The sequence below is a fragment of the Chiloscyllium plagiosum genome, unplaced genomic scaffold (genome assembly GCF_037043375.1).
Source record: "Chiloscyllium plagiosum isolate Xiang-an unplaced genomic scaffold, Cpla_swu_hap1 HiC_scaffold_31, whole genome shotgun sequence".
NCBI lineage: Eukaryota > Metazoa > Chordata > Chondrichthyes > Orectolobiformes > Hemiscylliidae > Chiloscyllium > Chiloscyllium plagiosum.
Window position 1 is genome coordinate 3,757,726 of NW_028270169.1, and position 112,542 is coordinate 3,870,267.

The 112,542-nt window shown below is 45.5% G+C and overlaps 1 protein-coding gene across 1 annotated transcript; it reads left to right on the forward strand.

Moving 5' to 3' along the window:
* Positions 1-8,478: 8,478 nt before the first annotated feature.
* Positions 8,479-102,908, forward strand: LOC122564206 (forkhead box protein N1-like). The gene is made up of 8 exons (XM_043718901.2): positions 8,479-8,651; positions 49,760-49,918; positions 65,294-65,422; positions 66,129-66,256; positions 71,018-71,114; positions 89,069-89,276; positions 90,073-90,546; positions 101,823-102,908. The coding sequence occupies exons 2-8, from the start codon at positions 49,814-49,816 to the stop codon at positions 101,990-101,992; spliced, it is 1,311 nt and encodes a 436-aa protein (XP_043574836.2). The 5' UTR covers positions 8,479-8,651; positions 49,760-49,813; the 3' UTR covers positions 101,993-102,908.
* Positions 102,909-112,542: the final 9,634 nt, after the last annotated feature.

The following is a 112,542-nucleotide window of genomic DNA, read 5'->3' on the forward strand; positions in this document are numbered from 1 at the left end:
TTGTGGGGGGGAACGACTTACCAGGGGTAAGCAATGAGGTTCAGGCCTCTGGCACGGAGCCTGTCCCCGTTGCTCAGAAGGGAAGGGTGGAGAAGAGCAGAGCAGTAGTTATTGGGGACCTGATAGTTCGGAGCACAGATAGGCGGTTCTGTGGGGGCGAGAGAGATTCACATTTGGTATGTTACCTCCCAGGTGCAAGGGTACGTGACGTCTCTGATCGTGCTTTCCGGGTCCTTAAGGGGGAGGGGGAGCAGCTCGAAGTCGTGGTCCACATTGGCACCAACGACATAGGTAGGAGGAGGGCTGAGGATGTTAGGCAGGCTTTCAGGGAGCTAGGTTGGAAGCTCAGAGTTAGAACAAACAGAGTTGTTGTCTCTGGTTTGTTACTGGTGCCATGTGATAGAGAGTCGAGGAATAGGGAGAGAGAACAGTTAAATGCGTGGCTACAGGAATGGTGCAGGAAGGAGGGATTCCGGTATCTGGATAACTGGGGTTCTTTCTGGGGAAGGTGGGACCTCTATAAACAGGATGGTCTACACCTGAACCTGAGGGGCCCCAGTATCCTTGGGGGGAGGTTTGCTAGTGCTCTTGGGGGGGGTTTAAACTAACTCTGCAGGGGCATGGGAACCTAGACTGTAGCTTTAGGGTGCAGGACCTGGAGTGTAGGGAGGTTAGGAACATGGCATCAATCTCAAAGGAGGGTGCCTGTAAACAGGAAAGTGGCTTGAAGTGTGTATACTTCAATGCAAGAAGTATACGAAATAAGGTAGATGAACTTGCAGCGTGGGTTGGTACCTGGGATTTCGAAGTTTTGGCTATTACGGAGACATGGGTAGAACAGGGACAGGATTGGCTGTTGCAGGTTCCAGGGCTTAAATGTTTTAGTAGGGTCAGAGGTGGGGGTAAAAGAGGGGGAGGTGTGGCATTGCTTGTCAAAGATAATATTACAGCGGTGGAAAGGACGATGGATGAAGACTCGCCATCTGAGGTAGTTTGGGCTGAGGTTAGGAATAGGAAAGGTGAGGTCACCCTGTTAGGAGTTTTCTACAGGCCTCCTAATAGTCCTAGAGATGTAGAAGAAAGGATTGCGAGGATGATTCAGGAGAAGAGTGAAAGTAATGGGGTGGTTGTTATGGGGTCTTTAACTTTCCAGATATTGACTGGGAAAGCTATAGCTCGAGTTCGTTAGATGGGTTGGTGTTTGTCCAATGTGTGCAGGAGGGTTCCCTGACACAATATATAGACAGGCCAACAAGAAGTGAGGCCATATTGGATTTGGTTCTGGGTAACGAACTAGGCCAGCTGTTAGAATTGGAGGTAGGTGAGCACTTTGGGGACAGTGACCACAATTCGGTGACTTGTGATGGAGAGGGATAAGTGTGCACTGCAGGGCAAGAGTTATAGCTGGGGGCAGGGAAATTATGATGCGGTGAGGCACGACTTAGGCTGGGTGGCTTGGAAAAGTAGGCTTCAAGGCATGGGCACAATTGATATGTGGAGCTTGTTCAAGGAACAACTATTGAGTGTCCTTGATAAGTATGTACCTGTCAGGCAGGGAGGAAAGGGTCGTGTGAGGGAGCCGTGGTTTAATAAGGAATTGGAATCCCTTGTTAAATGGAAGAGGGCGGCCTATGTAAAGATGAGGCGTGAAGGTTCAATTGTGGCGATTGAGAGTTATAAGGTAGCCAGGAAGGATCTGAAGAGAGAGCTAAGAGCAGCAAGGAGGGGACATGAAAAGTCCTTAGTTGGTAGGATTAGGGAAAACCCTAAGGCTTTCTATAGGTATGTCAGGAATAAAAGAATGACTAGGGTAGGAATAGGTCCAGTCAAGGATAGTAGTGGGAAGTTGCGTGTGGAGGCTGAAGAGATTGGGGAGACACTGAATGAATACTTTTCGTCAGTATTCACTCAGGAACAGGACATTGTTGCCGATGTGAATATTGAGTCACAATTAATTAGAATGGACGGCTTTGAGGTATGTAGGGAAGAGGTGTTGGAAATTCTGGAAAGGGTGAAAATAGATAAGTCCCCTGGGCCTGATGGCATTTATCCTAGGATTCTCTGGGAAGCAAGGGAGGAGATTGCAGAGCCATTGGTCTTGATTTTTATGTCCTCGTTGTCTACAGGAATAGTGCCAGTAGACTGGAGGATAGCAAATGTGGTTCCTTTGTTCAAGAAGGGGAGTAGGGAAAACCCTAGTAACTATAGGCCGGTAAGTCACACTTCTGTTGTGGGCAAAGTCTTAGAGAGAATTGTATGGGATAGGATTTATGAACATTTGGATAGGAATAATGTGATCAAAGATAGTCAGCATGGTTTTGTGAAAGGCAGGTCGTGCCTCACAAACCTTATTGAATTCTTTGAGAAGGTGACTAAGGAGGTAGACGAGGGTAAAGCGGTAGATGTGGTGTATATGGATTTTAGTAAGGCATTTGATAAGGTTCCCCATGGTAGGCTACTGCAAAAAATACAGAGGTATGGCATTGAGGGTGAGTTGGAGGTTTGGATTAGGAATTGGCTGGCTGGAAGAAGACAGAGGGTAGTAGTTGATGGTAAAGGTTCATCTTGGAGTGCAGTTACTAGCGGTGTTCCGCAAGGATCTGTTTTGGGTCCATTGCTGTTTGTCATTTTTATAAATGACCTAGAGGAGGGGCTAGAAGGTTGGGTGAGCAAGTTTGCGGATGATATGAAAGTCGGTGGAGTTGTTGACAGTGAGGAAGGATGTGTCAGGTTACAGCGGGATATAGATAAGTTGCAGAGCTGGGCAGAAAGGTGGCAAAAGGAGTTCAATGTCGGTAAGTGTGAGATGATTCACTTTGGTAAGAGTAACAAAAAGACGGGGTACTGGGCTAATGGTCGGATACTTGGTAGTGTGGATGAGCAGAGGGATCTTGGTGTCCATGTACACAGATCTCTGAAAGTTGCCACCCAGGTAAATAGTGCGGTGAAGAAGGCATATGGCGTACCGGCTTTTATTGGTAGAGGAATTGAGTTCCGGAGCCCTGAGGTCATGTTACAGTTGTATAAGACTCTGGTGCGGCCGCATCTGGAGTATTGTGTGCAGTTTTGGTCGCCATACTATAGGAAGGATGTGGAGGCACTGGAACGGGTGCAGAGGAGGTTTACCAGGATGTTGCCTGGTATGGTAGAAAGATCGTATGAGGAAAGGCTGAGGCACTTGGGGCTGTTTTCATTGGAGAAAAGAAGGTTTAGAGGTGACTTGATAGAGGTGTACAAGATGATTAGGGGTTTAGTTAGGGTTGACTATGAGAACCTTTTTCCACGTATGAAGTCAGCTATTACGAGGGGGCATAGCTTTAAATTAAAGAGTGGTAGGTATAGGACAGATATTAGGGGTAGATTCTTTACTCAGCGAGTCGTGAGTTCATGGAATGCCCTGCCAGTAGCAGTGGTGGACTCTCCCTCTTTATGGGCATTTAAACGGACATTGGATAGGCATATGGAGGATAGTGGGCTAGTGTAGGTTAGGTGGGCTTGGATCAGTGCAACACCAGGGCCAAAGAGCCTGTACTGCGCTGTATTTTTCTATGTTCTATGTCCTAAGTCGGATATGGATAGTGCTTCGGCCTATGGGCGCTCTCTCAGTCAGCACCCTCAATCACTTGTTAGGTCTGAGGGCGGAGGCACGGGATGTGGACGAGTTGCGTTGGAGGGCATCTTTAACCACGTGGGAAGGGAAATTGCGGTCTCTAAAGAAGGAGGCCATCTGATGTGTTCTGTGGTGGAAGTCGGAGGAGTTGTTGACAGTGAGGAAGGATGTGACAGGTTACAGCGGGATATAGATAAGCTGCAGAACTGGGCAGAAAGGTGGCAAATGGAATTCAATGTAGCTAAGTGTGAGGTGATTCACTTTGGTAAGAGTAACAAAAAGATGGGGTACTGGGCTAATGGTCGGATACTTGGTAGTGTGGATGAGCAGAGGGATCTTGGTGTCCATGTACACAGATCTCTGAAAGTTGCCACCCAGGTAAATAGTGCGGTGAAGAAGGCATATGGCGTACTGGCTTTTATTGGTAGAGGAATTGAGTTCCGGAGCCCTGAGGTCATGTTACAGTTGTATAAGACTCTGGTGCGGCCGCATCTGGAGTATTGTGTGCAGTTTTGGTCGCCATACTATAGGAAGGATGTGGAGGCACTGGAACGGGTGCAGAGGAGGTTTACCAGGATGTTGCCTAGTATGATAGGAAGATCGTATGAGGAAAGGCTGAAGCACCTGGGGTTGTTTTCATTGGAGAAAAGAAGGTTTAGGGGTGACTTGATAGAGGTGTACAAGATGATTAGGGGTTTAGTTAGGGTTGACCATGAGAACCTTTTTCCACGTATGGAGTCAGCTATTACGAGGGGGCATAGCTTTAAATTAAAGAGTGGTAGGTATAGGACAGATATTAGGGGTAGATTCTTTACTCAGCGAGTCGTGAGTTCATGGAATGCCCTGCCAGTAGCAGTGGTGGACTCTCCCTCTTTATGGGCATTTAAACGGACATTGGATAGGCATATGGAGGATAGTGGGCTAGTGTAGGTTAGGTGGGCTTGGATCGGCGCAACACCAGGGCCAAAGGGCCTGTACTGCGCTGTATTTTTCTATGTTCTATGTCCTAAGTCGGATATGGATAGTGCTTCGGCCTATGGGCGCTCTCTCAGTCAGCACCCTCAATCACTTGTTAGGAGGTAATGTTTGAAGGACATTGAGCGGCTATGCAGAATCTGGACTCAGGAATTGGGGGTGGAAATCTCATCAGAGATGTGGGAGGATATTTGGGAGAACATAAGGAAAATTTTGACCTGTAACAGGATGCAGGCTATGCAATTCAAGGGACTCCACAGGGTTTATTGGCACCAGAACGGCTTGTGAAATTTAAGACAGGAGCATCCCCAATGTGCCCCAAATGTAAAACAGATGTTGTCACTCTTACTCATTGCTTGTGTTCACGCCACAAGCTTCATAGGTATTGGGGTGCCATCGCAAGTGTTTTGGAAGGGGTCTTGGGAACAGAGATTAAGGTGGATCCAGTGTCCCTCCTTTTGGGCTTGCCAAATCTCCCTTCTTTGGATGTGCATGGGAAGAAACTTTAATATTCTTTCATTCTGTGCGAGGAAGAACATTCTAATGAGGTGGGTATTGGAGAATTCCCTGACTCTCAGTGGCATAGATTAGTTATGGAGCACATCCCCCCCAGACTTCCTTACAAGTATGGTGCACCAGAAAACGGAATTGTTTTATAGAACGTGGCTGCCCTTTCTGAACTACATACACCCAGACTTGTCAGCTATATTGAGCAGGGCCTTTATGTAGTCATGAGGGCTCTGTCTGGCTGTCCAGGAGTCCCTGGGAGAAAGAATCCTGAACAAATACAGGTTGCCTACTAATTCTCCCAGTGTGGGGAGGTTTGGTGGGATTACGCTGAGTGCAGTAACTTAACTGAATGTAATTTAATTTACCTTGGTTTAACTTGGTTTAATATTTTTAGTTATTTATTGAATTGTAGTTTTTGTAGGTTTTTTTCTCTCTCCTCTGGTTTGTGGAGTAGAGCATAGTTTGTTTACTGTTATTGTCGTTATATTATATTTTGTAGTGATTTTGTAAAAAGTTTAAAAAAATTTTCTCAGAAAAATATTTACAAACAAAAAGAGCAGGAGAGAGGAAGTAAATCCATGTGTTACTAATTGGTTGCATTTCAAACCCTATCATTTGCACGAGGAGGAAATTCTGTGAAGGAGGGAGTTCCTCTGTCTTGGAGATCTGGAATATAATTTATAAAACTGTGATTTTAGAGCAATATAATGAAGGAGTTGGTATGTGCTGATAGAGAGAAGGATGGGGCACAAGTTTTTTTTTAAATGACAGGCAACATGGTTTTGTGCAGGGGAGATCATGCCTAACCAACAAATATAGTTCTTTGAGGAAGTGACCAAGTTGATAGATGAAGGAAGGGCTGTAGATGTCATATACATGGACTTTAATAAGGCGTTTGACAAGGTTCCCCATGGTAAACTAATAGAGAAAGTGAAGTCACGTGGTGTGCAGGGTGTTCTAGCTAGGTGGATAAAGAACTGGTTGAGCAACAGGAGACAAAGAGTAGTAGTTGAAGGGAGTTTCTCGAAATGGAGAAAGGTGACCAGTCGTGTTCCACAGGGGTCAGTGTTGGGGCCACTATTGTTTGTGATATACATAAATGATCTGGAAGAGGACACTATTGGTATGATCAGCAAGTTTGCAGATGACACAAAGATGGGTGGTATAGTAGAAAGCATAGGGACTGTCAGAGAATACCAGAGAATATAGATAGACTGGAAAGTTGGGCAGAGAAGTGGCAGATGGAGTTCAATCCACGCAAATGTGAGGTGATGCATTTTGGCAAGTCTAATTCTACAGCGAATTATACAGTAAACGGAAGAGCCTTGGGAAAAGTTGATGAGCAGAGAAATCTGGGAGTTCAGGTCCATTGTACCCTGAAGGTTGCTGCACAGGTGGATAGAGCGGTCATGAAAGCATATAGTATGCTTGCCTTCATCGGACAGGGTATAGAGTATAAGAGCTGGAAGGTCATGTTAAAATTGTGCAAGACTTTGGTTCGGCCACATTTAGAATACTGTGTACAGTTCTGGTCGCCACATTACCAAAAGGATGTGGATGCTTTGGAGAGGGTGAGAGAAGGGTTACGAGGATTTTGCCGGTTATGGAAGGTGCTAGCTATGAAGAGAGATTGAGTAGGTTAGGTTTGTTTTCATTAGAAAAAAGGAGATTGAGGGGGAACCTGATTGAGGTTTACAAAATCATGAAGGGTATAGACAGGGTAAATAGAGATAAGCTTTTACCCAGGGTGAGGGATTCAATAACGAGAGGTCATGCTTTCAAGGTGAGAGCCGAAAAGTTTAAGGGGGATACATGTGGCAAGTACTTTACACAGAGGGTGGTAGGTACCTGGAACGTGTTGTCAGCAGAGGTAGTAGAGGCAGGCATGGTAGATTCATTTAAGATGCGTCTGGACAGATGCATGAGTAGGTGGGGAGCAGAGGGATACAGATGCTTAGGAATTGGGCGACAGGTTTAGACAATCGATTTGGATCGGCTCAGGCTGTTCCTGGGCTGTAAATTTTTTTTGTTCTTTCTCTTTCTTAAGAAGATCTGCAATTTAATGGGGAGACATGCAATATCTGAACAGAGGGTACTGTGGTGATATTGAACCTATCTGATTGTCAGGAAAGGAAACTGAACGAATGGGGAAAGGAGGGGAGGAGACTGGGAGAACAAGTGCTGTGTCTTGTGGATGAGATGAATTCCCCTCCCCCCACCTTATCTCAGTCCCAACCCCCGAATTCAGCACTGCCCTCTTGACCTGCAATCTTCTTCCCGACCTCTCCGCCCCCACCCCCTCTCCGGCCTATCACCCTCACCCTCACCTCCTTCCACCTATCACATTCCCAGCGCCCCTCCCCCAACTTCCCCCCTCCCCCACCTTTTATCTCAGCCCGCTTGGCACACCAGCCTCATTCCTGAAGAAGGGCTTATGCCCGAAACATCGATTCTCCTGCTCTTCAGATGCTGCTTGGCCTGCTGTGCTTTTCCAGCACCACACTTTTCAACTCTGGTCTCCAGCATCTGCAGTCCTCACTTTTTCCCACCATTTACATAGCACAAGTCACGAATGTTATTGAAACTCCCCACTTGCCTGGATGAGTCCAGCACCAACAACACTCAAGAAACTTGACACCATTCAAGATAAAGCAGTCTGCTTAATTGGATTGACAGCATTCACTTCATCTTGGGCAGATAGTGGTAGCGTACAAGATGCACTGGAGTAACTCACCAAAACTGCTACACCAACACCTTCAAAAGCTATGACCTCTACCACCTAAAAGAACAGGGGTGGCAGATACACATGAACATAACTACCTACAGGTTCCCCTCCAAGCCACTCAGCATCCTGACTTGGAAATATATCACTGTTCCTTCACTGTCACTGGTCAAAATCCTGACAGTCCCTCTCTATCACCACTGCAGATGTCCCTACACAATAAGAACTGCAGTGTTTCAAGAAGACAGCTCACCACCATCTTCTCAAGGGTAATTAGGGATAACAATAAATGCTGGCCTACCTAGCAATGCTCACAAATATATTTTTTAAAAACTCCATAAAAGGTAAGTTTAAAATGTTAGCAAGCAAAATTCTCTTATTGCTGCTGCTGATTGCACAATTTTGTTGGAGCTGCGGACTGACCAGAGCTAAGTACGTAATCGGCCCTAACCAACATGACAGCTGCTTCAGCTTTCAGATGGTCACATGGTCTCACAGATACCAACGCACCATGACAAATACAGGTCAATGAGACTTGGTGTGAAGTTTTGTCGAGTAAGCAATCAGTGCTTCATATATACCTAAAACCTGAGGAATTACTGAAGTTGTACCCAGCTGTCTTCAATACCATACAAAAGAATGCAAATAAAACAATATATTCACCTTTTCTCATGTAACAGTGCCTGGGGCACATAAAAGATCATGTTTACTGCTCCCAGCTGCCATTCTTATCCACCTGATGTAACCAGGCTCTTCCCCACCCATTGCTACTCAATGGCATTTTCTCAAACGGACTAAAGGAGCTGTATTGTCGTCTAGGGTCAGTGGAAAAAGGTAAGTGGAAGCTTTGTCATTTTGTTTGCTCTGAAGTTTTTGAAATTCAAACCAAAGTAAACTTGGACAAGCTGATGCTCAGTAAAGCTGTAGTATTAAATATAAAAGCAGCCCAGTAGCAGAAGAGGAGACCACATAAGGAAAGCAAGCTTGCAGAGCTTAAAGATGGTAAAACCCCTCCCTGGATGATCTGACACGAGTTTTCCACTAGTGAATGAAGTAACTTTGGACTAAAAATCTGGTGGGACAACGATTGCACAGTATGTTACGTTTTTATTTCATCTTTGCAAGTTTAGAAAATATTTTATTCACAGACAAGTAAGCTACCTGCTGTAACAACACCATAGCTTGTTCCAAATAAACAGGAGTGTTGATTGGTTTTGGGAATAACGAGTCAGTGAACTTTGCCGAGCAGGGGAGAAACCTGTTAGGTAATTGCTTAAGACTTTTCTATTTGTGAGATCATATTAGCAAAGCAAGCTTGAGTGCTTCAAGGTAAAACATTCTGAGCAATTGAATAAAAATACTTTCTATAAAAGATGAATTAATTCATGCTGCATTAAACTCAAAACCCTTGTGAAAATATAAAAGATATCAAACAAAATGAAAACTTTTGGCATGGGTACTTCAGAAAGGAAATTTAAGCGGGTGATTAAGTAGGAGCTTTTCTGATTAAAGGCTACACTCAGCAGAAATGTTAAAATTATTTTTAAATTTTCACATGAAAATTGTTGCTTAATCGTGAGTATGCTGAGCTAGATTGTGCTTTGTTTATAATTATATTTATATCTAGAACAACTTCCTAAATTATTAAGAACATCAGTTTACCACCATTTCCTGATGCCAGTTGTTATCTGACAGTTACACTGCCTTGATTGAAGTGTTCCCAATTATTAAAATTGGCAAAAAAGTGCTTTCCACATGCAATTTTAAAAAAAGTGCTGGAACTGCAGGCAATGCATAATGATGCAAGTTGTCCAGAGATGACTATGGCAGCAATTTCTTAAACAGAATTTTCTCAGTCAACTTTTCCTTCTCTGTCTACTTTCCAAAAAACTTGATGTTTTTGATGCATTTGAATTTATTCAAATTTAGGTGACTTTCTTATTTCAAAGCCTGATGAAGGGCTTTTGCCCAAAATGTCAATTTTCCTGCTCCTCTGTGAATTGAAGGGATATTTAATCATGTCAGACATCACAACTGAGCTTCATTCTGTCATCAGCTGAGGTCCACAAATTGGGGATATATACTTTGGGTCTTAAAGTGCCTCCAAGCTGACCAAGGAAGATCATAAGCTGAAAAGCTCACTCTGCCCACATTTAGCACAAGAAATCCTCTTGGAAAAGGTGCTCGAAACAATCAACTGGAGAATTGCTAAACTCCAATTAAGTTGCCTACTAGCATTATTTAACAGAGTAGCTTTTTATTTGTCATTTCTACAATATACAACTGATACAGTTAAAAAAAACAAGAAAGCGTTCCTCCAGGACTGAGAGTGCTACATGGACAACACAAACTACATAATCATAGGCAGAAGGCTGGAAGAACACAGCAAGTCAGGCAGCATCAGGAGGTGGGGAAGTCGATGTTTCGGGTGTACCCCTTCTTCAGGACTGGGGGTGAGTGTAGGAGGAGTTGCAGATAAAGGGGTTGGCGGAGGCAGGGTGGTGAAATGGGGATATGTGAAGGCAGGAAGAGGGTACGACCTGATTGGTCAATGGGAGGAATGAATCGGGAGGTGGCCAGGAGCAGTGGAAGGGAGGGGAAGGGGCTGGGAAGGGAGTTGGCGAGTAAGGTTATTTGAAATTGGAGAACTCAATGTCTAGATTAGAGTGGTGCTGGAAAAGCACAGCAGGTCAGGCAGCAACCGAGGAGCAGGAAAATTGACATTTTGGGCAAAAGCCCTTCATCAGGAATAAGGCAGGGAGCCTCCAGGGTGGAGAGATAAATGGGAGGGGAGGTGGGGCTGGGGAGAAGGTAGCAAAGAGTACAATAGGTGGATGGAGGTGGGGATGAAGGTGATAGGTCAGAGAGGAGGGTGGAGCAGATAGGTGGGAAGGAAGATTGGCAGGTAGGACAGGTCATGAGGGTGGTGCTGAGCTGGAAGGTTGGAACTGGGGTAAGGTGCGGGCAGGGGAAATGAGGAAACTGGTGAAATCCACATTGATGCCATGGGGTTGAAGGGTCGTGAGAGGGAAAATGAGGCGTTCTTCCTCCAGGTGTCGGGTGGTGAGGGAGCGGCGGTGAAGGAGGCCCAGGACCTCCATGTCCTCGGCAGAGTGGGAGGGGGAGTTGAAATGTTGGGCCACAGGGCGGTGTGATTGATTGGTGTGGGTGTCCCAGAGATGTTCCCTAAAGCGCTCTGCTAGGAGGTGCCCAGTCTCCCCAATGTAGAGGAAAACCGCATCGGGAGCAACGGATACAATAAATGACATTGCTGGATGTGCAGGTGAAACTTTGATGGATGTGGAAGGCTCCTTTGGGGCCTTGGATGGAGGTGAGGAGGGAGGTGTGGGCGCAGGTTTTGCAATTCCTGCGGTGGCAGGAGAAGGTGCCAGGAGGGGATGGTGGGGTTGTAGGGTGGCAAGGACCTGACCAGGTAGTCACGGAGGGAACGGTCTTTGTGAAAAGGGGTGGGGAGGGAAAGATATCCCTGGGGGTGGGGTCCGTTTGGAGGTGGTGGAAATGTCATTAGATGATGTGGTTTATGCAAAGGTTGGAAGAGTGGAAGGTGAGGATCGGGGGTTCTGGCCTTGTTACGATTGGAGGGGTGGGGTTTGAGGGCGGAGGTGCGGGATGTGAATGAGATGCACTAGAGGGCATCTTCAACCACGTGGGAAGGGAAATTGTGGTCTTTAAAGAAGGAGGCCATCTGGTGTGTTCTGTGGTGGAACTGGTCCTCCTGGGAGCAGATACGGCGGAGGCGGAGGAATTGGGAATACGGGAGCACGAGGTGGCGCAAATGCAGTCATCAATGTAGCTGAGGAAAAGGCGGGAGTGGTGCCAGTGTAACTATGAAAGAAGTCCATCTTCCGTAGTTACACCGGCATCACTCCCCGCCTTTTCCTCCACTCTGATCTAGACTCTGATTTCCAGCATCTGCAGTCCTCACTTTTGTCTTAGAGAACTCAATATTGAGTCCTCCAGCTGTAGGCTGTCCAGGTGGATGATGAGGTGTGTTGTCTCCAATTTGTGGTGTGGTTCTTGGGGCAATGGAGGAGACCAAGGATGGTCACGTCAGAAAGGGAGTGGTTGGGGGAATTGAAATGGTGACTGGGAGGTCCAGTTGACCCCTGCGGGCCTGGCTGTGATGCTCGGTGAACTGTTCCCCAAGTTTACGTTTGGTCTCCCTGATGTAGAGAAGACCACATCGGGAGCACCTGATACAGTAAACTAGGTTGGAGGAGAGGCAGGTGAACGTCTGTCTCACCTGGAAAGGCTGTTTGGGGCCCTGGATGGAGGTGAGGGTACCAGCAGGGGAAAGTACCTGGGGGTTCAGGGGGATTGGTAGGGAGAGTGGTGCAAACCAAGGACTGTCAAAGGGAACGGTCCACACAGGAAGGCAGAGAGGGGTATGGAGGGGAAGATGGTCTTAGTGGTAGGGTCTAGTTGGAGTTGGCAGAAGTGTTTAAGGATAAAGGTGTTCGTTGCGGAGACTGGTAAGGTGGTAGGTGAAGACAAGGGGGACCCTGTCTTTATTGCATTAGGAGGGGTTTTAGAGCAGTGAAATGGTGATGCAGCAGAGGGCTGTCTGGATGACAGAGGGAGGAAAAAACACATTGTTCAAAATAGCTGGACGTCTGGGATGCTCACGAGTGGAATGTCTCCTTGTCCGAGCAGATGTGGCGGAGGAATTGTGAGAATGGGATGGAATTCTTGGAGCATACTGAGTGGGAGGAGGTGTAGTCCAGGTAGCTTTTCTCAGCAGGTTATTGGCCTCTGGAATTACCTTCACCAGAAAATGGTGAAGGCAGCATAATTTCTAAGGCCGAGTTTGATAGATTCATGACTAACAAGAGAGTCAGCAGTTATCAGGGTTTGACCGGAAAGTAGGTGCCTCAATCAAATCAAACACAATTTTATTAAAAGGCAAAACAGGACTGAGGTACGGAATGGCCAACACATGCCCCTAATTATATGTACAGGTATTTTTTTTATTTTTTTTTATTTTATTAAACAAATTACAAAACAGTTTACAAAAAACATTGACAGCTGTACACAAAAGACAGCAGTTTTACAAGGGAGAGGAGCAGCAAAGCTAGGCCCCGAACCCTACCGTTCAACCATTTTACAGGGAGAGGAGGACAAACCTCAAATCCCAGTTCCACATATGACAAGACAGTGACAATGACAATTATACATTAGACAATACCGTTACATACAAAAGTGCAGACAATACAGACCCAGCAAGCCCCCGCCCCCGCCCCTCCCACCTTCCGACCGCTCTAAGGCAGCCCGCCCCTACCCACCTTCCGGTTCTCCGTCCACCCCATGCCCCTTCCAGTTCTCGGTCCGCCCTGACACACCTTTCGACCACCTCTAGGACAGCCCGCCCCGGTACCCGCCCAGGGTGACAGCAGTCAGGACGGCCTACCCACCTTCCGGCTTCACTAACCACCCTCAGCACCTTTCGACCACCTCTGGGGCAGCCCGCCCCGGTACCTGCAATGTACAGGTTTTTTTTTTTTTTTTGTTCCTATTTATATTATTTTATTAAACAAATTACAAACCAGTTTACAAAAAACATTGACAGCTGTACACAAAAGACAGCAATTTTACAAGGGAGAGGAGCAGCAAAGCTAGGCCCCGAACCCTACTGTTCAACCATTTCACAGGGAGAGGAGGACAAACCTCAAATCCCAGTTCCACATATGACAAGACAGTGACAATGACATTTATACATTAGACAATACCGTTACATACAAAAGTGCAGACAATACAAGCCCAGCAAGCCCCCGCCCCTCCCACCTTCCGACCACTCTAAGGCAGCCCGCCCCTATCCACCTTCCGGTTCTCGGTCCACCCCATGCCCCTTCCAGTTCTCGGTCCGCCCTGACACACCTTTCGACCACCTCTAGAACAGCCCGCCCCGGTACCCGCCCAGGGTGACAGCAGTCAGGACGGCCTACCCACCCACCTTCCGGCTTCACTAACCACCCTCAGCACCTTTCGACCACCTCTGGGGCAGCCCGCCCCGGTACCTGCAATGTACAGGTATTATGTTCATATGTCCAACCTTCAGTTGGCTGGCACTTAATCTCACCCACTTCTCCCAACAGTGATCAGCTATTGGGAATAAACAAATTGCTGCACAGTATATTAAGTGCCATTTAAAGGTATATCACTGTTTGCCTGTTGGTGGAGTTTGAAGAGAACTTTAAAAACATATCTAAAGATTTGCTGGGATACTTTGTCAAGATTTCACTGACACTTTATCAACATTTATTTGGGAAATTCATTCAATGAGATTAATGGGAAACACTGAAACTATAGTTACAATTGCACTGGCAGGGTCATTTGTGATGTAAATCATGGTTATTATGCTGAAATTCAGTTAAATGAAAGCAAACCATTGTGGCATTGGAAAGCTGAGATAAAAACAGAAAATGCTGGAAAACTCAGCAGTCTGGCAGCATCTCTAGAGAGAAAAGCAGAGTTAATGTGTTGAGCCCGGTTAAACTGTTCTTCAGAACAGGATATCTTCTTTAGTTTGTCAAGCATTTTCTGTTTTTATTTATTCTGAGTTTCAGCTTTCATAGATGGGAAATTAGATGATTGTCAAACCATCCTAGACCCACCCGACTTCATAATGGGTTTACATTTTTTATTCACTGTGGGACATGATCGTTGCTGGTTGGCCAGCAGTTATTGCCTGTCCTTATTTGTCCTTGAGAAGGTGGTCTCTTTTTCACATGAGGATGAAGTGAGGACTGCAGATGCTGGAGATCAGAGCTTAAAGATGTGTTGCTTTGCTGCCTGACCTGCTGTGCTTTTCCAGCAACACATTTTAAAGCTGTTTTTCACATGAGGCAAGTTATTTGTCACAAAGGCTGCAGCAGTGGCTCTGTTTCGTTCTATAATGCATTTCTTAGATCTCAGAATGTAATGCATTCTTCATGCTCCAATAAATAAATCTGATGGCAAAAAGAGTCATTATAAAATGGAAAATATTGCAGATTGGAAAAAGAAATGAAAGCAGAAAATTCTGGAGCATTGCACCAATCAGACAGCCTCTATTGTCACCCCTTACTGGGATAGCGTGATAGAAATCAAGCCCTGCTTTTCCTGAAGTTATCAAAAAAGTTAAAAATTTTATAAAAGTACACAGAATTCTTCAATTTGGTTCCTCAACCCCTGGTTGGCAAACAGCACAGACCAGGTTTCTCAGCAAGAATGTCTAATTATTACAAATAAACAGATTCCAACCACAGGTAAATAACTATGAACTGTTGACATATCAAACTACTCGTTAAAACTCTAACCCCCTTATAAACTCCCTCTTTAAACACACACATATACACGTAAGCACATGCGTATGCACACATATACACATGTATGCTCATGCACACGTACTCATGGACATGTACACGTGCACATAATGGGTGGGAGGGAAAAACAATTCAGTGATCTCTGTTCATGGGGATTGCTGAGCTAATGCTTTTGATGATCAAAATGCCACTTTTTTAGACTCCTTTTCCGGAAGCTTGTTTCAGGAGACACAGGGTGACTGAATTATAGAATCATGCAGTACAGAAGAGGCCATTCAGCCCATCAAGTCAAAAATACACCAGTATCTACACTAGTCCTATTTTCCCACTCGTTACACTTTACACTTACAAAGGTCTTTGCCATCCATTAAAAGTCATGGCTTACAGCAAATGGGAAGGGGAAAGAGGCTGGCTTTGATCAGACATGAGAGCATGGACAGCTGCTGCTTCACCAGATGTTTGATGATTTCTACCAAAGTATTCTGCCTGGAGCTTGGTGACCAGTGGTGTGCCACAGGGATCTATTCTTGGGCCTCTGCTCTTCGTAGTTTTTATAAATGACTTGGATGAAGAAGTGGAAGGGTCAGTTAATAGGTTTGCCGATAATGCAAAGGTCAGCAGTGTCGTGGGCTGTTGCAGGCTACAACATGACGTTGACAGGATGCAGAGCTAGCTGAGAAGTGGCAGATAGAGTTCAACCTTGAAAAATGTGAAATGATTCGTTTTAGATTAGATTACTTACAGTGTGGAAACAGGCCCTTCGGCCCAACAAGTCCACACTGACCCACCGAAGCGCAACCCACCCAGACCCATTCCCACGTTTAGGAAAGTCGAATCTGAATGCTGAATACAGGATTAAAGACAGGATTCTTGGCAATGTGGAGGAACAGCGAGACATTGGGGTTCATGTACATAGATCCCTCAAAGTTGCCATCCAAGTTGAGGGGTTGTTAAGAAGGTGTATGGTGATTTTGCTTTCATTAACCGGGGGATTGGAGTTTAAGAGCTGCGAGGTTTTGCTGCAGCTCTATAAAACTTGGAGTATTAGATCACACTTGGAATATTGTGTCCTGTTCTGGTCGCCTCGTTATAGGAAGGATGTAGATGCTTTAGAGTGGGTGCAGAGGAGATTTACCAGGATGCTGCCTGGATTGGAGGGCTTGTCTTATGAAGAGAGGTTGAGAGGGCTCAGGCTTTTCATACTGGAGTGAAGAAGGAAGAGAGGTGATTTGATAGAGGTGTACAAGGTAATGAGAGGCATGGATAGAGTAGATAGCCAGAGACTTTTCGCCAGGGCAGAAATGGCTGTCATGACGTGTCATAATTTTAGGGTGATTGGAGGAAGGTATCGGGGAGATGTCAGAGGTAGGTTTTTTTATGCAGAGAGTCTAATCCCAGTTTTGGAATAGAACCAGTCTAACTCAAGATGGGGACACAGACAGACTTTAATCTCACACCTTTAATGCATTATCTGAACTGAGACGACCCATTTTGTTAGAAAACCTGAAGTTATCTTGAGAATGTGACTTAAAAGGAGTCCTGGGATTTACATATTAATGAACTGAAACTAGCAAAACCATTCTAAATGATGAAAGTCTTAATCTAAATTTGTATAATATATTTCAGCCACATGACACTGTAGCCTTTTGCTATAAATTCTGTGTCTTATGCTCCTGCTCCACAACCACCTGATGAAAGTTAGTGCTTCCAAATAAACTTGTAAATATAGAAACTATAAAAATACTGCAACAATCTTTGGCTTTTAAATCAATTCATTTCTCATTTTAGTCCAAATCATAAAATACAGAAAAATTAAATGATATGAAGAAAGCTATGCAGAGAGGAATGGAAGGTTAACTTATCACACCAATGACCTTTCATCAGAATCACTTGCCATCATAGATTTTTCCTTCATTCTTTCATGGAGTGTGAGTGTCACTGGCAGGGTATTTGCTGCCTAGTCTGAATTACTCCTGGGACTAGGTAGCTAGCGAGACAATTTCTAAGGACAACAAAGGAAGGCCAAGGAAGGAAAGGAAAATGAGAATATGAATGTAAGCTAAAATGGAACCTTAAGGCAGCCTGTACAATCTTGTATTGATATGTGAAAGGGAAGAGATTAGCAAGGACAAATGTAGGCCCATTACAGGCGAGGACAGGCAAATCTATAATGGAGAACTGAGAAATGAGTGGAATCATATAGGGGCCTGATTGATCTGGGTTGTGGCGAGATTTGTGGTTGAATCGTGCAATAAGTCTGGTGAGGCCTTTTGCAATGTTGGGAGAAATTTGTATCTTATAGACCTTTGCCAAACTGCTAGGTGGTTTCTCATGAGGTAACTGAGGTTAAACATCTTCTTAACACAATAGCTCACCTCATTAATATTCAGCTTCCTATCTCATCCAAACATGCCAAACAAATGCGACCATGAGAATTCTTGACTTGGAAATCAGTGCGTGTACCTCGCAATTGCAGCTTCCCATTGGCTATGTGCAGCCTCCATGTTACTCAGCACCAAACAGCATTTCAGAACATGATCCATGGGCACCAACCATACAGAGCAGTCATCCATCAATCTAGCCATCCAACATTCACCACCGCCTCACAACCATCATGGCATCCATCCAATCCACTTGTTGGACACTTAGAAAATGAAGGTATGTATTGCAGGCCACACTGGCAACTTGCATTGAAAGACTTCTGCAAGGGCACTTTGTGTTGACATCAAGTGCTCAGCTCACAGACTGGACTACGCTGCTTACTTGCCCTTTTTGTGCTCATTTACTGAGTACCTTTCTGGGTGCTCACAGAATCCCCTGCCTTAGCTTGCTTTGCTGTGCCTTTTAGTGCAGTCACACCATCAGGTAGCCTGCCTTGCTGGCAGCAGTCCTCATTCAAAGGGCTATATGTCTTGCTGTGCCATGTCAGTCTCATCCCTGCACCATGTGTCAGGAGCTTATGTGGCCAACACATTGCATCAAGCAAGCAAACATGTCTCAAAGTCCTAACGGAGTAGACCTCACAGAAGACCGTAGAGGCGCCTATCAGTTGTGGGGTCCTGACACAGTAAGTTAAGATTAGTTTCCCATGCCAGTCCAGGGGATTGGCTGTGGTCAGGCATCCAATCAGGGGTTCAGTCCTTCTGCAGTCTGAGGAGTGGGTCACTGTCAGTCTTTAGCTCCATAGAGGTCAGTCTGGGGGAGTTGCACAGCTGCTTGAAACCCTAACCTCCGAACTAATTATTATATAATTAATCCAGTTCAGTTTCTGATCAATAGTATCCCCACAATATTGATAGGGTGGGATTCAGCATGGGTGCTGCCTTTGAATGTCAAGGGCAAGATTCTATCTTGTTGACGATGATCAACACCTGGCATTTCTGTGCGACAAATGTTTCTTGCCACTTTTCAGTCCAACCAAGCTATTGTCCAGACCATGCTGCATTTCAACATGGACTGCTTCAGTATGCTTCAGTAAACTCACCTGACTTTGTCCATTAGCCACTAAAAGCTAGCATACAGGGCATGTGAGCAATGAGGGAAGACGAACGGCATGTCGGCATTCATTTCAAGGGGATTTCACTGATAAAAAAACACCATTCTGCTGTTATATAAAACCTTAGTAAAACCACACCTTTTTTTATTCATTCAATGATATGGGCTTCACTGGCTGGGTTAGTATTTAATGGCCACCACAGAAGGTGGTGGCAGCTGCCTTCTTGAGTCGTTGCATTCCCTTTGGTGTAGGTAGACCTACAATGCTGTTAGGGAGGGAATTCCTGAAGCATTATGTACAGTTTTAATCTCATCTAAAAAGGATATATTTACCATCGAGGGAGATCATTGGGTGTTCACCAACCTAATCCCAGGGCTGACAAGATTGTGTATGAGGACAGCTTGAGGAAACTGAATCTGCATTCCTTAGAGTTTCATAGAAAGTGAGGTGACCTCATTGAAATTATAAACTTCTTACAGGATAAATATAGGTAAAATGCTTCCCTTGGCTAGTGACTCTAAACTGGGGGGACATAATTTCAGAATAAAGGCTGGAGCATTTTGGACTGAAATACTGTGGCTCATTGGTTAGCAATGCTGCCTCACAGCTCCAGGGACCTGGATTTAAACTCACCTGTGGGCAACTGTCTGTGTGGAGTTTGCGCATCTTCCCTGCGTCTGCATGTGCTTCCTCTGGGTGCTCTGGCTTTCTCCCACAGTCCAAAGATGTGCAGGTTAGGTAGATTGGCCATGGGAAATGCAGGATTATGGGGATGGAGTGGGGCGTGTGGGTCTAGGTGGGATTGCCTTCAGAGGTTTGAAGTGAATTTGATGGGCTGAAAAGCCTGCTTCTGCGCGATGGAGATTCTGCATGATGAGGAGGAATGTCCTCACTCAAAGAATAAGTGAATCTTTAGAAATCTCTACCCCCAGAGGTCTGTGGAAGTTCAATATTTGAGTAGGTTCAAGACTAAGCTTGATAGATTTCTGGAGACTAATGACCTTTAGAGAAATGGAGATGTTAACACTGCAGATGTAAGGAATCTTTAATGTTTCAGATCCTTCTAATTAACTTCTTATGAGCTACCTGAAATGTTAATCCTGTGATACAACCAGACTCTGAGTGAGGTTCTTGAAAGGTTTCCAAACCTGTTGCTTTTCTGGGTGAGGAGGGATGGATTGGATTTCCTTCTTTATTCACCCACATGTTTGGTTAGTGGCAACTGTGTTAATTGCAAAAGGATCCCTTCTGTTGTGGATGCCTTTCTCAAAGACCCAAGTAAGTTCATGTTTTAAAAGGAGCCAATTTAATTGCATTTTCTTGAATTAACAAAGGGTGAGATTATTAATTCCTAAATGCAAGAGAATTAGCAATGCAACACATAAAGACAGATTAGAGTAAGAGATGAGTCCAAATAGAAATTTTAAAAAGATGTGTAAATCAGTCTCTGAATTGTTTGTGAAGAGAGAAGAGAGTTGAACCTTGTGGCTGCTGCAATGGAGGTTACCTGTTGCATTGGCATAAGTAGTTGAGCAGTAGTTGTTTTGAGATGCTTGGTTTTGTAGGCTTATTGAAGTTCCTTGTCTTGATTCCTTTTTTAACAGGTTTGCAGCATGCAGAGTGACAGACAGTCTTTGTCTGCAACACAAGGGTGACCAGGAATAGTTTTCCAACTGTAACTTTCACATTATATTAATGCTTGAATGTTCTTGTGTGCATCAACTGACATTCATTTCCACTAGTCTACTCCAGTAGAGTTGAAACCACTTTTAACCCCAGTCCTTGTGTACTCTTCAAAGAGAAAAACACAATATGTGCTGTTGTTTGGTACATAATCCACAAGGTGTAGCTTGCTGTTAAATTGGTGTAATCAGCTCCTTTGAGATCAGAGTTTTATGTTTACAAGAGATCACAGTCCAGTCTATTTGAACAAGACACCTTCACATGTCACATCCCATTAGTCTCACACATAAGTTTTTACACTGCAGTTATTGTCTCAATCCTCTTTTGAAAAAATACATTTTGGAAAAAAAGTGTAAAAATCTCGTTAGTAGTTTGGGTTCTGACTTGTGGTCATGAAATTTGCTGCGCATGGCAAATTCATTACAAAGGGTGAAAAAGGAATTAAATATATAAAACAATAAACACTCACTCACATATTCATTCTCATAGTCTCTTTCCAAGCAATTGGGTTTCACTAAATTCTGTGCAGTTTAATGTGGCACAAGGCTACATATACTGGTTGGGGTGAATGGCCTGTTTCTGTACTTATGTTCTACATAATTAATGTGCCTAAAAATCAGTTCCTTTAATCTCAAAAGTATCCATGCATTTTTCAAAAGGCATGTCATTGTAAATTCTCATGCAATTTCCCCATGTTAGACATGAAATTTGTACAATGACAAGAATATGCCATATTGTCAGACCAGTGCTGTACTTGCTGTCCCTCTGAGATGCACCTCTACTGTGTGACACAGTTAAGGTTAGAAACACACTATTGTGCTATACCACTTCATTCAGCCTGCATGCAGGAAGCTCTATTGTGCTGATCCATAGCATTGACTGAACAGCTTAATTACACATCATTCACATCACTATTAGACATGCCCTTAGGATAACTTCGTGCTTGACACAATTACTGATGCAAAATAACTTGCCTTGTGCAATTATCCACTGCCTTCCTAGATTGAGTTACACGCCTGATGTTTTAGCAGAGTGATGTGCTCTTCCTGTTAGATGTGGGAGTTTAGGCAGAGTTTCCATGTTACTGATGGTTATGTCTGCAGGAAGTATCTCTGATTGTGAATTCTATCAGATCTCATGGATCGGCATTTAGGGAATTGAGGAATTTACAGGAGTTACAGGCCATGATGGATGGCAGTTATAGGAAGGGAGAAAAGCTGCAGATGCAATCAGGTAGGAAAGATAGGAGGGGTAGGCAGGTAGTGCAGGAGTCTCCTGTGGCTATCCCCATTTCAAACAAGTATGCTGTTTTGGAAAATGTAGGGGGTCATGGATTCTCAGGGGAATGTATCATGAAAGCCAAGTTTCTGGTATCGAGACTGGCTCAAATGTAATGAGGGTAATGTTGGGTTCCAAGCAATTGATTGTGTTAGGGGACTCTCTAATCAGAGGCACAGACGGACGTTTCTGTGGCCAGCAGCGAAACATCAGAATGGTGTGTTGTCTCCCTGACGCCAGGATCAAGGATGTCTCAGAGAGGGTGCAGAATGTTCTCAAAGGAGAGAGAGAGACCAGCAGGAGGTCATTATACACATTGGAACCAATGACATAGGAAGGGAAAAGGATGAGATTCTGAAGGGAGATATAGAAAGTTAGGCAGGAATTTAAAGACGAGGTCCTCGAGGGTAGTAATATCCAGATTACTCCCAGTGCTATGAGCTAGTGAGGGTAGGAATAGGAGGATAGAGCAGATGAATGTGTAGCTGAGGAGCTGGTGCGGGGGAGAAGGATTCACACTTCTGGATCTTTGGAATCTCTTCTGGGTTAGAGTTGACCTGTACAAGAAGGACAGATTGCACCTGAATTAGAAGGGGTCTAATATACTGGCAACAGTTGGAAAGGGAGTGAGTCAAATAGTCAGGGCAGACAAGAACAAAGCAGAGAACAAGATAGGACTGATAAATTAAACTGCATCTATTTCAATGCAAGAGGCCTAACAGGGAAGGCCGATGAACTCAGGGCATATTTAGGAACTGGGACTGGGATATCATAGCAATTACAGAGATATGTCTCAGGGATGGACAGGACTGGCAGCTTAATGTTCCAGGATACAAATGCTACAGGAAGGATAGAAAGGGGGGAAAGAGGGGGGGGGGTGTTTTTGATAAGGGACAGCATTACAGCTATACTAAGGGAGGATATTCCTGGGAATACATCCAGCGAAGTCATTTGGCTGGAACTGAGAAATAGGAAAGAGGTGACCACCCTATTTGGATTGTATTTTCGACCCCCCAATAGTCAGCAGGAAACTGAGAAACAAATTTTTAAGGCGATCTCAGTTATCTGTAAGAATAATAGGGTGATTATAGTTGGGAATTTTAATTTTCCAAATGTAGACTGGGGCTGTCATAGTGTTAAGGGTTTAGATGAAGAGAAATTTGTTAAGTGTGTACAAGAAAATTTTCTGATTCAGTATATGGATGTACCTACTAGAGAAGGTGCAAAACTTGACCTACTCTTGGGAAATAAGGCAGGGCAGGTGACTGAGGTGTCAGTGGGGGAGCATTTTGGGGCCAGCGACCATAATTCTATTAGATTTAAAATAGTGATGGAAAAGGATAGACCAGATCTAAAAGTTGAAGTTCTAACTTGGAGGAAGGCCAATTTTGACAGAATTAGGCAAGAACTTTTAAAAGCTGATTGGGCACAGATGTTCGCAGGTAAAGGCACGGCTGGAAAATGGGAAGCCTTCAGAAATGAGACAACAAGAGTCCAGCGAAAGTATATTCCTGTGAGGGTGAAAGGCTAGTAGGTATAGGGAATGCTGGATGAGTAGAGAAATTGAGGTTTTTGTTAAGAAAAAGAAGGAAGCATATGTCAGGTATAGACAGGATAGATCGAGTGAATCCTCAGAAGAGTATAAAGGCAGTAGGAGTATACTTAAGAGGGAAATCAGGAGGGCAAAACGGGGACATGAGATAGCTTTGGCAAATAGAGTTAAGGATAATCCAAAGGGTTTTTGCAAATACATTAAGGACAAAAGGGTAACTCGGGAGAGAATAGGGCCCCTCAAAGATCAGCAAGGTGGCCTTTGTGTAGAGCCGCAGGAGATGGGGCAGATTGAAACCAAGTATTTTTCATCAGTGTTTACTGTGAAAAGGACATGGAAGATATAGAATGTGGTGAAATAGATGGTGACATCTTGCAAAATGTCCATATGACGGAGGAGGAAGTGCTGGATGTCTTAAAACGCATAAAAGTGGATAAATCCCCAGGACCTGATCAGGTGGACCCTAGACCTCTGTGGGAAGCTAGAGAAGTGATTGCTGGGCCTCTTGCTGAGATATTTGTATCATCGATAGTCACAAGCGAGTTGCTGGAAGACTGGAGGTTGGCTAACGTGGTGCCACTGTTTGAGAAAGGTGGTTAGGAAATGCCAGGGAACTATAGACCTGTGAGCCTGACATCAGTGGTGGGCAAGTTGTTGGAAGGAATCCTGAGGGACAGGATTTACATGTATTTGGAAAGACAAGGACTGATTAGGGATAGTTAGCATGGCTTTGTGCGTGGGAAATCATGTCTCACAAACCTGATTGAGTTTTTTGAAGAAGTAACAAAGAGGATTGATGAGGGAAGAGCAGTAGATGTGATCTATGTGGACTTCAGTAAGGTGTTCGACTAGGTTCCCCATGGGAGACAAGGTTAAATCTCATGAAATACAGGGAGAACCATTTGGATACAGAACTGGCTCAAAGGTAGAAGACAGAGGGTGGTGGTAGAGGATTGCTTTTCAGACTGGAGGCTGATGACCAGTGGTGTGGCACAAGGATCAGTGCAGAGTCCACTGCTTTTCATCATTTATGTAAATAATTTGAATGTGAACATAGGAGGGATAGTTATTTAGCTTGCAGATGACACCAAAATTGGAGGTGTAGTGGACAGCGAAGTGGGTTACCTCAGATTACAACAAGCTCTTGATCAGATGGGCCAATGGGCTGAGGAGTGGCAGATGGAGTTTAATTTAGATAAATGTGAGGTGCTACATTTTGGAAAAGCAAATCAGGGCAGGACTTATACACTCAATGGTAAGGTCCTAAGGAGTGTTGCTGCATAAGAGACCTTGGAGTACAGGTTCATACTCCTTGAAAGTGGAGTTGCAGGTGGATAGGATAGTGAAGAAGGCATTTGGTATATTTTCCTTTATTGGTTAGAGCATTGAATAAGGATGTTGGGAGGTCATGTTGCGGTTGTTCAGGGCATTGATTAGTCCACAATTGGAATATTGCATGCAATTCTGGTCTCCTTCTTATTGGAAGGATGTTGTGAAACTTGAAAGGGTTCAGAAAAGATATCCAAGGATATTGCCAGGGTTTGAGCTGTAGGGAGAGGTTGAACAGGCTGGGGCTGTTTCCCTGGAGCGCCGGAGGCTGAGGGGTGACCTTATAGAGGTTTACAAAATTATGAGCGGCATGGATAGGACAAGGTCTTTTCCCTGGGGTGCAGGAGTCCAGAACTAGAGGGCATAGGTTTAGGGTGACAGATGAAAGATTTAAAAGGGATCTAAGGGGCAACCTTTTCATGCAGAGGGTGGTGTGTGTGTGGAATGATCTGCCAGAGGAAGTGGTGGAGGCTGGTACAATTGCAACATTTGAAAAATGGATGGGCATATGAATAGGAAGGGTTTGGAAGGATATGGGCCAAGTGCAGGCAAATGGGACTAGATTAGGTTAGGATATCTGGTCGGCATGGACGAGTTGGACCGAAGGGTCTGTTTCCTATGACTCTCTGACTGCATCCATCTCATCCTCTGATCACTTTGCCTTGCCTTTCTGTCTCAAATCCAACTCAATTTAGGGCCATCTTTCTGATTCACCTTGCGATGTATTTGCTACACAATTGATCAGATTAGTTCATTGATAAATAGTAGAAGACAATGTTAATAAATTTAAAGTGGGATAAAGAGAATACAATTACTTACAATTCACAGGTGTCCCTTTATTGATTTAGTGCAACGGGATTGTTGGAATATTCAAAATGTGCACACATGATTATAGCTGAAGCTAAAATTATAGCTAAAGTCTTTCCTGTTTACAAAAAGAAAATAAATTAAACTTAAAGAATCTACGTTTAAGATGCAAAAGGGAAGTGGTGGAATGAAATTCAGCTTCATGGCAAATTTCACCTCCACTGCTAGGTGCTGTTTGGTTCATGTGCATCATCAGAGGACAGTCAAATTTGTCCAGACAAATGTGAGGTGGTGCATTTTGGAGGATCGATTTTCAGTGTGAATTACACTGTAAATGGCTGAACCCTCAGGAACATCAACATACAGAGGGACCTGGGCGTAAAAGTCCACAGTTCCCTGAAAGTGGCAACACAGGTGGCCAAGGTGATGAAGAAGGCATATTTCATGGTTGCCTTCAGCGGCCAAGACATGGAGTGCAAGAGTTGGCAAAACATGTTGCAGCCATATAAAACTCTTGTTAGGTTGCATTTGGAGTATTGTGTGCAGTTTTGGTCGTCACTCTACCAGAAGGATGTGGAAGCTTTAGAGAGAGTGCAGAGAAGGTTCACCAGGATGTTGCCTGGTCTCGAGGGCATTGGCCTATGAGGAAAAGTTTTAAAAATCTTATATTGTTTTCACTGGAAAGACAGTGGCTAAGACGAGACCTGATAGAGGTGGCCGAATTGTGAGAGGCATAGATAGGGTGGATAGTCAGAGGCTTCTTCCCAGGGTTGAAGTTTCAATTACAAGGGAGCACAGGCTCAAGGGGAGAGGGGGAAAGGATCCAGGCATCTGAATAGTTACATGAAGAGGGAGGGAATAGAGGGGTACAGACCGAATAAGGGCAGATGGTTTGTTTTTTAATTTAGTTAGGGCATGATGATCAGCACAGGTTTGGAGGGCTGAAGGACCTGTTCCTGTGCTGTAATTCTCTTTTGGTCTTTTGACAGTCGGCATATAGTGGGGTAAGAATGATCAGCACTGAAAATGTGTTGCTGGAAAAGCGCAGCAGGTCAGGCAGCATCCAAGGAACAGGAGAATCGATGTTTCGGGCATAAGCCCTTCTTCAGGAATGATCATCCACCTACTATACATGCTGAAATTTTATCAGTCAGCCAATGTATCAGCACTCATTTACCACCCCTCATTTCTTCACAAAGAGGCTGATTGACAGACAATACAAATAAGCAATCTTATCAATTTCAAGAAGACAATGGACTAAATTGTGGCACAGTCGCAGAATAGAACTAAGGCATGGTGTAGCACAGAAGGAGACCATTCAGTCCATGATTTCTGCACCAGTTCTTTCATCCCTCTATTTAACAAAATAATCCCGCAATCGATACTAATATAAGAACTATACTTGTGTTTTGTTATCCTGTGCTGAAAATGTGTTGCTGGAAAAGCACAGCAGGTCAGGCAGCATCCAAGGAGCAGGAGAATCGACGTTTCGGGCATGAGCCCTTCTTCAGGGATGAGGAAAGTGTGCCCATCAGGCTAAGATAAAAGGTAGGGAGGAGGGACTTGGGGGAGGGGTGTTGGAATTATGATAGGTGGAAGGAGGTCAAGGTGAGGGTGATAGGCCGGAGTGGGGGTGGGGGCAGAGAGGTCAGGAAGAAGATTAGGAAGGCGGTGCTGAGTTCGAGGGTTGGGACTGAGACAAGATGGGGGGAGGAGAAATGAGGAAATCGGAGAAATCTGAGTTCATCCCTTGAGGTGGGAGGGTTCCTAGGCGGAAGAAGCGTTCCGCAAGTAGGCGGCCTGTCTCCCCAATATAGAAGAGGCCACATCGGGTGCAGCGGATGCAGTAAATGATGTGTGTGACAACACTCTCACAGACCCTACATTCCCTGCAATTAGACCTACCCCAGCTCAGGACAACACTCTCACAGACTATCCTTCCATATCCACCACAAATTCACCTGCACCTCCACACACATCATTTACTGCATCCGCTGCACCCAGTGTGGCCTCCTCTATATTGGGGAGATAGGCTGCCTACTTGCGGAACATTTCAGAGCACACCTCTGGGACACCCGGACCAACCAACCCAACCACCCCGTGGCTCAACACTTCAACTCCCCCTCCCACTCCACCAAGATCATGCAGGTCCTTGGACTCCTCCATCGCCAGACCACAGCAACACGACGGCTGGAGGAAGAGCGCCTCATCTTCCGCCTAGGAACCCTCCAACCACAAGGGATGAACTCAGATTTCTCCAGTTTCCTCAGTTCCCCTCCCCCCATCTTGTCTCAGTCCCAACCCTCGAACTCAGCACTGCCTTCCTAACCTGCAATCTTCTTCCTGACCTCTCCGCCCCCACCCCAACTCCAGCCTATCACCCTCACCTTGACCTCCTTCCACCTATCGCAGTTCCAACGCCCCTCCTCCAAGTCCCTCCTCCCTACCTTTTATCTTAGCCTGCTGGACACACTTTCCTCATTCCTGAAGAAGGGTTCATGCCCGAAATGTCAATTCTCCTGCTCCTTGGATGCTGCCTGACCTGCTGCGCTTTTCCAGCAACACATTTTCAGCTCTGATCTCCAGCATCTGCAGTCCTCACTTTCTCCTGAAGATTTTGTTATCCTGTACATTCCAACCAGTTCATGGTTTCAGAGCACAAGACAAAAGCCATGAATCAGAACTCAGCATTACTATCAGATCACCTTTTTTTTTATTATTCTCCATGACCACCTGATGAAGGAGCATAAACCTGTTGGACTATAACCTGGTGTTGTGTGATATTTAACTTTGTACACCCCGGTCCAACACCGGCATCTCCATATCATCACTACGAAATAAACCTGTTAGACTATAACCTGGTGATGTGTAATTTTTAACTTTTTTTAGAAGTTTGTGTTCTTGAATTCCTCTCTAGGACTTGACAACATCATCTCAATTAATCCTCAATGTGGTACTCAGTAAATCCTACATTATCGAAAGTATGGAATTCCAGGTGAGATGGTAGACTGAGCTCCAATCTGCATTGTGAAGCCCATGATAGAAATTATGTATTCAGAGCTGTAGAAGATGGACTTGGTTTGATGTGGCTGTGGTTTGATGTGCAGGAAAATAGCATATTATCATTATCCCCAGTCCATGTTATTGAAGACGCTGAGATTTATTGGGGTGTGAGTGAGATTGATTCATTAAGTAACTCTTCTCTTCTGATTGTAATTCAGTTTTATTTAATTCAGTCACAGGATTTGCACATTGCTGCCAATGCTCAGCATTTATTGCACATTGCCCAGATGGCTATTAACGGTCAATCACATTGTTATGGGTCTGGAGTCATACACTGGTCAAACCAGGTACGGATGACAGATTTCCTTGCCTCAAGAACATTACTGGACCAGATGGGATTTTTTCCTGATGATTGACAACAGTTCTATAGTCATTATTAAACTCTTAATTCCAGATATTTTATCGAATTCAAATCCCACCATCTGCCATGGTGGGATTCGAAACCAGGTCCCCAGAACATTATCTAGGTCTCTGGATTAATAGTTTGGTAATACTAGCACTGGGCCATCACCTCCTCTTCTCTGTGCACATTCCTTTACTTCACATTATTTTGATTATTTTTATTTTAAATATAGGGACTGCAATTGTACACAGTACACCAGGTGCAGCCTAACTACCTGTATGGTTATAAAAAGGCATCCCTATTTTTAAACTCCAAACCCCAGTAACAAAGGTTAAAATTTCATTTGTTTTCCAAAGTACCTGCTGCATCTTCATTCTACATTTTTGTGTTTCAAACACAGTAACACCCAGATCCCTTTGTGATACATGTTTGTTTTGGAATTATTTTTCTATTTAAATAATAAACTGCAGTGGTTAGCACTACTGCCTCACAGCTCTGGAGACTCAGTGTGCACCTTCTCCCCTGTATCTGCGTGGGTTCCCTCCGGGTGCTCCGGTTTCCTCCCACAGTCCAAAGGTTAGTGCAGGTTAGGTGAATTGACCATGCTACATTGCTATGGTATCTAGGGATGTGCAGGCTAGATAGATTAGCCATGGGAAATGCAGGGTGGGTTTGGGTCAGTGTGGACTTGATATGCTGAATGACCTACTCCCACAGTTTAGGGATTTTATGACTCGTATATCCCCCTACTATTCAGCTTTCTTTCATCTTTATCCACTTAAATAATATTCAGCTCCTCTATTCTTCCTACCAAAGTGTCTAACTTCACACTTCCATCTGCAAGATTTTATCCTGTCTATAGCCCTCTGCAGACTCTGTGTCATTGTCAGCACTTGACTTCCCAACTATTTTTATGCCGTCCACAAATGTGGCACTCAGTTTCCCCATCCAAATAATTAATGTATATTGCAAGTGACTGTGGCCCCAGCACTGATCCCTGCAGCACTTGGTACAAGTTATTATCCTTGGAAGCCTACCCCTCATCCCAATTCTCTGACTTCTATTAATTATGGCTATGATCAACATAAATGATGGAGCAGACTCAAGGAATTAAATGACCTACTCCTCCTATCTTCTATGTTCCTATGTTATCAAACACGCTCTGAAAACCCAAATTAATTATATTGACTGCTTCCCCTTCATCTATCCTGCTTAGTAACTGCTCAAAGAACTGGAATAAAATTTGTCAGGCTTGATTTCCCATTCATGAGGTAAGAGAGAGAGGTAAGAGTGAACATTGGATCGCCAGAGAAGTGGTAATGGAGAACAAAGGAATGGCAGAGGAACTGAAAAGGTACTTTGCAACCGTTTCCAGTGGAGACATCAGCAGCATATCAGAACTACAAGAGAATCAGGGAGCCAAGGAGAGTGTAATGGGCATCACTAAGGAGAAGGTGCTGGGGAGGCTGAAAGGTCTGAAGGTGGATAGATCAGGTAAAAACAATGACTGCAGATGCTGGAAACCAGAATCTGGATTAGAGTGGTGCTGGAAAAGCACAGCAGTTCAGGTAGTATCCGAGGAGCAGCAAAATCGATGTTTCAGGCAAAAGCCCTTCATCAGGAATACAGGCAGAGAGCCTGAAGGGTGGAGAGATAAATGCCCTCCAACGCATCTCCGCCCTCAGACCCCCCTCTAACCATAACAAGGACAGAACGCCCTGGTGTTCACCTTCCACCCTATCAACCTTCGCATAAACCAAATCATCCGCCGACATTTCCGCCATCTCCAAACGGACCCCACCACCAGAGATATATTTCCCTTCCCACCCCTTTCCACCTTCCGTAAAGACCGTTCCCTCCGTGACTACCTGGTCAAGTCCACGCCCCCTTACAACCCACCCTCCCATCCTGGCACTTTCCCCTGCCACGGCAGGAACTGTAAAACCTGCACCCACACCTCCTCCCTCACCTCCATCCAAGACCCTAAAGGAGCCTTCCACATCCATCAAAGTTTTACCTGCACATTCACCAATATCATTTATTGTATCCGTTGCTCCCGATGCGGTCTCCTCTACATTGGGGAGACTGGACGCCTCATAGAGTGCTTTAGGGAACATCTCTGGGACACCCGCACCAATCAACCACACCACCCTGTGGCCCAAAATTTCAACTCCCCCTCCCACTCTGCCGAGGACATGGAGGTCCTAGGCCTCCTTCACCGCCGTTCCCTCACCACCAGACGCCTGGAGAAAGAATGCCTCATTTTCCACCTCGGAACACTTCAAGCCCAGGGCATCAATGTGGACTTCACCAGTTTCCTCATTTCCCCTGCCCGCACCTCACCCCAGCTCCAAAGTTCCAGCTCCACACTGTCCCCATGACTTGTCCTACCTGCCTATCTTCCTTTCCACCTATCCACTCCACCCTCCTCTCTGACCTATCACCTTCATCCCCACCCCACCCCCAATCACCTATTGTATTCTATGCTACTTTCTCCCCACCCCCACTCTCCTCTCACTTATCTCTCCACCCTTCAGGCTCTCTGCCGGTATGAAGGTCTTTTGCCTGAAAAGTTGATTTTGCTGCTCCTCGGATGCTGCCTGAACTGCTGTGCTTTTTCAGCACCACTCTAATCTAGAAGGTGGATAGATCACCCAAACCAGATGGACTACACCCCAGAGTTCTAAAGGAGATAGCTGAGGAGGTTGTGGAGGCACTGCTGGTGACCTTCCAATAATTATTGGAGTCAGGAAGACTGAAAAATGGCTTATGTAGCAGCCCTGTTTAGGAAATGAGGAGGCAGAAGACAGGAAAATATTGGCCACTTAGCCTGATCTTGGCCATTGGTAAAATCTTAGATTCTATTATTGAGGGTGAGATTCTGGAATACTTGGACATGCGTGCTAAAATGGGGCTGAGTCAGCACAGTTTCATCAAGGGACATTCATGCCTGATAAATCTGTTCGAATGTTTTGAGGAGGTAACGAGCAAGTTCAACAAAACAGAAAGAGTGAATGTGATCTATTTAGATTTCCAAAAAACGTTTGACAAGGTGACAGGAGACTGCTAAATAAGATGAGCCCATGGGGTTAGGGGCAAGGTACTGTACTGGCTTGGATAGAGATTGTCTGACTGGCAGAAAGCAGAGAGTAGGGTTAAAGGGGTCTTTTTCAGGACGGCAGCCGGTGACTAGTGGAGTTCTGCAGGGTTAGGACCACAACTATTCATTTCCTAATAAACTCTAGCATTTTCCTCTTGTGGCACAACACTAGTCCTGTATTCCCATTCTGAAATTGACCCACTAATCCGGATTCTCTGCCTTCCATGTTAACCAATCCTCACTCCATGCTCATACATTACCCCCAGTATAGTGAGCTCCCATCTTGTGCAATAACTTCCATGTGGCGTCTTATGGAAATGCCTTTTGGGAATTCAAATACATTATATCTCTCAGTTCCATTTTATCAACTCGACTTTTTGTATCTTCAAAGAGCTTTTCTGGCAAATTTGTCAAACATGATTTCCCGTTCACAAAACAATACTGACTGTGTTTAACTATTTTAAGCTTTTCTAAATGACCTGCTATTTCATCCTTAATAATGGATTCCAGCATTTTTCCAATGATAGATGTTAGACTAATTGGCCTGTAGTTTCCTGCTTTCTCTCTCCCACCCTTCTTAAACAAGGCCACCGCATTTGCAGTTTTCCAAGCTGCTGGAACCTTCTCAGAATCCAGTTAGGAATATTTTGATCAATGTCTCCGCTCTCTCTGCAGCCATTTTCTTTAAAACCCTTGGATGGAGGCCATCAGATCATGGCAATTGTCTGCTATTAGTCCGATTTGTTTGTCAAATATATTACCCTTCGTGATAGAGACTGTTACAAGAGCTGCCCTTCCATTAGCATCTTGCTTACCTGATATCTTTGTGATGTTTTATAGTGTCCTCCACCATGCAATATATTGGTTTAAATTATCTGCCATTTCCCTGTTTCCCATTATCAATTGCCCAAACATACCTTCCAAGGGTCCAACACTCGCTTTAGCTATTTTCTTTCTTTTTAGATAACCATAGAAGCTCTTGCTGTTTGTTTTATATTTAGATTAGATTAGATTACTTACAGTATGGAAACAGGCCCTTCGGCCCAACAAGTCCACACCGGCCCGCCGAAGCGCAACCCACCCATACCCCAACCCCTACATTTTACATTTACCGCTTACCTAACACTACGGGCAATTTAGCATGGCCAATTCACCTGACCTGCACATCTTTGGACTGTTGGAGGAAACCGGAGCACCCGGAGGAAACCCACGCAGACACGGGGAGAACGTGCAAACTCCACACAGTCAGTCGCCTGAGGCAGGAATTGAACCCGGGTCTCTGGCGCTGTGAGGCAGCAGTGCTAACCACTGTGCCACCGTGCCGCCCACAAACGCAGACAACAGGATTCGAACCTGTGTGGAAAATCCCCACCGAATTACTAACCCATCGCCTTAGCCACTCGGCCATGTTTACGCAACCTATTCTTGTCAATTTCCTTTTATAAGCAGGTTATTAATTGTCGAAAAAGGTGTCCTGCATCCAGAAAATTGAGCAATGTTTTATTTGAATTTCAGTATTGATGTGATGCCAGGTATGTGGAGCCTACATCTCAGCAATTGGCTGAAAAATTAAATAGCATATCGTTTTTATTGTTCACAATAAGAAGAGTACAGACCATACTCAACTAGCCTGCACTTGCAAGATCCAAACCAAAATGTCCACTGGCAATGTGATTCTGGGGTTAGGCAGTACTTGCTGAACAATCCTGACAGCTATACTAACAATTAATTTAAGATAATTGGTCAAACTCATAGTGTAGTTAACATATGTCTGATAGTAGTGATATTTGCACACAGGGACATGTTCTCCACAAACAGAAATGAGATATTCAAGCTTACACCTTTTTTTTTAATTGCCTGAGAGCCTGCACAGCCGATCTTGCCCTATTGTTTTCTACAGGGCAGTGCCTAGGCCAATCAAAGCTATCTTGGCATCCAATCAGCACCTGTTTCTTCTGTAGTATAAATTTTTGTGACCATTCAACATTTGGCGTTCTTCCTTTAGTCCTGGTGAATGGAAGACAAAAAGCTTTGGTAGCAGTGTCTCTCTGTATAGCAATATTAAAGGTTTAGACCATAAGACCATAAGACCATAAGACATAGGAGTGGAAGTAAGGCCATTCGGCCCATCGAGTCCACTCCGCCATTCAATCATGGCTGATGGGCATTTCAACTCCACTTACCCGCATTCTCCCCGTAGCCCTTAATTCCTTGTGACATCAAGAATTTATCAATTTCTGCCTTGAAGACAAGTTTATGTTATATGTCCCTTATTTACCCACTTCAACATTTTGTATCATTTTAAAATTCTGCATATCCAGCCTTAGGTAATTAATGTATTTTGAAAAGAGGATTGATCTTACTAAATTTAGAAGGTTTATAAAAGAATTCTTTGGGACCTTGGATGGAGGTGAGGAGGGGGGTGCAGGGGCAGGTTTTACACCTCATGCAGTGACAAGGGAAGGTGCCAGGTGGGTTGGTGGGGGTCGTTGAACTAACAAGGGAGTCACAGAGGGATTAGTGGGTGCAGAATGCCAGCAGTGGTGGGCAGGGATATATATGGCTGGTGGTAGGCTGATTGTAGGTAGTGGAAATGACTGAGGATGATGCACTGTATCTGGAGATTAGTGGGATGGAAGGTGAGGACCACGGCGGGGTTCTATTCTTGTTGCGGTTGGAGGGAGGATGAGGCAACAATGGCTGACGAGAGAGGTCAGGAATAGCATAAGAGCAAAACAGAGAGCATATAATATGGTAAAGGGTAGTGGGAAACCAGAGGATTGGGAAGCTTACAGAGACCAACAGAGGACAACAAAGAAAGAAATAAGGAGGGAAAGGTTAAATGGGCGGCACGGTGGCACAGTGGTTAGCACTGCTGCCTCACAGCACCAGAGACCTGGGTTCAGTTCCCACCTCAGGCGACTGACTGTGTGGAGTTTGCACGTTCTCCCCGTGTCTGCGTGGGTTTCCTCTGGGTGCTCCTGTTTCCTCCCACAGTCCAAAAATGTGCAGGTTAGGTGAATTGGCCATGCTAAATTGCCCGTAGTGTTAGGTGAAGGGGTAAGTGTAGGGGTATGGGTGGGTTGCGCTTCGGCGGGTCGGTGTGGACTTGTTGGGCTGAAGGGCCTGTTTCCACACTGTAAGTAATCTAATCTAATCTAATCTAAATATGAGCATAAGCTAGCCAGTAATATAAAGGAAGACGGTAAGAGTTTCTTTATATATAAGGGGCAAAAGAGAGGCAAAAGTGGACATTGGGCTGCTGGAAATGACGCTGGAGAGATAGCAATGAGGAATAAGGAAATGGCTGAGGAACTGAATAATTACTTCACGTCAGTCTTCACAGTGGAAGACATGAGTAATATCCCAAAATTCAAGACAGTGAGAGGGCAGAGCTGACTGTGGTGACCATCACCAAGGAGAAGGTGCTAGAAAAACTGAATGGCCTGCAGGTGGATAAATCACCTGGTCCACACAGATTCCATCCCAGAGTTCTAAGGGAGGTAGCTGAAAAGATAGTTGAGGCATTAGTGGTGATCTTTCAGGAATCGCTGGAATCAAGAAGGGTCCCAGAGAACTGAAATTCTCTAACATGACACTCCTGTTTAAAAAAGGAGTAAGGCAAAAGACAGAAAATTACAGACTAATTTCCCTAACCTCGGTTGTGGTAAGATCTTAGAATCCATTGTGAAGGATGAGATTTTGGAATACTTGGAAGTGCATGGTAAAATAGGGCAAAGTCAGCATGGTTTCATCAAGGGGAGGCCATACCTGATAAATCTGCTCAAATTCTTTGAGGAAATAATGAATAGGTTAGACAAAGGAGAGCCAATGGATGTTCTCTACCTGGACTTCAAGAAGGCCTTTGACAAGGTGTCACACAGAAGGCTACTGAGTAAGATAAGGGCCCGTGGTGTCAGAGGCAAGGTGCTAGCATGGATAGAAGCTTGGCTGTCTGGCAGAAAGCAGAGAGTGGAGATAAAAGGATCTTTCTCAGGATGGCAGCCAGTGACAAGTGGTGTTCCACAAGGCTCAGTGTTGGGACCACAACTTTTCCCTTTATACGTTAACGATCTAGATGAAGGAACTAAGGGCATTCTGACTAAGTTTGCAGATGATATAAAGATGTGTAGAGGGAGACATAGCAGTGAGGAGGCGGGGAGGCTGAAGAAGGATTTGGACAGGTTAGGAGAATGGGCAAGTGTGAGGTCATGCACTTTGGCAGGAGGAATAGAGGCATGGACCATTTTCTAAATGGGGAGAAAATTCAAAAATCTGAAGTGCAAAGAGACTTGGGAGTTCAAGTCCAGGATTTTCTCAAGGTAAACTTGGAGGTTGAGTCAGTAGTTAGGAAGGCAAATGCAATGATGGCATTTATTTTGAGAGGACTTGAATATAAAAGCAGGGATGTACGTCTGAGGCTCTATAAGGCTCTGGTCAGACCACATTTGGAGTATGGTGCATGGTTTTGGGCCCCATATCTCAGGAAGGATGTACTGGCCCTGGAGCGTGTTCAGAGGAGGTTCACGAGAATGGTCCCAGGAATGAAAAGCTTAACATATCAGGAATGTTTGAGGACTCTGGGGTTTTAGAGTCATAGAGATGTACAGCATGGAAACAGACCCTTCAGTCCAACTCATCCATGCCAACCAGATATCCCAACTCAATTTAGTCTCACCTGCCAGCACCCGGCCCATATCCCTCCAAACCCTTCCTATTCATATACCCATCCAAATGCCTCTTAATGTTGCAATTGTACCAGCCTCCACCACTTCCTCTGGCAGCTCATTCCATACACGTACCACCCTCTGCGTGAAAAAGTTGCCCCTCAGGTCTCTTTTATATCTTTCCCCTCTCACCCTAAACCTATGCCCTCTAGTTCTGGACTCGCCGATCCCAGGGAAAAGACTTTGTCTATTTACCCTATCCATGCCCCTCATAATTTTGTAAACCTCTATAAGGTCAACCCTCAGCGTCCGACACTCCAGGGAAAACAGCCCCAGCCTGTTCAGCCTCTCTCTATAGCTCAAATCCTCCAATCTTGGCAACATCCTTGGATCCTTTCTGAACCCTTTCAAGTTTCACAACATCTTTCTGATAGGAATGAGACCAGAATTGCACGCAATATTCCAACAGTGGCCTAACCAATGTCCTGTACAGCCGCAAAATGACCTCCCAACTCCTGTACTCAATACTCTGACCAAACACCTTCTTCACTATCCTATTTACCTGCAACTCCACTTTCCAGGAGCTATGAACCTGCACTCCAAGGTCTCTTTGTTCAGCAACACTCCCTAGGACCTTACCATTAAGTGTATAAGTCCTGCTAAGATTTAGAAGAATGAGGGGGATCTGATTGAAAAATACAGAATACTGAATGGCCTGGAGAGAGAAAATGTTGGAAGATGTTTCCATTGGTAGGAGAGACTAGGACCCGAGGGGACAGCTTTAGAGTAAAGGGAAGGCCTTTTCGAATGGAGATAAGGAGAAACTTCTTCAGCCAGAGAGTGGGGAATCTATGGAATTCATTGCCATAAAAGGCTGTGGGGTCCAGGTCATTGAGTATATTTAAGACTGAGAGAGATAGGTTTTTGAGTATCAAGGGTGAGGGGGGAAAGTGGGACAATGGAGTTGAGAAACTTATCAGCCATGATTGAATTGTGGAGCAGACTTGATGGGCTGACTGGCCCAATTTCTGCTCCTGTGTCTTATGGTAACTAGTCATCAACGCTTCTGAATACACTGCTTCCACTCCCCATCACCATTCTGTGTACTAGAAATTACTGTTTTTATGTTAAATAAAAATATTTGTACATAACTGTGCTTGGAGCTATTCTAATGGAAGTGTTAATCTAAAGGATTGCTTTGCTGACATTAACTTCCATATAAAGGTAATTGGAGTCTATCTCTGCAGTTCCCATGTTTATCATGCATCAATGGGAAAATTACATAAATAACATCAGTGCTCAGTGGTTCTTTTGGCTATTGTAAATATATTGATTATAATATTTAATGATTTCCATCGAAGTGAAACAGGTTTTTCTTTGAATCCTGATCCCAAAAATTGTACAAACCTCAACATAGTCTGTATTTGCATATGAAACCCTGGAATACTTTTGGTCATCAGTTTCTCTAACTAATAGCAAAAATGATGAATTGAGGCCATCAATATGTTGGATGACTTGAGTGTCATCCTGAGAAATGGCATTTTAACAGGAGATTAATCATGGTGATTAATCTATTTTATACTTCAATGGATTATATTTTACAGATGTTTCCTGCCCAAGAATTGCTGATGGGACAGAAATCATTATTTTACAGAAATTTAAGGAAAGATTTTTGCTTTGTTAATAACCCAATAACATTTGGATTACTGAAAATGCAGTAACTTGTTTTGTAGGAAATTGTTCCAGCTATTTCACACAGTTAAATCCCACAACCACAGGAAATGCCTTTCCTGGTTCATCTGCGTTTTCATGAGGACAGAAAGTTGGTGAAAATCCTTGCCTTTTTCTCAGATCGCACTATTTAATTTAAATGAGTTGTTAATGAGTGCAAATTCACCAGTTAGTCTAGGTGAACCTTTCTGCATTTGGCAAGAAATTTCCAGAAATATTGATAACTAACTGGCATACTAGCTTCCAGTGATTAATTTCTTCCATTCCCAAGAATATTAATAGAAGTAGACAATAGCTGACAAAACCATCGAATTATTACAGTATAGGAGGCCATTCAGCCCATTGTGTCTGTGTCAGCTCTCCAAATGAGCAACTTACTAAATGCCATTCTCATGTTTTCTCCAACTAACCCTTTACATTATTCCTTTTCAAATAATCTTAAAATTCCCTTTTAAATACCTTGATTGAACTTAGCTCCATCACTGTTTCATGCAGTAAATTCCAGACCATAACCAGCCACTTCATGACAAAATTTATCCCCAGGTCACTTTTTTTGTTTCTTTTACTAATGACTTTTAATTTAGGCCTTCGTATTCTCAAACCTTTCGCAACTGGGAAATTGTTCTCCCTCTTTAGTCTGCGCAGACCTGTGCTGATATCAGGCTGACTGGTCCATAATTCACTTTTTTTTCTGCCTCCCTTCTGAAATAGAGGGGTTATATTCCCTCAGATCTGTACGAACTGTTTCAGCATCTAAAAAATCTTGGAAAATTTTCACCAATTCATCCACTATTTCGAAGGCCACTTTGTTAAGTACTGTAGGATGTAGATTATCAGGCCCTGTGGATTTATCTGCCTTCAATCCCGTCAAATCCCTCAACATCATTTCTCTACTAATACTGATTTGCTCAGTTACCCCCTCTCACTAGACTAAAGTATGTATTCAGGCAGAAGTGGGTACTGCAGATGCTGGAGGTTAGAGTCAAGATCAGAGTGGTGCTGGAAAAGCACAACAGGTCAGGCAGCATCCAAGGAGCAGGAAAATCGTTGTTTTGGGCAAAAGCCCTTCATCAGGCTTGGTAAAGTATGTAGTTAGTTGGTCAACTATTTTTTGTTCCTCATTATAATTTCCCATTTCTGACGGTAAGAGAATTGCATTTGTCTTCACCAATTTTTCTCTCTTCACATACCTATAGAAACATTTACAGACAGTTTTTATGTCCTCTGCAAATTTATATTTTGTTTTATACTCTGTTTTCCTTTTTTACATCAATGCCTTTGTTCACTTTGACTGAATTTGAAACTGCTTCCACCTGTTGTTGTTTTTCTGGCCAATGTTTATGTTTCTCCCTTGGTTCTAATATATCTCTAGTTTCCCTTATAGGCTGTGGTTTGAGCACCATGGCAAGAAATTGTACAAATCTTGTATAATGAATAAATGAGGATGCATGACTGTAAATCTGATTTTTTTGTGTATATGTTTCATGCCAAATCATAATGAAGCAGTCCTGCAAATTGTGTTTTATTTCCTGATGGTGAAGGCAAGTTGGGAATGCATAGTTCTTTTTTAAAAAGTAATTATGTGAAGGGAGTTGGAAGAAATAGAAGTATTCGGGCGATTTCTGGACTGCAGAGGGCTTATTGTGTGACTTCTTTAAACTGAAAAATCAAAAGTTAAAATGTGCTGTGGTTCACCTACCTGTTTACAAAAAGTTAAACGACTTTACAGAGAGAAGGCATCAAAACATTTCAGGAAGTTGGGGGTGGGTCTTATTACTTTAAATGCTGGACAAACCGATTTGGAAAAGGTTCTGTGCTGAAGGTGATCTAGCGTAGACAAGCAGGAGGCTGGAAGAACACAGCAAGCCAGACAGCATCAGGAGGTGGAGAAGTCAACGTTTTGGGTGTAACCCTACTTCAGGACTGGGGGTGGGTGCGGGGGGAACTGCAGATAAATAGGGTGGCGGGGGGGGATAGGTGAAGACAAGCAGAGGGTACGGCCTGGTTGGTTAATGGGAGGAATGAATTCAGTTGGTGGCTGGAAGGAAGAGTTGGTCGGAGGAATGGAAGGGAGGGGGAGGGGCTGGGAAGGAGGGTAAGTGATGGGAAGGAAGATGATTCAAAATTGGAGAACTCAATGTTGAGTTTGCTGGGCTAAAGTGGAAGATGAGGTGTTGTTTTTCCAATATGCGATCTGATTTGTTGTGGCAGTGTAGGAGCCAAGGATAGTCATGTCGGAAAGGGAGTGGGAAGGAGTATTAAAATGGATTGTGTAATGGACCAGGCCAGATCCTTCAAAACATTTTGAGAAGGTAGCCCAGATCCTAACTTTGCCAGTTGTTTTAAGCAAGTGTAAAGTGGATATTCCAGGAGAGATGCCGCTGGTCAGACTACTTAGCTTTAACCAAAATACGTCAAGTGATTGGACAAAAATTTGACAATTGGAATATAATGTTGGAAATGTGAAATTGTCCATTTTTGCAGGAAGAATAAAAGAGAATTGTATTATTTAAGTGGTCAAAGGTTGCAGACCTCTGAGATGCAAAGTATTCTTTCACTACAAATAGAATTGGAGCAACACTGCATCTGTGAAAATAACTATTTGACCACACTGCTTTATTTGTCACTCTCTGGAACATTTTTAACTAACTAAAACTTCAGTTCTGAAGAGCAACTGGAAGAAGTTAAGACTATACTCCTTGAAAGTTGTGACCTAGTAGTGGTTTACCAGCTGCTGGCGGGTTTTGATTGAGAGAAACTATTCCCTCTGCTCAGAGACCATAGATTTAAAGCCATTGGCAAAGCATCAGTAAGGGATAGGAGGATAATTTCTTTCACTTAGTGCTTTTAGGATCTGGAAACTTTGAAAAAATGGTGGAAGTTGTTTTAATAATAAAACTTTGAAAGGCAATTGGTTATGTGCTTCAGGCTGAGGAATGGACAGGATAATGGACAAAAAGCTGAGATGTGGGACTGAATGGCAAACATTTTGCAAAAAAATTAATGGAAACATTCACCCTGTTAATCTTACACAATATTATTTTAAAGTCTACAAATCTAAACAAATAAGCTCGAGGTCAATTAATTTACAGCTGCTTTAAATGTTAACCTGACAGTGATGTCACTACCTGACCAGACTCCTGACTAATAGGCTAAGGCCCGAAGCTACCAACCCGACACATGTCAGTGTCCTTAGGCAGCACAAGTAATATTTCTCATTTGCTGTCAGTTGATTCTGTCCCAAGATTGAGTGTTGCAGCTGTTTTATTTCCCCTTTGGATTCTATGTGGCTGTGGTTTTGTGTCTCTGTGGAGGATGTTTTCTTTGTCTGTCCAAATGCCTTTAGATGCCATGTGTTGGTGTAACAGTGGAGACAGCTTCCATGAGCTGATGGATAGGTTGTTCTCAGTAATCATCTGGATTTTCACAGTACTTATTCGCAGTGATTATATCAGATTCTCCAGCAACACCATAACCTACAGTGCAAAGGCAGTCACTGTTTCTACAATACTTGTTAGTCACCTAACAGAACATTCAGAGCCTTCATCTAGGTAAAAACGATGACTGCAGATGCTGGAAACCAGATTCTGGGTTACTGGTGCTGGAAGAGCACAGCAGTTCAGGCAGCATCCAAGGAGCAGCAAAATCGACGTTTTGGGCAAAAGCCCGGCTTTTGCCTGAAACGTCGATTTCGCTGCTCCTTGGATGCTGCCTGAACTGCTGTGCTCTTCCAGCACCACTAATCCAGAATGAGTCTTCATCTATATTGTCAAAACAAGCATGTAAATACATAGGAAGTTGGGATGTGGGTCCAACTGATCCCTTAAGCATGATCCACCATTCAATATGATCATGACTGATTCTTGCCTCAACTCCTCTGTCTCCACTTTGATAAATTAATCCTGAGTTTTATTGACAGAATCAGAGTTAAAAATCCAGGAGGCTATGATAACCTTTCTAGAACATTAATTCATCCCCAGCTGGAAGATTGTGTCCAGTTTGGGACATTTCATGAAGGAAGCGCTAAATGGTTTTGGAGAGGGCATTGGAAGAGATTTACTAGATTAGTTTCTGTGATGAGGGATTACAGTTACATGGAAAGACTGGAGAAGTTAAGGTTTTTCTCCTTCATTGTATATTAAAAGATAAAATCACCATAGTCTTACCACACCATAGGGCTGCTCTCTCATTAGAGAGAGAATTAATGGCGGTTTAACCTGAAGGCCACCATTCCTCAGACAAGGTTGAGAAACAGAATCCTTCACAGTAACCTCAGCCAGTGTAGGAATTGAACCCATGCTGTTGGCATCACTCTAGAACAGAGACTATCTGTCCAGTCAACTGAACTAACCGACCATCGTTGTGGTAGAGAAAACTGAGAGGGGATTTGCAAGAGGCTGTGTTTAATGTCATGAAGGGTTTGATTTATTAAATGAAAGAACCTGTTTGACAACCCAGAAGAGTTAGTAATCAGAAGGCACAGATTGAAGGTGACTGACAGAGCAACCAGAAGTGATCTGAGGGATAGTTTCTTTAAGCAGTGAATGGTCAGGACTTACCTAACTCAGTGATGGGTGCAGCTTCCGTAGAAACCTTCAAAAGAGCCTTTAAATTACTGCTTAAAGGAAAGCCAATTGCAAGGATCTGGGAAAAAAGCAAGAAATTAGGACTAACTGGTTTATTTTTCGAGAGATTTGACTCACACTCATCAGACTGAATGGCCTCATTCTGTGTAGCACTATGTTATGAATTGAGCACAGTAATCTAATCTAGGGATCCAGCTAGTTAACTGCTTGGATTTTGGGGTCTTGATAATACTATCTGATTTCATTGAGGCTGCACAGCAACAGGCTTCCATTACTCTACCTGTGTCTGTAACAATGGAGAAGTGGCTAAGATCTTTCACACTGCTTGGTTAATCTTTTTGGCCAAAGCATCAACATAACTGACGTCAAGCAGGTAGCACATCCTAGGAGAATTAATTAAGGCTTAGGGTTTGAATTACAAGTTGGTCTCAAGTCAGAACATCAGAAATACTATACATTACAGCTGACAACGAGCTCCATCATAGAGACTTTTACTCGAATTTGGTGTTTGGTTAGAATGGCTGTAAACATTTTAAGAAGCGTGTGTCAGTTTGCACAATATCAGATATCATTGGACAGGAGTACATAAACCACAGCATTGTCCTCCCTTGGCAAATTACCAAATGGCTATTAGGCATTTCAAGTCATTCAATGCTGATCCAACAGATAGTGCTGTCATTTGACTAATACTTTTTAAAGCAGTGTCCTGTTTCATCTTTCACAACTCATCGAAACATTTCTCCCCTCCTCTCTGTGAGTAAGGGCATCGTTCTTCCAGAGCCCAGATTCTCTCTAGCACCTCACCCAAATGGCCAATCACTGTGTTTGATTAGTGGGAACAGGCTGATTGATGTGTAAACCATGGCTCAGTTGGGAGCAGGCACTCCCCTCTAACTCAGAAGATTGTAGGGTTAAGTTTGATGTTTAGGGACGTAAGCAGAACACTCTTGACTGACCGTTCCCATGAAGTAGGGAGATAAACTGCACTATTAGAGGTGTTTTTCTAGATGAGATATAAGCCTGAGACCCTGACTACTCTGTGAGGTGGATGTAAAAAGATGCCAAAACACTAGTTTCAATAAGAGCAAGGGAATCTTCCCAGAATCCTCTTCCTCAGTTAATCTCCAAAACAGATAACCTGGTAGTTTCCTGTCTGCAGACTGGTTCCTGTGTTTTCCACATTTCAACAGTAACTGCCCTTCAAAAACATCTCACTGAATCTGAAGAATTTAGGAATATGATGAGGTCGGGAAGGTGTTACAGAAGTGCCACACTTTCCTTCATAAAGGGCATTAAGTAAACTAATACTAATACCTTCGTCATTCAGTGCTCACTCACAGGCACTATTCAAGAAGAGTTTGTAGACAGTGGGCAGTGAGAATTCTAGTTAATTTAGTCCACACCCTCATCAGCATATGGTGGTGAGACTTGTTCTAACCAACCTTCATTAACCTAGCTTAGACTAGCATAGATGTTGGTGATCTTGCCATTTCATTTTTAATTTAAACAAAGAAATCGTGTTGCTATCCTGTCACTATCAGAGTTTTCCAAATTGTTCATACAATCCAGGAAGGTTCCAGTTCAATGATCAGTCTGTTGAGTTAGCTAACACCAACATAGGGAAGCTGTGAAGGAGATGGTGGGTCAGCTTTGAGGATTTCTGTTTTTAGGGACTATAAATTTATGGCCTCTAGTTCTTGACAATTAGCCACCGTACCCAATCCTGATGGCTTTCCAATGAACCAGAATTGACATTGGGTACAATGAGTTGACAAGCTAATTGAATATATATTTTTGTCTTGCCTTCATAAAAGAGAACACAAATAATGTACCAAAAACATTAGCAATGCAAGGTCTAGTCAGAGAGAGGAATTGAAGGAAATCAGTATTAGTTGGTAAATGGTGTTGGGGATATTGATGGGAGTGAAGGTCAATAAATCCCAGAGCCTGATAATCTCTATCCCAGAGTAGCTAAGGAATTGGCCCGAGAGATAATGGATACATTTGTGGTCATCCTCCAAGATTCTATGGACTCTGGCAGAGTTCCTAAGATTGGACAGAATTAGCCCCTCTATTTAAGAAGGGAGGCAGAGGAGAAACACAGGGCTTATAGACCAGTGAGTCTGATATCGGTAGAGCTGAAAATGTGTTGCTGGAAAAGCGCAGCAGGTCAGGCAGCATCCAGGGAACAGGAGAATCGATGTTTCGGGCATAAGCCTGAAGAAGAGTCCATAGAATCTTGGAGGATGACCACAAATGTATCCATTATTTCTCGAGCCAATTCCTTAGCTACTCTGGGATAGAGATTATCAGGCTCTGGGATTTATTGACCTTCACTCCCATCAATATCCCCAACACCATTTACCAACTAATACTGATTTCCTTCAATTCCTCTCTCTGACTAGACCTTGCATTGCTAATGTTTTTGGCAGAGTCCATTATAAAAGATATAACTGAGCACTTGGAAAACAGTGACAGGATTGGACAGAATCAATGTAGATTTACAAAATAAAAACCAAAAGAACTGTGCATGCTGGAAATCAGAAACAAAAACAGAAATTGCTGGAAAAACTCAGCAGGTCACTCAGCATCTGTGGACAGATCAGTTAACAGTTTGGGTCTAGTGACCCTTCCTCAGAACTGATAGTAGCTAGGAAAAGTTTTTTTTTAATGCAGAAGGTAAGGTGGGGAGGAGTTAAGGAGTCAAGTATAAGTGGAGAAAGAGCTTAAAGAGAGAGAACAACAGTTGGACAAAGGAGTGGATAACAGTCAGCTGAGGAGAATGATTGGCTGTTAATGGGGACTATTGGTGGCTAAGAAGGCCTGGTGTGTGGGGGTTGGGTGAGGTCATGGGAGAAGGTGTCTCAAGCCCTAAAATTGTTGAATTTGATATTCAGTCCATAAGACAATATGACCATAAGACACAGGAGCAGAAATTAAGCCATTCAGCTCATCAAGTGCTCTGCCATTCAATCATGGCTGATCGGTTTCTCTACCCCATTCTCCCACCCTTGATTCCTTGATTCTCAAGAACCTATCTCTCTTAGTCTTAAATATACTCAGTGACCTGGCCCCCACAGCTTTCTGTGGCAATGAATTCCATAGATTCCCCACTCTCTAGCTGAAGAGGTTTCTCCTTATCTCCATTCTAAAAGGGTCTTCCCTTTACTCTGAGGCTGTGCCCTCAGGTCCTAGTCTCTCCTACCAATGGAAACATCTTCCCAACATCCACTCTGTCCAGGCCATTCAGTATTCTGTATGTTTCAATTCGATCTCCCCTCATCCTTTTAAACTCCATCAGGTACGGACCCAGAGACCTCAAACATTCCTGATATGTTAAGCTTTTCATTCCTGGGACCATTCTCGTGAACCTTCTCTGAATACGCTCCAGGGCCAGTACATCCTTCCTGAGATATGGGGCCCAAAACCATGCACAATACTCCAAATGTGGTCTAACCAGAGCCTTATAGAGCCTCAGACGTACATCCCTGCTTTTATATTCAAGTCCTCTCAAAATGAATGCCATCATTGCATTTGCCTTCCTAACTACTGACTCACCCTGCAAGTTTACCTTGAGAGAATCCTCGACTAGAACTCCTAAGTCTCTTTGCACTTCAGATTTTTGAATTTTCTCCCCATTTAGAAAATAGTCCATGCCTCTATTCCTCCTGCCAAAGTGCATGACCTCACACTTTCCCATGTTCTATTCCATCTGCTACTTCTTTGCCGACTCTTCTAACTTGGCCAAATTCTTCTGCAGCCTCCCTGCTTCCTCACTGCCATCTGTGCCTCTATCTATCTCTGTATCATCTGCAAATCTAGCCGGAATACCCTCAGTTCCTTCATCCAGATCATTAATGTATAAAGGGAAAAGTTGTGGTCCCAACACTGAGCCTTGTGGAACACCACTTGTCACCTGCTGCCATCCTGAGAAAGATCCTTTTATCTTCATTCTCTGCTTTCTACCAAACAGCCAAGCTTCTATCCATGCTAGCACCTTGCCTCTGACATCACGGGCCCTTATCTTTCTCAGTAGCCTTCTGTGCAACACCTCGTCAAAGACCTTCTGAAGTCTATGTAGATAACATCCATTGGTTCTCCTTGGTCTAATCTGTTCGTTACTTCCTCAAAGAATTCTAGAAGATTTATCAAGCATGACCTCCCCTTGATGAAACCATGCTGACTTTGCCCTATTTTACCATGCACTTCCAAGTATTCCAAAATCTCGTCCTTCACAATGGGTTCCAGGATCTTACCCATGACCGAGGTTAGGGAAATTGTTCTGTAAATTTCTGTCTTTTGCCTTACTCCCTTTTTAACTAGTGAAATTCCAGTCTTAGATTAGATTAGATTACTTTACAGTGTGGAAACAGGCCCTTCGGCCCAACAAGTCCACACCGACCCGCCGAAGCGCAACCCACCCATACACATCTACCCCTTACCTACCACTACGGGCAATTTAGCATGGCCAATTCACCTGACCTGCACATCTTTGGACTGTGGGAGGAAACCGGAGCACCCGGAGGAAACCCACGCAGACACGGGGAGAATGTGCAAACTCCACACAGCCAGTCACCTGAGGCGGGAATTGAACCCGGGTCTCTGGCGCTGCGAGGCAGCAGTGCTAACCACTGTGCCACCATGCCGCCCACACCATGCCGTCTTCTGGGACCCTTCCTGATTCTAGCGATTGCTGGAAGATCACCACTAATGCCTCCACTATTTCTTCAGCTATCTCCCTTAGAACTCTGGGATGGAAACCATCCGGTCCAGGTGATTTATCCATTATCAGCACCTTCTCCTTGGTGATGGCCACTACACTCAGCTCTGGCCCCTCACTCTCTTGAATTTTGGGATATTACTTGTGTCTTCCATATGAAGACTGACACAAAGTAATTATTCAGTTCCTCAGCTAATTGCCTTTTTGCCCACTGCTATCTCTCCAGCGTCATTTTCCAGCAGCCCAATGTCCACTTTTGCCTCTCTTTTGCCTTTTATATGTCTAAAGAAACGCTTACAGTCTTCCTTTATATTACTGGCTAGCTTACACTCCTATTTAATCTTCTCCCTCCTTATTTCTTTTTCGGTTGCCCTCTGTTGGTCTTTGTAAGGTTCCCAATCCTCAGGTTTCCCATTGCTCTCTGCCACATTATATGTTTTCTCTTTTGCTTTTATGCTATCCCTGACTTCCCTAGTCAGCCATGGGTTGTCTCATCTTCCCTGTACTATGCTTCTTTTTCCTTGGGATGAATCTCTGCTGTGTCTCCTGAATTACTCCCAGAAACCCCTGCCATTGCTGTTCCACTGCCTTGCCTTCTCGGCCTCTATCCCAGTCAATTCTACCCAGTTCCTCCTTCATGCTTCTGTAGAGTCCAAAAGGATGCAGTGTTCCCAAGTGGAAAATGAGGTGCTGTTCTTCCAGCTTGCATTGAGCTTCTCTGGAGCACTGCAGCAAGCCTGAGGTAGCGATGTTGGCCAGGGTACAGGGTGTGCTGTTAAAGCACTTAACAAACCTACTGGAATTCTTGAAGCATATAATTCTTTTTAATCATTCACAGGATGTGGGTATCTCTGGCTGGACCAACATTTATTGCCCATCCCTATTTGCTCAGAGGGCAGTTGAGAGACAACCACATAGCTATGGGTCTGGAGTTATATGTAGGCCAGACTATGTAAGGCTGGCAATTTCCTTCCCTCACAGATGTTAGGTTTTCCTGGCAATCAAATTATGGTCATCCTTAGATTGTTCATTCCAGATTTTGTTGAATTAAAATTCCATTTGCTTCGATCATGGACACCGAACCCGGGTCCCCAGAATATTTCCTGGGTCTCTGGATTAACAACCCAGTGATAGTATCACTAGGCCACCACCTCCATAATAGAGTTAATAAAGGGGAGAGACGGTGGATGTGATTTATTTGACCACTTTCCAAAGGCTTTCAGCGAAGTCCCATATAAGAGATTAATGTGTAAAATTAAAGCACATGCGTTTGGGAGAGGTGTCCTAACAGGGATAGAGAACTAGATTGCAGACAGGAAACAAAAGGTATGAATAAATAGGTCTTTTTCCAAATAACAGGAAGTGCTAAGTGGAATTCTGCAGGGATTAGTGCTAGCACCCCAGCTATTCACAATAGAAATTATTTGAATGAGGGAATTAAATCTAAATTTGCAGATGACGCAAAGCTGGGTGGGTGAGTGACTGTAACAAGGATGCAGAGAAACTTCAGTGTGATTTGGACAAAATTGAGTGTGTGGGCAAATACATGACAGCTGGAGATAAATATGAAGTTATTCACTTTGAAAGCAAACACTGGAAGGCAGATTTATTTTCTGAATGGCTATAAATTGAGAGTGGGGAACAGCAATGAAAGCTGGGTATCCTGGTACATCAGTTGTTGAAGGTAAGCATTGCAGATGCAGCAGGCAGTAAAGAAAGCAAATTGTATGCTGGCCTTCAGAGCAGTTGGAGGGGCAGGGAAGTCTTGCAGCATTATAAAGGGCCTTGTTGAGAGCACACCTGGAACATTGTGTGCAGTTTTAATGTCATTATCTGAGGAAGCAATTTTTTACTACGGAGAGAGTGCAGTGAATGTTTACCAGGCTGATTGCTGGGATGGCAGGACTCATATATGAGGATAGATTGGATCAGTTAGGATTGTATTCACTAGAGTGCAGGCTGGCTGATCCTTCTAGATTATCACTGAATTCAAATTTCACCATCTGTCCATAGTAGGGTTCAAGCCCAGAACATTAGCCTGGAGCTATTGGATTACCAGTCCAGTGACATTAATAACTACATTTCCACAGGTTCAAGTTTGAATAATGACTATCTGAACAAGATGACAGATAGTCCCTGGTGTTCGTGGAATGAGTTCAAGAAAGGAATAAATACATTTGAAAATGAAGGCAAAAGGGCAAAAGCTGACAAGAATCAATGCTGATACGATAAATAAAACTGACTTGTGTCTTTATTTAACTCTAGGTTTTCTGGTGAACCAGGCTGTTCTGAGAGCAGGTATAGTGGTATCGAGCAGACATGAACCACATTCCAGGATCATTAGACAACAACTCCTTCCTGAACCAGCAACAGAGTGACATTCAACACTCATCTGTGGACTTGCCACTGCACCTTCTACACACAGTGAGTTCTTGACTTAACACACTCGGATGTGAAACCCTCCTCTCCCTGGGTGATCAGCCATATCCCCAGAGACAGTCATATGCTTGTCTACTTGTGGCCATTTGACAGGAACTCCCAATGCTGGGATATTCCTGACCAATTACATTTCCCTATCCCCCGAACCCCTGAAATGAGACATTAAAGTTTTGCACAACTTCACTATCAGCGGTTCCAGTGATTCGGGTTTGTCATTTACACAATGCTGGGCATGTTCATGTGATGCTCGCACAGGTGTGATGACCCAATTTCTGTCTGACTCTATAAAAGTTACAGTTTACAATAAGTATCAAGGAGGGTTCAGTCGTAGTGTCCCTACCTTCTGGCCTCGGCTGTCTCAGTTCAAATCCTGCCTACTTCCGTGATGCATAATAGCAAATCTGAACAGAGAGATTAGAGAATATCTAACCTTCCTTCCCCTGCCCTTATGACACTGTGGTAGCGGTAGTGTCCTTACCTCTGAGCCAGGCGGCCTGGGTTCAGGTCCCACCTGCTCCAGAGATCTGTAATAATATCTCAGGAAAATATCTACGATGTGTTGTTATGGACCAGGCCAGACCCCTCAAAACATTTCAAGAAGGTAGTCCAGACCCTAGCTTTGCTATTTGATTTAAGCAGGTGTACAGTGGATATTCCAAGAGAGAATCAATTGGTCAAACTACTTAGTTTCAAACAAAACAGAACTTATTTACAAGATTACTGAATGAACACAAAGAACAGAAAATGGAATACGGAATAACTTATCCTATCTGAAAACCCAACAGACTATCCCAACTTAATGATACTGTTCCAAAATACTTGCAACAATCCCCATAAACACCTCTTGGCACAAAAGGAAAACGCAAGCAAGATCATACAGGAGAGAAGTCAGAGAGAGAGAGAGTGCCAGGCTGGATTTGCTTCCAACAACCTTTCTTCACTGCTATTGCTAAAAAAAACCCAAACCAAAGAAAAAAAGTGAGCTGGAAGAATTCCCCTTTCATTATACAAGTGTTTTTTTTTAACTTGAAAGCCTTCTGCCTGAGGCAATATCTGTTATTTGCAAATAAATTGGCCCTAAAATCCATCCAAACTCAGACTTTTCGGAACATGGGTCACTTACAAACTCTCTAAAACAAACCAAGGACAACCTAACCTTGTTTAAGGAACTGCTTCATCACACCTCCGCCCCCTTAAAAAAATGAACCATCAATATCCAAAGTTGGCTACATTTTAAAAGCCCTTACAAATTTGGTCAGTGCTCTAAAACACACAAATATATTACACTGACTATAAACATGTAAACACACACCACAACATTCCATTTTAGTCTGTTGTCCTCCCACCAGCGAAAGCCTCCATTTCTCATTCGTGTCTCAACAATGCATCAGCAATTACATTTTCTCATCCTGCCACATGCACAATTTTCAAATTGAATGGCTTAACAACAAGCTCCATCTAAACAGTCTGGAATTTTTATCATTAAATTTCTCTACAAACCTCAATGGGTGATGATTGGTGTATATGATAAACACTGAAATGTTGCAACACCAAGCTCAAAGTCGCCTTCTCAACCATTGAGTATTTCAGCTGATGAATGTTCAACTTCCTGGAGTAATGCCCGATAGGCCTTTTTATCTTCTCGTTGTCTTCCTGCAAGAACACTGCACCGACACCCACATCACTGGCATCGATAGATACCTTGAATAGTTTTGTGTAATTAGGCATGGCTAATACTGGGGCAGTGGGTAACACAGCTTTCAGGCTGGCAAATCCCTTCTGACAATCAGCTGTTCAACTTCTTGCTTTTCTTTAGCAATTCAGTGAGTGGAGTAGCCACACTGCTAACATTTAGTATGAATTTTCGATCAAATCCACTCAATCCCAGGAACTGTAGTACTGCTCTTTTTGTCGATGGTGTGAGAAACTCCCCAATTACCTTTTGTTTTTTACATCCTGTGGGATCATTAGTCTGTGTCCAATAACATGGTCCAGGAAGGTGACTTGGGCTTTGGCAAATCCACTTTTAGCCAGGTTTATCACCAAACCTTTGAGGAGAAAATGAGGTCTGCAGATGCTGGAGATCAGAGCTGGAAATGTGTTGCTGGAAAAGCGCAGCAGGTCAGGCAGCATCCAGGGAACAGGAGAATCGACGTTTCGGGCATAAGCCCTTCTTCATTCCTGAAGAAGGGCTTATGCCCGAAACATCGATTCTCCTGTTCCCTGGATGCTGCCTGACCTGCTGCGCTTTTCCAGCAACACATTTCCAGCTCTTATCACCAAACCTGCCTTCCGAAGTCAGTCGAACAAGTCTGACAAATGTTGCCAATGTTCCTTCCATGTGTGACTAAAAATCACCAGGTCATCAATATAAACTACACAATTGGGTAATCCGGCAATGACCTTACTGGTTACTCTCTGAAATGGGGCTGGTGCATTCTTCATACCAAATGGCATGACTTTAAACCGATACAGTCCATTTGGCGTTATGAAAGCCAAGACTGCTTTTGCTCTTTCTGACGAAGGTAGCTGCCAGTAGCCCCTGAGCAAGTCCAACTTAGAAATATAAGTTACTTGTCCCACCTTTTTAACACAGTCTTCCAAGTGCAGAATTGGATATGTATCAGTTTTTGTAACTGCACTGACTTTGCGATAGTCCACACATAACTGTTGGGTACCATGTGGCTTTGGCACCATGACTATGAGTGAGCTCCAGTCACTGTAACTTACTTCAGTTACGTCATCTTGGAGCATGCATTCAATCTCCTTTTGAACCTGTGCACCTTTAGAGGGTTATGCCTATAAGGATGTTGCTTATTTGGAACAGCATCTCCTATATCTCCATCATGCATAATTAGGTCAGTACATCCCAGCTTATTTCCACATATCTCCCCATGTGACAGTAATAACTCTTTCAAAGCATTGAGATTTTCCTCCAGAAGGTAATTCAATGATTTATCCCAATTTTTGACAACTTCCTCATTGTCCAATTTAATTTGAGGAATGTCCAATTGAGAATCTGAACTTGGTTTTTCCCTCTGTGCTGTAATCATTAACACATTCTCCTCTTGCTTTCTTTCCCTGTCAAAATACCTTTTGAGCATATTCACATGACACACTTTGTGAGATTTCTTTCTTTCACCTCACTCAATTTCCTTTCAACTTTATAAGATCCACTAAATCTTGTTCTTAAAGGTTCATCTATCACTGGAAGTAACACCAATACCTTATCCCTGATAGCAAAATCGTGAAGTTTTGATTTCTTAACTGCTTCCTGTTTCATTATAAGCTGCAATACTTTTAAATGCTGTCTCACCAGCTCCCTAGCTCTTTTTAATCGTTCCCTAAAGTTTGACACACAGTCCAATCATGTGGTCTCTGAATTCTGACTTACCAATTTCTCCTTAATCAATTTTAACGGTCCTCTCACTTCATGCCCAAAAACTAATTCAAATGGACTGACTTTGGTTGATCCATTTGGTGCATCTCTGATCACAAAAAGCATAAACAGAATTCCCTTATTTCAATCATCTGGATAAATCCTGACTATAAGCCCTCAACGTGGTCTTTAATGTCTGATGCCATCTTTCTAGCCTCCCTGTGATTCTGGATGGTATGCAGTAGATTTGAATTGCTTTATTCTTAAGCTGTCCATAACCTCCTTGAATAATTTTGATGTAAAGTTTGACCCTTTATCAGATTGTATTTCTGTCAGTAGTCCATATCTAGTGAAAGATTTGAGTAATTCTCTATAATCCTTTCTGCCATGATCTTGCGTAATGGAGCGGACTCTGGAAATCTAGTCAACACATCCATTATTGTTAACAAATACTGATTCCCACGTTTTGTTTGAGGTAGAGGACCTGCACAATCAATCAAGACTCTTGTGAAAGGTTCCTCAAACGCAGGAATAAGTATTAAATGTGCAAGTTTTATCACTGCCTGCAGTTTTCTAATTACCTGACATGTATGACATGTTTGGCAAAATTCAACTATGTCCTTGTGCAGTCCAGGCCAGTAAAAATGTATTTGTATTTTAGCCTGTGTTTTCCTCATTCCTAAACGACCTCCAAGTGGTAGCTCATGTGCTACTCGGAGGACCTCCTTTCTGTACCACTGGTAATACGATCGGATGATTTTCTGCTCATTTCTCATCTGCTTGAATATGTGATGGCCTCCATTTCCTCATTAGGACATCATTTTTAAGGTAATAACATTCAGGGATACATTTGGAATCTTTTTCTATGTATGCCTTTTGATGCAATTGCTTTAAATTTTCATCTTTCTGCTGTAACTTGATAAATTTATCTGAGCTAAAGATGTCTGCTGTGTCATCTATCTGCTCCTACTTTATCTCAACTATCTGATCAAACAGGGTCTCTGCTAATTCCACTTCAACATTCTTATCTATACTCTTTGATCTCCCCTGTTTCAGCTGGTGACTTTGTGACCTCATTACCACACAGTCAGGAAAAGATTCCAGGATATGTTTCCTGCAATTGTTCAGTTGCCTGTGTGCCCATTGGCTTTTCAACCACAGTAGGCAGCACTCCAACCTGTGAACCAGCTATATCATTAACAAGGATAAATTGTGTTCCTGGAGCTGAGAGATTGTCTAGTACTCCTACCATGACTTCTCTACTCTTCACTGGACACTCTAACCTCACACTACATAATTGAGTACTTCTTGTCTCACCGTAAATTCCCATTACTAGTACCTTTTCTGGCAATAGTCCTTCAGAGGTACATATCTCCTCATCTTTTAACATCAAAGTTTGAGAAGATCCTGTGTCTCTTAATATCCAAACCTCTCTACCTGTTGCTCCCGGCATTTGCGAGTGAACTTTACCTTCGCAGGTATATGGTTTAAGAAGATCTGGCACTTCCTCCTTAACCAACCTCTGACCAGGAAGTGTCAGCCAAGGCTCAGTGAATAGCACCATCTCACTTCTGAATCAAAAATTATGGTCACTTTATTGAGGGCTAATTACAGTGTGAATAAAAGTAACCTCAAGGATTAAGGCTGAACATTACATTTTTCCAGGACATCAGGTACATGACACTGCTGTTGACATAGCTCTTGAAGAAATAGAGAGAGATCTTTTTCCAGCAACGCAGGTAGACTGCTTAGTGGAGACAGTAAGGACTGCAGATGGTTGAAGCCAGAGTCAATAGATGTTGAGGTGGAGAAGCACAAAAGGTGCTTCTGTCTGACGTGATGAAGGATCCCAGTCCGAAGCATCAACCTTCCTGTTCCTCCGATGCTGTCTGACCTGCTGTGCTTCTCCAGCTCTGCATCTATTGGTTTAGACTGCTTACAGCCCACATTCGAAAAAAAGGCAACTCTGACAATGCAACACTCTCACTGGGGGGTTCTACATTTAAAACATTGACTCTGTTTTCTCTCCACATCTGCTGCCAGACCTGCTGAGTTTCCCCTCCAATTTCCATTTTTGCTTCAGATTTTCAGCATCTGCAATTCTTTGTTTTGTTTTGATTAGTTGCATGACATTAATTTCCCACATTAACTTATTTGTTGATATTACAGGCTAAAAAGACTGCCCTGTTAAATTGTGATGTGCTATTATTAAGTTGTAGAATGCTTGACTTTCCTCGAGTTACAGGGAGTACAGTCAGTGGTAGGAACACAAAGAAGGAGGAGTCAGCCATTCAACTTATCAAGCCTGCTCCACCCTTCTACATCATGGCTGTACTAGGCAAACAATTACAACAAGGTAAAAACAATGACTGCAGATGCTGGAAACCAGATTCTGGATCAGTGGTGCTGGAAGAGCACAGCAATTCAGGCAGCATCCGAGGACAGGCAAAATCGACGTTTCGGGCAAAAGCCCTTCATCAGGAATAAAGGCAGAGAGCCTGAAGCATGGAGAGATAAGCTAGAGGAGGGTGGGGGTGGGAGAGAGTGGCATAGAGTACAATAGGTCAGTGGGGAAGGAGATGAAGGTGATAGGTCAGGGAGGAGAGGGTGGAGTGGATAGGTGGAAAAGGAGCTGGGCGGGTCGGACAAGTCCGGACAGGTCAGGGGATCGAGTTTCTGGAGGTTAGAAGCTAGGATGAGGTGGGGGAAGGGGAAATGAGGAAACTGTTAAAATCCACATTGATGCCCTGGGGTTGAAGTGTTCCGAGGCGGAAGATGAGGCGTTCTTCCTCCAGGCGTCTGGTGGTGAGGGAGCGGCGGTGGAGGAGGCCCAGCACCTCCATATCCTCGGCAGAGTGGGAGGGGGAGTTGAAATGTTGAGCCACTGGGCGATGTGGTTGATTGGTGCGGGTGTCTCGGAGATGTTCCCTAAAGCGCTCTGCTAGGAGGCGTCCAGTCTCCCCAATGTAGAGGAGACCGCATCGGGAGCAACGGATACAATAGATGATATTAGTGGACGTGCAGGTAAAACTTTGATGGATGTGGAAAGCTCCTTTGGGGCCTTGGATGGAGGTGAGGGAGGAGGTGTGGGCGCAGGTTTTACAGTTCCTGCGGTGGCAGGGGAAAGTGCCAGGATGGGAGGGTGGGTCGTAGGGGGGCGTGGACCTGACCAGGTAGTCACGGAGGGAACGGTCTTTGCGGAAGGCGGAGAGGGGTGGGGAGGGAAATATATCCCTGGTGGTGGGGTCTGTTTGGAGGTGGCGGAAATGTCGGCGGACCTCTCCATCTCCATCAGTGACGACCGACTTGACACTGACATCTTCTACATCTTCTACAAACCCACCGACTCCCACAGCTACCTGGATTACACCTCTTCCCACCCTACCTCTTGCAAAAATGCCATCCCGTATTCCCAATTCCTCCGCCTCCGCCGTATCTGCTCCCAGGAGGAGCGGTTCCACCATAGAACACACCAGATGGCCTCCTTCTTTAGAGACCGCAATTTCCCTTCCCACGTGGTTAAAGATGCCCTCCAACGCATCTCATCCACATCCCGCACCTCCGCCCTCAGACCCAACCCCTCCAACCGCAACAAGGACAGAATGCCCCTGGTGCTCACCTTCCACCCTACCAACCTTCGCATAAACCAAATCATCCGCCGACATTTCCGCCACCTCCAAACAGACCCCACCACCAGGGATATATTTCCCTCCCCACCCCTCTCCGCCTTCCGCAAAGACCGTTCCCTCCGTGACTACCTGGTCAGGTCCACGCCCCCCTACGACCCACCCTCCCATCCTGGCACTTTCCCCTGCCACCGCAGGAACTGTAAAACCTGCGCCCACACCTCCTCCCTCACCTCCATCCAAGGCCCCAAAGGAGCTTTCCACATCCATCAAAGTTTTACCTGCACATCCACTAATATCATCTATTGTATCCGTTGCTCCCGATGCGGTCTCCTCTACATTGGGGAGACTGGACGCCTCCTAGCAGAGCGCTTTAGGGAACATCTCCGAGACACCCGCACCAATCAACCACATCGCCCAGTGGCTCAACATTTCAACTCCCCCTCCCACTCTGCCGAGGATATGGAGGTGCTGGGCCTCCTCCACCGCCGCTCCCTCACCACCAGACGCCTGGAGGAAGAACGCCTCATCTTCCGCCTCGGAACACTTCAACCCCAGGGCATCAATGTGGATTTTAACAGTTTCCTCATTTCCCCTTCCCCCACCTCATCCTAGCTTCTAACCTCCAGAAACTCGATCCCCTGACCTGTCTGGACTTGTCCGACCCGCCCAGCTCCTTTTCCACCTATCCACTCCACCCTCTCCTCCCTGACCTATCACCTTCATCTCCTTCCCCACTGACCTATTGTACTCTATGCCACTCTCTCCCACCCCCACCCTCCTCTAGCTTATCTCTCCATGCTTCAGGCTCTCTGCCTTTATTCCTGATGAAGGGCTTTTGCCCGAAACGTCGATTTTGCCTGTCCTCGGATGCTGCCTGAATTGCTGTGCTCTTCCAGCACCACTGATCCAGAAACAATTACAACAGACTGTAGCTGTGTAGCAATACAACTGAAGTAACAGCTTCTACTATACACTAAATCTTAAATAATATCGTAAGATTTTAGCTCTTGTCTTCAAAATATCAGTAACATGAAGTCTCCTTCCTGTGATTGACTTTTTGAATAAACGTTAAGTCTGGCATCCTCCATTATGACTAGAAACAGCAGACTATGAGTAATCGGAATGAAGCATTCAGATGCAGGAAGTTATTACTGATTTGAGTTCAACACTTATCCAATTCCCATTAAAACAAAAGAAATCTCAAACACAGTCACTTGATGTGCTTCATAAAAGCAGTGATATCCTGTCCAAGTTTAAACCATTTTTGACTCAAACAATATCAGTCGTGTTTGTACGAGCTCCTGTTACCTGGAAAGACAGCAAAGTGCATATTCAGGCAAAGAGTGGAACAGGGGCTTTTTACAGCCAGAGTCTCTTAACAAGAAAGAATTACATCATCTGGAACGTTGCACAATGTGGATGAGATGGAACTTGCAGTGTAGCTGACTGTCCTGACACAGTTACTCAGGAAAGAAGCAACGCATATCTTTATTGTTCATTTGTTCATGGGATGTGGGCATCTCTATCTGGGCCAGCATTTATTGCCTACTCCTAATTGCCCCTAGTTCAGATGGAGAGGGGATTTCCAGGATTTTGATCTAGCAACACCGAATATTTCCGAGTCAGGATGGTGAGAGACTTGGAGGGGAACTTTCAGATGGTGGTGTTCCCATGTCTCTGCTGCCCTTGTTCTTCCAGATGGAAGTGATTATGGATTTGGAAAGTGCTGTCAGAGGACACTTCATGAATTTCTGCAGCACATCTTTTGTTAGTACACACTGCTGCTACTGCGTGTCGATGGTGGAGGGAGTGGATGTTTAAGGACATGGTGCCAATCAAACAGGCTGCTTTCTCTGGATGGTGTTTTGAAGAGTATTCCATCACATTCCTGATTTGTGCCTGGTTACTAATCACAGAATTTCAAGTCTCTGACCTGTTCTTGTGGCTATAGTATTTCTCTGTCTGGTTCAATTCAGATTCTGGTAACCTTCAGGATGTTAATAGAGTTAGGGATTCAACGATTGTAACACCAATGAATTTTAAGGAGCAATAGTTACGTTCTCCTTTGTTGGAAATAGTCATTGTCTGGCATTTGTGTGGCACGAATGTTACTAGTCATGTGTCAGTCTGGATATTGTCTTCAGTATCTGAGGAGTCATAAACTGGTTTCTCAACATTGTGCAATCATCAGCGACCATCCCTATTACTGACCTTATGATGGAAAGAAGGTCATTGATGAAGCAGCTGAAGATGGTTGGACCTAGAACACTACCTTGAGGAACTCCTGCAGAGATATCCTGGAGCTAAGATAACTGACTCCCAACAACCACAACCATCTTCCAATGTGCCAGCTGTGACTCCAATCAATTGTTGAGGTGATCTTTGTCTTGGGTATAGTTATTACTGATTCTCTTTAAGTATATGCTTGGAGGCACATGTTTCTTGTCCAACAGTCATCATGAACATTTTATAGTTACCAGACTATTACTGCTCATTTCTGATTGACTGTCAGAGCAAATACAGACATTTATCAACCACCAAAACTCTACCAGTTATATAGATGGCCCTTACACGTTCTCATTAACATTCCTGATGAAGGGCTTTTGCCCGAAATGTCGATTTTTCCTGCTCCTTGGTTGCTACCTGAACTGCTGTGCTTTTCCAGTACCACTCTAATCTCACCTAATAGTGCCGACAACCCTTTTCACCATTTTACTGACGATCAAGAATAAACTGATGGACCAGTAATTGGCCGGGTTGGATTTGTCCTGCATTTTACATGCAGGACATACCTGGGCAATTTCCACATTGTTGGGTAGATGCCAGTGTTGTAACTGCACTGGAACCACGTGGCTGGGGGAGCAACAAGGTCTGGAACACAAGTCTTCAGGACTATTGCTGGAATGTTGTCGGGAGACACATCATTGCAGCACCCACTGCTTTCAGCTGTTGTTTTGATGCTGGCAATCTTAGAAGAAGGCTGTGGATGTTGGTAGTGGGGAATTCAGTGATGGTACACCATTAAACATCAAGGAGCAGTGGTTAGATTGTCTCTTATTGGTGATCGTCATTCCCTGGTATTTGTGTGGTGCAAAATGTTACTTGTCACTTGTCAGCCCAAGCCTGGATATTGTCCAGAACTTGTTACATTTGAACATGGCCTGCTTCAGTATCTGAGGAGTCACGAATGGTGCTGAACATGGTGCAATCATCAGCGAACATCCCCACTTTGGACCTTATGATGGACCCAATGGAAGGAAGGCCATTAATGATGTAGCTAAAGATAGTTGGACCTAGGACACTACCCTGAGGAACTCCTGCAGAATTGCCCTGGAATTGAGATTGAACACTGATTTACAAACAGAACTTCAGTCACTAATACAAATCAAGCAAAGGACTCACAGCCTAGCTGAAGTATTGCCTATGAGTGATGAACCTGGCCAAGATTCTCTATAGGGGTCTCTAATCACTGTGTCCCAGATACCAGGGCTGGCTGTGGTATATTATTTCTCCCATGTTAAATCAATAGAACGTTACAGCACATTACATGCCCTTCGGCCCTCAATGTTATGCCGACCTGTGAATCAATTTGAAGTCCATCTAACCTAAACAATTGCATATGTTTATCCAATGACCATTTAAATGCCCTTAAAGTTGGCGAGTCAGCTGTTACAGGCAGGGCATTCCACGCCCCTACTAGTGAGTAAAGAAACAACCTCTGACATCTGTCCTATGTCTATCACCCCTCAATTTAAAGCTATGTCCCCTTGTGCTGGTCATCACCATCTGAGGATGATCTTCACACAAATCAGCCTAGCCTGTCCAATCTTTCCTCCCAAGATAATCAGTTCACTCCAGGTATCAATCTCGTAAGCCTCCTCTGAACTGCCCCCTAATGCAATTACATCCTTCCTAAATTAAGAACCAATATACACAGTATTCCAGAAGCTGTTTAGATTAGATTAGATTCCCTACAGTGTGGAAACAGGCCCTTTGCCCCAGCAAGTCCACACCGACCTCTGAAGAGACAAGTAACATTTTTAGAGATCCATCCAGACTCATTTCCCCTACATTTACCCCGACTAATGGACCGAACACCATGGACAATTTAGCTTGGCCAATTCACCTGACCTGCACATCTGGAATGATCATCAATTGAAGCATTACATCCTTACCTTGATGTTCAAGTTCTCCCATAACTTGCGGCACGGTAGCACAGTGGTTAGCATTGCTGCCTCACAGCACCAGAGACCCGGGTTCAATTCCTGCCTCAGGCGACTGACTGTGTGGAGTTTGCACGTTCTCCCCGTGTCTGCGTGGGTTTCCTCCGGGTGCTCCGGTTTCCTCCCACAGTCCAAAGATGTGCAGGTCAGGTGAATTGGCCATGCTACCTTGCCCATAGTGTTAGGTAAGGGGTAAATGTAGGGGTATGGGTGGGTTACGCTTCGGCGGGTCGGTGTGGACTTGTTGGGCCGAAGGGCCTGTTTCCACACTGTAATGTAATCTAATCTAAAGGGTATAATTACATTAGCCTTTGACTCGAGCACTGGAGCATTTAGATCACACTGCATTTTAGAATGTGGCAGTTGTTCCTCTTCTAAACCTTTTCAATCTTCCCTGCCAAAGTAAAGAACTTCAGATTTTTCCACTATATGCTCCACCTGCCAGATTTTTGTTTATCCATGAAATCAGATTATTCTACACCTTTGGTATATCATCTTCATGGCATAGTTTCCTACAACTGAATCCCTTGAGTCCACTCAGAGTCCTCACCGATCCTTCGAAGAGCATCCCACCCAGATAGATCCCTCTACCCTCATAACCCTGCATTTCTCATGGCTAAGCCACCTAGCTCGCGCACCCCAGGGCACTGCGGGCAATTCAGCATGGACAATCTACCTAAACTGCACATCTTTGGACTGTGGAAGAAAACAGGACTTGGAGGAAACTCTCACAAACATGGGGAGAATGGGCAAACTCCAGACAGAGGGTGGAACCAAACCTGAGTCCCTGGCACTGAGCGGCAGCCGTGCTAACCATCGAGCCATGTTCTTGCTGTGTTCACCAGTGAATGCCAGTGCAAGCTGTTACTAATTCCCCTCCACTGTGAGATGGCTGTGTGTAACCCGTGTTGCTTATGCCTGAACCCACAGAATCTTGTCAGTCAGCAGCAAACCCACTGATATTGTTTGTCAGAGCCTTGAGTCCACACCCACCAAAGGTGAATGTCTCTGTCTTTGCAATGGTGGAGATGGGGAGGAAAGTCTAAGGTAGCATCTACTGAGGTCCCGGGGGCTCCTCCTGATGTAAAGCTGAGAGAACGCCCCTTGGGGCCGTGGCTGGGGCTGGCCTTTGCCTGATGCTCTGTTCCAGAGGTTGCAGAGATAAATATAAAGATTCATTAGTGTCAGGATGTATCATCCTTGCCTAAAGTGTCATGAAGACGTTGATGTCTGGCAGAAGCAGAATAGAGGCTTCTTCACTGGCTAACCGGACAGATCCTATCTTCCCGTCAGCACACGTACACTGTTCTTTATTGCCCTACCAATGGGCAGCCTGTTCGTCGATAAAGGTCACACACCTTATGTCAGGCACACCATCCCTCACCCAAATGGTACACACTGACACTGGCTGTGCACACCTTTTGCCTGCAGAAGGACTGGAGTATTTCGAGACGTTTACATGGGGGTATGAGCACTGCTCCTGCATTGATAGACACAGCGAGAGATAGGAATCCCACAGGGCTGTGATTATCTGTGCTTGTTACGGTTCAGTTGAATGTGATTTGGTGAGATTAGATGTTGAATGGTTCTGAATGAACGAGGGCTCAATGTTGTCAAAGAGCTGCAGTCCATTGGAATTATAACATTTTACTTGACGGTAAATGCCTGGGGTTACAGACAGTGAATTGCTGCCCAGTGATATGTAATTGTGGTCCTGGAATTGGGGCTCAGAATGTCCTTAACAGCCTCAGAAACACCTCTCCAAACTCAAATTTGGCATTGTTTCCATCTCTGAATATGCAATAAACCTAAAAGAATACAATTCTTCATTTGAGTGGAGGTTTCTCCTGATTTTGAACCTGTCTCCACACTTCACCTCAGAAATGAAATAGAATGGCAAGGTGAGTACGGAGCCAGTTTTGGATAAATGTAACATTCCCAGAATTTGGAAATGGATTGAAATTATTAGTTCACAGTGGATACTGTTGTGAAACATTTACATCTTCAGCACAACGTGATCCAGGGTGCACTGCAGACGTGTTGTGAAAATGTTGATAAAGCATCTCATTGACACTGCTTTCACTTAATGCCTGAAAGGTAGAGGACAAGAATTTACAGGAAGGTCCATTTCACAGAACATTTGAAAACTTTGGCAACAAGGTGAAAATGACAAAAGATTAAAATGAGATGGCATGAGTCATTGTAGCATCTGAGAGTGTTTGAAACAACCTCAGGATACAATTCCTTGTCTGGGAAACCAACTGGATGAATATGCCAAATCATTTTCTGGCCTCACAGGTGCTAGTTAACTGGCAATGCTATAGTCCATCCACTCACTCAAAGCAGCAATGTAGCCCCTAGGCCCTGTTGATGCTGGGAATAGGGTGAGGGCAAACTGATCAGGACCTCGTCATTCAATTGCCCCATTTTGCGGCTGTATTTGTGTGGAAGCACAGAGGTCTCCCTATTTTACTGTAACCTCGAGGTTGTCAACATACAGAGAATCATCAGTGATTATATTATCCATTGGCTAGCCTGCTCCTCAAGGGAAAAGCTCTCCCTTTCACCAGGCCACACCACCACCGCTGTTGCATGCTTCATTCCTAGTTTTTATCGTGGTAGACAAATATGAGCCATTGGCTGTGATGTGTTTGGATTTCCAGAAGGCCTTTGACAAGAATAACATGGGAGACCACTAAATAAGGTAAGATCCCATGGTGTTAGGGACAAGGTACTGGCATGGATAGAGGATTGGCTGACTGGCAGAAGGCACAGGGTATGGATAAAGGGGTCTTTTTCAGGATGGCAGCTGGTGACTAGTGGAGTTCCTCAGGGATCAGTGCTGGGACCACAACTATTCATGTTATGTACTAACGATCTGGACAAATGAACTGAGGGTATTGTTCCTGTATTTGCAGATGACACAAAAATTGGTGGATGGACAGTGTTGAGGAAGCGATGAGGCTGTAGAAGGACCTGGATGGGTTAGAAGAGTGGGAAAAGAAGTGGCAGATAGCCGATAAAGTGGGAAAGTGTGAGGTTATGTACTTTGGTGGGAAGAATACAGGTGTGGACAATTTCTAATTGGAGAAGAACTTTGGAAATCTGAAGCACCAAGGAATCCTGATTCAGGATTCTCTTAATGTCAACATGCAGGTTCAGTTAGAAGTTAGGAAGGCAAATGCAATGTTAGCATTCATTTGAAGAGAGCTAGAATACAAGAGCAGGGATGAATTACTGAGGCTGTACAGGTTTTGATCAGATTGCATTTGGAATATTGTGAGCGGTGTTAGACCCATACTTAAGGAAGGATGTGCTGGCCTTGGACAGGGTCCAGAGAAGATATACAGGAATGATCCTCAGAACTAAGGGCTTGGCATATGAGATTACTTCTAGATCAGAGTGGTGCTGGAAAAGCACCGCAGGTCAGGCAGCATCTGAGGAGCAGGAGAATCAATGTTTTGGGCAAAAGCCTTTAATCAGGAAACGTCGATTTTCCTGCTCCTCGGATACTGCCTGACCTGCTGTGCTTTTCCAGCACCATTCTAATCTAGACTCTGATCTTCAGCATCTGCAGTCCTCACTTTCGCCTATATGAGATCGCTTGAGAACTCTGGGTCTCAATAGAGTTTAGAAGGATGAGGGGGGGGATCCGATTGAAATGTACAGAATACTAAGAGACCTGGATTGAGTGGATGCAAAAAAGATGTTTCCACTACTAGGAGAGACTAGGACCCAAGGGCTCAGTCTCAGAGTAAAGGAATGACCCTTTAGAACTAAGATGAAGATTAATTTTTTCAGCTAGAAGGTAGTGAATGTGTGGAAATCATTGCCACAGAGGGCTGTGGAGGTCAAGTCATTGAGTATCTTTAAGACAGAGATGGATATGTTCTTGATTGGTTGGGGGAGGGTCAAACGATACCTGTTCATGGGATGTGGATGTCACTAGCTGGGCTAGCATTTATTATCCATACTAATTACCCAGAGGACAGTTAAGACTCAACCACATCTTGTGGAGAAGGCAGGAGAATGGGATTGAGGAGCATACCAGCCAAGATCAAATTGATGGGCTGAATGGCCTAAGTCTGCTCCTTTATCTTATAGACTTATGGTCTCTATCTTCTTACAGATTCCGAATCCCAAGTATGAAAGTAACAATCTGCCTGGACATAGGATTGAGCAGGTGGGACATGAACTGCTGTGCCATCATCCGCAGGCCCAACCCATCTACTGCTCCATTCCAGCTCTCCAACAGCAGGTACAGTCACCCTGGGGAGACCAGCACCAAAGGCTCTTTAACATAATTACAACCTCAAGCTCCTCCCTAGGAGAATGAGCAAACAAATGAAACACCAAAGCATATTCCAAGATATTAAGACAGGTGAACCTTTTGCTTTGGTAGAGGTAGGTTTCAAGTCTTTCTTAAAGGATGAGAGAGTTAGAGAGACAGAGGTTTCGGGAGGGAACCCTAGTATTCAGGACCCAAGCAAGTGAAGGCAGAGCAATCACTGGCAGAGTTATTAAAAGCATATGAGGCTAGAATGAAATGAGTGCAAAAAGGTGACAGGATTGCAGGGCTGGGAAACATTAGTGATGGAAGAGTTAAGAACATGCAAGCATTTGAAAACAGGAATAAGTATTTTAAAATCGAGACATTGCTGTAAGGGGAGCCAGCGTAAGTCAGCAAGTAGAGAGGAGTTTTGGGTGAACAGAACTTCAAGTGAGATAGGAAATGAGTTGCAAAGTTTGGTTAAGTTCAAATTTGCATAAGTGGCCAAGTGGAGGTTAGCTAGGAGGGTCATTAAGGTATTGATGGTGGTATGGAGTTTCAGAGTAATTTACCTGTTGCAAGTGAAGAAGCTGTAGGCTTTTGTTGAGAGATATTATACAGGTCCATGTACATTCAAGTCATTGTTTTATTGAGTCCAGAAGTGATTTATTGTGAATTTGTATTTGTTTTACAGTACTCTGGCATTCCCAGTTACCCCAGGGCCTGTCCTCCTACTGATCAGTACCTCTATCAGAGAAATGCATCTCATGTTGCCCAGGAATCTCACCATCTGCTTTACCCCAAACCCATTTACTCGTACAGGTAATTTTAATGATGGTCCTGAATACTGACTCCATGACTGTGCCCAGAGTGTATTTTCAAGGTGTTCCTATGTGCCATTCATATCCTAACCACTTAGGCAACCTAGAACTAGGAGGAACAATTTCTGAATACTGTAAAAGGTCCGCCATTGTAGGTGAGAAGAGATTTATTCTCTCAGGGAACTGAGTGTTTGGAATTCTCCTCCCCACACAGCATTGAGGCTGGGTCATTGTATATGTTCAAGGCTGATTTTCATCAACAAGAGAGTTGAAGGTATAAGTGATAGGCAAGAAAATGGAGTTGAGGCCACAGTTAGATAGGTGTCCTCTTATCAAAAGGCAGAGTCGGCTTGATAGGCTGAATGCTCCCATGTGTAATGACGTTATGAGATAACTTCAGGTGCCATTGTGGACATGCAGACACACACACACACACATCCCCCCACCCAACCCCACACCCACCCACCCACCACCGCCCCCCCACACACACACAAACACACACACACAAACACACACACATTCCCCCACACCCACCAACCCATCATCCCCCCCACACACAAACACACACACATCCCCCCACACCCACCAACCCACCATCCCCCTCCAAACACACATCCCCCCCATCCAACCCCACACACACCCACCCACCACCGCCCCCACACACACACAAACACACACACATCCCCCCCACCCAACCCCACACCCACCCACCCACCACCGCCCCACACACACACAAACACACACACACACATCCCCCCACACCCACCAACCCACCACCCCCCCACACACATTCCCCCCCACCCAACTCCGCACCCACCCACACACACACATCCCCCCCACCCAACCACACACGCACCCACCCACCACACCACCCCACACACACAAGCACACACACAAACACACACACCCACCAACCCACCCCCCCACACACATTCCCCCCCACCCAAACCCACACCCACCCACCCCCCACAACCCCCCCACAAACACATACCACCCAACCCCACACCCCTCCACATCCCCCCCACACACACATCCCACCCACCCACCACCACCGCTCTCCCCCCAACACACACACATACAAAATGTTGAAGGTCATAGAGTCACAGAGATGTACAGCATGGAAACAGATCGTTCAGTCCAACCCGTCCATGCCGACTAGATATCCTAACCTAATCTAGTCCCACCTGCCAGCACTTGACGCATATCCTTCCAAACCCTTCCTATTCATGTGCCCATCCAAATGCCTTTTAACTGTTGTAATTGTACCACCCTCCACCACTTCCTCTGGCAGCTTATTCCATACACGCACCACTCTCTGTGTGAAAAAGTTGCTCCTTAGGTCCCTTTTAAATCTTTCTACTCTCATCTTAAACCTGTGCCATTCAGTTTTGGACTCCCCCACTTCAGGAAAAAGACTTTGTCTGATAACCCTATCCGTGCCCTTTATGATTTTATAAACCTCTAGAAGGTCACCCCTCATCCTCCGACACAGCCAGTTTTTATATTTCAACCCTCCAATCCCAGCAACATCCTTGTAAATCTTTTCTGTAAACAGCCTTCCTTTAGGAAGGGAGACCAGAATTGCATGTAGTATTCTAAAAGTGGCCTAACCAATGTCCTGTACAGCTGCAACATGACCTCCCAACTCCTGTACTCAATACTCTGACCAATAAAAGAAAGCATACCAAATGCCTTCTTCACTATCTTATCCATCTGCCACTCCACTTTCAAGGAACTATGAACCTGCACTCCAAGGTCTCTTTGTTCAGCAACACTCCCTAGGACCTTACCATTAAGCGTATAACTGCTCTGATTTGTCTTTCCAAAATGCAACACCTCGCATTTATCTAAATTAAACTCCGTCTGCCACTCCTCAGCCCATCGGCCCATCTGATCAAGATCCTGTTGTACTCTGAGGTGACCTTCTTTGCTCTCCACAACATCTCCAATTTTAGTGTCATCTGCAAACTTACTAATTATACTTCCTATTAGATTAGATTAGATTAGGTTACTTACAGTGTGGAAACAGGCCCTTCAGCCCAACAAGTCCACACCGCTCCGCCGAAGCGCAACCCACCCACACCCCTACATTTACCCCTTACCTAACACTACGGGCAATTTAGCATGGCCAATTCACCTGACCTGCACATCTTTGGATTGTGGGAGGAAACCGGAGCACCCGGAGGAAACCCACGCAGACACGGGGAGAATGTGCAAACTCCACACAGACAGTCGCCTGAGGCAGGAATTGAACCCAGGTCTCTGGCGCTGTGAGGCAGCAGTGCTAACCACTGTGCCACCGGGCCTATGTTCAGATCCAAATCATTTCTATAAATGACAAAACATAGTGGACCCAGCACTGATCCTTGTGGTACACCACTGGTCACAGGCCCCCAGTCTGAAAAGCAACCCACCACCACCACCACCCTCTGTCTTCTACCTTCAACCTGTATCCAACTGGCTAGTTCTCCCTGTATTCCATGTGATCAAACCAGTCAGTTATTGCTTTCTCGCAGCGCAGTCCTATGCAGCTCCCATTGGGTTTCTTTGCTAGATAGGAAATCCCAGCTTTAGGAAGTGGACCTGCCCAACTTTGCTGACAGCCTGCAGGAGGGTACATCAGCCATTTCTGTGAGTGCTCCTTACCTATTGTTGATGGATGACTTTCTGTAAGCCCTTGGATGTGAGCTGCCTTCAGTCTCTCACAGCAAGTGGGACACAATGGATCTGACAGGATTGTGGTAGTTCCTCTGCACTTCACTTTTACCTTCTTTTCTGGAGGACCCCTTCCCAAGCAGCATCTTATTGCTCGTGTCTTGGTAAACCTCCCACTTGCTGTTGGTTTCCCCTGAACCCCATCAACCAGTCGTGAGTTCATGGAATGCCCTGCCAGTAGTAGTGGTGGACTCTCCCTCATTATGGGCATTTAAGCGGGCATTGGATAGGCATATGGAGGATAGTGGGCTAGTGTAGGTTAGGTGGGCTTGGATCGGCGCAACATCGAGGGCCGAAGGGCCTGTACTGCGCTGTATTCTTCTATGTTCTATGTTCTATATCACCTATCAGCCTGCTCTGGGCTTCAACCTCCAAGGAGAAAGTGAGGACTGCAGATGCTGGAGATTAGAGTCGAGAGTGTGGTGCTGGAAAAACACAGCAGGTAAGGCAGCATCCGAGGAGCAGTAGAATTGACGTTTTGGGCATAAGTCCTTCATCAGGAATGAAGGAGCCTCGGGGGTGGAGAGATAAATGGGAGGGGTTGTGGCTAGGGGGAAGGTAGCTGAGAGTGCAATAGGTGGATGGAGGTGGGGGTGAAGGTGATAGGTCAGAGGGGAGCGGATAGGTGGGAAGGAAGATAGACAGGTCAAGAGGGCACTGTCGAGTTGGGAGGTTGGCATTGGGATAAGATGTTGGGAGGGGTGATGAGGAAACTGGTGAAATGGGCATTGACCTTGTGTGGTTGCAGGGTCCTAAGGCACAAGGTGAGGCGTTCGTCCTCCAGGCGTCAGGTGGTTAGGGTTTGGCGATGGAGGAGGCCCAGGACCTGCATATCCTTGGGGAATGGGAGAGGTAGTTTGTGTTCAGCCACAGGGCAGTGTGGTTGGTTGGTGCAGGTGTCCCAGAGATGTTCTCTGAAACAATCCACAAATTGGCGCTCTGTCTCCCCGATGTAGAGGAGACCACATCGGGTGCAATGGATACAGTAGATGACATTGGTAGAGGTACAGGTAAATTTCTGATGAATGTGGAAGGATCTTTTGGGGCCTTGGATGGAGGTGAGGGGTGAGGCGTGAGCGCAGGTTTTGCATTTCTTGCAGTGGCTGGGAAAAGTGCCGGGAGGGGAGGGTGGGTTGGTGGGGGGCATGGATCTGATAAGGGAGTCATGGAGGGAATGGTCTCTCTTGAACACTGATGGGGGAGGGGAGGGAAATATATCCCTGGTGGTGGGTTCTGTTTGTAGGTGGTGGAAATGGTGCAGAATGGTGCAATGTATGCAGAGATTTGTGGGGTGGAAGATGGGGACCGGGGAGGGTTCTATCCTTGTTGCACTGGGAGGGGTGGGGTTCAAGGGCAGTGGTGCGGGAAGTGGAGAAGATGCACTGGAGGGCATCATCAACCACATGGGAGGAGAAATTGTGATCTTTGAAGAAGGAGGCCATCTGGGATGTTCCGTGGTGGAATTTGTCCTCCTAGGAATAGATGCAATGAAGGTGGAGGAATTGGCCATAAGGGATCACATTTTTACAGGAGGCAGGGTGGGAGAAGGTGTAGTCCAGGTAGCTGTGGGAGTCAATGGGTTTGTAGGTGATGTCCATGTTGAGCCCTCTTGGCCCACAAGCCTCATTCCTGATGAAGGGCTTACGCCTGAAACATCGAATCTCCTGCTCCTCGAATGCTGCCTGACCGGCTGTGCTTTTCCAGTGATTTTCTTCAATTCTGGGCTTCTCCACAGCCAGGTTTCCTCCTGGCGAACTGGTCACTGTGTGATTGATGCAGCACCATGTGATGGGGCTGGAGGCAAGGATATGTCTGTTTTCATTTCTGCCCATTTCACCCATTTGGCTTCATAAAATTCTGCCCGTAAACTCTGTCTCTCTCTTTTCACTGCTGCTGCCTGACCTGCTGAACATTTCCCAGCATTGTCCAGTTTCATTTCAGATTTCCAGCAATTGCAGTTTTTTTTAACTTTTGTATCGAGGTAGGGATGTGAATTTGATCTTTAATAAATATTAAACACATTCTCTACATTTCTCTCTCTCTATAGCATTCTCATCTTCATGGCACTGAAGAACAGTAAAGCTGGAAGTTTGCCTGTGAGTGAGATCTACAACTTCATGACTGAACATTTTCCTTACTTTAAGGTGTGTTAACTATTTAAGTATGAATTCTCATTTCCTCAATGTCTTAGCAGTTATCCCAGGACCGCACCATGAGTAAACCCTAATTTATACTTTAATAACAGAACTCTATAAAATAACGGTTCGACTGCTAACAAGTCTTAATGCCTAGAGATAGATAGTGACTTGGAACTTGATATTTCATTGTTGTTCATTGGATATAAGGATCATTACTGTTTATTCCCTGACCCTGATTGACTTGGGAAGGCTGTGATGAGCTACCATCTTCAATATGACTGAGTGATTCCCTAAATGCTGGAGAAACTCAGCAGGTCTAGCAGCATCTGTGCAGAGAAAAAAGAGTCAACATTTTGAGTCAGACTGAATGATTCACTTGGCCATTCCAGAGGGATGTTGAGAGTTGCTGTATGTCTGAATTCACATGTCAGTTAAAGTCACCATAATCTCACCAGACCATAGGGTTGATCTCTCATGCGTGAGAGAGAGAAGACTGGAGGCAGTTTAACCTGAGGGTCACCATGGGGCAGTACAGTGGCTCAGTAGTTAGCCACTATTATCTCATAGCACGAGGGACGCAGGTTTGATTCCACCCTTGGGCAAGTGTCTGTGTGAAGTTTGCACATTCTCCCCACATCTGTGAGAGTCCCCACTGGGTGCCCCAGTTTCCTCTCACAGTCCAAAGATGTGCAGGTTAGGTAGATTAGCCATGGGAAATGCAATGTTACAGGGATTGGGTAGGTCTGAGTGGGATGCTTTTCAGAGAGTCAGTGTGGACTTGATGGGCCAAGTGGCCTACTTCCCCACTGTAGTGGGGGAATTCTATTCTCTGGTTATTTTGTCCCTGAGATATTAATGAATTCAATATACATTTCCCAGCTGCTGTGCTGAGATTTGACCTTCTGTCTTCAGTTCATTGCCCAGGCCTCTGGAATATGTGTGACTGTTTCCAAACATGAAAGGAACCATTGGAGAATGAGATAACTTCAGGCAAGGAGAGGTGAACATTATGGAAGAGAAATTCGATGCTGACATGTTCATGAGTGAATCTGTAAACACACTAAAAGTGAATTCCCTGAAATGTTGCACTCAGGTTAAAACACTACGTTCCACCCATTCAATGTTGATTTGATGAAACAGCTTTAATATTTCTAAATAATCAGAATGTGCACAGAGGAGGTGAGGTGATAGTCTAAAGGTATCAGTGCTAAACTCTTAATCCAGAGATCCTTGTAATCTTCTGAGGCCATGGGTTTAAACAGCAGATGATGGAATTTGAATTCAATAAATATCTGGAGTTACAAATCCAATGATGACTATAAAATGACAGTGAGACAAACTCATCTGGTTCACTTCTGGCCTTTAGAGAAGGAAATCTGCCATCCTGACCTACTCTTTCCTACAGCTGACTCCTGACCCCACAGCAATGTTGCTGACCCAGTGACGCCCACATCCTATGAATGAATTTAAAAAAAGAGATTGTCCCCGCAGCTCTACTCAGATTGTTAGATCCTGGGAACAATTTTATATGCTTAGTTCTTTCAGGACCACTTGTGGGAAGATTTGTCTGATGCCAAGTTTGTCTTTTAATTGTAAATTACAGTGAAATCCAAAACACTTGTTTCTAGAAACTAAGTTGATTTCTTATGGCAATGTAATTGTTTGTAAGAGGTTATAAAGAAACAACAGATTCAAAGTTTGTGAGAAGATTTGTAGCTCGGGTGCTCGTTGTTGTGGTTCTGTTCACCGAGCTGGGAATTTGTGTTGCAGACGTTTCGTCCCCTGTCCAGGTGACGTCCTCAGTGCTTGGGAGCCTCCTGTGAAGCGCTTCTGTGATCTTTCCTCCGGCATTTGTAGTGGTTTGAATCTGCCGTTTCCGGTTGTCAGTTCCAGCTGTCCGTTGCAGTGGTCGGTATATTGGGTCGATGTGCTTATTGATTGAATCTGTGGATGAGTGCCATGCCTCTAGGAATTCCCTGGCTGTTCTCTGTTTGGCTTGTCCTATAATAGCTGAAAATGTGTTGCTGGAAAAGCGCAGCAGGTCAGGCAGCATCCAAGGAGCAGGAGAATCGACGGTTCGGGCATGAGCCCTTCTTCAGGAATGAGGAGAGTGTGCCAAGCAGGCTAAGATAAAAGGTAGGGAGGAGGGACTTGGTGGAGGGGCGTTGGAAATGCGATAGGTGGAAGGAGGTTAAGGTGAGGGTGATAGGCCGGAGTGGGGGTGGGGGCAGAGAGGTCAGGAAGAAGATTGCAGGTTAGGAAGGTGGTGCTGAGTTCGAGGGTTGGGACTGAGACAAGATGGGGGGGAGGGGAAATGAGGAAACTGGAGAAATCTGAGTTCATCCCTTGTGGTCGGAGGGTTCCCAGGCAGAAGATGAGGCGCTCTTCCTCCAGCCGTCGCGTTGCTATGGTCTGGCGATGGAGGAGTCCAAGGACCTGCATGTCCTTGGTGGAGTGGGAGGGGGAGTTAAAGTGTTGAGCCATGGGGTGGTTGGGTTGGTTGGTGCGGGTGTCCCAGAGGTGTTCTCTGAAACGTTCCACAAGCTTCAGAGAACACCTCTGGGACACCCGCACCAACCAACCCAACCACCCCGTGGCTCAACACTTCGACTCCCCCTCCCACTCCACCAAGGACATGCAGGTCCTTGGACTCCTCCATCGCCAGACCATAGCAACACGACGGCTGGAGGAAGAGCGCCTCATCCTCTGCCTGGGAACCCTCCAACCACAAGGGATGAACTCAGATTTCTCCAGTTTCCTCATTTCCCCTCCCCCCACCTTGTCTCAGTCCCAACCCTCGAACTCAGCACCACCTTCCTAACCTGCAATCTTCTTCCTGACCTCTCTGCCCCCACCCCCACTCCGGCCTATCACCCTCACCTTAACCTCCTTCCACCTATCGCATTTCCAACGCCCCTCCCCCAAGTCCTTCCTCCCTACCTTTTATCTTAGCCTGCTTGGCACACCCTCCTCATTCCTGAAGAAGGGCTCATGCCCAAAACGTCGATTCTCCTGCTCCTTGGATGCTGCCTGACCTGCTGCGCTTTTCCAGCAACACATTTTCAGCCATTATAGGACAAGCCAAACAGAGAACAGCCAGGGAATTCCTAGAGGCATGGCACTCATCCACAGATTCAATCAATAAGCACATCGACCTGGACCCAATATACCGGCCACTGCAACGGACAGCTGGAACTGACAACCGGAAGCGGCAGGTTCAAACCACTACAAATGCCGGAGGAAAGATCACAGAAGCGCTTCACAGGAGGCTCCCAAGCAATGAGGGTGTCACCTAGACAGGGTACGAAACGTCTGCAACACAAATTCCCAGCTCGACGAACAGAACCACAACAAGAAACAACAGATCTGTCATGACCACACAAGATTGGTCAGGATATCAAAGGCAGTTTATTTATCAGAAGATGAAGGAGTAGGAGAGGAATTTGACTGTTTGGAAATAGTGATTTTGTTTGTGTTTATCACAAGTCTTCATGTGCACCGGAGAGTTCAGATCAGACTGAAATAAATCTGTAATTATAATTTAGGAGGAATTAAGAAATCTGATCCAGCGCAGCTGCTACCTAATGCAATAACCTGGTAAATCACTATGTAATATCTCACTGACAGATGTAGAGATAAGAGGGAGTGAGAATCTTCCACTTGTATCAGGAATCTATTACACAAAAGAGACTTTTAGTCTGCAGCTTTATGCTTCATACCAGCCATTTGGAATCACCAGCGGCTATGTGGGCTTTTCTCAGACATTAAGCTCCTGAGCTGCTCCTGCATTAACTCACACATCAAACAAGGGGAGGGTTGCACACATTTTCCCCTTGTTCCCTTTTCCTTGCTGTCTTGCTCCTTGCTAAAGATCTGAAAGCTGAACCTCCCCATGACCAACAACTGCCCCAATCCTCTGACCAACACCAATGCAGCATTCCTGATGAAGTCATTCATCTCCACTCCCTGGATAACTACAGGCTGAAGAAAGCCTCAAAAAACCAACAGTTTTCAAAACAAGTTCTCTTTCAAATAAATATTAAAACTCTACCCAACAATGTAATTTAATGCTTACAAAAGCACACTCTGATATCCAAGAGTTGACAAAATTCAAGTCTACTACTGTTGCAGGAAGTGCATTCCACGCCCCTACTACTTTCTGAGTAAAGAAATTACCTCTGACATCTGTCCTATATCTATCAATTTAAAGCTATGTCCCCTTGTGTTAGCTATTGCCACCAGAGGAAAAAGCCTCTCAATGTACATCCTATCTAACCGTCTGATGTCTTTATATGTTTTAATTATTTCCACGGCAATGAGAAGTATAGATGGAGTCAATGGATGGAAGGTTGGCTTATATGATGGACTGGGCTGTGTTCACAACTCTCTGTAGTTTCTTATGGTCCTGGGCAGAGCAGTTGCCGTACCAAGCTGGGATGTATCCAGATAGACTGCCTTCTATGGTGCTTCTATAAAACTTTGTTAGAGTCTTAACAGATATAGAGTCATAAGGATGTAGAGCATGGAAGCCCTTCAGTCCAACTCGTCCATGCCGACCAGATATCGTAAATTAATCTGATCCCATTTGCCAGCACTTGGCCTATATCCCTTTAAACCCTTCCTATTCATGTAGCCATCCAGATGTCTTTTAAATGTTGTAATTGTACCAGCCTCCACCACTTCCTCTGGCAGCTCATTCCATACACGTACCACCCTCTGCATGAAAAGGTTGACCCTTAGGTACCTTTTAAGATTTTCCCCCTCACCTGAAATGCTGAATTTCTTTAGCCCCATGAAGAAGTAGAGATGTTATTGTGCTATCTATCTGACACATAGGTGCAGCACTCCCTTGGTACTGACCCACCGTAAGTGCTAGACTCCCTCAGCACTGACCCTCCGACAGTGCGGCACTCTCTCAGCACTGATACTCCGACAGTGCGGCACTCCCTCAGCACTGTCCCTCCGACAGTGCCCACTCCCTCAGCACTGACCCTCCGACAGTGCAGCGCCCCCTCAGCACTGACCCTCCAACAGTGTGGCACTCCCTCAGCACTGACCCTCCGACAGCGCGGCGCTCCCTCAGCACTGACCCTCCAACAGTGCGGCGCTCCCTCAGTACTGACCCTCCGACAGCGCGGCACTCCCTCAGCACTGACCCTCCGACAGTGCGGCACTCCCTCAGCACTGACCCTCTGACAGTACAGGGCTCCCTCAGCACTGACCCTCTGACAGTGCAGAACTCTATCAGTATTTGACTAAAATACATGTATATGCAAGCAACCGTTGAATCACAAACTTTCTGTGTGAGAGGTGAGAATGACACACTGATACACTATTAATATTCCTATATAAGATTTCGGTCTCTGTAGTAAATTGTCAGGGCATGTTGTAAGTCAGTGCGAATTCAACTGCAACTTCCCCCACTCATTTTCCTAGTGTGAAGGCACCAGAAAGTGTGGCCCATTTAAACCACTGCTGTCTATATTAAACATAGCATATATTTATTCCCATTCTTTAATACAAGCCAGTTTAGAGCTTTTGCCACCTGGGAATCCTCGGGACTACAGCTTTCAGCATCAGATATTATTATTGTTCGATGTGATATGTGAATTAATCACCAGTCATTGTTCAATCCCATGGTGATTTACTGATATTGCTCACAAATCATCTGCCTGACCCAAAATACTACATCTTCATTGCATTAAACAACATAGACACATCTTGAAATGACAGCTCGCTCACATGTGCTTCAGATTTAACAAGATGGGAAAGGCTGCAAGGGAGGTTTTGGGAACAGACTGCAGTAAAGCATTCCAACCAGCAGATGATACTCAATTACCATGAAGATGAAGACAAAACCACACTGACTGATGTGATATAAAGATTCACTACGTTTTTAGTGATCAAATTCAACACAAACAGAGAAGAGCTCCTTCTGCAGCGAAATGTTACTCTCTTTATGTAAAACACAAGTGCTCTCTCCAGGAAAGGAAGAAACCCTGAGCTGCTACTTCCTTCTGCTGTTAAGGTGCTTCCTGAGAGAGTGAAATTCCAACTTGGCTCTTTCTTGAGTGTCAGCAGCTCTTTCTCTGTGAACCTGGAGAAAATCTAGAGTTTGTACCTTTTGGTTCGGATGCTTCTGAGGCGAACTGATGCTGTGGTGAATACGTTGTGAATGCTTTTAATGTGCCTAAAATTCACTAGTATCCACACAAAAATTTTCCGATTTCCCCAATTTTCATGTTTTCAACAAACATAACAAAGAAAATGGCAGGATGTGGTAAAAGGAACTTGATTATTATGAAATGGTTGCAATGTAAAACCTGAGGTTAATACTTAAAGATATTTAGTGGAAGCCACATCAATTCATGCTGGAGAAAGCACCTGCTAGATAGGATGGGGCAGTGTGAGCCACATGGACATTGGGCTGAATGGCCTGCTTCAAATGTGGTAAAATATCCAACGAGGCTTCACAATAGCTTTATCAACCAACACATAGAGCCATGTGGGACCTGCAAGAGAGGGAGAGAGGGAGAGAGATGGAGATGGTTAGATAGGAAATTCCAGAGCTTAGGCAGCTGGAGGCTCATTCCCCAATTATGAAATGGCTAAAATCAGAGAAATCCAAGTGTCCAGATTTAGAAGCGAATAGATATTGAAGAAGATTGTGAGGCTGGATGAGATTTCAGAAATCGGGAGAGGCGATGCCATGGAAGGGTTTGAAAACAAAGATGGGAATTTTGAAATTAAGGCATTGCTCCAAAAAGAGTTAACTTAGGTCAGAGCATGAATAAGAGAATTGGCTACATTTATCAATATCTTTGATTTGCATTAACAATGCCTGACAATAAGACCATCCAATTTTCACTCAGTAGCTAAGAACAATTTATGTCTGTTCTAATGACAATGACCCCAATTTTTTAAGTCGTGACATTTGTACCAGTTTCCTGATGAATCTGACCTAAAATGTCTCTAATGCTCCAGCTTCTTAAGTACAATGTGAACTGAAGTGTCCTTATTCAATGAAGATCAGGTTATCCAGTAAGGTAAAGAATCCCCATTTTATACTGTGGTAGTTATACACCTCTAGTGTAACAAAAAGGTCTCAGAAATATCCTGCTTATAAAATGTCAGCACTCAAGAGTTCAGTTGCAATAGTCAAGTGGTGTCTTTATTGAAGAGTGACGAAAGCAGTGGACAGAGGAATCCCTATAGATGTTGTTTAAATGACATTTGATAAAGACCCACTGAAGAAGCCCAGGGAATTGAGGGCAAGTTTCTGACATGGTTGGGAAATTTGGTTGAGTGGCAGTTGACAGAAAGTAGGGATACCAGACGGGTAATCACATTAGCAGGATGTGACCAGTGGTATCCTACTCAGATCTTTTTTGGACCTCAATTATTCTCTTATTTATTAATGACTTGGATAATGCGGTGGAAAATCACATATCATATCTGCTGCAGCACCAGTAAACAGGTAAATCAGGATTTGGTAATGTGTAATGAGGGAGACTGGATTAAGGAGCTGAAGGGGAAGAAACTCCAGGGGTGTAGTGACTATAGACTTCAGCCTGCAGTTTGAGAGAGAGAAGCTGGAATCAGATGTAATGGTATTATAATTGAGGAAAGGTAACTACAGAGACAAGGAGGAGGAGCTAGCCAGAGTTGTTTGGAAGGGAGCCGAGCAGGGAAGGTAGGAAATCAGCAATGGCAGGAGTTTCTCTCGGGAAATTCAGAGGCATCGCAGCAATTCATCCCAAGGAAGAAGAGACATATTAAGGGGAGAACGAGGCTGCCATGGCTGATAAAGGAAGTCAGGGACAGCATAAAGGCAAAAGGAAAAGCATCCAATGTGGTGAAGACTCATGGGAAGTCAGAGAATTGGAAAGTCTTTAAAACCAGCAGAGGCTAAATAGAAAAGCAATTGGGGGGGGGGGGGATGAAATATGCCATTAAGCTGGCTGGTAATGTAAAAGATTGCAAAGGTTTTTTTCTAATATCTAAAAGGTAAGAGAGGGGCAAGACTGAACAGTGGACTGCTGGAAAATGTGGCTGGAGAAGTAGTAATGGGGAAATGAAGAAATGGTGAAGGAACTGAATAGTATCAGTTTTCACAATGCAAGAATAAGTAGCATACCAGAACTTCAAGAGAGTCAGGGAGTAGAGGTGAGTGCAGTGGCCATCACTAAGGAGAAAATGCTGGGGAAGCTGAAAGCTCTGAAGGTGGATAAATTAACCTGACCAGATGGCCTACACCCCAGAGTTCTGAAGGTGTTATTTCAATGCAAGAGGTCTAACAGGGAAGACAGATTAACTCAGGGCACAGTTAGGAACATGGGACTGGGATATCAAAGCAATTACAGAAACATGGCTCAGGGATGGGCAGGACTAGCAGGGTAACTAGGGAGAAAGGGAGGCAAGAGAGGAGGGGGAGTGGCATTTTTGATAAGGGATAGCATTACAGCTGTGCTGAGGGAGGATATTCCTGGAAATACATCCAGGGAAGTTATTTGGGTGGAACTGAGAAATAAGAAAGGGATGATCACTTTATTGGGATTGTATTATAGACCCCCCAATAGTCAGAGGGAAATTGAGAAACAAACTTGTAAGGAGATCTCAGCTATCTGTAAGAGTAATAGGGTGGTGATGGTAGGGGATTTTAACTTTCCAAACAGAGACTGGGACTGCCATAGTGTTAAGGGTTTAGATGGAGAGGAATTTGTTAAGTGTGCACAAGAAAATTTTCTGATTCAGTATTTGGATGTACCTACTAGAGAAGGTGCAAAACTTGACCTACTCTTGGGAAATAAGGCAGGTCAGGTGACTGAGGTGTCAGTGGGGGAGCACTTTGGGGCCAGCGACCATAATTCTATTCGTTTTAAAATAGTGATGGAAAAGGATAGACCAGACCTAAAAATTGAAGTTCTAAATTGGAGAAAGGCCAATTTTGACGGTATTAGGCAAAAACTTTCAAAAGCTGATTGGGGGCAGATGTTCGCAGGTAAAGTTATGGCTAGAAAATGGGAAGCCTTCAGAAATGAGATAACAAGAATCCAGAGAAAGTATATTTCTGTCAGGGTGAAAGAGAAGGCTGGTCAGTATAGGGAATGCTGGATGACAAAAGAAATTGAGGGTTTGGTTAAGAAAAAGAAGGAAGCATATGTCAGGTATAGACAGGATAGATCGAGTGAATCCTCAGAAGAGTATAAAGGCAGTAGGAGTATACTTAAGAGGGAAATCAGGAGGGCAAAACGGGGACATGAGATAGCTTTGGCAAATAGAATTAAGGAGAATCCAAAGGGTTTTTACAAATATTTTAAGGACAAAAGGGTAACCAGGGAGAAAATAGGGCCCCTCAAAGATCAGCAAGGCGGCCTTTGTGTGGAGCCGCAGAAAATGGGGGAGATACTAAACGAGTATTTTGCATCAGTATTTACTGTGGAAAAGGGTATGGAAGATATAGACTGTAGTGAAATAGATGGTGAGACCTTGCAAAATGTCCAAATTGCAGAGGAGGAAGTGCTGGATGTCTTGAAACGCATAAAGGTGGATAAATCCCCAAGGACCCGATGTGGTGTACCCTAGAACTCTGTGGGAAGCTAGAGAAGTGATTGCTGGGCCTCTTGCTGAGATATTTGTATCATCGATAGTCGCAGGTGAGGTGCCGGAAGGCTGGAGGTTGGCTAATGTGGTGGTACTGTTTAAGAAGGGTGGTAAAGACAAGCCAGGGAACTATAGACTAGTGAGCCTGATGTCGGTGGTGGGCAAGTTATTGGAGGGAATCCTGAGGGACAGGATGTACATGTATTTGGAAAGGCAACGACTGATTAGGGATAGTCAACATGGCTTTGTGTGTGGGAAATCATGTCTCACAAACTTGATTGAGTTTTTTGAGGAAGTAACAAAGAGGATTGATAAGGGCAGAGCGGTAGATATGATCTATGTGGACTTCAGTAAGGCATTCGATAAGGTTCCCCATGAAAGACTGATTAGCAAGGTTAGATCTCACGGAATACAGGGATACAGAACTGGCTCAAAGGTAGAGGACAGAGAGTGGTGGTGGAGAGTTGTTTTTCAGACTGGAGGTCTGTGACCAGTGGAGTGCCACAAGGATCGGTGCTGGGCCCTCTACTTTTTGTCATTTACATAAATGATTTGGATGCGAGCATAAGAGGTACAGTTAGTAAGTTTGCAGATGACACCAAAATTGGAGGTGTAGTGGACAGCGAAGAGTGTTACCTCAGATTACAACAGGATCTGGACCAGATGGGCCAATGGGCAGAGAAGTGGCAGATGGAGTATAATTTAGATAAATGTGAGGTGCTGCATTTTGGGAACGCAAATCTTAGTAGGACTTATACACTTAATGGTAAGGTCCTAGAGAGTGTTGCTGAACAAAGAGACCTTGGAGTGCAGGTTCATAGCTCCTTGAAAGTGGAGTCACAGGTAGATAGGATAGTGAAGAAGGCATTTGGTATGCTTTCCTTTATTGGTCAGAGTATTGAGTACAAGAGTTGGGAGATCATGTTGCGCCTGTACACAACATTGGTTAGGCCACTGTTGGAATATTGTGTGCAATTCTGGTTTCCTTCCTATCGGAAAGATGTTGTGAAACTTGAAAGGGTTCAGAAAAGATTTACAAGGATGTTGCCAAGGTTGGAGGATTTGAGCTGAACAGGCTGGGGCTGTTTTCCCTGGAGTGTCGGAGGCTGAGGGGTGACCTTATAGAGGTTTATAAAATCATGAGGGGCATGGATAGGGTAAATAGACAAAATCTTTTCCCTGGGGTCCAGAACTAGAGGGCATAGGTTTAGGGTGAGAGGGGAAAGATATAAAAGAGACCTAAGGGGCAACTTTTTCACACAGAGGGTGGTATGTGTATGGAATGAACTGCCAGAGGAAGTGGTGGAGGCTGGTACAATTGCAACATTTAAGAGGCATTTGGATGGGTATATGAATAGGAAGGGTTTGGAGGGATATGGGCTGACTGCTGGCAGGTGGGACTAGATTGGATTGGGATATCTGGTCGGCATGGACGGGTTGGACCGAAGAGTCTGTTTCCATGCTGTACATCTCTATGACACTATGATTGGCCGAATTTGAATTTGTTTTTTGTACCATAGCAACACAGCACCACCTATTTGTGTCAAACAGATGTTACGTTGTTACCTTGTTCAGCACACTCTGTGCTTTCAGTCAGTCCTTGCTGGCTTCCTCTTTCTCTCTCTTAACACCAACACTTTCATAACACCTCCCCCCTTAGGAAAAAACTGAACCATCAAAATGAAAAGATGGCTTTTTTTTTCTCTATTCCTTAACCACAGTACCATGACATATACATAACCTTAATCTCAGTTCATATTAACTTCTCACTACATATATATAACATTCAATAGTTACCAATCTCATATATATCAGTTAAATCCACGATGATTCACCTGTAATTGTAACACGTACGATTTGTAAATTAAAAGTCTGTAAAGTAAGACTCCAAAGAAATAGTCTCATATTCTTGTGTTTAAAATGTTCTAAGAATGTGAGAGGATTGTGATCCGACACATTGCTCATCATATACACATTAACATGTTGTAAGGCCACTACCAAACTCAATAGTTTTTTTGATTGTGGAGTATTTCCTCTGGTGGATGTTGAGCTTCTTTGAAAAGTAACCAAATGGCAGTTCGATCCCATCCTCATCATCCTGTAGGAGTACAGCTCCAACTCCTATGTCCCTAGCATCGATGGTGACTTTAAAAGGTTTTGAACAGTTTAGTGGAGCTAAAACGGGTTTGGTGGTTAATATGGCTTTCAACTGGTCAAATGCCTCCTGCCATGATTCTGTCCACTGCAACTTTGTGTTCTTCTTCAGCACATTGGTTAACGGTGCCACTACGCTGCTCAAGTTTGGAACAAACGTCCAATAGAATCCGTTGAGTCTAAGAATCGAAGCACTTCTTTCTTCGAGGTTGGTCGTGGAAATTCCTCAATGGCCTTCGTCTTTGCGTTCCGTGGGGTCAACCTTCCATGACTGATGTTATGTCCCATGAACGTCACCTCTGCTTTTGCAAATTCAGCTTTATTTAAGCTTATCACAAGTTTTGCTTCTCTTGTCATTCAAAGAGCTCTGCCAACTGTACCATGTGATCTTTGCAGGAATTACTAAAGATCACTACATCATCCGGATAGACTGCACAGTTTGTTAACCCAGCCACAACTCTGTTCATGAGTCTTTGGAATGTGGTGGGTGCATTCTTCATTCCAAAGGGCATCATTTTAAACTGAGATAGCCCATTTGGGATTACAAACACAGAAATTTCTTTCTCAGTCTCTGATAAAGGTAACTACCAGTAACCATGCATTAAGTCCAACTTGGTGATGTAACTGGCTTGTCCAACTTTCTCCATACAGTCCTTCAATCTAGGAATTGGATATAAGTCCAATTTTGTAACAGTGTTGACCTTCCGATAATCCACGCAGAATCATTGAGTCCAGTCGGTTTGAGAACTAAGATGATCGGCGAACTCCACTCGGTCTGGCTTGGTTCGCGTTGTCGTTGTCGAGCATGACCTCCACCTCCATCGGGACCTGCCTGGCTTTGAAAGGATTAAGCCGAAGGAAATGTTGATTCATTGGAGCAGTATTCTCTACATCCACTTCATGTACAATAGCATTAGTCCTCCCCATCTGATTCTTACATATGTCCTTATACTGCAGTAACAAATCTTTCAACTGCGTTCTATGCTCCTGAGACAGATAGCTTACTAACCTATCCCATTCCTCAAGGACTTCTTTATTTTTTAATCTATTTTGAGGCACATCAAAATCCACATCATCTGGATTTGATTCCTCATTCTGTGGAGCAGTAACTAACACCTGTTTCTCCAGTTCTTTCTCTCTAGTATAATATGGCTTCAACATAGAACATAGAACATAGAACATAGAAGAATACAGCGCAGTACAGGCCCTTTGGCCCTCGATGTTGCGCCGATCCAAGCCCACCTAACCTATACTAACCCACTATCCTCCATATACCTATCCAATGCCCGCTTAAATGCCCATAAAGAGGGAGAGTCCACCACTGCTACTGGCAGGGCATTCCATGAACTTACGACTCGCTGAGTGAAGAACCTACCCCTAACTTCAGTCCTATATCTACCCCCCCTTAATTTAAAGCTATGCCCCCTTGTAATACCCGACTCCATACGCGGGAAAAGGTTCACACTGTCAACCCTATCTAACCCCCTAATCATCTTGTACACCTCAATCAAGTCACCCCTAAACCTTCTTTTCTCTAATGAAAACAGCCCCAAGTGTCTCAGTCTTTCCTCATACGATCTTCCTTCCATACCAGGCAACATCCTGGTAAACCTCCTCTGCACCCGTTCCAGTGCCTCCACATCCTTCCTATAGTATGGCGACCAAAACTGCACACAATATTCCAGATGCGGCCGCACCAGAGTCTTATACAACTGCATCATGACCTCAGGACTCCGGAACTCAATTCCTCTACCAATAAAAGCCAGTACGCCATATGCCTTCCTCACCGCACTATTTACCTGGGTGGCAACTTTCAGAGATCTGTGTACATGGACACCAAGATCCCTCTGCTCATCCACACTACCAAGTATCCGACCATTAGCCCAGTACCCCATCTTTTTGTTATTCTTCCCAAAGTGAATCACCTCACACTTAGCTACATTGAATTCCATTTGCCACCTTTCTGCCCAGCTCTGCAGCTTCTCTATATCCTGCTGTAACCTGCCACATCCTTCCTCACTGTCAACAACTCCTCTGACTTTCGTATCATCTGCAAACTTGCTCACCCAACCTTCTAACCCCTCTTCCAGGTCATTTATAAAAATGACAAACAGCAATGGACCCAAAACAGATCCTTGCGGAACACCGCTAGTGACGGCACTCCATGAAGAAACTTTGCCATCAACTACTACCCTCTGTCTTCTTCCATCCAGCCAATTCCTAATCCAAACCTCCAACTCACCCTCAATGCCATATCTCCGTATTTTCTGCAGTAGCCTACCATGGGGAACCTTATCAAACGCCTTACTAAAATCCATATATACCACATCTACCGCTTTCCCCTCATCAACCTCCTTCGTCACCTTTTCAAAGAATTCAATAAGGTTTGTGAGGCACGACCTGCCCTTCACAAAACCATGCTGACTATCCTTGATCACATTATTCCTATCCAGATGTGCATAAATCCTATCCCTTACAATTCTCTCTAAGACTTTGCCCACAACAGAAGTGAGACTCACCGGCCTATAGTTACTAGGGTTATCCCTACTCCCCTTTTTGAACAAGGGAACCACATTTGCTATCCTCCAGTCTTCTGGCACTACTCCTGTAGACAAAGAGGACATAAAAATCAAGGCCAATGGCTCTGCAATCTCCTCCCTTGCTTCCCAGAGAATCCTAGGATAAATGCCATCAGGCCCAGGGGACTTATCTATTTTCACCTTTTCCAGGATTTCCAACATCTCTTCTCTACATACCTCAAAGCCATCCATTCTACTTATTTGTGACTCAGTATTCACATCGACGACAATGCCCTGTTCCTGAGTAAATACTGAAGAAAAGTATTCATTCAGTGTCTCCCCAATCTCTTCCGCCTCCACACGCAACTTCCCACTACTATCCTTGACTGGACCTATTCCTACCCTAGTCATTCTTTTATTCCTGACATACCTATAGAAAGCCTTAGGGTTTTCCCTAATCCTACCGACTAAGGACCTTTCATGTCCCCTCCTTGCTGCTCTTAGCTCTCTCTTCAGGTCCTTCCTGGCTACCCTATAACTCTCAATCGCCCCAATTGAACCTTCACGTCTCATCTTGAGATAGGCCGCCCTCTTCCATTTAACAAGGGATTCCAATTCCTTATTAAACCACGGCTCCCTCGCACGACCCTTTCCTCCCTGCCTGACAGGTACATAATTATCAAGGACACTCAATAGTTGCTCCTTGAACAAGCTCCACATATCATTTACACTCTTGCCTTGGAGTCTACTTTTCCAAGCCACACATCCTAAGTCATGCCTCACCACATCATAATTTCCCTGACCCCAGCTATAACTCTTGCCCTGTAGTACACACTTATCCCTCTCCATCACGAGAGTAAAAATCATCGAATTATGGTCATTATCCCCAAAGTGCTCACCTACCTCTAATTCTAACACCTGGCCTGGTTCGTTACCCAGAACCAAATCCAGTATGGCCTCACCTCTTGTTGGCCTGTCTACATATTGTGTCAGGAAACTCTCCTGCACACATTGAACAAACACTGACCCATCTAACGAACTTGAGCTATAGCTTTCCCAATCAATATCAGGAAAGTTAAAGTCCCCCATAACAACCACCCTATTACTGTCACTCATCTCCTGAATCACCTTCCCTATCCTTTCTTCAATGATTCTAGGACTATTAGGAGGCCTGTAAAAGACTCCTAACAGGGTGACCTCACCTTTCCTATTCCTAACCTCAGCCCAAACTACCTCAGATGGCAAGTCCTCATCCATCGTCCTTTCCACCACATGTTCCACATGTTTCCACATGTTCACATGACATACCCGAAACTGTTTGTTTCTATCTGGCATTTTTACTAGATAGTTCACCTGACTCAACGTTTTCTCAATTTGTTAGGGACTACTAAACCTGCTTTGAAGGGATTTCCTATTTCTGGTAACAGTACTAATACATCATCCTCTTGGGAAAACATCCGAGTCTCGGAGCGTTTATCTGCCACCTAATTCATTCTAAACTGTGCTCTCTTTAGATGCTATTTAGCTAACTCATCTACTCAATTTAGTCTCACTTCAGATACATAACCTAAGTGTGAGATCTTCGACTTAGGTCCTGTCAATTTTTCTTTAATTAATTACAAAAGGCCTCTCACTTCATGACCGAATATTAACTCGAAGGGAGTGAACTGAGTAGATTCATTTGGGGCATCTCTGATGGAAAACAAATATAACGGGATACCTTTATCCCAATTATTGAGGTAACCCTGACAGTATGCTGTCAACATGGTCTTCAAGGTCTGATGCCACCTTTCTAAAGCTCCCTGGGATTCAGGATGATACACACTGGATTTAAAGTGCTGTATACCTAAGCTATCCATAACCTCCTTAAATAGCCTAACAGTAAAATTTGACCCTTGGTCCAACTGAAACTTGCTGGGCAGCCCATACCACATGAAGAAAGCTACTAACTCCTCTGCCATCTTTTCTGCCTTGATACTCTGTAATGAAATTGCTTCTGGAAATCTGGTAGACAGATCCATTATGGTTCACAAGTACTGGTTCCCACTTTTAGTTCTTGGGAGGGGACCTATGCAACCAATCATAAACCGTGTGAAAGGTTCTTCAAATGAGGGCATTGGCAACAGAGGTGCTGGTTTTATTGCCGCCTGTGGCCTTGCCTACCATTTGGCATTTATGACACATTATGGCAAAAGATAACCACATCCTGGTGCATTCCAGGCCAATAAAAATATGTTTGTACCTTAGCCTGAGTCTTTCATATCCCTAAGTGACCTCCTACATGTAGTTCATGTGCTACCTGTAACACCTCCTGTCCGTATGCTACCGGCAACATAATCTGATGCACTTCAGCCCATTCACCTCTGCACTAACCTGCCATGGTCTCCATTTCCACCTTAGGATTCTATCTTTCAAATAATAACCCCCCTGAATATTCTCAGCCTGCTTTTCGGAGTACGCATCCACATATATATTTTCTATTGTCTTGTCTTGTTGTTGTTAGTCCCTTAGCATTTCAGGACTAAACACTTCTGTCTGACCCTCTGCCTTTTCAGGTTTTTCCTGCACCAGTACATCAAACAGGGTATCCGCTAACTGAACCTCAACTCCTTCATCTCTCTCTTTAGTTTTTGCTTTGTGCTGTGACTTATGGTAGGGAGATCTGGTTACTACACAATCTGGGAAAATACCAGGATATTTCTGTTTTAACTCCTCACTTTCTTGATTTTCCTTGGGATCCTCCACAAGGGGTGTCAATCCTGCCAAATCATTCCCAAATCCTGGCAACGAGCCCCCCAGGTTTTACGACATGGGGGAAAACCCCTCTGCTAATTTAAACCTGACACACAGAGAAGCTCACCTCGCACCGTAACCTGTTAAATTTTGAGGAAAAGAACTATCAGAGATCACTATTTAAAGTAAAAAATTAACAACTTTATTCTTTAAGTCCAAAAGAGAACATTAAAACAACAACTCTTTACAACTCCTTTCTCTTAACCCTATCGTTTACCTCCCATTCTGTATCTCCAATACTGGTCCGATAAATTCCCTCTTAAATTTATGCCAAATCACTTTCAATCCCAGTCTTTGGATGTTGAACTTTCTCTGTAGATTTTTCTTGGTTGACTTTGCTGCACAAATGTCTGATGGACAGGTACTTTTCAGAGAGTTATCTGGCTGGCTTTATGTTGGTGCTTGTTTGGCTGCTCTTTGCTCTTCTTCCCCTAACTGTTCAAAATGTCCAAGTTTATACCCATAAAACATCAAATAATTTCATTAGTTTGACATCATCCCAAACAGTAAAATTCAAATTCGATTGGATTTTGGTCTCTGAGACATAATTGAAACTGGCTGAATTTAAATTTGTTTTTGTACCATGGGAACACAACACCAGCTAATTGTGTCAACCAGATATTACATTGTTACCTTGTTCAGCACACTCTGTGCTTTCAGTCAGTCCTTGCTCGCTTCCTCTCTCTCTCCTAAAGGTACAGTACACACCAACACCTTCATAACACTTGCTTGCTGGGAGCTTGAGTAAGGACAAGGTTGGGATCACCCTGACACTGTGGGCTAAGCTGCTGGAAAATAGCTACCTCTTGTCTGGCATGAAAATGGTAAAGACTCTTCCCCATGGGGCAGGGCTAACCTGGAGAAATAAAGATTATCCCCATGTCATTGCAGACAGCACCAGATGGCTGGAAAAACTCAGTGCGACACAACCTGTCCCTGAATAAATGCTTCGAAAAAGTGGAAAACAAGTCTGGAGGTACATCGAGAAAAGGCTGTTTGTGGACCCTGAACCCCAGTAAGATCCAGAAGATGCAGGAAGAGCTGCAGAAGTGGCGAAGGAAGGATCCAGGAGCTGTGAGAAAGTGCATGGCCAAACCAGGCAAGTGGCAAAGGCAGCAAAACGGTTAGTGATCCACTGGCCATTGCAGGCGAAAGTGAGGACTTGCAGATGCTGGAGATCAGAGTCAAGATCAGAGTGTTGCTGGAAAAGCACAGCAGGTCAGGCAGCATCCAAGGAGCAGGAAAATCAACATTTCAGGCAGGAGCCCTTCATCAGGAATCAAATTGATAAAGGGCTTCTGCCTGAAATGTCGATTTTCCTGCTCCTTGCAGATGCTTGACCAGCTGTGCTTTACAAACACCACTCTAATCTTGACATTAGCCATTGTAACCAATCCCACAGCTTGTTAAAGCCTGCTTTGGCTCTGGTGTGAGTTTACCTGGCAGAACTTCAGTGTAGGATAAAATTGCCTAATTAACTGGAATTTTCCAACACTTCCTATTCTTCCAGATCTTCATTGCCTGCTGCTTTTGATATAATTAAAGAGAAGCATGCAAGTTTATACTATCTCACAATAACTCAGCATGTCCCAAAAGGTTTACAGACACAAAAATATTATAGACTGTTGAAAAATTACAGCTAATTTGATGTTTAACTGATCACTGGGCACTGTGAGAGTGACTGGTGAGTAACTGGGCACTGTGAGAGTGACCCAGAGTGACCAGTGAGTAACTGGACACTGTGACAGTGACCCAGAGTGACCAGTAAGTAACTGGCCACTGTGAGAGTGACCCAGAATGCCCAGTGAGTAACTGGACACTGTGAGAGTGACCCAAAGTGACTGATGGAGCTGTACTGTATGTAAGCAATAAATTTCAGAATTTTGTTTTTGCAGATGAACTGGAAAAATTAATTGGAGAAAAACCTGATCAAACAAAGTCCTCAATGATGACATCATCTTCTCTCTATCCACAAGCTCCATCGTCTCTGCTGCATGTTCAGGATCATTCCAACTCCCTGTGTCTGGGACACTTTCAAGATCCACATGCAATTTCCAGTCCTCAACTTCATCCATATGGTGAAACTGGCATGCAGGCAAACATGAACCAGGATTGTTCTGGTCATGCAACAATGCAACCTCAACTTCGCCAGCCTCAGCTCCGCAGCCAGCCCAGTGCACAGAGCAACACTGCTCAAGAGTCCCCCATCCCAGGACAGACAGCACCAATTGCCAGCATTGCTGAGATCAGCAGCCAACTGCTCACAGAGAAGTCCCTAATCAAAGATATGCACGATATCCTTGTAGAAGGAGATATCAACACAGATATCGATGCACTCAATCCCAGTCTTGTAGACTTTGAACTTCAAGGTAAGATTGTCAATTTTCTGCTGATTATTCCTGTTTTAATTAGTTGATCTCATTAGGGATAACTTGAGGAATTGTAGGAACCTGGCGAAGGAGAGGCGCTCTGAAAGCTTGTGATTTCAAATAAACCTGTTGGACTATAACCTGGTGTCATGTGACTTCTGACTTTGTCCACCCCAGTCCAACACTTGCCCGTCCACATCACTGCAGTGCTGTGTACATCTTCACTATTTATCTAAGGGAGGATATTCTTGCATTAGAGTTAGTGAAAGAAACATTTACTAGACTGAATCCTGGAGCTTAAAACCCTGCAAGGTGATTGCATTAAAGCATAAAAAAACCTTGCAGGGTTTGACATGGTCAATGTTGAAAAGATATTGCCCCCTACCCTCTGCCAACTGGAAGTCTAGAACAAGGGACACAGTCTCAGACTAAGGATCAGCCATTGAGGGCTAAAATGTGGAGAAATTAATGTTAGGAATGAATTTGCCCACAATACTGAAGCAATCAGATCACTATGAACACAACCTGGTACCAATCTAAACAGTTTCAACATGACAAGGAAACAAGTTACAATAATCTTTAATACTAAACAACACTGTTTCTAATCCTATTTGGCCCTTTTAGCTTGCAATATTTTCTGAGTCTCTTGCAGATTTATGCAGTCGCTCTCTCTCTCTCTTGCTTTGACTCTGGGACTGTGGGGCTCCTTTTTCTCTCTCTGTCTCTGGATGGTCACCTGGTCTCTGCCTTGTACCATGCTAGTCTCTTTGGAAAGCCTCCAGAATATTAAAGAGCGTAGTTTGCAGATTAACTGTTTTTCATAGCTTTTTGGATGGTTTTCTGGAACTTTCCATAGTTCTGGCCAACCATGGAGAACACATAGAATCCCTATAGTGTGGAAGCAGGCCATTTGGCCCATTAGGTCCATGGAATCCCTCCAAAGAGTGTCCCATCCTGTACCCTATCCCTGAAACCCTGCATTTCCCATGTGCAAACTCCATACAGACAGTCGCCCAAGACTGGAATCAAACCTGGGTCCCTGGTGCTGTGAGGCAGTAGTACTAACCACCGCAGCACACTTAATAGTTTGAAACATTATCAGTCATTTAGATGGCATGCTACTGTTTGTTTGTGTAGCAGGACTCAGTGCCTTTCTGTGCCGACCCTCCTTTGTTTAGTGGATGAGGGCATCTGTCCAGGATATGCTGATGTCTTTAGTAACTGGCTGCTGTGTTCGCAGAGTGTCTGATGTATGGGTTTTGTGATTTTAGAGTTTCACTTGACCAATGTACCAGCATTCCTTGCTGTTTGGCCAAGTTAGCAATTTATCTGTGTTTTAGCAGCCAGGAGACTGCTACAATTGGAAATGGGTACTGAGGATCGCGAATGGGCAGTGCAGATTGGGAGTGGGCAGTGCGGATTGGGAGTGGGTAGTGCGGATTGGGAATGGGCAGTGAGGATTGTGAATGGGAACTGAGGATCAGGAATGAGCAGTGCGGATTGGGAGTGGGAAGTGTGGATTGGGAATGGGCAGTGTGGATTGGGATTGGGCAGTGCGGATTGGGATTGGGAGTGGGCAGTGAGGGTTGAGATTGGGCAGTGCAGATTGGGAGTGGACAGTGTGGATCGGGAGGGGGCAGTGAGGGTTGGAAGTGGGCAGTGAGGGTTGTGATTGGGAATGGAGGGTTGGGAGTGGGCAGTGAGGGTTGGGAGTGGGCAGTGAGGGTTGGGATTGGGAAGTGAGGGTTGGGAGTGGGCAGTGAGGGTTGGGATTGGGAATGGAGGGTTGGGAGTGGGCAGTGAGGGTTGGGAGTGGGCAGTGAGGGTTGTGAGTGGGCAGTGAGGGTTGGGATTGGGAAGTGAGGGTTGGGAGTGGGCAGTGAGGGTTGGGAGTGGGCAGTGAGGGTTGGAAGTGGGCAGTGAGGGTTGTGATTGGGAATGGAGGGTTGGGAGTGGGCAGTGAGGGTTGGGAGTGGGCAGTGAGGGTTGGGATTGGGAAGTGAGGGTTGGGAGTGGGCAGTGAGGGTTGGGATTGGGAATGGAGGGTTGGGAGTGGGCAGTGAGGGTTGGGAGTGGGCAGTGAGGGTTGTGAGTGGGCAGTGAGGGTTGGGATTGGGAAGTGAGGGTTGGGAGTGGGCAGTGAGGGTTGGGAGTGGGCAGTGAGGGTTGGGAGTGGGCAGTGAGGGTTGGGATTGGGAATGGAGGGTTGGGAGTGGGCAGTGAGGGTTGGGAGTGGGCAGTGAGGGTTGGGAGTGGGCAGTGAGGGTTGGGATTGGGAAGTGAGGGTTGGGAGTGGGCAGTGAGGGTTGGGATTGGGAATGGAGGGTTGGGAGTGGGCAGTGAGGGTTGGGAGTGGGCAGTGAGGGTTGGGATTGGGAAGTGAGGGTTGGGAGTGGGCAGTGAGGGTTGGGAGTGGGCAGTGAGGGTTGGGATTGGGAAGTGAGGGTTGGGAGTGGGCAGTGAGGGTTGGGAGTGGGCAGTGAGGGTTGGGATTGGGAAGTGTGGATTGGGATTGGACAGTGCAGATTGCGAATGGGAACTGAGGATCAGGAATGAGCAGTGTGGATTGGGAATGGGCAGTGCAGATTGCGATTGGGAAGTGTGGATTGGGAGTGGGCAGTGAAGATTGGGAGTGGGCAGCGTGGATTGGGAGTGGGCAGTGTGGATTGGGATTGGGTGTGGGCAGTGTGGATTGGGAGTGGGCAGTGTGAATTGGGAGTGGGGCATTGAGGGTTGGGATTGGGAAGTGTGGATTGGGATTGGACAGTGCTGATTGCGAATGGGAACTGAGGATCCGGAATGAACAGAGTGGATCGGGAATGGGCAGTGCGGATTGGGAATGGGCAGTGCGGATTGGGAATGGGCAGTGCAGATTGGGAATGGGCAGTGCAGATTGGGATTGGGAAGTGTGGATTGGGAGTGGGCAGTGAGGGTTGGGATTGGGCAGTGCAGATTGGGAGTGGGCAGCATGGATTGGGATTGGGAGTGGGCAGTGCAGATTGGGAGTGAGCAGTGTGGACTGGAACTGTGCAGTGCGGATTGGGATTGGGCAGTGTGGATTGGGAGTGGGAAGCATGGATTGGGAGTGAGTAGTGTGGATTAGGATTGGGAGTGGGCAGTGAGGGTTGAGATTGGGCAGTGCGGATTGGGAGTGGGCAGTGCGGATTGGGATTAGGCAGTGTGGATTCGGAGTGTGCAGTGCGGATTGGGATTGGGAGTGGTCAGTGCGGATTGGGAGAGAGCAGTGTGGATTGGGATTGGGAGTGGGCAGTGCGGATTGGGAGTGAGCAGTGCGGATTGGGAGTGAGCAGTGTAGATTGGGAGGGGGCAGTGTGGATTGGGAGTGGGCAGTGTGGATTGGGAGTGAGCAGTGCGGATTGGGATTGGGAGTGGGCAGTGTGGATTGGGATTGGGAAGTGTGGATTGGGAGTAGGCAGTGAAGATTGGGAGTGGGCAGTGTGGATTGGGAGTGCAGTGTGGATTGGGAGGGGGCAGTGTGGATTGGGAGTGGGCAGTGTGGATTGGGAGTGAGCAGTGTGGATTTGGATTGGGAGTGGGCAGTGCGGATTGGGATTTGGAATGGGCAGTGTGGATTGGGATTGGGCAGTGTGGATTGGGAGTGGGCAGTGTGGATTGGGATTGGGAGTAGGCAGTGTGGTTTGGGATTGGGAGTGGGCAGTGTGGATTGGGAATGAGCATGCGGATTGGCATTGGGAGTGGGCAGTGTGGATTGGGAATGGGCAGTGTGGATTGGGAGTGAGCAGTGCGGATTGGGATTGGGAGTGGGCAGTGCGGATTGGGAGTGGGCAGTGTGGATTGGGAGTGGGCAGTGTGGATTGGGAGTGGGCAGTGCAGAGTGGGATTGGGAAGTGTGGATTGGGATTGGGAGTGGTCAGTGCAGATTGGGTGTGGGCAGTGTGGATTGGGAGTGGGCAGTGCGGATTGGGATTGGGAGTGGTCAGTGCAGATTGGGAGTGGGCAGTGTGGATTGGGAGTGGGCAGTGTGGTTTGGGAGTGGGCAGTGCGGATTGGGATTGGGAGTGGTTAGTGCAGATTGGGAGTGGGCAGTGTGGATTGGGAGTGGGCAGTGTGGATTGGGAGTGGGCAGTGCGGATTGGGATTGGGAGTGGTTAGTGCAGATTGGGAGTGGTTAGTGCGGATTGGGAGTGGGCAGTGCGGATTGGGACTGGGAGTGGGCAGTGCGGATTGGGAGTGGGCAGTGCGGATTCGGATTGGGAGTGGGCAGTGTGGATTGGGAGTGGGCAGTGTGGATTGGGAGTGGGCAGTGCGGATTGGGATTGGGAGTGGGCAGTGTGGATTGGGAGTGGGCAGTGCGGATTCGGATTGGGAGTGGGCAGTGCAGATTGGGAGTGGGCAGTGTGGATTGGGAGTGGGCAGTGTGGATTGGGATTGGGAAGTGTGGATTGGGAGTGGGCAGTGAAGATTGGGAGTGGGCAGTGTGGATTGGGAGTGCAGTGTGGATTGGGAGGGGGCAGTGTGGATTGGGAGTGGGCAGTGTGGATTGGGAGTGAGCAGTGTGGATTTGGATTGGGAGTGGGCAGTGCGGATTGGGATTTGGAATGGGCAGTGTGGATTGGGATTGGGCAGTGTGGATTGGGAGTGGGCAGTGTGGATTGGGATTGGGAGTGTGCAGTGTGGATTGGGAGTGGGCAGTGTGGTTTGGGATTGGGAGTGGGCAGTGTGGATTGGGAGTGAGCATGCGGATTGGCATTGGGAGTGAGCAGTGTGGATTGGGAATGGGCAGTGTGGATTGGGAGTGAGCAGTGCGGATTGGGATTGGGAGTGGGCAGTGCAGATTGGGAGTGAGCAGTGTGGATTGGGAGTGAGCAGTGCGGATTGGGATTGGGAGTGGGCAGTGCGGATTGGGAGTGGGCAGTGTGGATTGGGAGTGGGCAGTGCAGAGTGGGATTGGGAAGTGCGGATTGGGATTGGGAGTGGTCAGTGCAGATTGGGAGTGGGCAGTGTGGATTGGGAGTGGGCAGTGTGGATTGGGAGTGGGAGTGGGCAGTGTGGATTGGGAGTGGGCAGTGCGGATTCGGATTGGGAGTGGGCAGTGTGGATTGGGAGTGGGCAGTGTGGATTGGGAGTGGGCAGTGCAGATTGGGATTGGGAGTGGGCAGTGTGGATTGGGAGTGGGCAGTGCGGATTCGGATTGGGAGTGGGCAGTGCAGATTGGGATTGGGAGTGGGCAGTGCGGATTGGGATTGGGAGTGGGCAGTGCGGATTGGGATTGGGAGGGTGCAGTGTGGATTGGGATAGGGAGTGGGCAGTGTGGATTGGTAGGGGGCAGTGTGGATTGGGATTGGGAGTGGGCAGTGCGGATTCGGATTGGGCAGTGTGGATTGGGAGTGGGCAGTGCGGATTGGGATTGGGAGTGGGCAGTGCGGATTGGGATTGGGAGTGGGCAGTGTGGATTGGGAGTGGGCAGTGTGGATTGGGAGTGGGCAGTGCGGATTGGGATTGGGAGTGGGCAGTGCGGATTGGGATTGGGAGTGGGCAGTGCGGATTGGGAGTGGGCAGTGCGGATTGGGATTGGGAGTTGGCAGTGCGGATTGGGATTGGGAGTGGGCAGTGTGGATTGGGATAGGGAGTGGGCAGTGTGGATTGGTAGGGGGCAGTGTGGATTGGGATTGGGAGTGGGCAGTGCAGATTGGGATTGGGCACTGTGCATTGGGAGTGGACAGTGCGGATTGGGATTGGGAGTGGGCAGCACGGATTGGGAGTGGGCAGTGCGGATTGGGATTGGGACGTGTGGATTGGGAGTGGGCAGTGTGGATTGGGAGTGGGCAGTGTGGATTGGGAGTGAGCAGTGCAGATTGGGATTGGGAGTGTGCAGTGTGGATTGGGATTGGGAGTGGGCAGTGTGGATTAGGAGTGTGCAGTGCGGATTGGGAGTGGGCATGGTGGATTGGGATTGGGAGTGGGCAGTGTGGATTGGGAGGGGGCAGTGTGGATTGGGAGTGGGCATGGTGGATTGGGATTGGGAGTGGGCATTGTGGATTGGGAGGGGGCAGTGTGGATTGGGAGGGGGCAGTGTGGATTGGGATTGGGAGTGGGCAGTGCGGATTGGGATTGGGCAGTGTGGATTGGGAGTCGGCAGTGCGGATTGGGATCGGGAGTGGGCAGTGCGGATTGGGATTGGGAGTGGGCAGTGTGGATTAGGAGTGTGCAGTGCGGATTGGGATTGGGAAGTGTGGATTGGGAGTGGGCAGTGTGGATTGGGATTGGGAGTGGACAGTGGGGATTGGGATTGGGAGTGGGCAGTGTGGATTGGGATTGGGTGTGGGCAGTGCGGATTGGGATTGGGCAGTGTGGATTGAGATTGGGAGTGGGCAGTGGGGATTGGGAGTGGGCAGCGTGGATTGAGATTGGGAGTGGGCAGTGCAGATTGGGAGTGAGCAGTGTGGATTCGGAGTGAGCAGTGCGGATTGGGATTGGGAGTGGGCAGAGCGGATTGGGAGTGGGCAGTGTGGATTGGGAGTGGGCAGTGCAGAGTGGGATTGGGAAGCGTGGATTGGGATTGGGAGTGGTCAGTGCAGATTGGGTGTGGGCAGTGTGGATTGGGAATGGGCAGTGCGGATTGGGATTGGGAGTGGTCAGTGCAGATTGGGAGTGGGCAGTGTGGTTTGGGAGTGGGCAGTGTGGATTGGGAGTGTGCAGTGCGGATTGGGATTGGGAGTGGGCAGTGTGGATTGGGAGTGGGCAGTGCGGATTCGGATTGGGAGTGGGCAGTGTGGATTGGGAGTGGGCAGTGTGGATTGGGAGTGGGCAGTGCGGATTGGGATTGGGAGTGGGCAGTGCGGATTGGGATTGGGAGTGGTCAGTGCAGATTGGGAGTGGGCAGTGTGGATTGGGAGTGGGCAGTGCAGATTGGGATTGGGAGTGGGCAGTGTGGATTGGGAGTGGGCAGTGCGGATTGGGATTGGGAGTGGGCAGTGTGGATTGGGATTGGGAGGGTGCAGTGTGGATTGGGATTGGGTGTGGCCAGTGCGGATTGGGAGTGGGCAGTGTGGATTGGGATTGGGAGTGGCCAGTGCGGATTGGGATTGGGCTGTGTGGATTGGGAGTGGGCAGTGCAGATTGGGATTGCGAGTGGGCAGTGCGGATTGGGAGTGGGCAGTGCGGATTGGGATTGGGAGTGGGCAGTGCGGATTGGGAGTGGGCAGTGCGGATTGGGAGTGGGCAGTGCGGAATGGGAGTGGGCAGTGCAGATTGGGATTGGGAGTGGGCAGTGCGGATTGGGAGTGGGCAGTGCGGATTGGGATTGGGAGTGGGCAGTGTGGATTGGGATTGGGAGGGTGCAGTGTGGATTGGGATTGGGCAGTGTGGATTGGGAGTGGGCAGTGTGGATTGGGATTGGGAGTGTGCAGTGTGGATTGGGAGTGGGCAGTGTGGATTGGGATTGGGAGTGGGCAGTGCGGATTGGGAGTGGGCAGTGCGGATTGGGAGTGGGCAGTGTGGATTGGGATTGGGAGTGTGCAGTGTGGATTGGGAGTGGGCAGTGTGGATTGGGATTGGGAGTGTGCAGTGTGGATTGGGAGTGGGCAGTGTGGATTGGGATTGGGAGTGTGCAGTGTGGATTGGGAGTGGGCAGTGTGGATTGGGATTGGTAGGGGGCAGTGTGGATTGGGAGTGGGCAGTGTGGATTGGGAGTGGGCAGTGTGGATTGGGATTGGGCAGTGTGGATTGGGATTGGGCAGTGCGGATTGGGATTGGGAGTTGGCAGTGCGGATTGGGATTGGGAGTGGGCAGTGTGGATTGGGATAGGGAGTGGGCAGTGTGGATTGGTAGGGGGCAGTGTGGATTGGGACTGGGAGTGGGCAGTGCGGATTGGGATTGGGCAGTGTGGATTGGTAGGGGGCAGTGTGGATTGGGATTGGGAGTGTGCAGTGTGGATTGGGAGTGGGCAGTGTGGATTGGGATTGGTAGGGGGCAGTGTGGATTGGGATTGGGCAGTGTGGATTGGGATTGGGCAGTGTGGATTGGGATTGGGAGTTGGCAGTGCGGATTGGGATTGGGAGTGGGCAGTGTGGATTGGGATAGGGAGTGGGCAGTGTGGATTGGTAGGGGGCAGTGTGGATTGGGATTGGGAGTTGGCAGTGCGGATTGGGATTGGGCAGTGTGCATTGGGAGTGGACAGTGCGGATTGGGATTGGGAGTGGGCAGCGTGGATTGGGAGTGGGCAGTGCGGATTGGGATTGGGAGTGGGCAATGCGGATTGGGAGTGGGCAGTGTGGATTGGGATTGGGAGGGTGCAGTGTGGATTGGGATTGGGAGTGGGCAGTGTGGATTGGGAGTGGGCAGTGCAGATTGGGATTGGGAGTGGGCAGTGCGGATTGGGATTGGGACGTGTGGATTGGGAGTGGGCAGTGTGGATTGGGAGTGGGCAGTGTGGATTGGGAGTGAGCAGTGTGGATTGGGATTGGGAGTGGGCAGTGCGGATTGGGATTGGGAGTGGGCAGTGCGGATTGGGATTGGGAGTTGGCAGTGCGGATTGGGATTGGAAGTGGGCAGTGTGGATTGGGATAGGGAGTGGGCAGTGTGGATTGGTAGGGGGCAGTGTGGATTGCGATTGGGAGTGGGCAGTGCGGATTGGGATTGGGCAGTGTGCATTGGGAGTGGACAGTGCGGATTGGGATTGGGAGTGGGCAGCGCGGATTGGGAGTGGGCAGTGCGGATTGGGATTGGGACGTGTGGATTGGGAGTGGGCAGTGTGGATTGGGAGTGGGCAGTGTGGATTGGGAGTGAGCAGTGCGGATTGGGATTGGGAGTGGGCAGTGCGGATTGGGATTGGGAGTGGGCAGTGCGGATTGGGATTGGGACGTGTGGATTGGGAGTGGGCAGTGTGGATTGGGAGTGGGCAGTGTGGATTGGGAGTGGGCAGTGCGGATTGGGATTGGGACGTGTGGATTGGGAGTGGGCAGTGTGGATTGGGAGTGGGCAGTGTGGATTGGGAGTGAGCAGTGCGGATTGGGATTGGGAGTGGGCATGGTGGATTGGGATTGGGAGTGGGCAGTGTGGATTGGGAGGGGGCAGTGTGGATTGGGAGGGGGCAGTGTGGATTGGGATTGGGAGTGGGCAGTGCGGATTGGGATTGGGCAGTGTGGATTGGGAGTCGGCAGTGTGGATTGGGATTGGGAGTGGGCAGTGCGGATTGGGATTGGGAGTGGGCAGTGTGGATTGGGAGTGGGCAGTGCGGATTGGGATTGGGAAGTGTGGATTGGGAGTGGGCAGTGTGGATTGGGATTGGGAGTGGGCAGTGGGGATTGGGATTGGGAGTGGGCAGTGTGGATTGGGATTGGGTGTGGGCAGTGCGGATTGGGATTGGGCAGTGTGGATTGGGATTGGGAGTGGGCAGTGGGGATTGGGAGTGGGCAGTGCGGATTGGGATTGGGAGTGGGCAGTGCGGATTGGGAGTGAGCAGTGTGGATTGTGAGTGGGCAGTGCGGATTGGGATTGTGAGTGGGCAGTGCGGATTGGGAGTGAGCAGTGTGGATTGGGAGTGGGCAGTGCGGATTGGGATTAGGAGTGGGCTTGGGGATTGGGATTGGGAGTGGGCAGTGCGCATTGGGAGTGAGCAGTGTGGATTGTGAGTGGGCAGTGCGGATTGGGACTGGGAGTGGGCAGTGGGGATTGGTAGTAGGCAGTGCGGATTGGGATTGGGAGTGGGTAGTGTGGATTGGGATTGGGAGTGGATAGTGTGGATTGGGAGTGGGAGTGGGCAGTGCGGATTGGGAGTGGGAGCGGGCAGTGTGGATTGGGATTGGGAGTGGGCAGTGTGGATTGGGATTAAGAGGGGACAGTGTGGATTGGAATTGGGAGTGGGCAGTGTAGTTTGGGAGTGGGCAGTACAGATTGGGAGTGGGCAGTGTGGATTCTGATTAAGAGGGGTCAGTGTAGATTGGGAGTGGGCAGTGCAGATTGGGATTAATAGGGAGCAGTGTGGATTGGGATTGGGAGTGAGCAATGTGGATTGGGAGTCAGCAGTGTGGATTGGGATTGGGCAGGGTGGATTGGGAGTGGGCAGTGTGGATTGGGAGTTGGGCATTGAGGGTTGGGATTGGGAAGTGTGGATTGGGATTGGACAGTGCTGATTGCGAATGGGAACTGAGGAACCGGAATGAGCAGTGCGGATCTGGAATGGGCAGTGCGGATTGGGAATGGGCAGTGCAGATTGGGATTGGGAAGTGTGGATTGGGAGTGGGCAGTGAGGGTTGGGATTGGGCAGTGAAGATTGGGAGTGGGCAGCGTGGATTGGGATTGGGAGTGGGCAGTGCGGATTGGGAGTGAGCAGTGTGGATTGGGAGTGGGTAGTGTGGATTGGGATTGGGCAGTGTGGATTGGGAGTGGGCAGCGTGGATTGGGAGTGAGCAGTGCGGATTGGGATTGGGAGCAGGCAGTACAGATTCGGAGTGGGAGTGGGCAGTGTGAATTGGGATTGGGAGTGGGCAGTGTGGATTGGGAGTGGGCAGTGCGGATTGGAATTGGGCAGTCCAGATTGGGAGTGGGCAGTGCGGATTGGGATTGGGAGGGGGCAGTGCGGATTGGGATTGGGAGTGGGCAGTGTGGATTGGGATTGGGAGGGGGCAGTGTGGATTGGGAGGGGGCAGTGCGGATTGGGAGTGGGCAGTGTGGATTGGGATTGGGAGGGGGCAGTGTGGATTGGGATTGGGAGTGGGCAGTGTGGATTGTGAATGGGCACTGAGGACTGGGAGTGGGCAGTGCGGATTGGGAGTATACAGTGAGGATTGGGAGCGGGATGTGCTGTGAGGATTGGGAGTGGGAGGGCAGTGAGGATTGGGATGGGAAGTGAGGATTGGGAATGGGATGGGCAGTGAGGATTGTGAGTGGGGTGGGCAGTGCGGATTGGGAATGGACAGTGAGGATTGGGATTGAGAGTGGGCACTGAGGTTCAGGATTGGGAATGGACAGTGAGGATTGGGAATGGGCAGTGAGAATTGGGAATGGGCAGTGAGGATTGGGAGTGGGATGGGCAGTGTGGATTGGGAGTGGACAGTGAGAATTGGGATTGGGAATGGGCACTGATGATCGGGATTGGGAAAGGGCAGTGAGGATTGGGAATGGGCAGTGAGGATTGGGATGGGCAGTGAGGATTGGGAATGGGCAGTGAGGATTGGGATGGGCAGTGAGGATTGAGAACAGGATGGATTTCTGTTTGTGAAGCTCATTTTTCAAATCTTACAAATGGCGGAAACTTAATCTGTTTTACAAAATGCATCTCATTGAATTTACAGGTAATCTGTGGGAGGTGCTGAAGGATGAGAGTTTAACTCCATATCCGCCAGTGTCCATGTCTTCTCCATGGCCATCATTATTCCCATTCTCGTGGAACTGCTCTCTGACAGATGGTAAAGGAGTCAGCAGCTCTGGCAGCAGTACAGAGCAGCATCTTTCTGAGCCCTAGCTAACTAGCACTTACACCAACCAGTGTAGACACCATGTCCAGCTCACTCCAACATCACTGCTCTGACCAAGAACTGCATAACTGGGAGCTCAGGGACAACAGCACCCCGAGCACTTCAACATCAAGAATCTGCTGGGATTCAGGCAGGCTGTTTCTCAATAAGGGTGTCATTGTGTGGAGTAGCAAATATCTAGCACATGCTATCCAGCGCATTCACTCAAATCACAGTTAACACTGAGTAGGTGCGGGGGAACATTAATATACAACCAGGCATCACATTATACAATCATTACACAGGAGGAGGCCATTTGACCATCAGGGTCTAAGCAGCTCTCGGGAGAACTATCCAGTTTGTCTCATTCTCTGCTCGATGAGGAGAATCAGTTTGGTCATATTCTCCAGATCCCTCATCATTCAAGGAGCCCACTTCAGCCTTGCTCGAATGTACTAATATACATGAAACATCTTCTCTGTAAAGATCATGAATTGTTTCATTACGGTTTTTTCCTGTCAGTGTTTGAATCTGTTTCATCCTGGCTTGATCCCCTTTCATCCCAGTGACATTACCGTTTTCCAATTTAGAAGGTCAATCTGACATTGTTCCTTGTTGTTGTTCATTACTATTTGAAACCTCTGATACAGTGATCACTCTTACCCAACTGCTCCCCATGTTTGGTCCTCCTCACTGCCCAGAACCAGATTCAGTTTCTTTCCAATGTTTCCTCCCTGATTGGTCCAGGGACACTCTTTGGTATCTGACCTAATATTTCCTTACGTGGCTCCGAGTCACCTATTTTATCTGATAATGTTCCTGTGAAGTGGCTGATTAGGTTCTATTTTGTTAAAGATGCAACATAAGTATAAGTTGTTGATATGTGATCATTAAAGGTCCTCCAGCACAGCCTTATCATCACATTCTGTCAATCTTGCATCTCTTTCAGTCTCTGGAGAAGACTCTTAGCAACATGATCAAAGGCTGTTTGCTTCTCTGCTCAAACCAAATGGATTCTGTCCTTACTCACCCAAAGCCATCCTCTCTTTCACACGCCACAATGCCATCTCTAATCTGTACCCCATCCTCGCTCTCTACTTCCCTTCCCCATCTTTTCTGAACATGGTGTATATTAAGCTCTCAATCCTTATCATTTTTAAGTTGCATTACATAAACTTTCCATATAGCTACGTAGTTTCTCATTCTCTCACACGGTCAAACCTCCCCCTGAAATGGTCTCTATCATGTTGAGCAGAATTAAGAAGAATCCCAAAGCCTTTTATTCTTATGTAAGAAGCAAGCAGGTAACTAGAGAAAAGATTGGTCCATTAAAGGATAAGGAAGGAAGGCTGTATGTCGAACCTGAGAGAATGGGTGAGATTCTGAATGCTTACTTTGCATCAGTGTTCACTGAGGAGAGGGACATGATGAATATTGAGATTAGAGATAGAAGTTTGATAACTCTGGATCACGTTGACAATAAGTAGGGAAGATGTGTTGGGTAGGCTAGAGGTTATTAAGGTGGACAAATCCCCAGGACCAGATGGGATCTATCCCAGGTTGCTGAGGGAGGCGAGAAGGGAATTAGCTGGGGCCCTGACAGATATTTTTGTAGCATCCTTAAACACAGATGAGGTGCCGGAGGACGAGAGGGTTGCTCATGTTGTTCCCCTGTACAAGAAGGGTAGTAGGGATATTCCAGGTAACTACAGACCAGTGAGCCTGACGTTGGTGGTGGGAAAGTTGCTAGAGAAGGTACTGAGGGATAAAATCTATTTATATTTAAAAAAGAATGGGCTTATCAGTGATAGGCAACATGGTTTTGTGCAGGGGAGACCATGCCTTAAAATAGTGTTCTTTGAGGAAGAGTCCAAGTTGATAGATGTAGATGTCATATACATGGACTTTAGTAAGGCATTTGATAAGGTTCCCCATGGTAAACTAATGGAGAAAGTGAAGTTGCATAATGTGCAGGGTGTTCTAGCTAGGTGGGTAAAGAACTGGTTGAGCAACAGGAGACAGAGAGTAGTAGCTGAAGGGAGTTTCTCGAAATGGAGAAAGGTGACCAGTGGTGTTCCACAGGGGTCAGTGCTGGGGCCACTGTTGTTTGTGATATACATAAATGATCTGGAAGAGGACACTGTTGGTATGATCAGCAAGTTTACAGATAACACAAAGATTGGTGGAGTAGCAGAAAGCATAAGGGACTGTCAAAGAATACCAGAGAATATAGATAGACTGGAGAGTTAGGCAGAGAAGTGGCAGATGGAGTTCAATCCATGCAAATGTGAGGTGATGCATTTTGGGAAGTCTAATTCTAGAGCAAACTATACTGTAAATAGATGAGCCTTAGGAAACATTGATGAGCAGAGAGATCTGGGAGTGCAGGTCCATTGTACCCTGAAGGTTGCTGCACAGGTGGATAGAGTGGTCAAGAAGGCATATGGTATGCTTGCCTTCATCGGACAGGGTATGGAGTATAAGAGCTGGAGGTCATGTTAAAATTGTGCAAGACATTGGTTCGGCCACATTTAGAATACTGTGTACAGTTCTGGTCACCACATTACCAAAAGGATGTGGATGCTTTGGAGAGGGTGCAGAGAAGGTTTACGAGGATGTTGCCTAGTATGGAAGGTGCTAGCTGTGAAGAGAGCTTCAAAAGGTTAGGTTTCTTTGCATTAGAAAAAAGGAGATTGAGGGGGGACCTGATTGAGGTCTACAAAATCATGAAGGGTATAGACAGAGTAGATAGAGATAAGCTTTTCCCAGGGTGAAGGATTCATTAACGAGAGGTTATGCTTTCAAGGTGAGAGGTGAAAAGTTTAAGGGGGATACACGCGGCAAGTACTTCACACAGAGGGTGGTGGGCGTCAGGAATGCATTGCCAGCAGAGGTAGTAGAGGCAGGCACAGTAGATTCATTTAAGATGCGTCTGGACAGATGCATGAATAAGTATGTAGGGAGCAGAGGGATCCAGATGCTTAGGAATTGGGCGACAGGTTTAGACAGTGGATTTGGATCAGCTCAGGCTTGGAGGGCTGAAGGATCTATTCCTGGGCTGTAATTTTCTTTGTTCTTTGTTTTTGTTTTAACTCTTTCTCACAGCAACTTAAAAGTATAATGTCTGCTGGTAGTTTCACAGAATTTTTTTAAAATTTAAATGGAATAGCTGCTCTGTCACTCTATGTAGATACAATAACCCAGGTGGTTCAACTATACAGTCATCCCATTACACTTAACTGACTGTATCAGACCATGCTTGTGTGGCAGTATGAGAGTGTGCTGTTAGTATACCTGTTGCTGTTCACTGTCTGTTTGTCTGGCAGTACCTATGGACATTTTATGTGTCAATTGTCTGTGTGTGACTGTGTCTGAGTTACATGACACATGCAATGTCATGTGTGCTACCAGTGTGTATGTGAGACTGTGTGTGATTGTATGCAGAGTCTTGCAGTGTAGGGGTGGTATCTCTACCTCAGAGTTAGGAAGCCTGGGTTCAAACCCCACCTCTTCCATAACATCTGACCATGTACAGATATTTGCCTGTGTGTGTGTTATTGTGTGTCTGTGTATGGATTTGTGTGTCTCTCTGCATGTCTGTATGAGTGCAGGTGTGAGAGTGTTTTAGTTTGACAGAAATGGAAAATCCTTCTTTGGCGCTGCAGGAGCTGAGGGAAGGGAGGGTGGGGTGGGGGTAACAGGTCACTGCAAGAAAAATACAATTGGAGAGGACTGAGATGTCTTATAGCACATGTCCAGAGTAGGTGGGACTTGAACCCAGACCTCCTGATCCAGAGGCAGGAACATTACCACTGGAACAGAAGAGCCCTGTAGGAGCACTGGGAGGATGGATAAAGAGGGTGAGTTAGGAGCGGTAGAACATTTTCACTGTGATCCGGATATCCCTGTGATCTTGTCCATTGTGGTATCGCCAGAATTTTGAATTGTACCAGTTTTCATGTTTTGGGTTTGAACATTTGGATGAAGTTATGACACAGTGACCTGATACGGTGACCTGATACGGTGACCTGTTATGGTGACCTGATACGGTGACCTGTTATGGTGACCTGATACGGTGACCTGATGCAGTGACCTGTGGTTCTTTAAAGGTACAAACACATTCATATCAAAATGTGGGCAATAATGATCTAAAAACATCATAAACTGCAATGTGCACAATGTAAAACACACAGCTAATCACTTCTGCTGTTAGACCCACAATGTTACTATAACATGTACACATGGAAACAGATTACTCAAGTCTCCTGTAGTTAGCCAAGGAACTCAGACAAGCCACACAATGTGTAAAATGTGCGATTTCTCTCTGTACTGAGATGGTTAAAGCCTCTGCTTTAAGACACATTCAAAGCTGCTCTTCATTTTAGTTTCAATTTCCTTGTAATGTGTTAATATGTGGGTAGTTACAAAGTGAAGATGGCTATTTAATCCATCCATTCCATTGCTGCCATAAACAATCGGTTTTTCTTTTTTGTTGCTTTTATTTGTGATGTAAAGCTAGAGATACAATTTGCCTGGTAGATTCCTACTGTCTGTATTAAAAACCAACAAGGACAGAAATGAATTCTTAATGGGACATGATAAGGTAGATGTGGAAAGGTTGTTTTCCCTTGTGAGAGTCTAGATCCAGAGGAAAACATCTCAGAGTAAGGAGACTGTCCAGTTAGGACAGAGATGAGGAGGGCCATTGGGACTGTGTCACTAAATTATTCAATGCTGAGATAAAAAGGACTTTAATCCATAAGGTAATAAGGATTATAGAGAAAAGGCAGGAAAGTGGGTTAAGGATTATCAAGTTAGCCATGATCTCATTGAATGATGAAGCAGACTTGATGGTTTGAATGATTCACTTCTAATTTGATGTAAGACCATAAGGGGTTGCCTCCCCTTGATATGTTTCTTCTTCCTGGGGATAAATTTCTGCTGTGCCTCCCAATTACGCCCAGAAATTCCTGTCATTGCTGTTCCACCATCTTCCCTTCCAATTACCTCTGGCCAGCTCCTCTCTCACGTCTCTGTAGTTACCTTTAATCAATTGTAATAGCCTTGCATCTGATTCCAGTTTCTCTCTCTCAAACTGCAGGGTGAATTCTATCATGTTATGGTCACTGCCCCCTCAGGGTTCCTTCACCCTAATCCAGTCTGCCTCATTACGCATCACCAAACCCAGCTTGCCTGTTCCTTAGTGGGCTCAACCGCAATCAGCTCCAAACAAATCTTGTAGACATTCCACGAGTTCCTTTTCTTGAGATCCGTGCCCAACCTGATTTTCCCAGTCCAACTACATAATGAAGTCCCCCATGTTTATTGTAATAGTGCCTTTCTTACCTGCCTTTTCTCTGACCTGATTTATTTTCTTTTCCACATCCTGTCTCGTACTAGCAAGCCTGTACATAACTCTCGCCTGGGTCTTTTTTCATTTGTGGTTCCTCAATTCTGCCCAAACAGATTCTGACTCTATATCACTTCTTGCGATCAATTTAATTTCATTTCTTACTAACAAGACAACCCCATCCCCTCTGCCCATCTGCCTGTCCTTTTGATAGAAAGTGTATTTTTGAATGTTTAGTTCCTAGCCTGATCCCCTTGCAGCCACATCTCTGTGATACCCAAAATGTTGTACCTCCCAGTTTCAATCTGCACTACAGGCTCATTTACCTTGTTTTGGATGCTGCATTTGTTTAAGTACAACACCCTCAGTCCTGCGTTAACTGCCCCCTTTTCTCATAATTATTTGATGGAGAACGGGAAAAATGAGGGCAGGAATAGGAGGATAGAGCAGATAAGTGCATGGCTGAGGACTGATGTATGGGAGAAGGATTCACATTTTTGGATCATTGGAATTTTTTCTGGGGTGGAGGTGACCTGTACAAGAAGGATGGATTGCACCTGAATTAGAAGGGGTCTAATACACTGGCAGGGAGATTTGCTAGAGCTGCTCGGGAGGATTTAAACTAGTAAAGTGGGAGGGTAGGACCCAGGGAGGTAGTGAGGAAAGAGGTCAATGTGAGACAGGTACAGCTGAGAACAGAAGTGAGTCAAACAGTTAGGGCAGGCAGGGACAAAGCAGAGAACAACGTAGGACTGATTAATTAAACTGCATTTATTTCAATGCAAGGGGCCTAACAGGGAAGACAGATTAACTCAGGGCATGGTTAGGAACATGGGACTGGGATATCATAGCAATTACAGAAACATAGCTCAGGGATGAACAGGACAGGTGGCTTAATGTTCCAGGATACAAATGCTACAGTAAGGATAGAAAGGGAGGCAAGAGAGAGGGGGAGTGGCATTTTTGATAAGGGATAGCATTACAGCTGTGCTGAGGGAGGATATTCCTGGAAATACATCCAGGGAAGTTATTTGGATGGAACTGAGAAATAAGAAAGGGATGATCACTTTATTGGGATTGTATTGTGGACCCCCTAATAGAGGGAAATTGAGAAACAGATTTGTAAGGAGATCTCAGTTATCTATATAAATAATAGGGTGCTTATGGTAGGGGATTTTAACTTTCCAAACATAGACTGTGACTTTTATAGTGTTAAGGGTTTAGATGGAGAAGAACTTGTTAAATGTGTACAAGAAAGTTTTCTGATTCAGTATGTGGATGCACTTATTAGAGAAGATGCAAAACTTGACCTACTCTTGGGAAATAAGGCAGGGCAGGTGACTGAGGTGTCAGTGGGGGAGCACTTTGGGGTCTGCGACCATAATTTTATTAGTTTTAAAATAGTGATGGAAAAGGACAGACCAGATCTAAAAGTTGAAGTTCTAAATCAAAGGAAGGCCAATTTTGACGGTTTTAGGCAAGAACTTTCAAAAGCTGATTGGGGCAGATGTTCTCAGGAAAAGGTATGGCTGGAAAATGGGAAGCTTTCAGAAATGAGATGATGAGAGCCCAGAGAAAGTATATTCCTGTCAGGGTGAAAGGAAAGGTTGGTTGATGTAGGGAATGCTGGATGACTAAAGAAATTGAGTGTTTGGTTCAGAAAAAGAAGGAAGCATATGTCTGGTAATAGACAGGATAGATCGAGTGAATCCTCAGAAGAGTATAAAGGCAGAAGGAATATACTTAAGAGGGAAATCAGGAGGGCAAAATGGGGGCATGAGATAGCTTTTGCAAATAGAGTTAAGGAGAATCCAAAGGGTTTTTACAAATACATTAAGGACAAAAGGGTAACTAGGGAGAGAATAGGGCCCCTCAAAGATCAGCAAGGCGGCCTTTGTGTGGAGCCGTAGGAGATGGGGACGATACTAAATGAGTATTTTGCATCAGTGTTTACTATGGAAAAGGACGTGGAAGATATAGAGTGTGGGGAAATAGATGGTGACATCTTGCAAAATGTCCAGATTACAGAGGAGGAAGTGCTGGATGTCTTGAAACAAATAAAGTTGGATAAATCCCCAGGACCTGATCAGGTGTACCCTAGAACTCTGTGGGAAGCTAGAGAAGTGATTGCTGGACCCCTTGCTGAGATATTTGTATCATCGATAGTCACAGGCGTGAGGTGCCGGAAGATTGGAGGTTGGCTATTGTGGTGTCACTATTTAAGAAGGGTGGTAAGGACAAGCCAGGGAACTATAGACCAGTGAGCCTGACGTTGGTGTTGGGCAAGTTGTTGGAGGGAATCATGAGGGACAGGATTTACACCTATTTGGAAAGTCAACGACTGATTAGAGATGGTCAGCATGGCTTTGTGCATGGGAAATTATGTCTCACTAACTTGATTGAGCTTTTTGAAGTAACAAAGAGGATTGATGAGGGCAGAGCAGTGGACATGATTATGGACTTCAGTAAGGCTTTCAAGTCCCATTGGAGACTGATTTAACAATATTAGATCTCATGGAATACAGGGAGAACTAGCTATTTGGATGCAGAACTGGCTCAAAAGTGAAAGACAGAGGGTAGTGGTGGAGGGTTGTTTTTCAGACTGGAGGCCTGTGACCAGTGGAGTGCCACAAGGATCGGTGCTGTGTCCACTACTTTTTGTCATTTATATAAATGATTTGGATGTGAACATAGAAGGTATAGTTAGTAAGTTGGCAGATGACACCAAAATTAGAGGTGTAGTGGACAGCGAAGGTTACCTCAGACCGGCCAATGGACTGAGAAGTGACAGATGCAGTTTAGTTTAGTTAAATGCGAGGTGTTGCATTTTGGGAAAGCAAATCTTAGCAGGACTTATACACTTAATGGTAAGGTCCTAGGGAGTGTTGCTGGACAAAGAGACCTTGGAGTGCAGGTTCATAGCTCCTTGAAAGTGGAGTTGCAGGTAGATAAGATAGTGAAGAAGGCGTTTGGTATGCTTTCCTTTATTGGTCAGAGTATTGAGTACAGGAGTTGGGAGGTCATGTTGTGGCTGTACAGGACATTGGTTAGGCCACTGTTGGAATATTGCATGCAATTCTGGTCTCCTTCCTATTGGAAGGATTCATAAAAGATTTACTATCTGGTCAGCATGGATAAGTTGGCCCGAAGGGTCTGTTTCCATGCTGTACATCTCTATGATTCTATTCACATATTCACGTTGCCTGAAGTTAAGCTCCTGATTTTTCCCATATTCTCTGTCCTATTTCTTGCTCTGGAGACTTTAATAACCTCTGCTGAGCCCTCCTCTATTTTAACTTTCCCTGTAAACGTCCATGCAACTGAACACCCCCCCCCCCCCCCCCCACACTTCTATAAATGCATTAATGCATCTTATGGTGTAAAGCCCAGCATAGTCTTGGTCCCCCTCCATCAGCTTCATCGCTATCTTCAAGGGCTGCTTCCTCCTTTCCTTTTCCGAGGCAGTGTTGAGTTCTATTTCAGCACAGCTGGCTATCAGGATTAAAAACAGAAAACATGAGAAAATGCACAAGTGACTCAGGATCTGAAACACAAGCAAAGTCCTCTACTGAAAACAAAAAATGTTGGTGATCACAGCAAGTCAGGCAGCATCCATGCAGAGAGAGCTTCCTCTGCAGTAATTCATTCCGACAAAGTCCTCAGCTGGAAGCTTTCATGAGAGATGGAGTTTGATTGCAATGTTAACCTCTCTGCTCTTTCTGATCTGTTCTGAATTTCCAATATTTCTTGTTTCTCACATGTAATGCTTCCTTTTTCTTTTGTTGAGATGTGGGCTCTGGGGACAGAATTGGAGACAGACAGTTTCCAGCATGTGTGGATATCACAGTCAGGTGAAGGAGGGAACAGCAAGTGAATCTTCACAAATGTGTGAGAGATAATTTGTTGAAGAAAATGCCCCTAGGAGCTTCTCCAATGAAAGGATGTTCTGTGTCCCTCCAAAGATGAATCTGTTAAGTTTGCCTAAAACAACAGTGGCTGTGTTTAATTCCTGAGGGGGTGGAAAGGGATGCAGATGGTTGGATGTTGTGATGGGAATGAATTCATGTAGTGTTCAGAAGCAATAAGTGCCACCTTTGCCCGGGAGGAGTCTGAAGGTAAAATGGGCAACTTTTAGCTGTATCTGCTTTAAAGTGGGAGAAGAGTCAAACTCAAGAATCAAACCAGATTCTGGTACTAAGCAAAACTCAGGACATAAGTGAAAATAAATGCCTCTGTTAATCTGAATAAATTCACCGAGGGTACATTTCAATTGGTTATTTTCTGAATGTACATACCTATAAAAGCTGCACAGTCACATCAGCCTTTGATATAGACGGCACTCTGCTCCCACTGCACAGACCAAGAGTGAACTTTGTAGATGGCTTCCAGTGACTCACTGGTTATCGGAATTTCAAGCTGATAGGTCAGTGAGCATTAAAGGCAAGCAGTTATTGACTGCAGAACCAAAGTGCAGGTAATAAACTGCCTTGGTATGCACAAAACATTTAGAAAACGTTTATTGTTAGAGCAGAATAATTGAATACACAACACTCAGGAGCAGGAGACGACATCTTCCAACATCAGTCAGTCTGTTGCTTGGCCATAAAAGAAAATCTATTCCAGTGTTTTATCAATTCCCTGAAATCTCAGACGATGGTTGTTAGTTAAAAGGCCAACGGCCTGTTTCTGAGATCCTGGGATGGCTCAGATAAATAGCCCTGACAGAACTGGGCCAAGGGAATGGGTTTGCTCTCACTCAAGCCAATGTAGAGTCTCCCAAACCTTTTACCTGTCCAGGCTTGGGATCACTCCCTCCATAGGTCCCAGTGAGAAACAAACAGCACATTCTCAACCTTTACTCAGGTCAATTGAAACATTTCTTCTTTTAGTCTTTACCCTCGGCAGCGAACGGGGTTTACAGTAGATTATGTAGAACAAGAGTTGAACAGATTGCGCTGGAAAAGCACAGCCGATCAGGCAGCATCTGACGAGGAGAATCAACGTTTTGGGCAAGAGCCCTTCATCAAGACAAAGGGCTTGTGCCTGAAACGTCGATTCGCCTGCTCCTCAGAAGCTGCCCGACCTGCTGTGCTTTTCCAGTACCATGCTGTTTGACTCTGGTCTCCAGCATCTGCAGTCCTCACTTTCTCCCATTGTGTAGAACAGACATGGTTAGGCTGATAAATCCAGGTCTAATGTCAGGGTAGT

Coding starts and splice junctions, on each gene's coding strand:
- LOC122564206 (XM_043718901.2), top strand. CDS start 49,814: ATGAACCACATTCCAGGATCATTAGACAACAACTCCTTCCTGAACCAG. Junction 66,257..71,017: donor AAACCCATTTACTCGTACAG/GTAATTTTAATG, acceptor CTCTCTCTATAG/CATTCTCATCTTCATGGCAC. Junction 89,277..90,072: donor AAAGTGCATGGCCAAACCAG/GCAAGTGGCAAA, acceptor TTGTTTTTGCAG/ATGAACTGGAAAAATTAATT.